We start from the raw sequence: 135,681 nt of genomic DNA, 5'->3' as shown, positions 1-135,681 counted from the left end.
TCATCATCATCGGATGGGGCCTTGTCCTCCTCATCCTCCTCCTCCTCCTCCTCCTGATCATCAACATCAGATGGGGCCTCCTCTTACTCCTCCTCCCCCTCCTCATCTTCATCATCATCATCTTCAGATGGGGCCTCCTCCTCCTCCTCCTCATAATCATCATCATATGGGGCCTCCTCCTTCTCCTCCTCCTCCTCCTCATCATCATCATCATCGGATGGTGCCTCCTGCTAATCCTCCTCCTCCTCCTTCTCCTCCTCCACCTCCTCCTCCTCATCATCATCATCAGATGGGGCCTCCTCCTTCTCATCATCATCATCATCTTCATCATCATCAGATCGGGACTCCTCCTCCTCCTCATCATCATCATCAGATGGGGCTTCCTCCTACTACTCCTGCTCCTCGTCCTCATCATCAGCTTCATCATAATCAGATGGAGCCTCCTCCTACTCCTCCTCCTCCTCATCATCATCATCAGATGGGGCATCCAACTCCTCCTCCTCATCATCATCTTTATCAGACGGGGCCTCCTCCTCCTCCTCCTCCTCCTCCTTATTGTCATTATCCTCATTATCAGATGGGGCCTCCTCCTCCTCCTCCTCCTCCTCATCATCATCAGATGGATCCTCCTCCTCCTCCTCCTGATCATCATCATCATATGGGGCCTCCTACCCCTCCTCCAACTCATCGATATGATCATCATCATCATCATACTCAGATGAAGCCTCCTACTACTCCTCCTCCTCCTCATCATCATCATCATTAGATGAGGCCTCCTCCTCCTCCTCCTCCACATCATCATCATCAGATGAGGCCTCCTCCTCCTCATTATCATCCTCATTATCGGAAGGGGCCTCCTCCTCTTCCTCCTCATTATCTTCACCATTATCGTCATCAGATGCGTCCTCCTCCTCCTCCACCTCCTCCTCCTCATCATCATCATCATCATCATCATCAGATGAGGCCTCCTCCTCCTCCTCCTCATCATCATCATCTTCATTATCATCATCATCATCAGGTGTGACCTCCTCCTCCTCCTCCTCCTCTCCTCCTCCAAATCCTCATCATCATCAACAGCATTATCAACATCATCATCATCGGATGGGGCCTCCTCCTCATCATCATCCTCCTCCTCCTCCTCCGCCTCATCATCATCATCCTCATTATCAGATGGGTCCTCCTCCTCCTCCTCCTCCTCACCATCATCATCATCATCATCATTAGATGAGGCCTCCTCCTCCTCCTCCTCCTCCTCCTCCTCATCATCATCATCATCATCATCATCATCATCATCATCATCATCAGATGCGGCCTCCTCCTCCTCCTCATCATCATCATCAGATGAGGCCTCCTCCTCCTCCTCCTCCTCATCATCATCATCATCATAAGATGAGGCCACCTCCTCCTCCTCCCCCTCCTCCTCCTCCCCCTCCTCCTCCTCATCATCATCATCCTCAACATCATCTTCATCGGATGGGCCCCCCTCCTCCTCATCCTCCTCCTCCTCATCCTCCTGATCATCATCTTCAGATGGATCCTCCTCCTCCTCCTCCTGATCATCATCATCATATGGGGCCTCCTACCCCTCCTCCAACTCATCGATATGATCATCATCATCATCATACTCAGATGAAGCCTCCTACTACTCCTCCTCCTCCTCATCATCATCATCATTAGATGGGACCTCCTCCTCCTCCTCCTCCACATCATCATCATCAGATGAGGCCTTCTCCTCCTCATCATCATCATCATCATCTTCACTATTATCGTCATCAGATGCGTCCTCCTCCTCCTCCTCCTCCTCCTCCTCATCATCATCATCATCATCATCATCATCATCATCATCAGATGAGGCCTCCTCCTCCTCCTCCTCATCATCATCATCTTCATTATCATCATCATCATCAGGTGTGACCTCCTCCTCCTCCTCTCCTACTCCTCCTCCTCCTCCTCCTCATCATCAACATCATCATCAACATCATCATCATCGGATGGGGCCTCCTCCTCCTCATCATCCTCCTCCTCCTCCTCCGCCTCATCATCATCATCCTCATTATCAGATGGGGCCTCCTCCTCCTCCTCCTCAACATCATCTTCATCGGATGGGGCCTCCTCCTCCTCATCCTCCTCCTCCTCCTCATCCTGATCATCATCTTCAGATGGGGCCTACTCCTTCTCCTCCTCATCCTCATCATCATCTTCACCATCATCAGATCGGGCCTCCTCCTCCTCCTCATCATCATCATCGGATGATGCCTCCTCCTAATCCTCCTCCTCCTCCTTCTCCTCCTCCACCTCCTCCTCCTCATCATCATCATTAAATGGGGCCTCCTCCTCCTCCTCCTCCTCCTCATAATCATCATCATATGGGGCCTCCTCCTTCTCCTCCTCCTCCTCCTCCTCAACATCATCTTCATCATCATCAGATCCGGCCTCCTCCAACTCCTCATCCTCCTCCTCGTCCTCATCATCAGCTTCATCATCATCAGATCGGGCCTCCTCCTACTCCTACTCCTGCTTCTCCTCCTCCTCATCATCATCATCATGATCAGATGGGGCATCCAACTCCTCCTCCTCATCATCATCTTTATCAGATGGGGCCTCCTCCTCCTCATTGTCATTATCCTCATTATCAGATGGGGCCTCCTCCTCCTCCTCCTCCTCCTCGTCATCATCAGATGGGTCCTCCTCCTCCTCCTCCTGATCATCATCATCATATGGGGCCTCCTACCCCTCCTCCAACTGATCGATATGATCATCATCATCATCATACTCAGATGAAGCCTCCTCCTACTCCACCTCCTCCTCATCATCATCATCATTAGATGAGGCCTCCTCCTCCTCCTCCTCCTCCTCATCATCATCATCATCATCAGGTGTGGCCTCCCCCTCCTCCTCCTCCTCCAGCTCCTCCTCATCATCATCATCAGATGAGGCCTCCTCCTCCTCATCATCATCCTCATTATCAGATGGGGCCTCCTCCTCCTCCTCCTTCTCATCATCATCATCATCTTCATCAGATGAGGCCTCCTCCTCCTCCTCCTCCTCATCATCATCTTCATTATCATCATCATCATCAGGTGTGACCTCCTCCTCCTCCTCCTCCTCCTCCTCCTCCTCATCATCATCATCAACATCATCATCATCGGATGGGGCCTCCTCCTCCGCCTCATCATCATCATCATCTTCATCAGGTGCGACCTCCTCCTCCTCCTCCTCCTCATCATCATCATCATCAACATCATCATCGGATGCGGCCTCCTCCTCATCATCATCCTCCTCCTCCTCCTCCGCCTCATCATCATCATCATCCTCATTATCAGATGGGGCCTCCTCGCCCTCCTCCTCCTCCTCATCATCATCATCAGATTGATCCTCCTCCTCCTCCTCCTCCTTATTGTCATTATCCTCATTATCAGATGGGGCCTCCTCCTCCTCCTCCTCCTCACTATCATCATCATCATCATCATCATCATCAGATGCGGCCTCCTCCACCTCCTCCTCATAATCATCATCATATGGGGCCTCCTCCTTCTCCTCCTCCTCCTCCTCGTCCTCATCATCAGCTTCATCATAATCAGATGGGGCCTCCTCCTACTCCTACTCCTCCTCCTCCTCCTCCTCCTCCTCCTCATCATCATCATCTTTATCAGATGGGGCCTCCTCCTCCTCCTCCTCCTCCTCATTGTCATTATCCTCATTATCAGATGGGGCCTCCTCTTCCTCCTCCTCCTCATCATCATCATCAGATGTGTCCTCCTCCTCCTCCTGATCATCATCATCATGTGGGGCCTCCTACCCCTCCTCCAACTCATCGATATGATCATCATCATCATCATACTCAGATGAAGCCTCCTCCTACTCCTCCTCCTCCTCATCATCATCATCATTAGATGAGGCCTCCTCCTCTTCCTCCTCCTCCTCCTCCTCATCATCATCATCATCAGATGTGGCCTCCCCCTCCTCCTCCTCATCATCATCATCAGATGAAGCCTCCTCCTCCTCATCATCATCCTCATTATCAGATGGGGCCTCCTCCTCCTCCTCCTCCTCATCATCATCATCATCTTCATCAGATGAGGCCTCCTCCTCCTCCTCATCATCATCTTCAATATCATCATCAGGTGTGACCTCCTCCTCCTACTCCTCCTCCTCATCATCATCATCATCAACATCATCATCATCGGATGGGGCCTCCTCCTCCGCCTCATCATCATCATCATCATCATCAGGTGCGACCTCCTCCTCCTCCTCCTCCTCATCATCATCATCAACATCATCATCATTGGATGGGGCCTCCTCCTCATCATCATCCTCCTCCTCCTCCTCCGCCTCATCATCATCATCTTCATCAGATGGGGACTCCTCCTCCTGCTCCTCCGCCTCATCATCATCATCATCCTCATTATCAGATGGGGCCTCCTCGTCCTCCTCCTCCTCCTCCTCATCATCATCAGATTGATCCTCCTCCTCCTCCTCCTCCTTATTGTCATTATCCTCATTATCAGATGGGGCCTCCTCCTCCTCCTCCTCCTCATCATCATCATCAGATGGATCCTCCTCCTCCTCCTCCTGATCATCATCATCATATGGGGCCTCCTACCCCTCCTCCAACTCATCGATATGATCATCATCATCATCATACTCAGATGAAGCCTCCTCCTACTCCTCCTCCTCCTCATCATCATCATCATTAGATGAGGCCTCCTCCTCCTCCTCCTCCTCATCATCATCATCATCATCAGGTGTGGCCTCCCGCTCCTCCTCCTCCAGCTCCTCATCATCATCATCATCAGATGAGGCCTCCTCCTCTTCATCATCATCCTCATTATCAGATGGGGCCTCCTCCTCCTCCTCCTCCTCCTCCTCATCATCATCATCATCATCATCATCATCAGGTGTGACATAAGAACATAAGAACATAAGAAATTGGAGCAGGAGTAGGCCAATCGGCCCCTCGAGCCTGCTCCGCCATTCAATAAGATCATGGCTGATCTGATCCCAACCACAAATCTAAAGAACACAAGAAGTCGGAGCAGGACCCGGCCACATAGCCCCTGGGCCCTCTCCGCCACCCACAGGGCATTGACCGATCCGAACTCAGCTTCATGTCCAATTTCCTGCCCGCTCCCCATAACCCCTAATTCCCTTTACTTCTAGGAAACTGTCTATTTCTGTTTTAAATTTATCTAATGATGTAGCTTCCACAGCTTCCTGGGGCAGCAAATTCCACAGACCTACCACCCTCTGAGTGAAGAAGTTTCTCCTCATCTCAGTTTTGAAAGAGCAGCCCCTTATTCTAAGATTATTCCCCCTAGTTCTAGTTTCACACATCCTTGGGAACATCCTTACTGCATCCACCCGATCAAGACCCTTCACAATCTTATATGTTTCAATAAGATCGCCTCTCATTCTTCTGAACTCCAATGAGTAGAGTCCCAATCTACTCAACCTCTCCTCATATGTCCGCCCCCTCATCCCCGGGATTAACCGAGTGAACCTTCTTTGTACTGCCTCGAGAGCAAGTATGTCTTTTCTTAAGTATGGAGACCAAAACTGTATGCAGTATTCCAGGTGCGGTCTCACCAATACCTTATATAACTGCAGCAATACCTCCTTGTTTTTATATTCTATCCCCCTAGCAATAAAAGCCAACATTCCGTTGGCTTTCTTGATCACCTGCTGCACCTGCATACCAACTTTTTGATTTTCTTGCACTAGGACCCCCAGATCCCTTTGTACTGCAGTACTTTCCAGTCTCTCGCCATTAAGAAAATACCTTGCTCTCTGATTTTTCCTGCCAAAGTGCATAACCTCACATTTTCCAATATTATATTGCATCTGCCAAATCTCCGCCCACTCACCCAGCCTGTCTATATCCCCTCCTCTTCCTCCTCCTCCTCCTCCTCCTCCTCCTCCTCCTCATCATCATCATCATCAACATCATCATCATCGGATGGGGCCTCCTCCTCCGCCTCATCATCATCATCATCTTCATCAGGTGCGACCTCCTCCTCCTCCTCATCATCATCATCATCATCAACATCATCATCATCGGATGCGGCCTCCTCCTCATCATCATCCTCCTCCTCCTCCTCCGCCTCATCATCCTCATTATCAGATGGGGCCTCCTCGCCCTCCTCCTCCTCCTCCTCATCATCATCAGATTGATCCTCCTCCTCCTCCTCCTCCTCACCATCATCATCATCATCATCATCATCATCATCATCAGATGCGGCCTGCTCCTCCTCCTCCTCATGATCATCATCATATGGGGCCTCCTCCTTCTCCTCCTCCTCCTCCTCAACATCATCTTCATCATCATCAGATCGGGCCTCCTCCTACTCCTCATCCTCCTCCTCGTCCTCATCATCAGCTTCATCATAATCAGATGGGGCCTCCTCCTACTCCTACTCCACCTCCTCATCATCATCATCATCAGATGGCACATCCACCTCCTCCTCCTCATCGTCATCTTTATCAGATGGGGCCTCCTCCTCCTCCTCCTCCTCCTCCTCCTCCTCATTGTCATTATCCTCATTATCAGATGGGGCCTCCTCCTCCTCCTCCTCATCATCATCATCATCAGATGTGGCCTGCCCCTCCTCCTCCTCCTGATCATCATCATCATATGGGGCCTCCTACCCCTCCTCCAACTCATCGATATCATCATCATCATCATCATACTCAGATGAAGCCTCCTCCTACTCTGCCTCCTCCTCCTCATCATCATCATCATTAGATGAGGCCTCCTCTTCCTCCTCCTCCTCCTCCTCCTCATCATCATCATCATCATCAGATGTGGCCTCCCCCTCCTCCTCCTCCTCATCATCATCATCATCTTCACCATTATCGTCATCAGATGCGTCCTCCACCTCCTCCTCCTCCTCATCATCATCATCTTCTTCAGATGAGGCCTCCTCCTCCTCCTCCTCCTCCTCATCATCATCTTCATTATCATCATCATCATCATCAGGTGTGACTTCCTCCTCCTCCTCCTCCTCCTCCTCCTCCTCATCATCATCATCATCATCATCATCATCAACATCAACATCATCGGATGGGGCCTCCTCCTCCGCCTCATCATCATCATCATCTTCATCAGATGGGGACTCCTCCTCCGCCTCATCATCATCATCATCCTTATTATCAGATGGGGCCTCCTCCTCCTCCTCCTCCTCCTCATCATCATCAGATGGGTCCTCCTCCTCCTCATCATCATCATCATATGGGGCTTCCTCCTCCTCCTCCTCCTCATCTTCGTCATCATCATCATCATCATCATCAGATGAAGCCTCCTCCTCCTCCTACTCCTTCTCAGCATCATCATCATCATCATCAGATGGGGCCTCCTCCTCCTCCTCATCATCATCATCATATGGGGCCTCCTCCTCCTCCTCCTCCTCATCGTCATCATCATCATCATCATCAGATGAAGCCTCCTACTCCTCCTCATCCTTCTCAGCATCATCACCATCATCATCATCATCATCATCATCATCATCATCATCATCATCAGATAGGGCATCCTCCTCCTCCTCCTCCTCCTCCTCCTACTCTTCATCATCATCATCAACAGATGTGGCCTGGTCCTCCTCCTCCTCCTCCTCATCATCATCAACATAATCATCAGATGAGGCCTCCTCCTCCTCCTCCTCATCATCATCATCATATGGGGCCTCCTCCTCCTCATCATCATCGTCATCTTCATCATCATCATCAGATGAAGCCTCCTCCTCCTCCTCCTCCTTCTCAGCATCATCACCATCATCATCATCATCAGATGGGGCATCATCCACCTCCTCCTCCTCCTCATATTCATCATCATTAGATGAGGCCTCCTCCTCCTCCTCATCATCATCATCATCAGATGTAGCCTCCCCCTCCTCCTCCTCCTCCTCCTCATCATCATCAGATGAGGCCTCCTCCTCATCATCATCATCCTCATTATCAGATGGGGCCTCCTCCTCCTCATCATCATCATCATCTTCACCATTATCGTCATCAGATGCGTCCTCCTCCTCCTCCTCCTCATCATCATCATCTTCATCAGATGAGGCCTCCTCCTCCTCCTCCTCATCATCATCATCTTCATTATCATCATCATCATCAGGTGTGACTTCCTCCTCCTCCTCCTCCTCCTCATCATCATCATCATCATCGTCAACATCATCATCATCGGATGGGGCCTCTTCCTCCGCCTCATCATCATCATCATCTTCATCAAGTGTGACCTCCTCCTCCTCCTCCTCCTCCTACTCTTCATCATCATCATCAACAGATGTGGCCTCCCCCTCCTCCTCCTCCTCCTCATCATCATCAACATAATCATCAGATGAGGCCTCCTCCTCCTCCTCCTCATCATCATCATCATATGGGGCCTCCTCCTCCTCAACATCATCGTCATCATCATCATCATCATCATCAGATGAAGCCTCCTCCTCCTCCTCCTCCTCCTCCTTCTCAGCATCATCACCATCATCATCATCATCAGATGGGGAATCATCCACCTCCTCCTCCTCCTCATATTCATCATCATTAGATGAGGCCTCCTCCTCCTCATCATCATCATCATCATCAGATGTAGCCTCCCCCTCCTCCTCCTCCTCCTCATCATCATCATCAGATGAGGCCTCCTCCTCATCATCATCATCCTCATTATCAGATGGGGCCTCCTCCTCCTCCTCATCATCATCATCTTCACCATTATCGTCATCAGATGCGTCCTCCTCCTCCTCCTCCTCCTCATCATCATCATCTTCATCAGATGAGGCCTCCTCCTCCTCCTCCTCCTCATCATCATCTTCATTATCATCATCATCATCAGGTGTGACTTCCTCCTTCTCCTCCTCCTCCTCATCATCATCATCGTCAACATCATCATCATCGGATGGGGCCTCTTCCTCCGCCTCATCATCATCATCATCTTCATCAGGTGTGACCTCCTCCTCCTCCTCCTCCTCCTCCTCATCATCATCATCAACATCATCATCATCGGATGGGGCCTCCTCCTCCTCCTCCTCCTCATCATCATCAGATGGGTACTCCTCCTCCTCCTCCTCCTGATCATCATCATCATATGGGGCCTCCTACCCCTCCTCCAACTCATCGATATGATCATCATCATCATCATACTCAGATGAAGCCTCCTCCTACTCCTCCTCATCATCATCATCATTAGATGAGGCCTCCTCCTCCTCCTCCTCCTCCTCATCATCATCATCATCAGATGTGGCCTCCCCCTCCTCATCCTCCTCCTCCTCATCATCAGATGAGGCCTCCTCCTCCTCATCATCATCCTCATTATCAGATGGGGCCTCCTCCTCCTCATCATCATCATCATCTTCACCATTATCATCATCAGATGCGTCCTCCTCCTCCTCCTCCTCATCATCATCTTCATCAGATGAGGCCTCCTCCTCCTCCTCCTCCTCATCATCATCTTCATTATCATCATCATCATCAGGTGTGACTTCCTCCTCCTCCTCCTCCTCCTCATCATCATCATCAACATCATCATCATCGAATGGGGCCTCTTCCTCCGCTTTATCATCATCGTCATCATCTTCATCAGGTGTGACCTCCTCCTCCTCCTCCTCCTCCTCCTCATCATCATCATCATCATCAACATCATCATCATCGGATGGGGCCTCCTCCTCCTCCTCCTCCTCCTCATCATCATATTCAGATGGGTCCTCCTCCTCCTCCTCCTCCTCCTCATCATCATCATCATATGGGGCCTCCTACGCCTCCTCCAACTCATCGATATGATCATCATCATCATCATACTCAGATGAAGCCTCCTCCTACTCCTCCTCCTCATCATCATCATCATTAGATGAGGCCACCTCCTCCTCCTCCTCCTCCTCCTCATCATCATCATCATCATCAGATGTGGCCTCCCCTCCTCCTCCTCCTCCTCCTCATCATCATCAGATGAGGCCTCCACCTCCTCATCATCATCCTCATTAACAGATGGGGCCTCCTCCTCCTGCTCATCATCATCATCTTCACCATTATCATCATCAGATGCGTCCTCCTCCTCCTCATCATCATCATCTTCATCAGATGAGGCCTCCTCGTCCTCCTCCTCATCATCATCATCTTCATTATCATCATCATCATCAGGTGTGACTTCCTCCTCCTCCTCCTCCTCCTCCTCCTCCTCCTTATCATCAACATCAGATGGGGCCTCCTCCTCCTCCTCCTCCCCCTCCTCATCTTCATCATCATCATCTTCAGATGGTGCCTCCTCCTCCTCCTCATAATCATCATCATATGGGACCTCCTCCTTCTCCTCCTCATCCTCATCATCATCTTCACCATCATCAGAACGGGCCTCCTCCTCATCATCATCATCATCATCGGATGGTGCCTCCTCCTACTCCTCCTCCTCCTCCTTCTCCTCCTCCACCTCCTCCTCCTCATCATCATCATCAGATGGGGCCTCCTCCTCCTCCTCCTCATATTCATCATCATATGGGGCCTCCTACTTCCCTCCTCCTCCTCCTCCTCATCAAAATCATCTTCATCATCATCAGATCGGGCCTCCTCCTCCTCCTCCTCCTCCTCATCATCATCATCAGATGGGGCTTCCTCCTACTCCTCCTCCTCCTCCTCGTCCTCATCATCAGCATCATCATAATCAGATGGGGCCTCCTCCTACTCCTACTCCACCTCCTCATCATCATCATCATCAGATGGCACATCCACCTCCTCCTCCTCATCGTCATCTTTATCAGATGGGGCCTCCTCCTCCTCCTCCTCCTCCTCCTCATTGTCATTATCCTAATTATCAGATGGGGCCTCCTCCTCCTCATCATCATCATCAGATGGGTCCTCCTCCTCCTCCTCCTGATCATCATCATCATATGGGGCCTCCTACCCCTCCTCCAACTCATCGATATGATCATCATCATCATCATACTCAGATGAAGCCCCCTCCTACTCCTCCTCCTCATCATCATCATCATTAGATGAGGCCACCTCCTCCTCCTCCTCCTCCTCCTCCTCCTCCTCATCATCATCATCATCATCAGATGTGGCCTCCCCTCCTCCTCCTCCTCCTCATCATCATCATCAGATGAGGCCTCCACCTCCTCATCATCATCCTCATTAACAGATGGGGCCTCCTCCTCCTGCTCATCATCATCATCTTCACCATTATCATCATCAGATGCGTCCTCCTCCTCCTCATCATCATCATCTTCATCAGATGAGGCCTCCTCGTCCTCCTCCTCATCATCATCATCTTCATTATCATCATCATCATCAGGTGAGACTTCCTCCTCCTCCTCCTCCTCCTCCTCCTTATCATCAACATCAGATGGGGCCTCCTCCTCCTCCTCCTCCCCCTCCTCATCTTCATCATCATCATCTTCAGATGGTGCCTCCTCCTCCTCCTCATAATCATCATCATATGGGACCTCCACCTTCTCCTCCTCATCCTCATCATCATCTTCACCATCATCAGAACGGGCCTCCTCCTCATCATCATCATCATCATCGGATGGTGCCTCCTCCTACTCCTCCTCCTCCTCCTTCTCCTCCTCCACCTCCTCCTCCTCATCATCATCATCAGATGGGGCCTCCTCCTCCTCCTCCTCATATTCATCATCATATGGGGCCTCCTACTTCCCTCCTCCTCCTCCTCCTCATCAAAATCATCTTCATCATCATCAGATCGGGCCTCCTCCTCCTCCTCCTCCTCCTCATCATCATCATCATCAGATGGGGCTTCCTCCTACTCCTCCTCCTCCTCCTCGTCCTCATCATCAGCATCATCATAATCAGATGGGGCCTCCTCCTACTCCTACTCCACCTCCTCATCATCATCATCATCAGATGGCACATCCACCTCCTCCTCCTCATCGTCATCTTTATCAGATGGGGCCTCCTCCTCCTCCTCCTCCTCCTCCTCATTGTCATTATCCTAATTATCAGATGGGGCCTCCTCCTCCTCATCATCATCATCAGATGGGTCCTCCTCCTCCTCCTCCTGATCATCATCATCATATGGGGCCTCCTACCCCTCCTCCAACTCATCGATATGATCATCATCATCATCATACTCAGATGAAGCCTCCTCCTACTCCGCCTCCTCCTCCTCATCATCATCATCATTAGATGAGGCCTCCTCCTCCTCCTCCTCATCATCATCATCATCATCAGATGTGGCCTCCCCCTCCTCCTCCTCCTCATCATCATCATCAGATGAGGCATCCTCCTCCTCATCATCATCCTCATTATCAGATGGGGCCTCCTCCTCCTCATCATCATCATCATCTTCACCATTATCGTCATCAGATGAGGCCTCCTCCTCCTCCTCCTCCTCCTCATCATCATCTTCATTATCATCATCATCATCAGGTGTGACTTCCTCCTCCTCCTCCTCCTCCTCCTCATCATCATCATCATCATCATCATCATCATCAACATCAACATCATCGGATGGGGCCTCCTCCTCCGCCTCATCATCATCATCATCTTCATCAGATGGGGACTCCTCCTCCGCCTCATCATCATCATCATCCTTATTATCAGATGGGGCCTCCTCCTCCTCCTCCTCCTCCTCATCATCATCAGATGGGTCCTCCTCCTCCTCATCATCATCATCATATGGGGCTTCCTCCTCCTCCTCCTCCTCATCTTCGTCATCATCATCATCATCATCATCAGATGAAGCCTCCTCCTCCTCCTACTCCTTCTCAGCATCATCATCATCATCATCAGATGGGGCCTCCTCCTCCTCCTCATCATCATCATCATATGGGGCCTCCTCCTCCTCCTCCTCCTCATCGTCATCATCATCATCATCATCAGATGAAGCCTCCTACTCCTCCTCCTCCTTCTCAGCATCACCACCATCATCATCATCATCATCATCATCATCAGATAGGGCATCCTCCTCCTCCTCCTCCTCCTCCTCTTCATCATCATCATCAACAGATGTGGCCTCCCCCTCCTCCTCCTCCTCCTCCACATCATCAACATAATCATCAGATGAGGCCTCCTCCTCCTCCTCCTCCTCATCATCATCATCATATGGGGCCTCCTCCTCCTCATCATCATCGTCATCATCATCATCATCATCAGATGAAGCCTCCTCCTCCTCCTCCTCCTCCTTCTCAGCATCATCACCATCATCATCATCATCAGATGGGGCATCATCCACCTCCTCCTCCTCCTCATATTCATCATCATTAGATGAGGCCTCCTCCTCCTCCTCCTCCTCATCATCATCAGATGTAGCCTCCCCCTCCTCCTCCTCCTCCTCCTCATCATCATCAGATGAGGCCTCCTCCTCATCATCATCATCCTCATTATCAGATGGGGCCTCCTCCTCCTCATCATCATCATCAGATTCACCATTATCGTCATCAGATGCGTCCTCCTCCTCCTCCTCCTCCTCCTCCTCCTCATCATCATCTTCATCAGATGAGGACTCCTCCTCCTCCTCCTCCTCCTCATCATCATCTTCATTATCATCATCATCATCAGGTGTGACTTCCTCCTCCTCCTCCTCCTCCTCCTCATCATCATCATCATCGTCAACATCATCATCATCGGATGGGGCCTCTTCCTCCGCCTCATCATCATCATCATGTTCATCAGGTGTGACCTCCTCCTCCTCCTCCTCCTCCTCCTCCTCCTCCTCCTCATTATCATCATCATCAGATGGGTACTCCTCCTCCTCCTCCTCCTGATCATCATCATCATATGGGGCCTCCTACCCCTCCTCCAACTCATCGATATGATCATCATCATCATCATACTCAGATGAAGCCTCCTCCTACTCCTCCTCATCATCATCATCATTAGATGAGGCCTCCTCCTCCTCCTCCTCCTCCTCCTCCTCCTCCTCATCATCATCATCATCAGATGTGGCCTCCCCCTCCTCCTCCTCCTCCACCTCCTCATCATCATCAGATGAGGCCTCCTCCTCCTCATCATCATCCTCATTATCAGATGGGGCCTCCTCCTCATCATCATCATCATCATCTTCACCATTATCATCATCAGATGCGTCCTCCTCCTCCTCCTCCTCATCATCATCTTCATCAGATGAGGCCTCCTCCTCCTCCTCATCATCATCATCAGCTTCATTATCATCATCATCATCAGGTGTGAATTCCTCCTACTCCTCCTCCTCCTCATCATCATCATCATCAACATCATCATCATCGAATGGGGCCTCTTCCTCCGCCTCATCATCATCATCATCATCTTCATCAGGTGTGACCTCCTCCTCCTCCTCCTCCTCCTCCTCCTCCTCATCATCATCATCATCAACATCATCATCATCGGATGGGGCCTCCTCCTCGTCCTCCTCCTCCTCATCATCATCATATGGGGCCTCCTACCCCTCCTCCAACTCTTCGATATGATCATCATCATCATCATACTCAGATGAAGCCTCCTCCTACTCCTCCTCCTCCTCATCATCATCATTAGATGAGGCCTCCTCCTCCTCCTCCTCCTCCTCATCATTCTCATCATCATCAGATGTGGCCTCCCCTCCTCCTCCTCCTCCTCATCATCATCAGATGAGGCCTCCACCTCCTCATCATCATCCTCATTAACAGATGGGGCCTCCTCCTCCTCATCATCATCATCTTCACCATTATCGTCATCAGATGCGTCCTCCTCCTCCTCCTCCTCATCATCATCTTCATCAGATGAGGCCTCCTCGTCCTCCTCATCATCATCATCTTCATTATCATCATCATCATCAGGTGTGACTTCCTCCTCCTCCTCCTCCTCCTCCTCCTCCTCCTCCTCAACATCATCATCATCAATATCAACATCATCGGATGGGGCCTCCTCCTCCGCCTCATCATCATCATCATCTTCATCAGATGGGGACTCCTCCTCCTGCTCCTCCGCCTCATCATCATCATCATCCTCATTATCAGATGGGGTCTCCTCCTCCTCCTCCTCCTCCTCCTCCTCCTCCTCCTCCTCATCATCATCATCATCATATGGGGCTTCGTCCTCCTCCTCCTGCTCCTCCTCATCGTCATCATCATCAGATGAAGCCTCCTATTCCGCCTTCTCAGCATCATCACCATCATCATCATCAACATCATCATCAGATAGGGCATCCTCCTCCTCCTCCTCCTCCTCCTCATCATCATCATCATCATCATCATAACCAGATGTGGCCTCCCCCTCCTCCTCCTCCTCCTCATCAACATAATCATCAGATGAGGCCTCCTCCTCCTCCTCATCATCATCATCATCATATGGGGCCTCCTCCTCCTCATCATCATCGTCATCATCATCATCATCATCAGATGAAGCCTCCTCCTCCTCCTCCTCCTTCGCAGCATCATCACCATCATCATCATCATCATCAGATGGGGCATCTTCCTCCTCCTCCTCCTCCTCCTCGTCCTCCTCCTCATCATCATCATCATCATCATCATCACCAGATGTGGCCTCCCCCTCCTCTTCCTCATCAACATAATCATCAGATGAGTCCTCCTCCTCCTCCTCCTCATCATCATCATCCTCATTATCAAATGGGGCCTCTTCTTCCTCCTCCTCCTCCTCATCATCTTCATCAGATGAGGCCTCCTCCTCCTCATCATCATCATCAGCAGCTTCATTATCATCATCATCATCATCATCAGGTGTGACCTCCTCCTCCTCCTCCTCCTCATCATTATCATCATCATCATCATCATCAAAATCATCATCATCGGATGGGGCCTCCTCCTGCGCCTCATCATCATCATCATCTTCATCAGGTGTGACCTCCTCCTCCTCCTCCTCCTCCTCATCATCATCATCAACATCATCATCATCGGATGGGGCCTCCAACTCCTCCTCCTCCTGATTATCATCATCATATGGGGCCTCCTACCCCTCCTCCAACTCATAAATATCATCATCATCATCATCATCATTAGATGAGGCCTCCTCCTCCTCCTCCTCATCATCATCATCATCATCAGATGTGGCCTCCCCCTCCTCCTCCTCCTCCTCATCATCATCATCATCATCAGATGTGGCCTCCCCCTCCTCCTCCTCCTCCTCCTCCTCCTCCTCATCATCATCATCATCAGATGTGGCCTCCCCCTCCTCCTCCTCCCCCTCATCATCATCATCATCCTCAACATCATCATCATCGGATGGGGCCTCCTCCTCCTCATCCTCCTCCTCCTCCTGATCATCAACATCAGATGGGGCCTCCTCCTCCTCCTGCTCCCCCTCCTCATCTTCATCATCATCATCTTCAGATGGGGCCTCCTCCTCCTCCTCAAAATCATCATCATATGGGGCCTCCTCCTTCTCCTCCTCCTCATCATCATCATTTTCACCATCAGCAGAACGGGCCTCCTCCTCCTCATCATCATCATCATCGGATGGTGCCTCCACCTACTCCTCCTCCTCCTCCTTCTCCTCCTCCACCTCCTCCTCCTCATCATCATCAACAGAAAGGGCCTCCTCCTCCTCCTCCTCCTCATAATCATCATCATATGGGGCCTCCTACTTCCCTCCTCCTCCTCCTCCTCATCAACACCATCTTCATCATCATCAGATCGGGCCTCCTCCTCCTCCTCCTCATAATCATCATCATCATCAGATGGGGCTTCCTCCTACTCCTCCTCCTCCTCCTCCTCCTCGTCCTCATCATCAGCATCATCATAATCAGATGGGGCCTCCTCCTCCTCCTCCTCCTACTCCTCCTCCTCCTCATCATCATCATCATCATCATCATCAGATGGGGCATTCACCTCCTCCTCCTCATCATCATCTTTATCAGATGGGGCCTCCTCCTCCTCCTCCTCCTCCTCATTGTCATTATCCTCATTATCAGATGGGGCCTCCTCCTCCTCCTCCTCCTCATCATCATCATCAGATGTGGCCTGCCCCTCCTCCTCCTCCTGATCATCATCATCATATGGGGCCTCCTACCCCTCCTCCAACTCATCGATATCATCATCATCATCATCATCATACTCAGATGAAGCCTCCTCCTACTCCTCCTCCTCCTCAACATCATCATCATTAGATGAGGCCTCCTCCTCCTTCTCCTCCTCCTCCTCATCATCATCATCAGACGTGGCCCCCTCCTCCTCCTCCTCCTCCTCCTCATCATCATCATCATCATCAGATGAGGCCTCCTCCTCATCATCATCATCCTCATTATCAGATGGGGCCTTATCCTCCTCCTCCTCCTCATCATCATCATCAACATCTTCATCATTATCGTCATCAGATGCATCCTCCTCCTCCTCCTCCTCCTCATCATCATCATCATCATCACCAGATGTGGCCTCCCCCTCCTCCTCCTCCTCCTCCTCCTCATCAACATAATCATCATATGGGGCCTCCTCCTCATCATCATCATCGTCATCATCATCATCATCATCAGATGAAGCCTCCTCCTCCTCCTCCTCCTTCGCAGCATCATCACCATCATCATCATCATCAGATGCGGCATCCTCCTCCTCCTCCTCCTCCTCCTCCTCCTCATCATCATCATCATCACCAGATGTGGCCTCCCCCTCCTCCTCCTCCTCCTCATCAACATAATCACCAGATGAGGCCTCCTCCCCCTCCTCCTCCTCATCATCATCCTCATTATCAAATGGGGCCTCCTCCTCCTCCTCCTCCTCCTCATCATCATCATTATCATCATCATATGCAGCCTCTTCCTCCTCCTCCTCATCATCATCTTCATCACATGAGGCCTCCTCCTCCTCCTCATCATCATCAGCAGCTTCATTATCATCATCATCATCAGGTGGGACCTCCTCCTCCTCCTCCTCCTCATCATCATCATCATCAACATCATAATGATCGGATGGGGCCTCCTCCTCATCATCATCCTCCTCCTCCTCATCATCATCATCATTATCAGATGGGGCCAACTCCTCCTCCTCCTCCCCCTCCTCCTCCTCATCATCCTCATCTTCATCAGATGGAGCCTCCTCCTCCTGCTCCTCCTCCTCCTCATCATCATCAGATGTGTCCTCCTCCTCCTCCTCCTCATTGTCATCATTCTCATTATCAGATGGGGCGTCCTCCGCCTCCTCCTCCTCCTCATCATCATCATCAGATGGGTCCTCCTCCTCCTCCTCCTCCTCCTCCTGATCATCATCATCATAAGGGGCATCCTATCCCTCCTCCTACTCATCGTTATCATCATCATCATCATCATCATCCTCAGATGAAGCCTCCTCCTAGTCCTCCTCCAACTCCTTATCATCATCAACATCATTAGATGAGGCCTCCTCCTCCTCCTCCTCCTCATCATCATCATCAGATGAGACCTCCTCCTCCGCCTCCTCCTCATCTTCATCATCCTCATTATCAGATGGGGCCTCCACTTCCTCCTCATCATCATCATCATCATTATCATCAACAGATGCCTCCTCCTCCTCCTCCTCCTCATAATCATCATCATATGGGGCCTCCTACTTCCCTCCTCCTCCTCCTCCTCATCAACACCATCTTCATCATCATCAGATCGGGCCTCCTCCTCCTCCTCCTCATAATCATCATCATCATCAGATGGGGCTTCCTCCTACTCCTCCTCCTCCTCCTCCTCCTCGTCCTCATCATCAGCATCATCATAATCAGATGGGGCCTCCTCCTTCTCCTCCTCCTACTCCTCCTCCTCCTCATCATCATCATCATCATCATCATCAGATGGGGCATCCACCTCCTCCTCATCATCATCATCTTTATCAGATGGGGCCTCCTCCTCCTCCTCCTCCTCCTCATTGTCATTATCCTCATTATCAGATGGGGCCTCCTCCTCCTCCTCCTCATCATCATCATCAGATGTGGCCTGCCCCTCCTCCTCCTCCTGATCATCATCATCATATGGGGCCTCCTACCCCTCCTCCAACTCATCGATATCATCATCATCATCATCATCATACTCAGATGAAGCCTCCTCCTACTCCTCCTCCTCCTCAACATCATCATCATTAGATGAGGCCTCCTCCTCCTTCTCCTCCTCCTCCTCATCATCATCATCAGACGTGGCCCCCTCCTCCTCCTCCTCCTCCTCATCATCATCATCATCATCAGATGAGGCCTCCTCCTCATCATCATCATCCTCATTATCAGATGGGGCCTTATCCTCCTCCTCCTCCTCATCATCATCATCAACATCTTCATCATTATCGTCATCAGATGCATCCTCCTCCTCCTCCTCCTCCTCCTCATCATCATCATCTTCATCAGATGAGGCCTCTTCCTCCTCCTCATCATCATTATCTTCATTATCATCATCATCATCAGGTGTGACTTCCTCCTCCTCCTCCTCCTCCTCCTCCTCATCATCATCATCATCATCAACAACATCAACATCATCGGACGGGGCCTCCTCCTCCGCCTCATCATCATCATCATCGTCATCAGATGGGGACTCCTCCTCCTGCTCCTCCGCCTCATCATCATCATCATCCTCATTATCAGATGGGGCCTCCTCCTCCTCATCATCATCATCAGATGGGTCCTCCTCCTCCTCCTCCTCCTCCTCCTCATCATCATCATCATATGGGGCTTCCTCCTCCTCCTCCTCCTCATCGTCGTCATCATCATCATCATCATCATCAGATGAAGCCTCCTCCTCCTCCGACTCCTTCTCAGCATGATCATCATCATCATCATCAGATGGGTACTCCTCCTCCTCCTCATCATCATCATCATATGGGGCCTCCTCCTCCTCCTCCTCCTCATCGTCATCATCATCATCATCATCAGATGAAGCCTCCTCCTCCTCCTCCTTCTCAGCATCATCACCATCAACACCATCATCATTAGATAGGGCATCCTCCTCCTCCTCCTCCTCCTCATCATCATCATCATCATCACCAGATGTGGCCTCCCCCTCCTCCTCCTCCTCCTCCTCCTCATCAACATAATCATCATATGGGGCCTCCTCCTCATCATCATCATCGTCATCATCATCATCATCATCAGATGAAGCCTCCTCCTCCTCCTCCTCCTTCGCAGCATCATCACCATCATCATCATCATCAGATGCGGCATCCTCCTCCTCCTCCTCCTCCTCCTCCTCCTCCTCCTCATCATCATCATCATCACCAGATGTGGCCTCCCCCTCCTCCTCCTCCTCCTCATCAACATAATCACCAGATGAGGCCTCCTCCCCCTCCTCCTCCTCATCATCATCCTCATTATCAAATGGGGCCTCCTCCTCCTCCTCCTCCTCCTCATCATCATCATTATCATCATCATATGCAGCCTCTTCCTCCTCCTCCTCATCATCATCTTCATCACATGAGGCCTCCTCCTCCTCCTCATCATCATCAGCAGCTTCATTATCATCATCATCATCAGGTGGGACCTCCTCCTCCTCCTCCTCATCATCATCATCATCATCAACATCATAATGATCGGATGGGGCCTCCTCCTCATCATCATCCTCCTCCTCCTCATCATCATCATCATTATCAGATGGGGCCAACTCCTCCTCCTCCTCCCCCTCCTCCTCCTCATCATCCTCATCTTCATCAGATGGAGCCTCCTCCTCCTGCTCCTCCTCCTCCTCATCATCATCAGATGTGTCCTCCTCCTCCTCCTCCTCATTGTCATCATTCTCATTATCAGATGGGGCGTCCTCCGCCTCCTCCTCCTCCTCATCATCATCATCAGATGGGTCCTCCTCCTCCTCCTCCTCCTCCTCCTGATCATCATCATCATAAGGGGCATCCTATCCCTCCTCCTACTCATCGTTATCATCATCATCATCATCATCATCCTCAGATGAAGCCTCCTCCTAGTCCTCCTCCAACTCCTTATCATCATCAACATCATTAGATGAGGCCTCCTCCTCCTCCTCCTCCTCATCATCATCATCAGATGAGGCCTCCTCCTCCGCCTCCTCCTCATCTTCATCATCCTCATTATCAGATGGGGCCTCCACTTCCTCCTCATCATCATCATCATCATTATCATCAACAGATGCCTCCTCCTCCTCATCATCATCATCTTCATCAGATGAGGCCTCCTCCTCCTCCTCGTCCTCCTCCTCATCATCATATTCATTATTATTATAATCAGGTGGGACCTCCTCCTCCTCCTCCTCATCATCATCATCAACATCATCATCATCGGATGGGGCCTCCTCCTCCTCCTCCTCCCCCTCCTCCTCCTCATCATCATCATCTTCATCAGATGAGGACTCCTCCTCCTGCTCCTCCGCCTCATCATCATCATCATCCTCATTATCAGATGGGGCCTGCTCCTCCTCCTCCTCCCCCTCCTCCTCCTCATCATCATCATCTTCATCAGATGAGGACTCCTCCTCCTGCTCCTCCGCCTCATCATCATCATCATCCTCATTATCAGATGGGGCCTCCTCCTCCTCCTCCTCCCCCTCCTCCTCCTCATCATCATCATCTTCATCAGATGAGGACTCCTCCTCCTGCTCCTCCGCCTCATCATCATCATCATCCTCATTATCAGATGGGGCCTGCTCCTCCTCCTCCTCCCCCTCCTCCTCCTCATCATCATCATCTTCATCAGATGAGGACTCCTCCTCCTGCTCCTCCGCCTCATCATCATCATCATCATCATCATCATATGGGGCTTCCTCCTCCTCCTCCTCCTCCTCATCGTCGTTATCATCATCATCATCATCATCATCATCAGTTGAAGCCTCCTCCTCCTCCTACTCCTTCTCAGCATCATCATCACCATCATCATCAGATGGGTCCTCCTCCTCCTCCTTCTCCTCCTCATCATCACCATCATATGGGGCTTCCTCCTCCTCCTCCTGCTCATCGTCATCATCATCATCATCATCAGATGAAGCCTCCTCCTCCTCCTCCTTCTCAGCATCATCATCATCATCATCATCATCATCATCATCATCATCATCATCATCAGATGGGGCATCCCCCTCCTCCTCCTCCTCCTCCTCCTCATCATCATCATCATAATCATCAGATGAGGCCTCCTACTCCTCCTCATCATCATCATTATCTTTCTCATTATCAGATGGGGCCTCCTGCTCCTCCTCCTCCTCATCATCATCATCATCATCATCATCAGATGGGGCATCCCCCTCCTCCTCCTCCTCCTCCTCATCATCATCATAATCATCAGATGAGGCCTCCTACTCCTCCTCCTCATCATCATCATCTTCCTCATTATCAGATGGGGCCTCCCCCTCCTCCTCCTCATCATCATCATCTTCATCAGATGGGGCCTGCTCCTCCTCCTCCTCTTCCTCATCATCATCATATGGGGCTTCCTCCTCCTCCTCCTCCTCCTCATCGTCGTCATCATCATCATCATCATGAGTTGAAGCCTCCTCCTCCTCCTACTCCTTCTCAGCATCATCATCATCATCATCATCATCAGATGGGTCCTCCTCCTCCTCCTTCTCCTCCTCATCATCACCATCATATGGGGCTTCCTCCTCCTCCTCCTCCTCCTCCTCATCGTCATCATCATCATCATCATCATCAGATGAAGCCTCCTCCTCCTCCTCCTTCTCAGCATCATCATCATCATCATCATCATCATCATCATCATCATCATCATCATCATCATCATCATCAGATGGGGCATCCCCCTCCTCCTCCTCCTCCTCCTCCTCCTCATCATCATCATAATCATCAGATGAGGCCTTCTACTCCTCCTCCTCATCATCATCATCTTCCTCATTATCAGATGGGGCCTCCTCCTCCTCCTCCTCATCATCATCATCATTATCATCATCAGATGCAGCCTCCTCCACCTCCTCCTCCTCCTCATCATAATCTTCATCAGATGAGGCCTCCTCCTCATCATCATCATCATCATCTTCATTATCATCATTATTATCAGGTGGGACCTCCTCCTCCTTCTCATCATCATCATCTTCATCATCATCAACATCATAATCATCGGATGGGGCCTCCTCCTCCTCATCCTCCTCCTCCTCATCCTCCTCCTCCTCCTCATCATCATCATCAGATGGGGCCAACTCCTCTTCCTCCTCCTCCTCATCATCTTCATCAAATGGGGCCTCCTCCTCCTGCTCCTCCTCCTCATCATCATCATCACCCTTATTATCAGATGGGGCCTCCTCATTCTCCTCCTCCTCATCATGATCATCAGATGGGTCCTCCTCCTCCTCCTCCACCTCCTCAAAATCATCATCATCATCATATGGAGCCTCCTCCGCCCCCTCCTCCTCATCGTCATCATCATCATCATCAGATGAAGCCTCCTCCTCCTCCTACTCCATCTCAGCATCATCAACATCAGATGGGGCATCGTCCACCTCCTCCTCATCGTCATCATCTTCATCATCATCATCAGATGAAGCCTCCTCCTCCTCCTCCTCCTTCTCAGCATCTTCATCATCATCATCATCATTATATGGAGCCTCCTCATTCTCCTCCTCATCATCATCATCACCATTATCTTCATCATCATCAGATGGGGCCTCCTCCTCCTCCTACTCCTCCTCCTCCTCCTCCTCATCATCATCATCATCATCAGATGGGGCCTCCTCCTCCTCCTCATCATCATCATCTTCATCAAATGGGTACTCCTCCTCCTCCTCCTCCTCACCCTCATCATCATCATCGTCATCATCAGATGGGGCCTCATCCTCCTCCTCCTCCTCCTCCTCAACATCATCATTATTAGATGGGTCCTCCACCTCCTCATCATCATCATCATCATATGGGGCCTCCTCCTCCACCTCCTCCTCATCGTCATCATCATCATCATCATCATCATCCTCATCATCATTAGATGAAGCCTCCTCCTCCTTGTCCTCCTTCTCATTATCATCATCATCGGATGGGGCATCCTCCTCCTCCTCCTCCCCCTACTCCTCCTCATCATCATCATCAGATGGGGCCTCCTCATCCTCCTCTTCCTCCTCATCATCATCATCCTCATTATCAGATGGGGCCTCCACCTCCTTCTCCTCCTCCTCCTCATCATCATCATCAGATGTGGCCTCCTCCACCTCCTCCTCCTCCTCCTCCTCATCATCATCATCAGATGCGGCCTCCACCTCCTCCTCCTCCTCATCATCATCATCATCAGATGGGGCCTCCTCCTCCTCGTCCTCATCATCATCATCATCATCAACTTCATCATCATCGAATGAGGCCTTCTACTCCTCATCCTCCTCCTCCTCCTCCATTTCATCTTCATCAGATGGGGCCTCCTCCCCCTCCTCCTCCTCCTCCTCCTCATCATCATCATCATATGGGGCCTCCTCCTCCTCCTCCTCCTCCTCCTCCTCATCATCAACATCAGATGGGGCCTCCTCCTCCTCCTCCTCCTCCTCATCATCATCATTATTAGATGGGGCCTCCTCCTCCACCTCCTCCTCATCGTCCTCATCATCATCATCATCATCAACTTCATCATCATCGAATGGGGCCTTCTACTCCTCATCCTCCTCCTCCTCCTCCATCTCATCTTCATCAGATGGGGCCTCCTCCCCCTCCTCCTCCTCCTCCTCCTCCTCCTCATCATCATCATCATCAGATGGGGCCTCCTCCTCCTCCTCCTCCTCCTCCTCATCATCATCATCAGATGGGGCCTCCTCCTCCTCATCATCATCATCATCATCATCATCAACATCATCATCATCAGATGGGGCCTCCTCCTCCTCCTCGTCCTCATCATCATCATCATCATCAACTTCATCATCATCGAATGGGGCCTTCTACTCCTCATCCTCCTCCTCCTCCTCCATCTCATCATCATCAGATGGGGCCTCCTCATCCTCCTCCTCCTCCTCCTCATCATCATCATCATATGGGGCCTCCTCCTCCACCTCCTCATCATCGTCATCATCATCATCATCATGATCATCATCAGATGAAGCCTCCTCCTCCTTGTCCTCCTTCTCTTCATCATCATCATCAGATGGGGCATCCTCCTCCTCCTCCTCCCCCTCCTCCTCATCATCATCATCATCAGATGTGGCCTCCTCCTTCTCCTGCTCCTCCTCCTCCTCTTCATCATCATCAGATGAGGCCACATCCTCCTCCTCTTCCTCATCATCATCCTCATCCTCATTATCAGATGGGACCTCCACCTCCTCCTCCTCCTCCTCCTCCTCATCATCATCATCATCCTCATCCTCATTATCAGATGGGACCTCCACCTCCTCCTCCTCCTCCACCTCCTCCTCATCATCATAATCAGATGAGGCCTGCAGCTCCTCCTTTTCCTCCTCATCATCATCATCCTCATTATCAGATGGGGCCTCCACCTCCTCTTCCTCCTCATCATCATCATCATGATCATCATCATCAGATGTGGCCTCCTCCTCCTCCTCCTCCTCCTCATCATCATCATCAGATGAGGCCTACAGCTCCACCTCCTCCTCCTCCTCCTCCTCCTCATCATCATCATCAGATGCGGCCTCCACCTCCTCCTCCTCATCATCATCATCACCATCAGATGGGGCCTCCTCCTCCTCATCATCATCATCATCAACATCATCATCATCAGATGGGGCCTACTCCTCCTCCTCGTCCTCATCATCATCATCATCATCATCAACTTCATCATCATCGAATGGGGTCTTCTACTCCTCATCCTCCTCCTCCTCCTCCACTTCTTCATCATCAGATGGGGCCTCCTCCCCCTCCTCCACCTCCTCCTCATCATCATCAGATGGGGCCTCCTCCTCCTCCTCCTCCTCCTCCTCCTCATCATCATCATCAGATGGGGCCTCCTCATCCTCCCCCTCATCATCATCATCATCATCATCATCATCAGATGGGGCCTCCTCATCCTCCGCCTCATCATCATCATCATCATCAATATCATCATCATCAAATGGGGCCTCCCCCTCCTCCTCCTTCTCCTCCTCCTCATCATCTTCATCATCAGATGAGGCCTACACCTCCTCCTGCACCTCCTCCTCCTCTTCATCATCATCATCTTCATCGGATGTGGCCTCCACCTCCTCCTCCTCCTCATCATCATCATCATCATCAACATCATCATCATCGGATGGGACCTCCTCCTCCTCCACCTCTTCCTCCTCCTCATCATCATCATCAACATCATCATCATCGGCTGGGGCCTCCTCCTCCTCATCCTCCTCCTCCTCCTCATCATCATCAACATCAGATGGGGCCTTCTCCTCCTCCTCCCCCTCCTCCTCCTCCTCCTCATCATCATCACATGGGGCCTCCTCCTCCTCCTCCTCCTGCTCATAATCATCATCATATGGGGCCTCCTCCTTCTCCTCCTCCTCCTACTCATCATCATCATCATCAGATCGGGCCTCCTCCTCCTCCTCCTCCTCCTCCTCATCATCATCATCAGATGGGGCCTCCTCCTCCTCCTCCTCCTCCTCCTGATAATCATCAGCATATGGGGCCTCCTCCTTCTCCTCCTCCTCCTCATCATCAACATCATTTTCATCATCATCAGATCGGGCCTCCTACTCCTCCTCCTCATCATCATCATCAAATGGTGCTTCTTCCTACTCCTCCTCTACCCCCTCCTCCTCATCATCATCATCAGATGGGGCCTCCTCCTCCTCCTCCTCCTCCTCATCATCATTATTAGATGGGTCCTCCTCCTCCTCCTCATCATCATCATCATATGGGGCCTCCTCCTCCACCTCCTCCTCATCGTCCTCATCATCATCATCATCATCAACTTCATCATCATCGAATGGGGCCTTCTACTCCTCATCCTCCTCCTCCTCCTCCATCTCATCTTCATCAGATGGGGCCTCCTCCCCCTCCTCCTCCTCCTCCTCCTCCTCCTCATCATCATCATCATCAGATGGGGCCTCCTCCTCCTCCTCCTCCTCATCATCATCATCATCATCAGATGGGGCCTCCTCCTCCTCCTCGTCCTCATCATCATCATCATCATCAACTTCATCATCATCGAATGGGGCCTTCTACTCCTCATCCTCCTCCTCCTCCTCCATCTCATCATCATCAGATGGGGCCTCCTCCTCCTCCTCCTCCTCCTCATCATCATCAGATGGGGCCTCCTCATCCTCCTCCTCCTCCTCCTCCTCATCATCATCATATGGGGCCTCCTCCTCCACCTCCTCCTCATCGTCATCATCATCATCATCATGATCATCATCAGATGAAGCCTCCTCCTCCTTGTCCTCCTTCTCTTCATCATCATCATCAGATGGGGCATCCTCCTCCTCCTCCTCCCCCTCCTCCTCATCATCATCATCATCAGATGTGGCCTCCTCCTTCTCCTGCTCCTCCTCCTCCTCTTCATCATCATCAGATGAGGCCACATCCTCCTCCTCTTCCTCATCATCATCCTCATCCTCATTATCAGATGGGACCTCCACCTCCTCCTCCTCCTCCTCCTCATCATCATCATCATCATCCTCATCCTCATTATCAGATGGGACCTCCACCTCCTCCTCCTCCTCCACCTCCTCCTCATCATCATAATCAGATGAGGCCTGCAGCTCCTCCTTTTCCTCCTCATCATCATCATCCTCATTATCAGATGGGGCCTCCACCTCCTCTTCCTCCTCATCATCATCATCATGATCATCATCATCAGATGTGGCCTCCTCCTCCTCCTCCTCCTCCTCCTCATCATCATCATCAGATGAGGCCTACAGCTCCACCTCCTCCTCCTCCTCCTCCTCCTCCTCATCATCATCAGATGCGGCCTCCACCTCCTCCTCCTCCTCATCATCATCACCATCAGATGGGGCCTCCTCCTCATCATCATCATCATCATCAACATCATCATCATCATCAGATGGGGCCTACTCCTCCTCCTCGTCCTCATCATCATCATCATCATCATCAACTTCATCATCATCGAATGGGGTCTTCTACTCCTCATCCTCCTCCTCCTCCTCCACTTCTTCATCATCAGATGGGGCCTCCTCCCCGTCCTCCTCCTCCTCCTCATCATCATCAGATGGGGCCTCCTCCTCCTCCTCCTCCTCCTCATCATCATCATCATCATCAGATGGGGCCTCGTCATCCTCCCCCTCATCATCATCATCATCATCATCATCATCAGATGGGGCCTCCTCATCCTCCGCCTCATCATCATCATCATCATCAATATCATCATCATCAAATGGGGCCTCCCCCTCCTCCTCCTTCTCCTCCTCCTCATCATCTTCATCATCAGATGAGGCCTACACCTCCTCCTGCACCTCCTCCTCCTCTTCATCATCATCATCTTCATCGGATGTGGCCTCCACCTCCTCCTCCTCCTCATCATCATCATCATCATCAACATCATCATCATCGGATGGGACCTCCTCCTCCTCCACCTCTTCCTCCTCATCATCATCATCATCAACATCATCATCATCGGCTGGGGCCTCCTCCTCCTCATCCTCCTCCTCCTCATCATCATCATCAACATCAGATGGGGCCTTCTCCTCCTCCTCCTCCCCCTCCTCCTCCTCCTCCTCATCATCATCACATGGGGCCTCCTCCTCCTCCTCCTCCTGCTCATAATCATCATCATATGGGGCCTCCTCCTTCTCCTCCTCCTCCTACTCATCATCATCATCATCAGATCGGGCCTCCTCCTCCTCCTCCTCCTCCTCATCATCATCATCAGATGGGGCCTCCTCCTCCTCCTCCTCCTCCTCCTGATAATCATCAGCATATGGGGCCTCCTCCTTCTCCTCCTCCTCCTCATCATCAACATCATTTTCATCATCATCAGATCGGGCCTCCTCCTCCTCCTCATCATCATCATCATCAAATGGTGCTTCTTCCTACTCCTCCTCTACCCCCTCCTCCTCATCATCATCATCAGATGGGGCCTCCTCCTCCTCCTCCTCCTCCTCCTCATTGTCATTATCCTCATTATCAGATGGGGCCTCCTCCTCATCATCATCATCATGATTAGATGGGTCCTCCTCCTCCACCTCCTCCTCATCGTCATCATCATCATCATCATCAGATGAAGCCTCCTCCTCCTTGTCCTCCTTCTCATCATCATCATCATCATCAGATGGGGCATGCTCCTCCTCCTCCTCCTCCTCCTCATCATCATCATCATCATCAGATGCGGCCTCCTCCTTCTCCTCCTCCTCCTCATCATCATCATCAGATGAGGCCACCTCCTCCTCCTCTTCCTCCTCATCATCATCATCCTCATTATCAGATGGGGCCTCCTCCTCCTCCTCCTCATCATCATCATCATCATCATCATCATCATCATCAAATGCGGCCTCCTCCTCCTCCTCATCATCATCATCATCAGATGAGGCCTACTCCTCCTCCTCCACGTCCTCCTCCTCCTCCTCCTCCTCCTCCTCCTTCTCCTCATTATCATCAGATCTGGCTTCCTCCTCCTCCTCCTCATCAACATCATCATCATCATCAGATGGGGCATCCTCCTCCTCCTCATCATCATCATCATCAACTTCATCATCATCGGATGGGGCCTTCTACTCATCCTCCTCCTCCTCCTCCTCATCATCATCATCATCAACTTCATCATCATCAGATGGGGCCTCCTCCCCCTCCTCCTCCTCCTCCTAATCATCATCAGATGGGGCCTCCTCCTCCTCCTCGTCATCATCATCATCAGATGGGGCCTCCTCATCCTCCCCCTCATCATCATCATTATCATCATCATCATCATCAGATGAGGCCACCTCCTCCTCCTCTTCCTCATCATCATCATCATCCTCATTATCAGATGGGGCCTCCACCTCCTCCTCCTCCTCCTCCTCCTCATCATCATCATCATCATCAGATGTGGCCTCCTCCTCCTCCTCATCATCATCATCATCATCAGATGAGGCCTACAGCTCCACCTCCTCCTCCTCCTCCTCATCATCATCATCAGATGGAGCCTCCTCCTCCTCATCACCATCATCATCAACATCATCATCATCAGATGGAGCCTCCTCCTCCTCCTCCTCCTCATTAACATCATCATCATCATCAGATGGGGCATCCTCCTCCTCCTCCTCCTCCTCATCATCATCATCATCAGATGGGGCCTCCTCCCCCTCCTCCTCCTCCTCCTCATCATCATCAGATGGGGCTTCCTCCTCCTCCTCGTCATCATCATCATCAGATGTGGCCTCCTTATCCTCCCCATCATCATCATCATCATCATCATCATCATCATCATCATCATCAGATGGGGCCTCCTCATCCTCCCCCTCATCATCATCATTATCATCATCATCATCATCAGATGAGGCCACCTCCTCCTCCTCTTCCTCATCATCATCATCATCCTCATTATCAGATGGGGCCTGCTCCTCCTCCTCCTCCTCCTCCTCCTCCTCCTCCTCCTCATCATCATCATATGGGGCTTCCTCCTCCTCCTCCTCCTCCTCCTCATCGTCGTCATCATCATCATCATCATCATCAGTTGAAGCCTCCTCCTCCTCCTACTCCTTCTCAGCATCATCATCATCATCATCATCATCATCATCAGATGGGTCCTCCTCCTCCTCCTTCTCCTCCTCATCATCACCATCATATGGGGCTTCCTCCTCCTCCTCCTCCTCCTCCTCCTCCTCATCATCATCATCATCATCATCATCTTCCTCATTATCAGATGGGGCCTTCTCCTCCTCCTTCTCCTCCTCATCATCATCATCGTCATCATCATCATCAGATGGGGCATCCCCCTCCTCCTCTTCCTCCTCCTCCTCATCATCATCATAATCATCAGATGAGGCCTCCTACTCCTCCTCCTCATCATCATCATCTTCCTCATTATCAGATGGGGCCTCCCCCTCCTTCTCCTCATCATCATCATCTTCATCAGATGGGGACTCCTCCTCCTGCTCCTCCGCCTCATCATCATCATCATCCTCATTATCAGATGGGGCCTGCTCCTCCTCCTCCTCCTCATCATCATCATCATATGGGGCTTCCTCCTCCTCCTCATCGTCGTCATCATCATCATCATCATGAGTTGAAGCCTCCTCCTCCTCCTACTCCTTCTCAGCATCATCAGCATCATCATTAGCATCAGATGGGTCCTCCTCCTCCTCCTTCTCCTCCTCATCATCACCATCATATGGGGCTTCCTCCTCCTCCTCCTCCTCCTCCTCATCATCATCATCATCATCATCATCATCTTCCTCATTATCAGATGGGGCCTTCTCCTCCTCCTCCTCCTCCTCCTCATCATCATCATCATCATCATCATCAGATGGGGCATCCCCCTCCTCCTCTTCCTCCTCCTCCTCATCATCATCATAATCATCAGATGAGGCCTCCTACTCCTCCTCCTCATCATCATCATCTTCCTCATTATCAGATGGGGCCTCCCCCTCCTTCTCCTCATCATCATCATCTTCATCAGATGGGGACTCCTCCTCCTGCTCCTCCGCCTCATCATCATCATCATCCTCATTATCAGATGGGGCCTGCTCCTCCTCCTCCTCATCATCATCATCATCATATGGGGCTTCCTCCTCCTCCTCATCGTCGTCATCATCATCATCATCATGAGTTGAAGCCTCCTCCTCCTCCTACTCCTTCTCAGCATCATCAGCATCATCATCATCATCAGATGGGACCTCCTCCTCCTCCTTCTCCTCCTCATCATCACCATCATATGGGGCTTCCTCCTCCTCCTCCACCTCCTCCTCATCGTCATCATCATCATCATCATCAGATGAAGCCTCCTCCTCCTTATCCTTCTCATCATCATCATCATCATCATCATCATCATCATCATCATCATCATCAGATGGAGCCTCCTCCTCATCATCATCATCATCATCAACATCATCATCATCAGATGGGGCCTCCTCCTCCTCCTCCTCCTCATCAACATAATCATCATCATCAGAAGGGGCATCCTCCTCCTCCTCCTCCTCCTCTTCATCATCATCATCAACTTCATCATCATCGGATGGGGCCTTCTACTCATCCTCCTCCTCCTCCTCCTCCTCCTCATCATCATCATCAGATGTGGCCTCCTCCTCCTCCTCCTCCTCCTCCTCCTCCTTCTCCTCATTATCATCAGATCTGGCTTCCTCCTCCTCCTCCTCATCAACATCATTATCATCATCAGATTGGGCCTCCTCCTCCTCCTCGTCATCATCATCATCAGATGGGGCCTCCTCATCCTCCCCATCATCATCATGATCATCATCATCATCATCAGATGGGGCCTCCTCATCCTCCCCCTCATCATCATCATTATCATCATCATCATCATCAGATGAGGCCACCTCCTCCTCCTCTTCCTCATCATCATCATCATATGGGGCTTCCTCCTCCTCCTCCTCCTACTCATCGTCGTCATCATCATCATCATCATCATCAGTTGAAGCCTTCTCCTCCTCCTACTCCTTCTCAGCATCATCATCATATGGGGCTTCCTCCTCCTCCTCCTTCTCCTCATCGTCGTCATCATCATCATCATCATCATCAGTGGAAGCCTCCTCCTCCTCCTACTACTTCTCAGCATCATCATCATCATCATCATCATCATCAGATGGGTCCTCCTCCTCCTCCTTCTCCTCCTCATCATCACCATCATATGGGGCTTCCTGCTCCTCCTCCTCCTCCTCCTCATCATCATCAACATCATCATCATCATCTTCCTCATTATCAGATGGGGCCTCCTCCTCCTCCTCCTCCTCCTCATCATCATCATCATCATCATCATCATCAGATGGGGCATCCCCCTCCTCCTCTTCCTCCTCCTCCTCATCATCATCATAATCATCAGATGAGGCCTCCTACTCCTCATCATCATCTTCCTCATTATCAGATGGGGCCTCCCCCTCCTCCTCCTCATCATCATCATCTTCATCAGATGGGGACTCCTCCTCCTGCTCCTCCGCCTCATCATCATCATCATCCTCATTATCAGATGGGGCCTGCTCCTCCTCCTCCTCCTCCTCATCATCATCATATGGGGCTTCCTCCTCCTCCTCCTCCTCCTCATCGTCGTCATCATCATCATCATCATCATCAGTTGAAGCCTCCTCCTCCTCCTACTCCTCCTCCTCCTCATCATCATCATCATCATTATCATCAGATGGGGCCTCCACCTCCTCCTCATCATCATCATCTTCATCAAATGGGTACTCCTCCTCCTCCTCCTCCTCCTCTTCATCATCATCATCATCACATGAGGCCTCCTGCTCCTCCTCCTCATCATCGTCATCATCAGATGGGGCCTCCTCCTCCTCCTCCTCCTCCTCCTCATCATCATCATCATATGGGGCCTCCTCCTCCACCTCCTCCTCATCGTCATCATCATCATCATCATCATCATCAGATGAAGCCTCCTCCTCCTTGTCCTCCTTCTCATCATCATCATCATCGGATGGGGCATCCTCCTCCTCCTCGTCCCCCTCCTCCTCATCATCATCATCATCAGATGGGGCCTCCTCCTCATCATCATCATCATCATCAACATCATCATCATCAGATGGGGCTTCCTCCTCCTCCTCGTCCTCATCATCATCATCATCATCAACTTCATCTTCATCGAATGGCGCCTTCTACTCCTCATCCTCCTCCTCCTCCTCCATCTCATCATCATCAGAAGGGGCCTCCTCCCCCTCCTCCTCCTCCTCCTCCTCCTCCTCATCATCATCATCATCAGATGGGGCCTCCTCCTCCTCCTCATCATCAGATGGGGCCTCCTCATCCTCCCCCTCATCATCATCATCATGCTCATTATCAGATGGGGCATCCTCCTCCACCTCCTCCTCATCGTCATCATCATCATCATCATGATCATTATCAGATGAAGCCTCCTCCTCCTTGTCCTCCTTCTCTTCATCATCATCATCAGATGGGGCATCCTCCTCCTCCTCCTCCCCCTCCTCCTCCTCATCATCATCATCAGATGCGGCCTCCTCCTCCTCCTCCTCCTCCTCATCATCATTATTAGATGGGTCCTCCTCCTCCTCATCATCATCATCATCATATGGGGCCTCCTCCTCCACCTCCTCCTCCTCCTCCTCCTCCTCCTCATCATCATCATCATCATCAACATCATCATCAGAAGCCTCCTCCTCCTTGTCCTCCTTCTCATCATCATCATCATCGGATGGGGCATCCTCCTCCTCCTCCTCCCCCTCCTCCTCATCATCATCATCATCAGATGGGGCCTCCTCATCCTCCTCCTCCTCCTCATCATCATCAGATGAGGCCACCTCCTCCTCCTCTTCCTCCTCATCATCATCATCCTCATTATCAGATGGGGCCTCCACCTCCTTCTCCTCCTCCTCCTCATCATCATCATCAGATTTGGCCTCCTCCACCTCCTCCTCCTCCTCCTCCTCCTCATCATCATCATCAGATGCGGCCTCCACCTCCTCCTCCTCCTCCTCCTCATCATCATCAGATGGGGTCTCCTCCTCCTCATCATCATCATCATCAACATCATCATCATCAGATGGGGCCTCCTCCTCCTCCTCGTCCTCATCATCATCATCATCATCATCAACTTCATCATCATCGAATGGGGCCTTCTACTCCTCATCCTCCTCCTCCTCCTCCATCTCATCATCATCAGATGGGGCCTCCTCCCCCTCCTCCTCCTCATCATCATCATCAGATGGGGCCTCCTCCTCCTCCTCCTCCTCCTCATCATCATCATCAGATGGGGCCTCCTCATCCTCCCCCTCATCATCATCATCATATGGGGCCTCCTCCTCCACCTCCTCCTTATCGTCATCATCATCATCATCATGATCATCATCAGATGAAGCCTCCTCCTCCTTGTCCTCCTTCTCATCATCATCATCATCAGATGGGGCATCCTCCTCCTCCTCCTCCCCCTCCTCCTCCTCATCATCATCATCAGATGTGGCCTCCTCCTGCTCCTCCTCATCCTCCTCCTCTTCATCATCATCAGATGAGGCCACATCCTCCTCCTCTTCCTCATCATCATCCTCATCCTCATTATCAGATGGGGCCTCCACCTCCTCCTCCTCCTCCTCCTCATCATCATCATCATCAGATGTGGCCTCCTCCTCCTCCTCCTCCTCCTCATCATCATCATCAGATGAGGCCTGCAGCTCCTCCTCTTCCTCATCATCATCATCATCATCATTATCAGATGGGGCCTCCACCTCCTCCTCATCATCATCATCATCATCATCAGATGTGGCCTCCTCCTCCTCCTCCTCCTCCTCATCATCATCATCAGATGAGGCCTACAGCTCATCCTCCTCCTCCTCCTCCTCAGCATCATCATCATCAGATGCGGCCTCCGCCTCCTGCTCCTCATCATCATCATCATCATCATCATCAGATGGGGCCTCCTCCTCCTCATCATCATCATCATCAATATCATCATCATCAGATGGGGCCTCCTCCTCCTCCTCATCATCATCATCATCATCAGATGGAGCCTCCTCCTCCTCCTCCTCCTCATCATCATCATCATCATCAGATGGGGCCTCCTCCTCCTCCTCATCATCATCAGATGGGGCCTCCTCATCCTCCCCCTCATCATCATCATCATGCTCATTATCAGATGGGGCCTCCTTCTCCTCATCATCATCATCATCATCATTATCATCAACAGATGCCTCCTCCTCCTCATCATCATGATCTTCATCAAATGGTGCTTCTTCCTACTCCTCCTCTACCCCCTCCTCCTCATCATCATCATCAGATGGGGCCTCCTCCTCCTCCTCCTCCTCCACCTCATTGTCATTATCCTCATTATCAGATGGGGCCTCCTCCTCATCATCATCATCATGATTAGATGGGTCCTCCTCCTCCTCCTCCTCCTCCTCATCATCATCATCATCATCATGATAATCATCAGATGAAGCCTCCTCCTCCTTGTCCTCCTTCTCTTCATCATCATCATCAGATGGGGCATCCTCCTCCTCCTCCTCCCCCTCCTCCTCCTCATCATCATCATCAGATGCGGCCTCCTCCTCCTCCTCCTCCTCCTCCTCCTCATCATCATTATTAGATGGGTCCTCCTCCTCCTCCTCATCATCATCATCATAAGGGACCTCCTCCTACACCTCCTCCTCCTCCTCCTCCTCCTCATCATCATCATCATCATCATCATCATCAGAAGCCTCCTCCTCCTTGTCCTCATTCTCATCATCATCATCATCATCGGATGAGGCCTCCTCCTCCTCCTCCTCCCCCTCCTCCTCATCATCATCATCATCAGATGAGGCCACCTCCTCCTCCTCTTCCTCATCATCATCATCATCCTCATTATCAGATGGGGCCTCCACCTCCTTCTCCTCGTCCTCCTCATCATCATCATCATCATCAACTTCATCATCATCGAATGGGGCCTTCTACTCCTCATCCTCCTCCTCCTCCTCCATCTCATCATCATCAGATGGGGCCTCCTCCCCCTCCTCCTCCTCCTCATCATCATCAGATGGGGCCTCCTCATCCTCCCCCTCATCATCATCATCATGCTCATTATCAGATCGGGCCTCCTCCTCCTCCTCCTCCTCATCATCATCATATGGGGCCTCCTCCTCCACCTCCTCCTTATCGCCATCATCATCATCATCATCATGATCATCATCAGATGAAGCCTCCTCCTCCTTGTCCTCCTTCTCATCATCATCATCATCAGATGGGGCATCCTCCTCCTCCTCCTCCCCCTCCTCCTCATCATCATCATCATCATCAGATGTGGCCTCCTCCTTCTCCTCCTCATCCTCCTCCTCTTCTTCATCATCAGATGAGGCCACATCCTCCTCCTCTTCCTCATCATCATCCTCATCCTCATTATCAGATGGGGCCTCCACCTCCTCCTCCTCCTCCTCCTCATCATCATCATCATCAGATGTGGCCTCCTCCTCCTCCTCCTCCTCATCATCATCATCATCAGATGAGGCCTGCAGCTCCTCCTCTTCCTCATCATCATCATCATCCTCATTATCAGATGGGGCCTCCACCTCCTCATCATCATCATCATCATCATCATCAGATGAGGCCTACAGCTCCACCTCCTCCACCTCCTCCTCCTCATCATCATCATCAGATGCGGCCTCCGCCTCCTGCTACTCATCATCATCATCATCATCATTAGATGGGGCCTCCTCCTCCTCATCATCATCATCATCATCATCAGATGGGGCCTCCTCCTCCTCCTCCTCCTCATCATCATCATCATCAGATGGGGCCTCCTCATCCTCCCCCTCATCATCATCATCATCATCATCATCATCATCATCGGATGGGGCCTCCTCATCCTCGGCCTCATCATCATCATCATCATCATCAATATCATCATCATCAAATGGGGCCTCCCCCTCCTCCTCCTTCTCCTCCTCCTCATCATCTTCATCATCAGATTAGGCCTGCACCTCCTCCTGCACCTCCTCCTCCTGCACCTCCTCCTCCTCCTCCTCATCATCATCTTCATCAGATGCGGCCTACACCTCCTCCTCCTCCTCCTCATCATCATGATCATCATCAGGTGGGGCCTCCTCCTCCTCCTCCTCATCATCATCATCATCAACATCATCATCATCGGCTGGGGCCTCCTCCTCCTCATCCTCCTCCACCTCCTCATCATCATCAACATCAGATGGGGCCTTCTCCTCCTCCTCCTCCCCCTCCTCCTCCTCCTCCTCATCATCATCATCACATGGGGCCTCCTCCTCCTCCTCCTCCTGCTCATAATCATCATCATATGGGGCCTCCTCCTTCTCCTCCTCCTCATCATCATCATCATCAGATCGGGCCTCCTCCTCCTCCTCCTCCTCCTCATCATCATCATCATCATCAGATGGGGCCTCCTTCTCCTCCTCCTCCTGATAATCATCAGCATATGGGGCCTCCTCCTTCTCCTCCTCCTCCTCATCATCAACATCATTTTCATCATCATCAGATCGGGCCTCCTCCTCCTCCTCATCATCATCATCATCAAATGGTGCTTCTCCCTACTCCTCCTCTACCTCCTCCTCCTCCTCCTCATCATCATCATCAGATGGGGCCTCCAACTCCTCCTCATTATCATCATCTTCATCAGATTGGGCCTCCTCCTCCTCCTCCTCCTCCTCATCATCATCATCATCATGCTCATTATCAGATGGTGCCTCCTCCTCCTCATCATCATCATGATTAGATGGGTCCTCCTCCTCCTCATCATCATCATATGGGGCCTCCTCCTCCACCTCCTCCTCATCGTCATCATCATCATCATCATCAGATGAAGCCTGCTCCTCCTTGTCCTCCTTCTCATCATCATCATCATCATCAGATGGGGCATGCTCCTCCTCCTCCTCCCCCTCATCATCATCATCAGATGCGGCCTCCTCCTTCTCCTCCTCCTCCTCCTCCTCATCATCATCATCATCAGATGAGGCCACCTCCTCCTCCTCTTCCTCCTCATCATCATCATCCTCATTATCAGATGGGGCCCCCTCCTCCTCCTCATCATCATCATTATCATCATCATCATCATCAAATGCGGCCTCCTCCTCCTCCTCCTCATCATCATCATCAGATGAGGCCTACTCCTCTTCCTCCACCTCCTCCTCCTCCTCCTCCTCATCATCATCATCAGATGCGGCCTCCACCTCCTCCTCCTCCTCATCATTATCATCAGATGGGGCCTCCTCCTCCTCCTCCTCCGAATCATCATCATCATCATCATCAACATCATCATCATCGGATGGGGCCTCCTCCTCCTCCTTCTCCTCATTATCATCAGATCTGGCTTCCTCCTCCTACCTCCTCATCATCATCATCATCATCATCATCAGATGGGGCATCCTCCTCCTCCTCCTCCTCCTCCTCCTCATCATCATCATCATCATCATCAACTTCATCATCATCGGATGGGGCCTTCTACTCATCCTCCTCCTCCTCCTCCTCCTCCTCCTCCTGCTCATCATCAGATGGGGCCTCCTCTCCCTCCTCCTCCACCTCCTGTTCATCATCAGATGGGGCCTCCTCCTCCTCCTCTTCATCATCATCATCAGATGGGGCCTCCTCATCCTCCCCCTCATCATCATCAACATCATCATCATCATCATCAGATGGGGCCTCCTCATCCTCCCCCTCATCATCATCATTATCATCATCATCATCATCAGTTGGGGCGTCCTCCTCCTCCTCCTCCTCATCATCATCATCATCAACATCATCATCATCAAATGGGGCCTCCCCCTCCTCCTCCTTCTCCTCCTCATCATCATCATCAGGTGGGGCTTCCTCCTCCTCCTACTCCTCCTCCTCCTCCTCCTCATCATCATCAGATGGGCCCTCCTCCTCATCATGATCATCATCATCAGATGGGGCCTCCTCCTCCTCCGCCTTATCATCATCATAATCTTCATCATCATCATCAGATGGGGCCTTCTCCTCCTCCGCTTTATCATCGTCATTATTTTCATCATCATCATCAGTTGGGGCCTCCACCTCTTCATCATCATCATCATCATCAACATCATCATCATCAGATGGGGCCTCCTCCTCCTCCTCCCCCTCCTCCTCCTCCTCCTCATCATCATCATCAGATGCGGCCTCCTCCTTCTCCTCCTCCTCATCATCATCATCAACATCATCATCATCAAATGGGGCCTCCCCTTCCTCCTCCTTCTCCTCCTCCTCATTATCATCATCATCATCAGATGGGGCCTCCTCCTCCTCCTCCTCATCATCATCATCATCAGATGTGTCCTCCTCCTTCTCCTCCTCCTCCTCATCATCATCATCATCTTCTTCAGATGGGGCCTCCTTCTCCTCCTTCTCCTCATCATCATCATCAGATGGGGCCTCCTCCTCCTCCTCCTCATCATCATCATCATCATCAGATGGGGCCTCCTGCTCCTCCTCCTCATCACCACCATTATCATCTTCATCAGATGGGGCCTCCTCCTCCTCCTCCTCATCATCTTCAAATGGGTCCTCCTCCTCATCCTCCGCATCAACATCTTCATCATCATCATCAGATGGGGCCTCCTCCTCCTCATCATCATTATTTTCATCATCATCATCATCAGATGGGGCCTCCTCCTCCTCATCATCATCACCATCATCATCTTCATCGGATGGGGCCTCCTCCTCCTCCTCCTCCTCCTCATCATCATCATCATCATCAGAGGTGGCCTCCTCCTCCTCCTCATCATCATCATCAACATCATCATCATCAAATGGGGCCTCCCCTTCCTCCTCCTTCTCCTCCTCCTCATTATCATCATCATCATCAGATGGGGCCTCCTCCTCCTCCTCCTCATCATCATCATCATCAGATGTGTCCTCCTCCTTCTCCTCCTCCTCCTCATCATCATCATCATCTTCTTCAGATGGGGCCTCCTTCTCCTCCTTCTCCTCATCATCATCATCAGATGGGGCCTCCTCCTCCTCCTCCTCCTCCTCATCATCATCTTCAAATGGGTCCTCCTCCTCCTCCTCCGCATCAACATCATCATCATCATCATCAGATGGGGGCTCCTCCTCCTCCGCCTTATCATCATAATCTTCATCATCATCATCAGATGGGGCCTCCTCCTCCTCATCATCATTATTTTCATCATCATCATCATCAGATGGGGCCTCCTCCTCCTCTTCCTTCTCCTCCTCCTCATTATCATCATCATCATCAGATGCGGAATCCTCCTCCTACTCCCCCTCCTCCTCATCATCATCATCATCAGATGGGGCCTCCTCCTCCTCCTACTCCTCCTCCTCCTCCTCCTCCTCATCATCATCAGATGGGGCCTCCTCCTCCTCCTCCTCCTCATCATCATCATCATCAGATGGGGCTCCACCTCCTCCTCCTCCTCCTCATCATCATCATCATCTTCTTCAGATCGGGCCTCCTTCTCCTCCAACTCCTCCTCATCATCATCATCTGATGGGGCCTCCTCCTCCTCCTCATCATCATCATCATCGTTATCAGATGGGGCCTCCTCCTCCTCATCATCATCACCATCATCATCTTCATCGGATGGGGCCTCCTCCTCCTCCTCCTCCTCCTCCTCCTCCTCATCATCATCATCATCAGAGGTGGCCTCCTCCTCCTCCTCCTCATCATCATCATCAACATCATCATCATCAAATGGGGCCTCCCCCTCCTCCTCCTTCTCCTCCTCATCATCATCATCAGGTGGGGCTTCCTCCTCCTCCTACTCCTCCTCCTCCTCCTCATCATCATCAGATGGGGCCTCCTCCTCCTCCTCATAATCATCAGATGGGCCCTCCTCCTCATCATGATCATCATCATCAGATGGGGCCTTCTCCTCCTCCGCCTTATCATCATCATAATCTTCATCATCATCATCATCAGATGGGGCCTCCTCCTCCTCCTCATAATCATCAGATGGGCCCTCCTCCTCATCATGATCATCATCATCAGATGGGGCCTTCTCCTCCTCCGCCTTATCATCGTCATTATTTTCATCATCATCATCAGATGGGGCCTCCACCTCTTCATCATCATCATCATCATCAACATCATCATCATCAGATGGGGCCTCCTCCTCCTCCTCCTCCTCCTCCTCCTCCTCATCATCATCATCAGATGTGGCCTCCTCCTTCTCCTCCTCCTCATCATCATCATCAACATCATCATCATCAAATGTGTCTCCTCCTCCTCCTCCTCCTCCTCCTCCTCATCATCATCATCATCATCAGATGTGGCCTCCTCCTCCTCCTTCTCCTCATCATCATAATCAGATGGGGCCTCCTCCTCCTCCTCCTCCTCATCATCATCATCATCAGATGGGGCCTCCTCCTCCTCCTCATCATCATCTTCAAATGGGTCCTCCTCCTCCTCATCATTATTTTCATCATCATCATCATCAGATGGGGCCTCCTCCTCCTCATCATCATCATCATCAACATCAGATGGGGGCTCCTCCTCCTCCGCCTTATCATCATAATCTTCATCATCATCATCATCAGATGGGGCCTCCTCCTCCTCATCATCATTATTTTCATCATCATCATCATCAGATGGGGCCTCCTCCTCCTCATCATCATCATCATCAACATCATCATCAAATGGGGCCTCCTCCTCCTCTTCCTTCTCCTCCTCCTCATTATCATCATCATCATCAGATGCGGAATCCTCCTCCTACTCCCCCTCCTCCTCATCATCATCATCATCAGATGGGGCCTCCTCCTCCTCCTACTCCTCCTCCTCCTCCTCCTCATCATCATCATCAGATGGGGCCTCCTCCTCCTCCTCCTCCTCCTCATCATCATCATCATCAGATGGGGCTCCACCTCCTCCTCCTCATCATCATCATCATCATCATCTTCTTCAGATGGGGCCTCCTTCTCCTCCTCCTCCTCCTCATCATCATCATCATCGTTATCAGATGGGGCCTCCTCCTCATCATCATCATCACCATCATCATCTTCATCGGATGGGGCCTCCTCCTCCTCCTCCTCCTCCTCCTCATCATCATCATCGTCATCAGATGGGGCCTCCTCCTCCTCCTTATCATCACCATCATCATCATCATCAGATGGGGCCTCCTCCTCCTTCTCCTCCTCCTCATCATCATCATCTTCATCATGATCATCAGATAGGGCCTCCTCCTCCTCCTGATCATCAGATAGGGCCTCCTCCTCCTCCTGATCATCAGATGGGGCCTCCTCCTGCAGCGCACAACAGACGACTATGATACGTCCCACTCTGCGTGGCGCGTATTGGAGCGCTCCCCCAGACTGATCAAGGTAACTGAAGTGCATCTTGAGCAGCCCTATAGCCTGCTCAATTGCGCACCTGGTAGCGATGTGGCTGTCGTTATATCGACGCTGTGGATCGGTGGTGGGGTTCCTCTGAGGTATCATAAGCCACGTGTGCAGGGGGTATCCCTTGTCCCCGAGGAGCCAGCCCTTGTGGGTGTTGGGTGAGTGGAAGAGGGGCGGCACGGTGGACTCCCTGAGGATGATGGAATCGTGGCAGCTGCCAGGGAATCTGGTGCACACGTGTAGGAATCTCTTGCGGTGGTCACAGATGAGCTGAGTGTTCATGGAGTGATAGCCCTTCCTGTTGACTAACAGTCCTGGCTCATGTGGAGGTGATCGTATTGCTATATGGGTGCAATCGATTGCACCCGTAGGAAGCCAGCCAGCAGCCTGTGGCAGCTGCAAAGGTCCATCCGACGGTGGCGGCGGGGGGTGGGGGGGAATCCAATTGCCCTCTCCATCTGGCTGCCGTCATCCATGGCGAAGTTGATGTCGTGTGAGGCCCTGTGAAACAAGCCGTCGGTGACCTGCCTTATGCACTTGTGTGCAGACGACTGAGATGCCGGTGATGTCCCCGGTGGCACCCTGGAAGGATCCGGAGGCGAAGAAGTTGAGGGCAGTGGTGACTTTGACAGTGACAGGTAAGAAGATGGTGCTCTGTCCATCCAGGAGCAGCTTATCATGAAGGAGTCTGCAAATGTCCGCAACTACCTGGCAACTGACTCTGAGCCTCCGTATGCACTGCTCCTCAGAGGTCCAGGAAGCTGAGCCTCGGTCTGTGGACCCTGTGGCGAGGGTAGTGCCTTCTGCGACGCATCGCTCTCTGCGGTTGCCCTCCCTCCTGCTGTGCAGGTGGATGTGCCACAGCACCGTGTTGTGGAGCTCCATGTGTCAGGGGTGGATGCCGAGGATGGTGATGCTGTTCGTCCTCCGAGGAGGTCATGACTGCAACTACGGCGGCCCCCATCTGGAAGGTGTATGTCTGAGGGGGTCCGCAAGGTAGGTAAATGTGTCCTCACACCGGGGTAAGTGTGCAAGTTTGTGAATCTTATTGTTAGGAGGAGGGTTATGGAGGCCAAACTTTGTCCAAAGTGACAGAGTGGCCTCCTGCGATGGTTAAGGGTCTCTTTCCCTTCCCCCCCCCCCACCACCTGTCAGATGGACCTTTGCAGCTGCCACAGGCTGCTGTCTGCGACACGTCCGTTTGAACTGGGAGTGTTTCCCCCAGTACGGGAAACAGTCTCTGTCAGTTGAAAAATCCCATCCCTCCAAATATAACAGGTCAATCAGGTCTGTAAACGGCCTGAAATACCAAGATAAATATTTTAAGTGGCACCCCGCTGGCTCTAATTGCCGGCGGGAGTCCCGCATGTTGGCGCGTCTGTGGGGAAACCCGGAAGTGGGCGGGTTGAAGCCGGGCTCCCGACCCGCCCCGGGAATCCCCGATTTTTGGAGCCCCCCACCACGAACGCACCCAATGGCGGGTGCTAAAATCGACCCCTATGCCTCTTTTTATAAAGCCCAGGATACCATATGCTTTTTTTTTAACAACTTTATCAACCTGCCCTGCCAACTTCAAAGATTTGTGTACCTGCAGGTATCTCTGTTCCTGCATCCCTTCAGAATTGTAGTTTATATTGCCTCTCATTCTTCCTGCCAAAATGATCGCTTCGCACTTCTCTGCGTTAAATTTCATCTGCCTGTCTATATCCTCTTGAAGTCAATTACGATACGCCTCACTGTTTACTACACTTCCAAGTTTTGTGTCATCTGCAAATTTTGAAATTGTGCCCTTTACATTCAAGTCAGTAATCTACATCAAATAGTATTCAATAAGAACCTCAGCCATATCCTCTGCCTCTATGCATAGATCTCCTTTTTGGTCCCTGATCAGCCCCACCCCTCCTCCTTACTATCCGTATACTGTTTACTTGCCTATAAACTTTTGGATTCCCTTTTATGTTGGCCACCAGTCTATTCTCATATTCTCTCTTTGTCCCTCTTATTTCCTTTTTCACTTCTCCTCTGTACTTTCTATATTCTGTCTGCCCCTCAATTGTATTATCAACCTAACATCTGTCATAGAGAGTAAGATGAAGATAAAAAGGGGGTCTATCTCTTTCAACATCTGGAGCTCAGGCTTTAATTGCCCTACCTTTTCCCCCGTGTGGGAATGTACCTAGACTGTACCCAAAACATCTCTTTAAAGGTCTCCCATTGTTCAATTAGAGTTTTGCCTGCCAATCTTTGATTCCAATTTACCCGGGCCAGATTTACCCCTCAGATAATGAAGCAGTCCGTGCCCGCAGGCAGCAAGACCTGGACAACATCAAGGATTGGGCTGATAAGTGGCAAGTAAAATTCGTGACAAGCAATGATCATCTCCAACAAGAGAGAGTCTAACCACCTCCCCTTGACATTCAACGGCATTATCATCGCCGAATCCCCCACCTTCGACATCCTGAGGGTCACCATTGACCAGAAACTTAACTGGACCAGCCATATAAATACTGTGGCTACAAGAGCAGGTCAGAGGCTGGGTATTCTGCGGCGAGTGACTCACTTCCTGACTCCCCAAAGCCTTTCCACCATCTACAAGGCACAAGTCAGGAGTGTGATGGAATAATCTCCACTTGCCTGGATGAGTGCAGCTCCAACAACACTCAAGAAGCTCGACACCATCCAGGACAAAGCAGCCTGCTTGATTGGCGCCCCATCCACCACCCGAAACATTCACTCCCTTCACCACCGGCGCACTGTGGCTGCAGTGTGTACCATCACAGGATGCACTGCGGCAACTCTCCAAGGTTTCTTCAATAGCACCTCCCAAACCCATGACCTCTATCACCTAGAAGGACAAGGGCAGCAGGCACATGGGAACAACACCACCTGCACGTTCCCCTCCAAGTCACACACCATCCCGATTTGGAAATATATTGCTGTTCCTTCATCGTCGCTGGGTCAAAATCCTGGAACTCCCTTCTTAACAGCACTGTAGGAGAACCTTCACCACACGGACTGCAACGGTTCAAGAAGGCGGCTCACCACCACCTTCTCAAGGGCAATTAGGGATGGGCAATAAATGCTGGCCTTGCCAGCGATGCCCACATCCCATGAACAAATAAAAAAAAAATCCATTCTCAACCCACTGAAATTGGCCCTCCTCCAATTGAGTATTTTTACTCTAGATTGCTCCTTGTCCTTTTCCATAACTAATCTAAACCTTATGATATTATGATCACTGATCCTCCACTGACACTTGCTCCACTTGACCCACCTCATTCCCCAGAACCAGATCAAGCAATGCCTCCTTTCTCATTGGCCTGGAAACATATTGATCAAGACAGCTCTCCTGAGCACACTTCAGATATTCCTCTCCCTCTTTGCCCTTTATACTATTACTATCCCAGTTTACATTAGGATAGTTGAAATTCCCCATTATCACTGCTCTATAGTTCTTGCGCCTTGCTGTAATTTCCCTGCAAATTTCCCCTCTATATCATTCCCACTATTAGGCCTATTGAATACACCCAGTAGTGTAATGGTACCTCTATTGTTTCTTAACTTTAACCAAATAGACCCCTCAAGGACTTCCCCTCTCTCTCCAGCACTGCAATATTCTCCTTAATAAATACTGCTAACTGCCCCCCCACCCCCACTCCTTTTTCTTCCTTCCCAAACTTTCCTGAGCATCTTGTATCCAGGAATATTTAGTATCCAAAGCTGCCTTTTTTTGAGCCAGGTCTCTGTTATCACCACTACATCATATTCCCATGTGGCTATTTCCGCCGGCAGCTCACCAACCTTATTTACCACTCTTCATGCATTTACACACATGCACTCTACACCTATCTTCGACCTTCTCGTATTCTTAGTTCAGTATTAGGTGGGATCAGACTATTTCTTGCTCTAGTGCTATCTGTCTCTCCCAATCCTTTGTGCACCTTGTTTCTCCTTTCTAATGCTACATCCTGGTGCCCATCCCCCTGCCAAATTAGTTTAAACCCTCCCCCACATTGCTCCCAGCTCTGAGATGCAACCTGTCCGTCTTGAACAGGTCCCTCCTGCCCCAGAACTGATCCCAATACCCCAAGCATCTGAAGCCCTCCCTCTTGCACCATGTCTCTAGCCATGCATTAACCTGCCTTTCTATTTCTGTACTCAGTATCGTGTGGCACTGGGAGTAATCCAGAGATTACTACCTTTTTGTGGTCCTGGTTTTTAACTTCCTCCCTCGCTCCTGAAACTCTAACCGCAGGACCTCATCCCTTTTCTTTCCTATGTCATTGGTACCCACATGAACGATGACTTCTGGCTGATCGCCTTCTCTTCTCCACCCCCCCCCACCCCGCCTCCCACCGAAACTGCAGAATGTTCTGCACCCTCTGTGATGTCCTTTACCCGGGCACCAGGAAGGCAACTTACCATGCAGGACGCACATCGATGGTCAGAGAAACGTCTGTCTGTCCCCCTAACTATCAAATCCCCTATGACTACAGCATTTCTGCACTTTACTGTACCCCCCTCCCCGCGCAGTCTTTTGCCCCATGCTCGGACTGCACTCCAAGGTGTTGTCACCCTCACTGGTAAGTGCCTCACATCCAGAATATTCCTGCAGGGCATCCGAAAAACTTGGTACCATATTGGAGTGTCAGCCTAGATTTTGGGCTCGGTGTTACCAGGGCTGCGGGTTCGCGGCGGGGGGGTCTATTGGGCGCGTGGGTAACGTGCCGGGCGAAATCAGTCTGCCCCCCGCGCGATCGCAGCCCAATTGGATCCACTTACCTGGTCTTCCGGGTTCCCCACTGCACGTCGGGCGGACTGCGCATGTGCAGTAAGCTGTCAGCTGGAGGAGCTCTATTTAAAGGGGCATTCCTCCACTGACAGATACTGCAACAAATAGGAAAAATTACAGCATGGAGCAGCACAGGGGGAAGGCTACTCCCAGTTTAATGATGCCTCACTCCAGGTATCATTGGATGGGGTGAGGAGGAGGGGGAGGACAGAGATCTTCCCTCCGGCAAGCGGGAGGAAGCGGCCTGCCTCTGCCACCAGGAAGGCCTGGCTCGAGGTGGCAGAGGAGGTCACCTGTACCACCAACATATCGCCCACCTGCATACAGTGCAGGAGGCGCTGCAATGACCGAAGCAGGTCAGCCAAAGTGAGTACACTTACTCTTTCCCCTACACTCCGTCTGCCACATCACTGCCCCCACCCCACATCTCCTTCTGCACTGCCAACACTACTCTGCCACATCACCCCTCATACCCACTCAAACCTCATCCTCATTTTACCTGCACTTACTCACCTCGCCAGTACTCATCCCGCGACTACCACTCAACCCAATCCTCATACAATCTCATGGCTCTATCTCATACTCACCCTCTCATGCATCTGTTTCACAGTCAGCCTCACTCAACCTGCCATAGAGTCATAGAGAGTTATACAGCACGGATAGAGGCCCATCAGCCCATCGTGTCCGCGCCGGCCATCAGCCCTAGAGTCATAGAGTCATACAGTCATAGAGTCATAGAGTTATACAGCACGGATAGAGGCCCTTCGGCCCATCGTGTCCGCGCCGGCAATCAGCCCTGTCTACTCTAATCCCATATTCCAGCATTTGGTCCGTAGCCTTGTATGCTATGGCATTTCAAGTGCTCATCCAAATGCTTCTTGAATGTTGTGAGGGTTCCTGCCTCCACAACCCTTTCAGGCAGTGAGTTCCAGACTCCAACCACCCTCTGGGTGAAAAAGTTCTTTCTCAAATCCCCTCTAAACCTCCCGCCTTTTACCTTGAATCTATGTCCCCTTGTTATAGTACCCTCAACGAAGGGAAAAAGCTCCTTAGTATCCATCCTATCTGTGCCCCTCATAATTTTGTACACCTCAATCATGTCCCCCCTCAGCCTCCTCTGCTCCAAGGAAAACAAACCCAATCTTCCCAGTCTCTCTTCATAGGTGAAGCGCTCCAGCCCTGGTAACATCCTGGTGAATCTCCTCTGCACCCTCTCCAAAGCGATCACATCCTTCCTGTAGTGTGGCGACCAGAACTGCACACAGTACTCCAGCTGTGGCCTATCCAGTGTTTTATACAGCTCCATCATAACCTCCTTGCTCTTATATTCTATGCCTCGGCTAATAAAGGCAAGTATCCCATATGCCTTCTTTACCACCTTATCTACCTGTTCCGCCGCCTTCAGGGATCTGTGAACTTGCACACCAAGATCCCTCTGACCCTCTGTCTTGCCTAGGGTCCTCCCATTCATTGTGTATTCCCTTGCCTTGTTAGTCCCTCCAAAGTGCATCACCTCGTACTTTTCCGGGTTAAATTCCATTTGACACTGTTCCGCCCATCTGACCAACCCATCTATATCGTCCTGCAGACTGAGGCTATCCTCCTCGCTATTTACCACCCTACCAATCTTTGTATCATCAGCGAACTTACTGATCATACCTTTTACATTCATATCCAAGTCATTAATGTAGACCACAAACAGCAAGGGACCCAGCACCGATCCCTGTGGTACCCCACTGGCCACAGGCTTCCAGTCACAAAAACAACCTTCGACCATCACCCTCTGCCTTCTGCCACTAAGCCAGTTTTGTATCCAAAGTGCCAAGGCACCCTGGATTCCATGGGCTCGTACCTTCTTGACCAGTCTCCTGTGGGGGACTTTATCGAAGGCCTTACTGAAATCCATGTATACCACATCCACTGCGTTACCCTCATCCACACGCCTAGTCACCCCCTCAAAAAATTCAATCAAATTAGTCAGACATGATCTTCCCTTGACAAAGCCATGTTGACTATCCCTGATTAATCCTTGCTTCTCCAAGTGGAGACTAATTTTGTCCTTCAGAATTTTTTCCAATAATTTTCCTACCACTGATGTTAGGCTCACTGGCCTGTAGTTCCCCGATTTTTCCCTACTCCCCTTCTTGAATAATGGTATTACATTAGCGGTTCTCCAGTCCTCTGGCACATCCCCTGTGGCCAGAGAGGTTCTGAATATATGTGTCAGAGCCCCCGCAATCTCCTCCTTTGCCTCACACAGTAGCCTGGGATACATTTCGTCCGGGCCTGGGGATTTATCCATTTTTAGGCCTGCTAAAACCGCCAATACCTCCTCCCGCTCGATGTTAATATGTTAGTATATCACAGTCCCCCTGCCGTATTTCTATGTCTACATCGTCCTTCTCCATAGTGAAAACAGATGCAAAAAATTCATTTAGAACCCCTCCTACATCTGCCGGCTCCACACACAGATTGGCATTTTTGTCCCTAATGGGCCCTATTTTTTCCCGAGTCATCCTCTTACCCTTAATATACTTATAAAACATCTTAGGATTTTCCTTTATTTTGCTCGCCAGTGTTATTTCATGGCCCCTCCTTGATCTCCTAATTTCTTTTTTAAGTATCCCCCTGCACTTTTTGTACTCCTCTAGGGCTTCCTCCGTCTTTAGCCTTTTGTATCTGCCAAAAGCCCTCCTTTTTTTCCTAATCCATTCTCGTATATCCCCTGACATCTAAGGTTCCCTGGAGTTCTTGGAACCACCCTTGACCTTTACGGGAACATGTTGCCATTGTATGGTCTCAATCTCCCTTCTGAAAGACTCCCATTGCTCCGATGCGGATTTTCCTACAAGCAGCTGATCCCAGTCCATTTTGGCCAGATCCTGCCTTATCCTATTAAAATCGGCCTTCCCCCAATTTAGAACCTTTATTTCCGGCCCCTCCCTGTCCCATATTCCAGCATTTGGTCCGTAGCCTTGTATGCTATGGCATTTCAAGTGCTCATCCAAATGCTTCTTGAATGTTGTGAGGGTTCCTGCCTCCACAACCCTTTCAGGCAGTGAGTTCCAGACTCCAACCACCCTCTGCCACTACCTGTGCTGCAGTCACAGGGCATGCATCACATATGTGTAGTAGGAAGCGTAAGGCAAACGTGTCGTGAGCATGAAGGGGATGCACAAGGGTGTTTGAGGGTTTGTCATGGTTTTTACTTATATTGAATTTCTGACCAACTCACATTACATATTATATTGGCACCACTACTGTCACGTCTTTGCGAATCTTGTCTGGTTTGTGCAATAATGCCCTTTCCTGAGGATCACAATGAAGACCCACAACTGATGACACCCATTGTGTCACTGCAGAGTGGGTGTAGGTGTATTTGCAGGGCTCTTTTGTGCAAACGACTGAGAGACGTCGGCGATGTCCCCGGTGGCACCCTGGAAGGATGCGGAGGAGAAGTTGTTGAGGGCAGTGGTGACTTTGACAGCGACAGGTAAGAAGATGGTGCTCGGGCCAACCGAGAGCAGCTCGGCATGAAGGAGGCTGCAGATGTCCACTACTACATGTCGAGTGACTCTGAGCCTCCATGTGCACTGCTGCTCAGAGAGGTCCAGGAAGCTGAGCCTCGGTCTTTGGACCCTGTGGCGAGGGTAGTGCCCTCTGCAACGCATCTCTCTCTGTGGTTGCCCTCCCTCCTGCTGTACAGGTGGATGTGTCACAGCACTGTGTTGTGGAGCTCCACGTGTCAGAGGTGGACGGCGAGGCTGGTGAGGCTGGTGATGCTGTTCGCCCTCCGAGGAGGTCATGACTGCAGCTACGGTGGCCCCCATCCGGAAGATGTACATCTGAGGGGGTCCGCAAGGTAGGTACATGTGTCTGGACCCCGGGGTAGGTGTGCAAGTTGGTGAATTTGATTGTCAGGAGGAGGGTGGTGGAGGCCAAACTTTGTTCCAAGTGACAGAGTGGCCTCCTGCAATGAGTGAGCGTCTCCCCCCCACCGACCTGTCAAATGGACCTTTGCAGCTGCCACAGGCTGACAGCTGCAACACGTCCATTTCAACTGGGAGTGTTTTCCCCACTATGGGAAACAGTCCCTGTTGTCTCTAAAATCCCACCCCTCCTCACATATTCCCTTAATCAGGTCTGTTAATGACCTGAAATAGCAATGTAAATAGTCTTAAGTGGCACCCCGCTGGCTTTAATTGCCTGTGGGAGTCCCACATGCGGGAGCTGCACGCGTACGTTGGCGCGTCTGTGGGGAATCCGGAAGTGGGCGGGTTGGAGCCGTGCTCCGGGATTCCCCGATTTTCGGAGCCCCCCCGCCAGGAACGCACCCGATAGCTGGTGCTAAAATGAAGCCCTTTGTGTTCAAGTCTCTGAAGTGGGTCTTGAACCCACAACTTTCTCAGGCGAGAGTGCGACCAACTCTGCCTACTTTTCGCTGATCAATATCCACACTATCCTTGATCCTATAACACCAGAATATTATTTTGGTCTAAATACAGCCAACTCCATCAGTGGAATATTGTACCATTTTAATAAAACATCATTATTCTGGGATAAATCTGAATAATTTTATTTTTTTTAAAAACTCCTAAGCGATCATGCAGCAATATAATTTTGTAGCGGTCTCTGCAACAGAGATTTGTAATTTTAACATCTGCTTTGTTTTGTATACCTAGTTCTAATGAAAATATAAAATTTACTGAGGGAGGCAACTTTTTGAGGAGCATTCAACACAATTATGAACAATTTTACTACTTGATGTATGATTCAAGTATCTTATGTATCTCAGGATCTCATACAATTACCTTTTTGCAAACTACACTTTTATTTAAACACTTTATGGCTTTAAATCATTTGGATAATACTACTCATCTGTAACTAATTTGTACTGATTAACTTGTTTTTCACAGAAAATGCATGAATTATATCTGAATTTTAAAACATTTAATCTTTGGCTATAAATTTGGACGGAAGGAGTTGTATCATAAACAACTACGACAAAGAATTAAGCCCATTCCAGTTTAATCACTAATTGCAGTTGGTTTGATTAGAACTTGTAACTCCCAAAATGTATTGGTAAATGAAGTGGCATCTGGGGTGAAACTGGGTGAGATATAGCTGGCAGGATGAATGGTTAAAATGTTGGAAACTGAATTTTATATATATATATATCAAGTTGTAAAGGGGAGATAATGTTAATAGGGATTTTAGGAGCAGCTGCCATTTCATGGCTGAGTTGCTCATCTTCCCTATTTTTCTTCAATCAGGAGGTATGTGAAAATGAATTTTAAAAATCATTACTTTGAGATGAAAATAGTTTTCTAAAATTGTCATTATGTTGCTGTATTCTGGGTAAGGAAATATTTTTTTCAGTCAGCCAGGTATCTGACACATTAAACCCATCACCATGCTAAAAGGAACACGAAATGAAGCTACTGAAAAATCCATTTTGGAGCGTTTCCATTTACCTGATGTGGATTGCATACTTTCTCACTTAACGGGTATGGTAACCTAGTGATTATGATATTGGACTAGCAATCCAGAGGTTGTAAATTCAAATCCCACAATTGCAAGTTGTGAAATTGAATTCAATTAATATGGTAATTTGTGGGCTAGTACCAGAAAAAATGACTAGCTAATGGATTGTCGTAAAAAACCAACCGGTTCACTAATATCCTTCAGGGAAGAGAATCTGCCATCCTTATCTGGTCTGGCCTACAAGTGACTCCAATCCCACACTACATGGTTGACTCTTAATGCACTCGTGGCAACTAGGGATGGGAATAAATACAGGTACTGCCAGTGCCACCCACATCCCAAGAACAAACAATAAAAACTTATCCCAGAGAATTTAGGTGCAGGTTGGTAAGAGGCAAATCTTACAGACCCCCAGTGTGTGTAGGGGTACATTGGAAGTTTAACCAGTTAAAATTGCACAACTTGCCAGCACAGAGCATTAGTAAGCATCCCACTACTTTCTAGATAGACCACTCACTCTCCTATCAAGCAAGACTCCATACTGGAACATTATTACAATTTTTGGACTTATGGGGCTGATATAGTTCCAGTGCAGTGGTGCCAGGACTGCTGCTGTTTAAGAGCTGCAAAGAACTCACCTTGCATTGTAATGAGGTGAAACTCATTTATATGATATTGTGTTGCTCCCTGTGCATAATGCATAATGTGCTGGGTGGATGTGAGGGACCAGGGGCCAGGATATTGGGTACAGCAGGACTTAAAGGGCTGCTGATCTCCCTAAGTTGCCCAGGGGGAGAAATGTGCAGAGGAAGGTTTAACTCGAACTGCTCCCTTCAGTAAAGCTGCTTTTTGAAAGTTGTGCTGTGGGAGGTCCTTGTGGGGGAGTGGGGGAAAGGTGGTAGTTTTTGGAATTGAAGGCCAACTACAGTCAAGAGCAGTGGCACAACAGTCTGAATGGGGTTGGTAGAAAGAACAAATGCTATCTCATCTGTGCAGGTGAAGAAGAAATTTGCTGGCCTCAGGATGGTTTCTTATGTTCCAACGCTTGTGTAATGTATTTTAACAGCACTTAAACTTGGTGCAGAATCAAAAATGGAAAACACCCAAAACTCAAAAGTATTCATGTATTTTCCAAATATACAGACATGCCCAGGTTTTAAAATGTAACAATAGCATCCCCATGTGATCTGGACCGGATACTTATATGTTTTGCAAGTGTTTCTTCAATCTCTCCAAAGGTGGACCAAGTTAACACTAGATGAGGCGGGAAAGTGGATTTGAGGTTGAAGATCAGCCATGATCTTATTGAATGACAGAGCAGGCTTGAGGGGCCGTATGGTCTACTTCTACTCCCATTTCTTATGTTCTTATGCAGGTACAGCAAGCAATTAGGAAAGCAAATGGTATGTTAGCCTTTATTGCAAGGGGGTTGGAGTATAAGAGTAAGGAGGTCTTGCTGCAATTATATAGGGCTCAGGTGAGACCACACCTGGAGTACTGTGTACAGTTTGGTCTCCTTACTTGCGGAAGGATTTACTTGCCTTAGAGGGGGCGCAACAAAGGTTCGCTAGATTGATTCCTGGGATGAGAGGGTGTGCTATGAGGAGAGATTGAGAAGACTGGGCCTATAATCTCTGGAGTTTAGAAGACTGAGAGGCAATCTCATTGAAACGTATAAAATTCTGACAGGGCTTGACAGGGTAGATGCTGAGAGGCTGTTTCCCATGGCTGGAGTGTCTAGAACTAGGCTGTATAGTCTCAGGATAAGGGGTCAGCCATTTAGAACTGAGATGAGGAGGAATCTCTTCACTCAGGGTTGTGAACCTTTGGAATTCTCTACCCCAGAGAGCTGTGTATGCTCAGTCATTCAGTATATTCAAGACTGAGATCGATGGATATTTGGACACTAAGGGAATCAAGGGATATGGGGATTGGGCAGGAAAGTGGAGTTGAGGTTGAAGATCAGCCATGATCTTATTGAATGACTGAGCAGGCTCAAGGGGCCTTATGGCCTACTCCTGCTCCTATTTCTTATGTTAACTCCAATCTGGATCTCTTTGTTTTTAAAAAAAATGATCTCAATATCTAGAAATGTGCTAAGCCTCTTGTCAGAAACCTTCTGAAAATCCATATATATAGCGCCTGACCACATTTTCTTTATATAATCCATTGGTCATTTCTTCAAAAAACTCTATTAAATTTGTCAAACACAACTTGCTTTTAACATCTGCACTTGTTAATTGTGTCTCAAATTATAGGACTCTAAGACCTAAAGTCTATCTTAGAAATTTGTTCACACTGGCCTGCTCTGTGCCTAAACAGGTATGCCTGAGGCACACCCGATATTCAGCCTTGGGTATCATATAAATAAGATCAGCGAGCTGCGGACACTTTCTGGTAAAGAGGCTTGGAATTTTGGGCCATTGCTTTGTAGGCAGCGGCTTCGGGTAAGTGCTTAACGGGGAAGGGAAGGTGATTGGGAGGGGTGGATGGAGAAAGAAGACGATAGAAAGAAGTGGCAATTGGAAAGGAAGTTAATCGGGTGGGGACGACTGGGGGCCAGCATTGGTTTGAGGGACTGTCGTGGAGCTGGGAGGAGCACTCCTGCATTTAGTTAAGCATTTTTTAAAAACTTACCCTTTTTTGGTTGAGGCCTGCATGGTCCCTTTAAGGACCGCTGATTAGACTGCCTGTAGGCCACAGCCTGCCACCGGCTCTGTTCAGGGCACCAAAATTTTGCACAAGAACCCTCAAATAGGCGTTAGGACCCTTACTTGCATATTCGAAGGGCCTACACCTGTTTCAGGCGTCGGCCTGGTTGCCTTTGTTTTGTCTATATCAAATTGGCGGGTGGCACACCTCCAGCTCGTAATGAGCACATGTCATATTAGAGGTACCTGTTTAGTGCCTGAAAAACGGGCACAGTGCCATCAAATTTCTAGGTCTAAGAGTTTACCCAATATGCAGCCTTAACTGAGCACTTATACATAGAAATGCATAGGAGTTACAACACAGAAACAGGCCATTTGCCCTAACCAGTCCGTGTTAGCATTTACCCTCCACGTTAGCAGCATCTCCTGTCACTCACTTCTACAGTCGGAAGTTGCAGCACAGATACATCCACTGTGTGGTAGTGAGTTGCAAGAAGGAGCACTTGGAGAATCACAGAGCCTGAGTGATGGGGAGCAAGTACAGGTGGATTTCAAGGAGTGACAATCAGCTGGCTGGAGGGCCGGCTCAGTGCTTCAGACTTCACGTGCCTGATTACAAATGTCATCGGACAGCAGAACATCAGCACTTCATGCAGTTATTTTAGAGTAGGCCAAGCAGTTTGGGAGTATTTAATAAGGAGTTCACAACCTGCATCTGGAAAGTGCTGTATGAATATCTGATCTGCAGACCTTGGTGGAAAGTGTGGCCATGCTGCCTTGGAGTGCCCTTGGCCATGGTCCTAAACTCAGGCACACCTTCCATCATAAATACTTTGACGTGGAGCACTTGGGTTCTAATCTACTGTTGTCTGTCTTGTCTGGATTCACCTTTGGTGAGGGGATAAACTTGAGCTCATCCAAAACTCTGCTGCTTGTAATCTAACCCACACTAAGTCCTGCTCTCCCATTATCGCTGACTTATATTGGTTCCAGGTCTGCCAATGCCTCACATTTAAAATTCTCATCCTCAATTTTTGTTTCATTACATTCTTTTGAACCACCTTGGGACGGTTTCCTCTGTTAAAGGCGCTATATAAATGCAAGTTGTTGTTGATGCGATGGCCTATCATGCAGGACTTCAACAACCTTATTTCTACCTAGAGGTTTACTTCCGCACATCCCACATGATGATGGAGTACCCAGCAGTAGGGGAATGATGGGAGATGCCAGAGATGATGGATCTATCTATGTGGGTGATGCTAAATCTGTAACACCTAGCCACTCTGATCAAATGATTGCAGAGGCACTGCATCAATAACTGGTGCATTTAGCTGCTTAACACAGGGAGGTACTGGACCACTTCTACCCCTAGAGGCAGAGACTGACACCTAGCAACCATCCACTTTACCTCTTCCTACCAGTGGGGAAATACTTACAAGAAGCACACACAGGAAGTAGAAGGGACACTCCAAACACTGTCACAAAAGACAAACACCAGGGTAAAACACACTGAACATGCCTACACTACACAATATTAGGGCAAATACAATTCAGCTTAACTGGAACTATAGTGTGTCCTAAGACTTCATTTGGGATGGGGCAGAATAAGATGGTTGGGGAGAAATACTGCTGTTTTCATGGATCCTGATGTAAAGCTCCGGCAAATGGCCATCATGTTTCTTTTGGGTAGGCAATGTTCATATAACTGTTCATATAACTATTGTGCATTGGATATTTCAGGAACTTAAATGAACGTGAATGTTATCTTTAGAGCTTGAAATAAGATTTTTGTTGAGTGATTGTGCAGCTTTTTCTTCTGGCTTTTGGTCCTGGTTACTTTCTGCCACCAGTTGCAGCTGCCTGTCTTCTGCCTGCCTGCCCTTTGGCAGAGTGAGGTGAAGCTGTGTTACATGTGCTAACAATTTTCTTTGGGACGCATAGGGGTATAAATTCATCATAGGTGGAAGCGCAAAACAAGCAATAGCAAATCAGCAGCCCATTTTGCACTTCTCCCAGTTTTCTTTTCCATTTACTTCAATGAGAGAAAGTTGTCCCGAACATAAAACGGGCTGCCGTTTCACGACATATTTATATCCTATAGTCTCTATGTGGCGGTTTCTTCGGATATGTCCAGGTACGATAGTCTGGCCTTCTGAGTGGTGGTATAAGTGTGGATTCTAATTGGCGGTGAGGTGCCTTATGTGGCATTACTCCTCTGATCATTTTTAAAATTCATTTATGGGATGTGGGCGTCGCTGGCAAGGCCAGAATTTATTGCCCATTCCTAATTGCCCTTGAGAAGGTGGTGGTGAGCTGCCGCCTTGAACCGCTGCAGTCCGTGTGGTGAAGGTTCTCCCACAGTGCTGTTAGGTAGGGAGTTCCAGGATTTTGACCCAGCGATGAAGGAATGGCGATATATTTCCAAGTCGGGATGATGTGTGACTTGGAGGGGACTGTGCAGGTGGTGGTGTTCCCATGCGCCTGCTGCCCTTGTCCTTCTAGGTGGTAGAGGTCGCGGGTTTGGGAGGTGCTGACGAAGAAGCCTTGGCGAGTTGCTGCAGTGCATCTTGTAGATAATGCACACTGTAGCCATGGTGCACTGGTGGTGGAGGGAGTGAATGTTTAAGGAGGTGGATGGGGTGCCTATCAAGCAGACTGCTTTGTCCTGGATGATGTCGAGCTTCATGAGTGTTGTTGGAGCTGCATTCATCCAGGCAAATGGAGAGTATTCCATCATGCACCTGACTTGTGCCTTGTAGATGGTGGAAAGGCTTTTGGAGTCAGGAGGTGAGTCACTTGCCAGCCTCTGACCTGCTCTTGTAGCCACAGTATTTATGTGGCTGGTCCAGTTAAGTTTCCGGTCAATGGTGACCCCCAGGATGTTGATGGTGGGGGATTCGGTGATGATAATGCCGTTGAATGTCAAGGGGAGGTGGTTAGACTCTCTTGTTTGAGATGGTCATTGTATGGTATGAATGTTACTCTTCCTCTAACCTAGAAACACACATGGCTCGTGGGATACGCACAGCTACAGTAAAACAATATAATGTCCCTGGAAAAACTTTCACAGATGACTGATTGGACCCAGCTTTAGGCAACTCTCAGCAAGTTCTTGCAAAACAGCAAAGAAACACTGAAATAAGGGAAATCTCAGCGCTGAGCATCTAGAACGCTGTCCAGCTGCTCCAAATGCTTTTATCCCTTAAGTTACATTAAACGCAGGTCCATGAACCCAGCTCAAGGCATTCAAATGCAACAGGAACTTCTGGGTTGCATTATGATACACCGCATGCATCAGGCACTTCACCAAAACTACAGGACAGAAATAGGCCATTCGGCCCCAACTTGTCTATGCCAGTGTTCATGCTTCACACGAGCCTCCTCCCACCCTACTTCATCTAACCCTATTAGGATACCCTTCTATTCCTTTCTCCCTCATGTGCCTATCTAGCTTCCCCTTAAATGCATCTGTGCTATTTGCCTCAACTACTTCTTTTGGTAGCACGTTCCACATTCTTACCACTATTTAGGTAAAGAAGTTTCTGCTGAATTCCCTATTGGATTTATTAGTGACTATTTTATATTTATGACCTCTAGTTTTGGACTCCCCCACAAATGGAAATATTATCTATGCATCTACAATATCAAACCCTGTCATTATCTTAAAGACCTCCTATCAGGTCAACCCTCAGCCTTCTCTTTTCTAGAGAAAAGAGCCCTAACCTGGAATCATCCTGGTAAATCTTTTTTGCACCCTCTCCAATGCCTCTATCTTTTCTATAATATGGAGACCAGGACTGAGCACAATACTGTGTGGTCTAACCAAAATTCTATACAAGTTTAACATAACTTCTTTGCTTTTCAATTCTGTCCCTCTAGAAATGAACCCGAGTGCTTGATTTGCCTTTTTTATGGCCTTATTAACCTGCATCGCTACATTTAGAGATATTGTGTATCTGTACCCCGAGATCCCTTTGCTCCTCTATCCATTTATACTCTTATTATCCAAGCAGTATATGGCCTCCTTATTCTATATTGAAATTCATTTGCCAATTACCCACCCATTCTGCAAGTTTATTAATGTCCTCTTGCATTGTGATGTATCCTTCCTTTTGTATAACTATACCCCACCCCATAAATTTGGTGTCATCCGCAAATTTTGAAATTGTATTTCCGATTCCCGAATGTAAATTGTGAACAACTGTGGCCCCAGCACCCATCCCTGTGGAGCACCACTTCTCACCTTTTGCCAATCTGAGTAGCTACCTTGACCCCTCTCTCTGTTTTCTGTATTATAGCCAACTTGTTATCCATTCTGCTATCTGTTCCCTGACTCAAAATGCTCTGACCTCAGCCATGAGTCAACAAAATGGTACCTTATTGAAGGCCTTATGAAAATCCAAATTTATTACATTTACTGCATTACCCTTGTCTACTCTTTCTGTTACTACTTCAAAGAATTCAGTAAGGTTGGTCAAGCATGACATTCCCTTATGAAATCTGTGCTGACTATTCTTTATTATATTTTCATTCTCTAGATGTCTTTCTATTACAGCTTTGAGTAAAGATTCCATTATCTTTCCTACCACTGCTGTTAAGCTAAATGGTCTGTAGTTCCCTGGACTTGTTCTATTTACAGTAGAAAAAGAGGATAGCATGCTGGAGATCCCAAGAAAACTAATATTGAATCGGGGACAGGGACTCGATAAAATTAACATAAGTAAAGCAACAGTAATGAAGAAAATAATCGCACTAAAGAGTGACAAATCCCTAGGACCAGATGGTTTCCATCCCAGGGTTTTAAAGGAAGTAGGTGGGCAGATTGCAGATGCCCTAACCATAATCGTTCAAAGTTCTCTAGATTCAGGAACTGTCCCTCTAGATTGGAAAATTGCACATATCACTCCGCTTTTCAAGATAGGAGAGAGAGGGAAACCAAGGAATTATAGACCAGTTAGCCTAACATCTGTTGTGGGGAAATTGCTGGAGTCTATAATTAAGGATAGGGTGACTGAACACCTCGAGAATTTTCAGTTAATCAGGGAGAGCCAGCATGGATTTGTGAAAGGTAGGTCGTGCCTGACAAACCTGATTGAATTTTTTGAAGAGGTGACTAAAGTAGTGGACAGGGGAATGTCAATGGATGTAATTTATATGGACTTCCAGAAGGCATTTGATAAGGTCCCACATAAGAGACTGGTAGCTAAGTTAGAAGCCCGTGGAATCGAGGGAAAAGTATGGACTTGGTTAGGAAATTGGCTGAGTGAAAGACGACAGAGAGTAGGGATAATGGGTAGGTACTCACATTGGCAGGATGTGACTAGTGGAGTCCCGCAGGGATCTGTCTTGGGGCCTCAATTAGTCACAATATTTATTAACGACTTAGATGAAGGCATAGAAAGTCTCATATCTAAGTTTGCCGATGACACAAAGATTGGTGGCATTGTAAGCAGTGTAGATGAAAACATAAAATTACAAAGGGATATTGATAGATTAGGTGAATGGGCAAAACTGTGGCAAATGGAATTCAATGTAGACAAATGTGAGGTCATCTACTTTGGATCAAAAAAGGATAGAACAGGGTACTTTCTAAATGGTAAAAAGTTAAAAACAGTGGGTGTCCAAAGGGACTTAGGGGTTCAGGTACATAGATCATTGAAGTGTCATGAACAGGTGCAGAAAATAATCAAGAAGGCAAATGGAATGCTGGCCTTTATATCTAGAGGACTGGAGTACAAGGGGGCAGAAGTTATGCTGCAGCTATACAAAACCCTGGTTAGACTGCACCTGGAGTACCGTGAGCAGTTCTGGGCACCGCACCTTCAGAAGGACATATTGGCTTTGGAGGGAGTGCAGCGTAGGTTTACCAGAATGATACCCGGACTTCAAGGGTTAAGTTATGAGGAGAGATTACACAAATTGGGGTTGTATTCTCTGGAGTTTAGAAGGTTAAGGGGTGATCTGATCGAAGTTTATAAGATATTAAGGGGAACAGATAGGGTGGATAGAGAGAAACTATTTCCGCTGGTTGGGGATTCTAGGAGTAGGGGGCACAGTCTAAAAATTAGAGCCAGACCTTTCAGGAGTGAGATTAGAAAACATTTCTACACACAAAGGGTGGTAGAAGTTTGGAACTCTCTTCCGCAAACGGCAATTGATACTAGCTCAATTGCTAAATTTAAATGTGAGATCGATAGCTTTTTGGCAACCAAAGGTATTAAGGGATATGGGCCAAAGGCTAGATCACAGAACAGCCATGATCTTATCAAATGGCGGAGCAGGCACGAGGGGCTGAATGGCCTACTCCTGTTCCTATGTTCCTATGTTTCTATGTCCTATGTTCCTATGTTCCCTTTTTAAATATAGGAATAACATTAGTTGTCCGCCAGTCCTCTGGCACTATTCCGTTTTCTCATGAATTTTTAACGTGTAATAGTGCTTCTGCTATCTCCTCCCCAACTTTTAATATTCGCGGTTGCAATTCATCCAGACCAGGGGTCTTATCCTCCCTAAGTTTGATTAGTTTATCAATTATCTTCCCCCCCACCTTTCTATCTTAAATGGTTTAATATCTTTTTCGATCTCTTCTTCTAATGTCTTGCCCATCTTATTAGCCTCCCTGGTAAATAGAGGCAAAGTAACTATTCAGTAGTTCTACCATTTCACTGTTACCTGTGAGTTTATCTTGTGAATCCCTTAGTGGCCCTATCCATATTCTGATTTTTCTTTTGTCATTTGTGTCTTTAGAATATTTTACTATTTCTTTTTATATTCCTTTGATAATCTAACTTCGTAGTTCCTCTTTGCTTTCCTCACTTCTTTGTGTTCCCTTTTGTCATTCTCTCCTCTAATGTCTATGCACTTAGAATATGCCTTTTTCTTTAGTTTCAATTTTACCCTTATCTCTTGATTCATTATTGGCTAGTTTGTTCTTGCTTTTTAGAGGAATATACTTCTCCTGAACTCTCTTGATCACCGTTTTAAATATTATCCATTTCAGGCCCCAATATGTAGGTTGCCTACACTCATCACAAAACAGCACTGCAGGTGCCAAACAGCGAATCAAGGGCCCCAAAGGAGCAGCACCTTGATCTTACAGAGAGCAATGCTTTGTGAACTAGAACACAACAGCTGCAATTACACAAGACAAGTAAGAATTTTACCACTGTTTGAGTTGAGTCTTTCAACATTTCTTTATAAAAATTAAATTATATTGGGGGAAGGTGAATTTCCTCAGAGCATAAATGGGGCTTCCAATGAACTTTCGCTGAAGTTACGGCTACGGAGTGGGTGAAGTTCAAAGGAAATTTGCCCCATAGTCTTAGAAAAACAAAAAGGGTTTATACAGTAATTCTCTTTATACTGATCCTTTCCCATTTCCTCCCAAGCAGCCTGGAAAAACACATTCCTCGAATAACCATAACTATCTGGGAAGTGTAATTCTCTGCAGAACCATGCAATAATTTGCATGTACTCTGTGTTAAACCGTGTGCCTGACTGATAAATGGTATTTATTGCACCTTTATGATCCTGCTGCACAGGAGGGGAGGAATAAGAGTGGCAGGGCTATAGTGATAGGGGATTCAATTGTAAGGGGAACAGATAGGCGTTTCTGCGGCCGCAAATGTGACTCCAAGATGGTATGTTGCCTCCCTGGTGCTAGGGTCAAGGATGTCACGGAGCGGCTGCAGGGCATTCTGGAAGGGGAGGGTGAACAGCCAGTAGTCGTGGTCCATATTGGTACCAACGACATAGGTAAAAAAAGGGATGAGGTCCTGCAAGGTGAAATTAAGGAGTTAGGAGATAAATTAAAAAGTAGGACTTCAAAGGTCGTGATCTCAGGATTACTACCGGTGCCATTTCCTAGTGAGGATAGGAACAGGAGAATAGACAGGAAGAATGAGTGGCTGCAGGGATGGTGTAGGAGGGAGGGATTTAGATTCCTGGGACATTGGGACCGGTTCTGGGGAAGGTGGGACCTGTACAAGCGTGACGGGTTACACCCGAGCAGGACCGGGACCAATATCCTCGCGGGGGTGTTTGCTAGTGCTGTTGGGGAAGGTTTAAACTAGAGTGGCAGGGGGATGGGAACCTGAGCGGGGAGTCAGAAGGGAATAAAGTTGAGAGCAGCAAGAGAGGGGAAGACCCAGGGGAAATCTACAATACAAATAGTGCAAACAGTTGTTCAAGAACAAGGGAAAGGGAAAAGCGTAGAGCAGCGGAAAGAAAGTGTACTTTAGGCACGACAGATAAAATAAAAACTAGAAGGTGTAAGGCGATTAACCCAGCATCAAAGCTGTGGCAGGGGGTTGGGAACCTGAGCAGGGAGACAGAGGAAAGCGTGTCAGGAAGGGACAGAAGGTATGGAGTATCTAAACATAGGGCATTATCCAGGTCATTATTCAGCTATCATCAGTGAATTCAGAAATCCCCACGAAGTTAAATTAACACATCATCTTCTTTGCCATAAAATCTTAAATATTATTGTAAAGTAGATGCATGTTTCAAGTAAATACCGCCAGAGGGCAGTAAAAGATCTCACTCTATTTTTGTGAATTCCATGCACTTTGTTCAACTTGCACAAGGCTGAGTAAAGGAATCATAAATGGCTTAAGTCTCTGACAATTTTATTTTTTTATATTTGATGTTTAAAAATGAGGAATCAATTTAAATTCCAGTATTTGCTAATTTTTGAAAATTAATTTCAAATGATTAGTTCTTGTCGAAAAATCAAGGGGCGATACTTTCCTCTTTTTTCGAACAAGGAGAATTGCCCATTTTTTTGCCATATTTTGAGACATCAACAAAACAGCAGGAACACGTGAGAATGTGACATAAGTGGTAACAAAAAAATAGTTGCTAATCATGATGCAGCTGCATTAATGGTCCTTGAACACTTCTCAAGCAGCTAACGAGGCTGCATAACTGACAGTTATGTCAAAAAGTTTGTTAATGCTGCTGCAGACTGCACAACTGAAAATAAGAGGCTGATTTATCAACCAGAGCCTGAATGTATGGGTTGTCTCAGTAATGGAGGATTGTGGGGAAGGATGACTCCAACTGTTTGAGGGTTTGGCGGGAGGTCTGGAAGAAGCTGCATGATTTAAAGAGCTAAAAGGTTATGCATGAATATAACTGTAAATAAAGGAAAGATTTGCATTCATATAGCACTTTTTAATATCTTCAGGACATCCTTAATTGCTTCATAGCCAAATAATTACTATTTTGTAGGCATATGTGGCAGCCAATTTGTGTACAGCGAGATCCCACAAACAGCAAATAAAATAAATGACCAGTTACTCTGTTTTTAGCGGTGTTGGTTGACGGTTAAGATGACTGAGACAACGCCCATGCTCATCTTTAAATAGTGCCACAAAATCTTTTACATTCACCTAAGCAGGAAGACAGGGTCTTGGTTTAATGACTCATCTAAAAGACATCATCCCCAACAATGCAGCACTCCCTCAGTTCTTCACTGAAGTGTCAGGTAAAATTGTGTGCTCAAGTCTGGGATTGGGGCTTGAACCCATAACCTTCAGATTCAGAGGTGAGTGCTACCACTGTGCTAAGTTAACACCAGGGGCTCGATTTTAGGATCGTGTTTCCGGCGGGTTCCCAGCGGGGTGGCCCCGAAAATCCCGATATCCGGTCACGTGACCGGATCGCGACGAGATCCCGGCCACTTCCGGGTACCGCGCTGACGTGCGGGGCTGCGCGCGCAAGCCCTGCTGGTGGGAATCCCGCAGGCAATTAAAGCCAGCGGGGTTCCACTTGAGAGTACTTACCTTGCTCGTTGTGGTCAGTTAATGAGCTGAAGCAGCTGTCAAAAGAGGAAGTGTGGGATTTTCGGTTCAAGGCAGTGAGTTTCCCACACTGGGGGAAACAGTCTCCCTCCAACCAGGCGTGTTGCAGCCAGCAGCCTGTGGCAGGTGCCAAGGTGCGCTCCACGGGGGAGAGCCCTCACCCACGCAGGAGGCCACCGCGTCACATAGGGCAACCCCTGCCCTCCACCACCCCCCGCCAAGGCAGAGGACAGACCGACACGAAACCGCAGCCCCAGTCCGAGGAACCACACACCTACCCTGCACAACCCCTCAGACCAACACCTGCCAGTTGTGTGGTGTATGGAGACCCTCGGAGGACGAAGAGCATGACCAGCACCAGCAGCCTCGCAGTCCTCGCCGTCCGCCGCAGAGACGTGGATCCCCCCAACACGGTGTTGTTGCACGCCCACCTGCACGGCAGGAGGGAGGGCTACCGCAGAGAGAGACGCGTCGCAGAGGGCACTACCCTCGCCACAGGGTCCACAGACCGAGGCGCAGCTCCCCGGACCTCTCCGAGCAGCAGTGCACAGGGAGGCGCAGATTCGCTCGACATGTAGTCGTGGAGATCTGCAGCCTCTTTCATGCCGAGCTGCTCCTGGCTGGCCCCAGCACCAACTGCTTACCTGTCGCTGGCAAAGTCACCACTGCCCTCCACACCTTCTCCTCCGCATCCTTCCAGGGTGCAGCCGGCTACACCGCCGATGTCTCTCAGTCGTCTGCGCGGACGAGCCCTGCAAATACACCTGCACCTACTCTGCAGTAACACGATGGGTGGCATCAGTGGTGGGTCCTCATAGTGATACCCAGGAGCGGGCATTATTGGACACAACGGACAGGATTCGCGGAGACATGGCAGTGGTGGTGTCAATATAATGTGTGCTGTTTGTTGCTCTGAAATTCAATATGGGTAACACCCATGACAAACCCTCAGACACCCTTGTGCACCCCCTTCATGCTGACGAGACGTTTGCCTTACGCTGCCTACTGCACATATGTGATGCATGCCCTGTGGCTGCAGCACAGGTGGTGGCAGGTTGAGTGAGGCTGGCTGTGAGGGAGATGCACGAGAGGGTGAGTATGGGATGGAGCAATGAGATTGTATGAGGATTGGGTTGCGTGTTAGTGGCAGGGTGAGTACTGGCGAGGTGAGTAGGTGGAGGTAAGATGAGGACGGGGTGTGAGTGGGTATGAAGGGTGATGTGACAGAATAGTGTTGGCGGTGCCGAAGGAGATTTGGGGTGGGGGCAGTGTTGTGGCAGACGGAGTGTAGGGGAAAGACTTCGTGTTCTCACTGTGGCGGACCTACTGCGGTCATTGCAGCGCCTCCTGCACTGTATGCAGGTGGGCCATATGTTGGTGGCGCAGGTGACCCCCTCTGCCACCTCGAGCCAGGCCTTCTTGGTGGCAGAGGCAGACCGCTTCCTCCCGCCCGCCGGGGGGAAGATCTGTGTCCTCCCCCTCCTCCTCACCCCATCTGATGATACCTGGGGTGAGGCATCATTAAACTGGGAGCAGCCTTCCCCCTGGGCTGCTCCATGCTGCAATTTGACCATTGGTTGCAGCATCTGTCAGTGGAGGACTGCCCCTTTAACTAGAGAGCCTCCAGCTGACAGATCGTACTGCGCATGCGCAGCCCGACCGACGCGCAGGCCAGCGCCGTGGACCCCGGAGGAGCAGGTAATTGATTCCTATTAGTGGGTTGCCTGCTACGATCGCGTGGGCAACCCACTAATTTCGCCGAGCGTGTTGACCACGCTCCCGGAGGACCACCCGCTGGGAACCCGCAGGCCTGCTAAATTTGGGCCCCAGCAGTTTAGGATTTTAATTGACATGAAGGAAAGTTGTAGTTGTCAAAAATATAGGTTAAAAACAAGTTCAACTCAGAATTATGCCATAGGAACAGGAGTAGACCAGTCAGACCCTCAAACCTGTGCTGCAATTCAATTAGATCATGGAGATTAAAATGAAACAGAAAAAGGAGGCTTATGATAAATGTCAGATTTATAATTCAGTAGAGAACCAAGCTGAATACAAAAAGTACAGAGGAGAACTGAAGAAGGAAATAAGAGGGGCAAAGAGAGTGTATGAGAATAGATTAGTGGGTAACATATAAGGGAACCCAAAAGTCTATTATAAACATATAAATAGTAAAAGGATATTCAAAGGAAAGGTGGGCCTATACTTTCTGAGTCTGGAAAAATGAGAGGTGATCTCATTGAAACATATAAGATTATGAGGGGGATTCAAAGGGTAGATGCTGAGAGATTGTTTCTCCTGGCTAGAGAGTCGACAACTAGGGGGCATAGTCGCAGGATAAGGGGTTGGCCATTCAAGACTGAGATGAGGAGGAATTTCTTCACGCAGAGGGTTGTGAATCTTTGGAATTCTCGACCCAAGAGGGCTGTGGATGCTGAGTCATTGAATGTATTCAAGGCTGAGCTGGATAGACTTTTGGACGCTAGGGGAATCAAGGGATTATGGGAATTGGGCAGGAAAGTGGAGTTGAGGTTGAAGATCAGCCATGATCTGATTGAATGGTAGAGCAGGCTCGAGGGGCCATATGACCTACATCTGCTCCTATTTCTTATGTTCTTATGATTAGGGACCAAAAAGGAGATCTTTTTGTGGAGGCAGAGGGCATGACTGAGGTACTAAATGAGTACTTTGCATCTCTCTTCACTAAAGAAGAGGATGCTACCAATGTCACAGTAATGGAGGAGGTAGTAGAGAAGTAGGATAGGATAAAAATAAATAGAGGAGTTACTTAAAAGGTTGGAAGCGCTCAAAGCAGAAAAGCTGGATGGGATGCATCCTAGGTTGCTGAGGGAAGTAAGGGTGGAAATTGCGGAGGCTCTAGCCACAATCTTCTTTAGATTTAGGAGTGGTGCCAGAGGACTGGAGGATTGCAAATGTTACACCCCTGTTCAAAAAAGGGGAGAGAGATAAACCTTGCAACTACAGGCCAGCCAACCTAACATCGGTGGTGGGGAAACTTTGAGACAATAATCCGAAAAAAATGAATTGACACTTGGAAAAATATGGGTTAATAAATGAAAGCCAGCACGGATTTGTTAAAGGAAAATCGTGTTTCACTAACTTGATTAAGTTCTTTGATAAAGTAACAGAGAAAGTTGATGAGAGTAATGTGGTTGATCCCTGTGGCCCTGCAAATTTTTTCCTTTCAAGTACTTATCCAGTTCCCTTTTGAAGACCATGATTGAATCTGCCTCCACTACCCCCTCGGGCAGTGCATTCCAGATCCTAACCACCCGCTGCATAAAAAAGTATTTCCTCATGTCACCTTTGGTTCTTTTGCCAATCACTTTAAATCTATGTCCTCTGGTCCTTGACCCTTCTGCCAATGGGAACAATTTCTGTCTTTATTCTGTGAAGACCCTTCATGATTTTAAATAACTCTATCAAATCTCCTCTCAACCTTCTCTGTTCCAAGGAGAACAACCCCAGCTTCCACAGTCTATCCACGTAACTAAAGTCCCTTATCCCTGGAATCATTCTAGTAAATTGTTTCTGCACCCTCTCTAAGGCCTTCACATCTTTCCTAAAGTGCGGTGCCTACAACTGGACACAATACTCCAGCTGTGGCCGAACCAGTGTTTTATAAAGGTTCATCATGACTTCCTTGCTTTTCTTTCTATGCCTCTATTTATAACGCCCACAATCCCATATGCTTTTTTAACTGCATTTTCAACCTGCCCTGCAAGCTTCAATGATTTGTGTACATATACCCCCAGATCTCTCTGTTCCTGTACCCCTTTTAGAATTGTGTCCCTTAGTTTAAAATGCCTCTCCTCATTCTTCCTACCGAAATGTATCACCTCGCATTTTTCTGCATTAAATTTCATCTGCCACGTGTCTACCCATGCTACCAATCTGTCTATATCCTCTTGAAGTCTATCACTATCCTCCTCACTGTTCACTACACTTCCAAGTTTTGTGTCATCTGCAAATTTTGAAATTGTGCCCTGTACACCCAAGTCCAAGTCATTAATATATATCAAGAAAAGCAGTGGTCCTAGTACCTACCCCTGGGGATCACCACTGTACACCTCCCTCTCGTCTGAAAAACAACCGTTTACCACTACTCTCTGTTTCTGTTAATTAGCCAATTCTGTATCCATGTTACCACTGCCCCTTTTATTCCATGGGCTTCAATCTTGTTGTCAAGCCTATTATGCGGCACTTTATCCAAAGCCTTTTAAAAGTCCATATACACCACATCAACTGCATTGCCCTCATCTACCCTCTCTGTTACCTCATCAAAAAACTCTATCAAGTTAGTTAAACCTTTAACAAATCTGTGCTGGCTTTCCCTAATCAATCCACACTTCTCCAAGTGACTGCTAATTCAGTCCCAGATTATCATTTCTAAAAGTTTCCCCACCACCGTGGTTAAACTGACTGGCCTATAGTTGCTGGGTTTATCCTTACACCCTTTTTTGAACAAGGGTGTAACATTTGCAATTCTCCAGTCCTCTGGCACCACCCCCGTATCAAAGGATGTTTGGAAGATTATGGCCAGTACCTCCGCAAATTCCACCCCTATTTCCCTCAGCAACCTAGGGTGCATTCCATCTGGACCAGGTCACTTATCTACTTTAAGTACAGGTAGCCTCAATTTTTAGCCCATCCAGTATCTCAACTACATCTTCCTTTACTGAGACTCTGGCAGCATCTTCTTCCTTGGTAAAGACAGATGCAAAGTATTTGACCATGCCCTCTGCCTCCATGAGTAGATCTCCTTTTTGGTCCCTATTTAGCTCCACCCCTCCTCCTACTACCCATTTTACTGTTTACATGCCTATGGAAAACTTTTGGATTCCCTTTTATGTTGGCCGCCAGTCTATTCTCATACTCTCATTTTTCCCCTCTCATTTCCTTTTTCACTTCTCCTCTGAACTTTCTATATTCAGCCTGGTTCTCACTTGTGTTATCAATCTGACATCTGTCATGCTTCAGTGCAGTACTGAGGGAGTGCTGCCTTTCGGATGAGACATTAAACCGAGGCGCTGTCTGACCTCTCTGGTTCAGTGGCGTTTTGACAGTTGCAAATTAAAGGGCCACCGAGGCAACAATAATTACAATCTGTGAACCTACCCATCTGCCCAGCTGGAACGAATATGCTTACACCATGAGAAGGTGTGCTTGAAAATACCAGCCCTTCTACTTTTTAAAAGTGAGGTAACTTATAATGACTGCAAAAAATTAAATATTAAAGATGTGGAATGCCCAATTATTATTTTAATATTTTTTGATCATTAAAAAATGTATTAAATAAAATTTTTATATTTCTGTTTCGGTACATTATAAATCATTTCCTTACCTTTTTATAATGTTATTTATTTTTATTTAGACTAACATAGGGAATGTCACTTTAAATGAATATTACTTGCCTGTTTGTGGGCGGGGCTTGCATTCCCACAGTCTTTGCATGCGCACATGGCCTGCGCTGATCTCGGAGTGCACCACTGGAGAAGATTTCAAAATTCAGCAAATGGACATCGTGGCCTACGCAGTGAGTACATTCGTACTTTTTATCTGCAGGATGTGCGGAGAGCCTTACCACGCCAGTTGGAGCAAGTTCCAGCCCAATAATTTTTTTTTAAGCAGCGAGTTGTAATGATCTGGAATGCGCTGCCTGAAAGGATGGTGGAAGCAAATTCAATAGTAACTTTCAAAAGGGAATTAGATAAATACTTGAAGGGAAAAAAATTTACAGGGCTTTGGGGAAAGAGCAGAGGAATGAGACTAATTGGGTAGTTCTTTCAGGGAGCTTGCACAGGCACGATAAGCTGAATGGCCACTTCCTCTGCAGTATCATTCTATGATTCTATGATAACTAACCTAAACCTGAAATCCATTTTAACCACCTTTGTTCCATATCCCTCGATATCCTTAACCAACAAAAATGTATCCAACTCTGTCTTGAAAATTTCAATTCATAGTATCATAGTAGGTACAGCACAGGAGGCGGCCATTCGACCCATCGTGCCTGTGCCGGCTCTTTGAAAGAGCTACCCAATTAATCCCATTCCCCTGCTCTTTCCCCATAGCCCTGTAATTTTTTTCCCTTCAAGTATTTATCTAATTCCCTTTTGAAAGTTACTATTGAATCTTCTTCCACCACCCTTTCAGGCAGTGCATTCCAGATCATTACAACTTGCTGCATCAAAAAATGTTTCCTCATGTTACCTCTGGCTCTTTTGCCGATCACCTTAAATCTGGCGTCCTCTGGTTACCGACCCTTCTGCCACTGGAAACAGTTTTTCCTTATTTACTCTGTCAAAACTGTTCAATATTTTGATCACCTCTATTAAATCTCCCCATAATCTTTTCTGTTCTAAGGAGAACAACCCCAGCTTCTCCAGTCTTTCCACATAACTGAAGTCCCTCATCCCTGGCACCATTCTAGTAAATCTCCTCTGCACCGTCTCTAAGGCCTTGACATCCTTCCTAAAGTGTGATGCCCAGAATTGAACACAATACTCCAGCTGAGGCCTAACCAATGGTTTATAAAGGTTTAGCATAACTTCCTTGCTTTTGTACTCTATGCCTCTATTAATAAAACCCAGGATCCCTAATGCTTTTTTAACAGTTTTCTCAACTTGTCCTGCCCCCTTTAAAGATTTGTGTATGTGCACTCCAGGTCTCTCTGTTCCTGCACCCCCTTTAAAATTGTACCATCTAGTTAATATGGCCTCTCCTCATTCTTCCTACCACAATGCATCACTTCACATTTCTCTGCTTTAAATGTCATCTGCCACGTGTTTACCCATTTCACCGGTCTGCCTGTACTCCTGAAGTCTGTTACTATCCTTCACATTGTTTACTACATTTCCGAATTGAGTCAGCATCCACAGCCTTTTGGGGGAGAGAGTTCCAGATTTCCACTACTCTTTGTCTGAATGAATGCTTCCTGATTTTATTCCTAAATGGCCTGGCTCTCATCTTAAGATTATGCCACCTTGTTCTGGATTTGCCCACCATAGGAAATCACTTCCTCACTTTTGAAGTCCAACTCCCTTGAAATAAAGGCCTTTTTATTTACATATCTGTGTACTAACTTTTAGTGATTTGTGTATGTGGACACCTAAATCCCTTTGCTCCTCCACAACTCTTAATATTTCACCATTAAGAAAATATTCTGATTTGTCTTTCTCACGTCCAAAGTGGATGACCTCACATTTCCCTGCATTAAACTCTATCTACTATAGTTTTTCCCATTCACTTAGTCTGTTTATGTCCCTTTGTAATTTCCTGCTCCCATCCACACAACTTACTGTGCTCTTAACTTAGTGTCAACTGCAAACTTAGATATATAACTCTCTATTCCTTCATCCAAGTCATTAATGTAGATGGTTTAAAAACTGAGGCCCCAGTACAGATCCCTGGGGAACACCAAGTGACACTTCCCACCAATCAGCGAATGGACCCTTTATACCTACTCTCTGTCTCCTAGCTCCCAAATCAATTATCAACCCACATCACAAGGTTATCTCCAATTCCATGCGCTCTCATTTTTGCTAATAATCTCTTTGCGAGACCTTATCAAATGTCTTCTGGAAGTCTGTATAGACAACATCCATAGAAACTTTCCTATCCACCATGCCACTGCCATCTTCAAAAAATTCAACTAGGTTAGTCAGGCATCGTCTACCCGTCACAAATCCATGCTGACTCTCTTTGATCAGCTGATACTTGTCCAAGTGCTAAGTGACTCTATCTCTGATAGGTTCTAGTAACTTCCCCATAATTGATGTTAAACTGTCAGGTCTGTAGTTACCTGGTTTCTCCCTCCCTTCTTAAATAATGATGTGACATTTAGAATTTTCCAATCCAAAGGCACAACTCCTGAATCTAGAGAGCTTTGGAAAATTATGACAAATGCATCTGCAATTTCCTCACCTGTTTATTTTAATATCCTAGGGTGGAAACCATCAGGTCCTGGATATTTGTCTCTTAAGTACCATTATTTTCTCCATTACCATTTTTTAATGTATATCAAATCCACTAAGTTCCTTTCCTTGACTTATTTTTAGGTTCCCTTGTACCACTGGTATTTTGTCCTCTTGCTTCATTATGAAAACAGATACAAAGTACTCATTTAACAAGTCTCACATTTCCTTATTATCCATTATTACTAAGTAATAGAAGTGAAAAATAGCAGAGCTATAAATTACGCTATGCGTGCCATGATGGGAAAGAGAATATATTGCAGAAGGCAAATAATACTTTCTCAATCCATTCTGCTGTTATGTATGAAGTTTTCCTTTAAACATAACAGTTAGGCATGATGTCAAAGAGGTGGTGATCAGCAACAGCTCACTAAATCTGAGGAAGTAATAGCTGAGTTCTTCATGAGGTGTTGACACTGCATAGTTTGGATAGCCATGTAGATCTGTTAGATTATGTGATTAACATTGTAAATACTATGACAAGTACTAAAAGTTCCATCAATGTGACCATAGACACAAATTGTGCACAATAGTGTGTGTGTTGACAATATAGTACTCAAATGAATGTGTATTTATCCATTCATGCCCCATCTACTTCCTTCACAGAATAAAGATAGCCCAATGGTCTACAAAGGGCACCTGAAGAGCAACATTCACCTACACACTAACTGACCCCATTTGAAACAAGCACTTGCACACATATACCCACTAGAAGATCAGAGTGATATTGAGTAGGAAAGCGAGAATGAGCCATTAAGTACCGGTGATGAGACAGCTGGTTCAGGGTGGAGGTCAAGTGCCCCTCTTGAGTTGTATGAAGGTACAGACCCTAATAAGGCTGCATCACATTGGCAGCTGTTAGGATATTGGATCCATGGTGTACAGTCACTTTCTTCAGTACAAGAAGAAGAAGGTATGGTTAGCTTGAATCAAAGTTTGTCTACACTGCAGTCTTCCACATGGCAACATCAGTGATACATCCAAAGGAAAAGTTTTGAGGCCTATAAGGGTCGTGGGACTAATTGGATAACTCTTCCAAAGAGCTGGCACAGACGCAATGGGCCAAATGGCCACCTAAGAAGTAAGAGTCTATGGTTTCTATGAATTTGCATAATGCATTCACTGATGCTTTGCAAGCTTTGTAGTCCAAACTCTCAGGTGCTTGCTTGGAAAGCAGTTACAAGCAATCATGATGGAGGGATTCCATGACCTGGTAGCTCTCTTGCCTCTAAGTCAGAAGCTAAGTCAGAAGGTTCAAGCTGCTCTCCAGGACTTGAGCCTGTAATCTAGGCTGACCCTTCAGTGCAGTGCTGAAGGAATCTTGCAGTGTTGGAGGTGATGTTAAACCAACATCTATCTGCTCAGGTGGACATAAAAGGTTCCATAGCACTATTCAAAGAAGAGTATGGGAATTCTGAGATGTCTGAGCCAATATTAATCCCTTAACCCACACCACCAAAACAGATCATCTGGCCTTTATCAGTTTACAGGACCTTGCTGTGTGCAACTTGGTTGCATTTTTTACCTAAACACCAGTGCCAGCACTTCAAAAGTAATCCACTGGCTGTAAAATGCTTTGGGACATTCTGAGGATGCATGATATATAAATGAAAATTCTTTATGAAGTGCTTTGATGCTGATTTCAGACAATGTGGCCAAAGTCGGTAAGTTAAACCTGGACCTTGACAAATAGTCTGGTCTGACTGACTGATACTGGCCACAATGTTCAGGCACTGGTTACTGGAGACTTAATAGTGGGAAAAACCTCCCAGGCCTGTGCTTACAGCTTCAGTACAATCTATAAATCTACCATGGGAAGTAACGGGGAGGGGAAAAAATCTTTTATAATCATGTAACAGGAGAAAGATTTTGAGGAAGGAGGAGGGAGCAGGGATCAATAAACAAATAAACAAAAGCAAATACTCCAAATCAACCATGAGGGATGAATATATTGTATAATGAAAACAATTAGGAATAAGAGGTTTGGAGAGGGAAGAACAATGTTACTTGAATCATAAATTTTGTAAATAAAAGTATTATAAATATATCTGAGGCCTGTATCTTTCAATATTAACAAGAAAAGAAAAACTTTCATTTATATAGTACCTTTCATGACCTCAGGATGTCCCAAAGTGCTTTACAGCCAATGAAGTACTTTTCTGAAGTGTAGTCACTGTTGTAATGTAGGTAATGTGGCAGCCAATTTGGGCACAGCACGCTCCCACAGACAGCAATGTGATGTTTTCCAGATAATCTGATTTTTGATGTTGATTGAGGGATAAATATTGGCCAGGACACTGGGGAGCACTCCCTTGCTCTTCTTCAAAATAGTGCCATGGGATCTTTAACGTCCACCTGACAGGGCAGATGGGATCTTGGTTTAACGTCTCTTCCAAAAGATATTTTTGCTACACTTAGTCATATGATATTTTGCTTCAGTTAATTTTGCTGTATCACAGCGATGGATGAACCATGGTCATCTTTAAATTGCTGTAGGACCGTAGTAAATATCAAACACTTCACTTCAGGTCTCAAACTACATGCAACACACTTTTTATTGCCTTTAGTTATTCATGGTCCTCCCTAAGATAATGGGAGTGGGTAACTATGTTGGAGTAATGCATTAAATTATGAATGAAATATATGGGGTAATTTTCCAACTTCCTGCTCCTGTTGGAAAATTGTACCTGTTGGAAAATTGCCCCTGTAATTACCCACCCCCATTATCCAAAACTGATTCTCCATATTAGTACCAGTTTGCATTGGATTTAGTTTTTTTAGTACGTCTATTTGCTCCATCCAAACACAGTTTTATCTGGTTAAACTGCAGCACACATGGGAGGTCTATGAGTTTGGGTTTTGCTTAAGCTTTCTAGACTCTAGATAGGGTGTGTCCCTATGGAGGAAGAGTGTGGACTCTGTATCAGACAACCAGAAATTTTAATGAAATTCTACAATACTTTCAAAATTATGAGACTCCATAATTGTGGGATCTTGCTTGGTGGGAATGCAGATTGGAGAATCAAGTACTAAGTTCAGCATGCCCGATTCATGGAGGTCCCAAATTTCTAGCCGTTAACAGGAAGTAGTGCCAATCAAGCTGACCTCCATGTCTGATTTGCCAATCTGAATTCTCGTTGAGCAACGCTCCACACTGGGAGCGCAGTCTTGCAATATTATTTATTGGAGTTTTTTTTTAAATCAAAGATTAAAACAATGATTTTGATCCCAACTAATTAATCCCAATTAAACCATAAAAAACAATGGGCCCGATTTTACCAGGGGTGCGGGTTGGCAGCGGGTGGTCGGGCGGGCTCGAGGAAAACGCGCCGGCCAAATTGAGTGCGTTGCGCACGCGATCGCGGGATGATTGATGTGATTAGCCGGCAGTTACGGGTTCCGCGCTTCTCAGCTGCGTGCCGGCGGCCTGCGCATGCGCATTGACGTCTGAGCGATGGTTGCGCTCTATTTAAAGGGGCAGTCCACCAAAGCCCCTCCAGCCACAAACTACACTCCATCAAGGATGGAGGAGCACAGGGGTAAGGCTGCTCCCCGTTTCACGGACCACGCCCTCCAGGTGCTGCTGGACGGGGTCCGCATGAGGAGGGAGACGCTGTTCCCCACGGATGGAAGGAGGTGCCCTGCCAGCGCCACCAAGAGGGCATGGGAGGAGGTGGCCGCGGAGGTCACAAGCAGGGGAAACACCACCCGCACTTGGATTCAGTGCCGCAAGAGATTCAATGACCTCACCAGGTCCGGAAAAGTGAGTACACTAACGCATTCTGCATCACTCCGTCTTCCACATCACCTCAAACACCTCACAACCCCATCTCCACTGACAGTACTGCGCTCCCGCACCAATCCTCACAGCCACCCAACTATCATCCTCACAGTGCCTGCACGTACCCACCGTCCCTGTCCCCACTCGACCACTACCACACACCCCAATGCCCATACAATGGGATGGCCATGTGGCACACGCATCCTCCCATCCATCTGGCACACGTTCAACCCAATCACACCAATGCTTGAAGCGTCTCACATTGTAATCATCACTCAATAACGTTTTTGTGTTTTGCCCTCACAGGAGAAGAGGGCCAGGAACGCACGCGATAGGGCATGCACCGGAGGGGGCCCGCCACACGAGATGGCCCTGACAGACGCCGAGGTCGAGGCACTGGAGATCAGCCGCACGCTGCATTGCCTGTCGATGGCGGATGGCGAGTCTGGTTCTGGCGAAACGGCCGGTAAGGGAAAGCTGGCACTCATCACTCATGATCGTGAATGATCGTAGCATCACATGGCATATGCCGCACCGCCACATTTGGTCACATGCCTGATATTTCCCTCTGTTCTCTTCCAGGACCGTCTGCGATCGACGTCTCGGTTGAGGGCGATTCCTCAGAGGACATGCCCGTCTCTGAGGGTGCATCGTCACACATGAGCCTTGCATCCACCAGCGCAGATACACACACCTCGGTGGGTCCCCCCCCTCAGCTAGTTGGGATTGCACATGGTGAGTCACCGCGCACACATGAGCATGAGCAGACCCTGGTGGCAGGGTCAGCCGCGGAGGGTCCGCGTCGGTGGGAGCACTCTTCTCCAGGCTTTGCTCAGCCGGACCCAGATGCTGAACCCAGGGGGCCACCTGTCAAAAGGAGAGTCGTCGAGGGGCACCAGAACATTGCTGAGGTACTGGGAGAGGTGCCACGCGCACTCTCCACAATCGCACGGAGGATGGAGGAGTCCAACTCCTGCATGAGGGGAATGGTGGCACAGGTGCAGGAGGGTATCGCCGAGATAGTGTCGCAGGGACGTGAAGGCATCTCTGAGATAGTGTCGCGGGTAGGTGTGGGAACGTCTGCGGTGGAGGACAGGCTAGCCTCCCTCGAGCGTCACGCACAGCTCACCAATGAGTCCATCCAGGCCCTCACAACGGCTGTTCGGATTCAGGGTGAACAACATTCTGCCGCCATCAACAGGTTGACAGATACATTGGAGGTGGCCTTGCAAGGTCTCACCCACGTCATCCAAACTGCCGTCCAGCAGGGTGGAAGGGGTGATGTGGGCCTTGGCCATGAGAGGGAAGATGGTGAACGGGGAAATGGAAGTGTGGACGCTACTCAAGGCGCCCCCAAGTCTCACCCGTTGCCCCCCTCTCAACCAGTGCCCGCAATAGTCCATCCTCTCCAGATGGCCGAGTCTGCCCCTGCACAGGTGCAGGAGGAGCAGTCTGTGGAGGTGCCCTCACGGGCACCGAAACCCAGGGGGCGTCGGCCCAAAGCATCTACCCGGTCAGGGCACGAACAGGAGCAACCTGCCACCACCTCTGCTGGAGCCACAGGGGTAGCACCACGTAGGGGGTCCCGAAAACGAACGCCTAAAGTTCCGTGAGCACACAGGGATTGCAACAGGGTGTTTGTCGTTTTTTTTTAATTTTCTACTCTTTGAATGTCACCACAAAATAAACTCACTTTTTCTCACCAATGCTGCCACCTCTTGTCCATAATTCTGCGGCTTGTGCAATATGTCCCTTCCCTGCGCCTCATCATGACGACGACCACCCCGTCCCACCCATTGAGCATAATCCAGTGGGTGCAGGTGTACAGGCACCACTCTTCTGTGGAGGGAGCCTGTATGGACCCTCGTCTGTGCACGTTATGACATGTGAACGCCTCACACAGTGTGATGTTAGGAGAACCGTTGGCATATGAGTGCCTCCCTGGCCTGACGAGCACGCAGGTGAGCCGGTGTTCGGCGCATGGGTCGTTCCTCCTCCTCTCCCTCTTCCTCCTCCTCCTCTTCCTCCTCCACCTCCTCCTCATTGTCGTCCTCAATGTGGGTGGCGGGTGTGCATGGGGCCTCCTCCAGCGGCACCCCTCTCTGTAGTGCCATGTTATGCAGGGCACAGCAGACAACTATAATTCGTCCCACTCTGAATGGCGTGTATTGGAGCGCTCCCCCGGAACGATCAAGGCACCTGAAGCGCATCTTGAGCAGCCCTATAGCCTGCTCAATTGTAGACCTGGTAGCAATGTGGCTGTCATTATACCGACGCTGTGGCTCGGTAATGGGGTTCCTCAGAGGTGTCATAAGCCACGTGTGCAGGGGATATCCCTTGTCGCCGAGGAGCCAGCCGTTGCCGGCGTTGGGTGCGTGGAAGAGGGGCGGGACGGTGGACTCCCTGAGGACGAAGGCATCGTGGCAGCTGCCAGGGTATCTGGCGCACACGTGTAGGAATCTCTGGCGGTGGTCACAAATGAGCTGGGCGTTCATGGAGTGATACCCTTTCCTGTTGATAAACAGCCCTGGCTCATGTGGAGGTGCCCGTATTGCTATGTGGGTGCAATCGATTACACCCTGCACCCGTGGGAAGCCAGCCACAGCATGGAATCCAACCGCCCTCTCCGTCTGGCTGCGCTCATCCATGGCGAAGTTGATGTAGGTCGAGGCCCTGCGGAACAACCCATCGGTGACCTGCCTTATGCACTTGTGTGCGGAGGACTGACAGACCCCGGTGATGTCCCCCGTGGCACCCTGGAAGGATCCGGAGGCGAAGAAGTTGAGGGCAGTGGTGACTTTGACGGCGACGGGTAAGAAGATGCTGCTTGGTCCATCCGGGAGCAGCTCGTCATTGAGGAGGCTGCAGATGTCGGCGACTACCTGGCGAGTGACTCTGAGCCTCCGTATGCACTGCTGCTCAGAGAGGTCCATGAAGCTGAGCCTCGGTCTGTAGACCCTGTGCGGAGGGTAGTGCCTCCTGCGACGCATCTCTCTCTGCGGATGCCCTCCATCCTGCTGTGCAGGTGGATGTGCCGCAGCACCGTGTTGTGGGGATGCATGTCTCTGAGGCGGACGGCGTGGACTGCGAGGCTGCTGAGGCTGGTCATCCTGTTCGTCCTCCGAGGATGTCAACGCAGCACCCATCTGGCAGGTTTAGGTTTGCGGGGTTGTGCACGCTAGAAAAGTGTGTCCTCGCACAGGGGTTGGACTTCCACGCCGGTGAATCTTCTTGCTTGGAGGAGGGTGGTGGAGGGCAGGCGTTGCCCAATGTTACGGAGTGTCCTCCTGCGTTGGTGAAGGCTCTCCCCCCCCCCACCTGTGGAATGCACCTTGGCAGCTGCCACAGGCTGCTGGCTGCAACACGTCCGTTGAGAGTGTGAGTGTTTCCCCCAGTATGGGAAACAGTCTCATTTCACTGTAAAATCCGACACCTGTTAAATAAACAGCTCAATCAGGTCATTTAATGACCTGAAATACCAAGATAAATACACTCAAGTGGAACCCCGCTGGCTTTAATTGCCTGCGGGATTCCCACCAGCGGGGCCAACGCACGCACCCCCGCACGTCAGCGCGCAACCAGGAAGTGGGCGGGATCGAGGCGCGATCCGGTCCCGCTCCTCGAAACCGGGATTTTAGAGGCCCCCCCGCCGAGAACGCACCCGGAACCGGGTGCTAAAATCGGGCCCAATGTCTTTAAAAAAGAGATAATTTTGACAGTGACATTTTGTCTAAATCTATTTATGGATGCAGGGTACTTTTGTACGGCTCATAGCATGGATCATAGATGGGGGCACAGTATTATCGGATAGATCCTGTGACCTACATTCCTGTTTTGGGAGCCTCGCCTTGCAAAATGACCCAAATTGTTTATTTACTGAATTTACAAAGATGTGTCTGCTGAGCTTTGGGAGGACCCATCACTCGAAGAATCCTCCAAAAATTTACAATCTTGGGGCCCGATGTTACCAGGGCTGTGGGTTCTCGGCGGGGGGGCTATCGGGCGCGTGGGTAACGTGCCCGGTGAAATCGGTGTGATTCGCGCACAATTGTGGGCTAATTGGAGCCACTTACCTCCGGCTCCGGGTTTGCCGCTGCTCAGCTGCGCGCCGGCGGACTGCGCATGCGCAGTGACGTCTGAGCGCTGGTGGAGCTCTATTTAAAGGGAGAGTCCACCAATGCTCCTCCTGCTGCAACCAACGACGTGGAGAACATGGAGCACCCCAGGGGGAAGGATGCCCCAAGGTTTTCAGACTCCTCACTCCAGCTGCTGCTGGATGGGGTGAGGAGGAGGAGGGAGACGTTGTTCCCATCCGATGGCAGGAAGTGCCCTCCCTCCACCACCAGGAAGGCATGGTCGGAGGTGGCAGCAGAGGTGAGCAGCAGGGGAAACATCACCAGGACCTGGATCCAGTGCCGCAAGAGGTTTAATGACCTAACTAGGTCCGGCAAAGTGAGTATACTTACGCATTCTCCCACACTCCGTCCTCCACATCACCTCCACCACCACACAACTCCTTCTGCACTGCCACCACAGCGCTCTCGCATCATTCCTCACATCCACTCACCTATCATCCTCACCGTGCCTGCACGTACTCACCGCCCCTGTCCCCATTCGAACACTACCACACACCCCAATCCCCATACAATGGCATGGCCATGTGGCACACGCACCCTCCCATGCATCTCCCTCACGCTCAACCCATCCACACCAATGCTTGCAGCGTCTCACCATGCAAGCAGTACTCAATCACGCCTCTGCGTTTTGCCTTGACAGGAGAAGAGATGCAAGAACGCCCGGGAGAGGGCCCAGACTGGAGGGGGCCCGCCACACGAGGTGCTGCTAACGGACGCGGAGCAGGAGGCTTTAGAGCTCAGCCACACGCTGGAGTGCCTGTCCGTGGCGGATGGCGAGGCTGGGGTTGCAGAAACGGCCGGTGACAGAAAGCTGACACTCAGCACTCATGATAGCGAATGATCTTAGCATCACTTGGCATCTGCCACACCCCAACATCTGTCCACATGCCTAGTATTGCTTTCTGTTCTCTTGCAGGGCTGTCTGCGAGCGCCGTGACCTTGGAGGGCAATTCCTCAGAGGACCTGCCGGCCTCTGAGGGTCCATCGTCACATCTGAGCCATGCATCCACCAGCGCAGATACACACACCTCGGTGGGTCCCCGTCCTCCCTTAGTTGGGCTTGCACATGATGAGTCACCACGCACATGTGAGCATGAGCAGACCCTGGTGGCAGGGGCAGCCGTGGAGAGTTCGCGTCGGTGGGAGCACTCTTCTCCAGGCTCTGCTCAGCCGGACCCAGATGCTGAACCCTGGGGGCCAGCCGTGAAAAGGAGAGTCATCGAGGGGCACGAGCACATTGCTGAGGTGCTGGAACAGGTGCCACGCGCACTCTCCACAATCGCGCAGGTGATGGAGGAGTCCAACAACTGCATGAGGGGAATGGCGGCACAAGTACAGGAGGGTATCTGCAAGATAGTGTCGCAGGTAGGTGCGGGAATGTCTGCGATGGAGGAAAGGCTAGCCTCCCTTGAGCGTAATGCACAGCTCAACATTGAGTCCATCCAGGCCCTGACAACGGCCGTTCAGATTCAGGGTGAGCAACATTCTGCCGCCTTAGAAAGGCTGACAGATACATTACAGGTGGCCTTCCAAGGCTTCACACAGGTCATCCAAACTGCCGTCCAGCAGGGTGGAAGGAGTGATGTGGGCCTGGGCTACGAGAGGGATGATGGTGAACGGGGACATGGAAGTGGGGACGCCACTCAAAGTGCCCCCATATCTCACCCGTTGCCCCCCTCTCAACCAGTACCCACAATGCTGCCTCCTCTCTAGGTGGCCGAGTCTGCCCCTGCACAGGTGCAGGAAGAGCAGTCTTTGGAGGGGCCCTCACGGGCACTGAAACCCAGAGGGTGTCGGCCCAAAGCATCTACCCGGTCAGGGCATCAACAAGAGCAACCTGCCACTACCTCTGCTGGAGCCACAGGGGTAGCACCACGTAGGGGTTCCCGGAAGCGTAAGGCGAAGGTGTTGTGAACACAAAGGGAATGCACGAGGGTGTATGACTATCTGTCATGTTTTAATTTATAATTGTTTAGTGCACATACCCAATAAACCCCATAGTTCTCACCACTACTGCCACGTCTTGTCCATTCTTGACCGGCCTGTGCAATAGGTCCCTTTCGTGGGGCTCAGCATCCAGACGAACGCCTGGTCCCACCCATTGGGTCACACTACAGTGGGTGCAGGAGTAACTGCACCACTGTTCCGTGCAGGGGGCAGGGGAGGGGCTAGTATGGCCGCTCCTCTGTCCATGTGGGGAGGTCTGGACGCTTCGGACAGTCTGCTGTTAGGAGAACCGTTGACATGTCAGTGCCTCCCTGGCCTGACGAGCAGCCAGGTGAGCCGATGTTCACCCCATGACTCGTTCCTCCTCCTCCTCGGCCGCCTCCTCCTCCTCCTCCTCCTCATCCTCATCCTCATCGTCGTCAATATGGGTGGCGGATGTGGATGGGGCCTCCTCCAGCGGCATCCCTCTCTGTTGTGTCTTGTTGTGCAGGGCACAACAGACAACTACAATGCGTCCCACTCTGCGTGGCACGTATTGGAGCGCTCCCCCAGAACGATCAAGGCACCTGAAGCACATCTTGAGCAGCCCTATAGCCTGCTCAATTGTAGACCTGGTAGCGATGTGGCTGTCGTTATATCGACGCTGTGGCTCGGTGGTGGGGTTCCTCAGAGGTGTCATAAGCCACGTGTGCAGGGGATATCCCTTGTCACCGAGGAGCCAGCCGTTGCCGGTGTTGGGAGCATGGAAGAGGGGCGGGACGGTGGACTCCCCGAGGATGAAGGAATCGTGGCAGCTGCCAGGGTATCTGGCGCACACATGTAGGAATCTCTTGCGGTGGTCACAGATGAGCTGGGCGTTCATGGAGTGATAACCCTTGCGGTTGATGAACAGTCCTGACTCATGTGTGCCCGTATTGCTATGTGGGTGCAATCGATTACACCCTGCACCCGTGGGAAGCCAGCCACAGCATGGAATCCAACCGCCCTCTCCTTCTGGCTGCGGTCATCCATGGCAAGTTGATGTAGTGTGAGGCCCTGTGAAACAAGCCGTCGGTAACCTGCCTTATGCACTTGTGTGCAGTTGACTGACAGACCCCGGTGATGTCCCCGGTGGCACCCTGGAAGGATCCGGAGGCGAACAAGTTGAGGGCAGTGGTGACTTTGACGGCGACAGGTAAGAAGATGCTGCTTGGTCCGTCCGGGAGCAGCTCGTCATTAAGGAGGCTGCAGATGTCCACGACTACCTGGCGACTGACTCTGAGCCTCCGTGTGCACTGCTCCTCAGAGAGGTCCAGGAAGCTGAGCCTCGGTCTGTAGACCCTGTGGCGAGGGTAGTGCCTCCTGCGACGCATCTCTCTCTGCGGTTGCCCTCCCTCCTGCTGTGCGGGTGGATGTGCCACAGCACCGTGTTGTGGAGCTCCTCGTGTCAGGGGCGGGCGGCGTGGCCGGCGAGGCTGGTGATGCTGTTCGTTCTCTGAGGAGGTCATGACTGCAACTACGGCGGCCCCCATCTGGAAGGTGTAGGTCTGAGGGGGTCCGCAAGGTAGGTAAATGTGTCCCCACACCAGGGTTGCGGTTCCAGGTCGGTGAGTTTTCTTGTTAGGAGGAGGGTGGTGGAGGCCAACCTCTGTCCAATGTGACGGAGTGGCCTCCTGCCATGGTGAGGGGTCTCCCCCACCTGTCGAATGCACCTTTGCAGCTGCCACAGGCTGCTGGCTCCAACACCTCCGTTTGGACTGGGAGTGTTTCTCCCAGTGTGGGAAACAGTCTCGGTTCACTGTAAAATCCCACCCCTCCTTATAAAACAGCTCAATCAGGTCTGTAAACGACCTGAACGAGCAGGATAAATAGGTTCAAGTGGCATCCCGCTGGCTTTAATTGCCTGCGGGATTCCCACCAGCGGGGGCTGCGCGTGCACGCCGGCGCGTCAGTGGGGAACCCGGAAGTGCGCGGGTTCGAGGCGGGCTCCGGTCCCGCTACGGGATTTCCAGATTTTCGGGGCCCCCCCGCCAGGAACGCACCCGATAGCGGGTGCTAAAATCATTGATGTCATAGCGTATCAGCTACAAAGGAACTCAATGTGGAGTTACCAACCTCTGCAGTTGCCTTGAAGGTATTCGAAGGAGGAAGATCTCAATGACCATTTCCCGGTACTGCATGGAAGAGTTTTCCTGATTTCTTACCAACGTGATAAGCAAATTAATTACAGAACCAAGTTGCTTTGCTGCAGAGTACCATATCATTATGCATCTGGGTGAAACCAGACTGCGTATTGTTATGGCCATTCTTCCTGCTTTGTCTGTGTGTGCACTTATTGGTTGTGCTTTATGCGTTTCTAATCCTGTTTTAATAGACTCTGCATAGCTGGTCCTATGGAAGGGCTTAGCAAAAATGTGAATTCCTCCTACTGCTCAACAGTGGTTTAATTGGTTTCCTTATCTTTGAGTGTTTTTCTTCACCAGCTTCTCACCACCTTTTAGGTCTTTGATGTCTATTCTTTGACATTAAGAAGTATAATTGATTCCAAGGAAGTGATGTAACAGGATTGCATGTGGAGATGTAAAAGAAGAGTTTTAACTACAACAAGACTTTACCAGAAGACAGAAAAACAATAATTTATTTATAACCAACAACTAATTATGGACAAGGGACATCATAGGGTAAATTCCTCGAGGTGAGGCTCTCACAATGGAGTCTAGCTGGGGATGTAACACTAGGGCACAATTCTCTGATCTACTATCTATTCTAGTGAAGTTCCATGTCTTGTGCAGCACTTTATGAATTTACCCCTATAGATCAGACTTACAGGGGTTTGCTAAATATTATTGAGACACATTTTGTGGAAAAAGCTATGAAAATTGCTACATTATTGTGTGCATAAGTGCATTAAATAAAATAGCATATAAACACAACATATAATATACATAACAACAGTCGCCACACTTCAAAAGCAATTAATTTGATGTGAAACACTATAGAGTGTCCTGAGTATGTGTTAAGGTGCCAAATAAATACAAGTACTTTCTTCTTTTTACATCATATCAGTGTTAGAAGTAGCAGAGAGAAAAATGGGAGTCAATTCCTAAAGTTTGGCCTCAGAACCAGTACTCATTTTAACACCAACAGAAATCTTTGTGACTGTTGGTAGAGACCAGTAAAACGTCGACAATCATACAATTTTTCGAATAAATGTATTGGTTCACTCGCCCAGAACTACAAGCAGTCACAAGCCCCTGGCCAGGGAAAGTGCTTGTAAAGGGAAGTTGTGTTGTTCATTATGTAAGCATTTCTGATGCCTGCCCCTTTCCAGTACATTGTTATACATTGTATATCCTAAATGTAGTTTCTTGCACCAGCAACATTTTCATTGCTGGACATAAACAAAGCTGATCATTTTGATGAGTAATATTTAAAATCTCCCACTGTCTTAATTGGACACCTATTCTTTCGTCTCCGTTGATCCGGTTAATAATATTTAAGGGAATATGCACAGAAGAGACAATAGAAAGCTGTAGAAAAGGACTAGTCAATCACAGTAACTCATCTGTTCTGAACTTGGACATGGAGCTTTATCTGTGATATAAAATTGGTAATCTTGATAAACCTTGTATTTCAATATCTACAAAGTCAAATTAAGAGAGTATTTTAAACTATATATATTTTACTATCATTTAGCAGTAATAAAAATGGAATAATGGTACTATTTTCTCCTAATCCATATTTTGAAGTATCCAATATGGCTAAGAAACCTTATATACACTTGATATATTGAGGACTAAAAATGGAATCTTTTGGGAGATCTTGTTAGTATTTCTGCTGCTGATTAATGGCCGTTGCTCTGCAGCTCTGTATCATGTAAACTGAGAAATTGACGAGACTGGAGGAAGTAGTTAGTCATTCTGTGCATCAATAACACTTGCTTTTAAAATAGCATCTGATAAAAGCTTCTGAAACCCGATTTAGTTTTCCTATAACCTGTGAATGATTGACCTGGAATACTGTACAAGTATATGCTTCATATTGTCTGTTTAATGAGTACCAGTGTGGAATTTGGTGAATTTCAAAGTCTGTAAAGTATAATATAATCTTTATAAGGATCTCAACCACAATGACAGAAATACACAGTGACAGCTCAAACTTAGTGACAAGTTAAAGCCAGTCAACAAAGCAACCCAAATTAGTATTGTTTGACAATATTTGGGAGTTGTTTATTTTTCATACAAGCAGGTGGCAGGCTGCCTTTCATTGCATGTATATATTGCATTTAATCTACAATTTTAGTATTGATGCAAAGAAGTATGTACTTTGTACCAACACTACATTTTACTCTGTTTTACTCTGCCTTGAGCCTGGGGAAAAATTGTTTTCTAAAAAGCAGAGGAAAAAGGGGTGGAGACCCATCACACCAGGTCTTCACTCCCTTTACACGATTTCAAGGGTTTGCCCAAGAGGGGAGGGCAGCATTCTTGTACCCAAACATGCAAATCAGATTTTAATGAAGCAAGAAGGGCCCAATAGCACCTTCAACTTTGTTTTCCTCTCTGAATGCAGGGATGGGGTCCATTTGGAAGGGCGCCCAGAAAAAACAGTCAGTAGGCCTTATACCCAGCCCTGCTTATTTAGAGAATCTGAAAGGAGCTGCAGTACAACCAGGAGGCTAGCCAGAATCATAGAATCGTAGAATCATGGAATCTTACAGCACAGAAGGAGGCCATTCGGCCTGTTGTACTTGTGCCAGCTCTTTGAAACAGCTGTCCAATTGAATCCCACATTCCAGATTTTTCTTCACTACCCTGCAAATTAGTCCTCATCAAGTACATGTCCAATTGGCTTTTGAAAGTTCCTATGGAATCTGCTTCCACCACCCATTCATGTAGTGTGTTCCAGATCTAAACAACCCTCTGTGTGAAAACATGTCTCCTCATTACCCCTCTAGTTCTTTTGCCAATTATTTTAAATCTATGACCTCTGGTTACTGACCCACCTGCCAGAGGAAACAGTTTATACCTACTTGCTCTATCAAACCCCCTCATAATTTTGAATACCTCCCCTTAGCCTTCTCTGCTCCAAGGAAACAATCCCAGCTTCTCCAATCTCTTCACATAAATGAAGTCCCTCTTTCCTTGTATCATCCAGGTAAACCTTCTCTGTACCCTCTCCAAGACATCCTTCGTAAAGTGTGGTGCCAAGAATTGTATACAATATTCCCGCAGAGGCCTAAGCAGTGTTTGTAAAGGTTTAGAATGACTTTCTTGTTTTTGCATTCAATGCTCCTATTTACAAAGTCAAGTATCCCATACGTGTTCTTAACCGCCTTCTCATCTTTCCCTGCGACCTTCAAAGATTTGTGAATATGTACCCCCAGGCCCCTCAGCTCTTATACCCCCCTCAAAATAGTATTATTTAGATTATACTGCCTCCCCACGTTATTCCTCCCAAAGTGCATCACTTCACACTTACTGCATTAAATTGTATCTGCCTTGTATCACCATTTCACCAGTCTGTCTATGTCCTCCTGAAGTCTGCTACTATCCTCCTCACTATTTACTACGTTGTCAAGTTTTGTATCATCTGCAAACTTCGAAATTGTACTCCCTATACCCAAGTCCAAGTCATTTATATATAACAAGAAAAGCATTGATAATAATACCGATCCCTGGAGGACCCCCACTGCATACTTCTCTCCAGACAGAAGAACATTTGTTCGCCACTACTCTCTACCTCCTATCCCTAACAAATTACTTACCCAAGTTACCAACGTCCCTTTAATCCCACGTGCTTCTATTTTCCGAATGAGCCTTTATCAAATGTCTTTTGAAAGTCCATCTACTCCAGTCCTTCACAACCCTTCATCAAAGAAAATAAGTATTTTCATTCCATAATGGGACGGGAGGTCTTCTGGTTTTTGCCTTTGGCCAGTACCTATGCAGCAGTCTCTTAGGTTGGTTCAGGTCAAGAGTCAGACGGCGTGTCCAAGTGGGGGGAGGAAATCACAGCCGTGGAATGTAAATCGAATGTTGTTACAAATTCTGATCTGCTGTAGATACTTCTTGGACTCAGTGACATCAGTTGCTCCCATAAATGGTATATGCATCTTAATTTTTTGAGAGTTGGCACTCACTGCCCCTATATTCACTTGAACTCTAGTGTAACTTGGGGGCAAAACAATAGGAACCCCCTTGTGACTTGAACCAGATATTCATGTCTTTTACATGTGTATCTCTTCAATGTTTCCAAAGGTGGACTGAGCAAACATTTAGTGAGATGAAGTTGCTTTATTTCACAGTGGGTAAACACACAGTGCAACAATTATGATCAGATTAATTTAATTCAAACGATACAGCATGTCTGCATAATAATATAAAAATAATGAGCACAGTACACTTCCCTATATCGTTGGGTAATCATGCTTGATTTAAACAAACTAATTTCTAACTTGTCCTTTTGCTCGCCTCCCTGGTTAAGAGCTTTCTGTTTCAGCCTGATTACCTGTGCAGCATTCTGTTTCAAAAGCCTCCCTGACTCTCTCTATCATTATGTTTTGTCTCTTGTTCAATCAGAAAAAAAGGCCTGCCAGACCTTCTGTTGCGTGCCTGGGACCAATAACTCCCCAACACAATGAGTGTGAGGTGGTTATTGATTACTTAGACAAGACAATTAATTGTTTATTATTTACAGGCTATGGGGAAACAACATCAAAGCTAGCTCATTAGCATCTTAACGACTGATTGTCTCAGACTTCTTTCTAACATACATAAATACGCTATGCTCTAAATGCAATGTTTAAAGTAACTCTTTTTCCAAACCCTGAACCATGACAATGGCCAAGACCTAAGGCATTTGTGCCAATGCGGCAACAATGTGAAGTGATACAACTTGGTATGATGCTGCAGCTAGAGTGTGATAGACTCTTAGATATTGTTAGGTCCCTCAAGAATGATGCAAAGCTCTGGGGTGGTTGTAAACCCTTTTTTTTGTTATCTCTCTCTCCTTCTTCTGTCTCACATTTATAATAAAATCTAACCTAGGTGCACCTTAAAGCAATAGATTAACTGATCATTCATAGTCAATGGGTGGAAAATCTAACCTATCTCATTACTTCTTAACTGATTTCCTCACTTTTGTTCAATTTTAGTGGTCCCTGCAATATAGGTCTTGGCTTCACCTTGGCTCCTCAATATAAAAATTGAAAATCTGATAAATAGAAGTTCCGTATTGTGAGCCTTTTTTCCCAAACTTGGAGTTTTGAGTCTGCAAAATCATCCTTTTCACTTTTCCTGCGAATCAATACCCAAAATAGCACAGAATATTTCAAATGTGGTCTTACTGATTAAATATAGACTCAAAATGACCTCTTTTAATCTAGAATTGAATGTCCTCAAGATGGATTCCATCACTTGGTTAATCCTGTTGATTGCAACTTTGTCTGGACTTAATAATTTTAGTACATGGTCAATATACGCAAATCTAAGTTATGCCTGCTGGTGCCTTAGGTTTAAATCACTTGAGAAGATGTAAAATACACTTATCATTAATATTCAAGCTGATTGTATCGTATCTTCACACTCTTTCCTGTCACAAGGCTACATATACTTTGGCATCATCATTGTATTTGACAAGGTCAGTGTCATTACAGGACTCAGACAGGACAAGGCAATGGAGCAGATGGCCCGTCATTTGTCGTTCATCACAACAGTCGATCATCACCGAGTTGCTGTCATTGTAATCCCATTCCCGCATTATTATTTTTGAATGACCAGTACCAGTGCATAAACGGTTGAGGCATTGAGCGGTGCCATAGAAGGAGTGTTCATGTTGTGGCCTCTGTCAGGCTGTTAATCAGCCTACGAACTCTTCTACTACTTCACACTAGTCTAATGTTCAAGTTGATAGAACAGAAAAGGACTGGAGAGTTTATTTTTGGAAGAGGCTAGCCCATATGTCATAGACATGATAACAAAATTGTGCTGGTCCTTCTCATCATTATTTAAACATCCACTGTTCATGCTTCTATTCCTGTATTTACATTCAGTACATGTTTTGTTATTACAGGTGGATCTCCTGTGACATTGCTCACAGTGAGTCAAATGATAGGCTGTTTTCTAATGACAGGAAAATTATACCATGCAACACACAATGTCTTATTATATAATACTAACAGATCTCCCTTGGCATTGCTCATATAATCCGATAATAGACATGTGATGGGTAAGTGTGACGGAAAAAGTGTTCTAGAAAGTAGGCGTGGCACTCATAGGAAGTGATCGTTGCTTTCCTGTGGCAGTGCTTATAAACAAAAACATTTGTTAATAATATTTGCTCCTTGAACAGAATATAGGCCACATAATCTAGACCTGCATTCCAGTGCAGCACTGCAGAAGACGCAATCCGTCAAATGAGACATTAAACCAAGGCCACGCCTGCTGGTTTAGGCAGGTGTTAAAATTCCCATGGTGTTATTTGAAGAAGGGCAGGAAATTTTCCCAGTTCTCTGACTGACATTCCACCCTTAATCAATATCACAAAAAAACAGATGTATGTGCATCATTTACGGCGCAGAATTGCTTTTATCTTTGCCTATGCAACCACACTTACTGGACTTCAAAAGTAATTCAAATCTGTGTGAAATGCTATGAGACATGATAAAGCAGCAAAAAAAAGGCAGTCCTTTTCTTCCTTTCTTTCTTTCTGCTTCTTTCTCATGTAATAATCATCTCTGTGTCCTTCACTGTGTTTCTGTTCTATTCTTTCTCTATCTCCCCTTGTATGGCAGTAACGCTCTTTTTATTGTGGTGTTTGTATCGTTCTATTTGAGTCTTACTCTTTATCTTACTCTTAGTCACTCTTTTCCTAAGTCTTTCCATTCCTTTGTTTTCTCTCTTCTATGTGCTCTCGAAGACTCTATCTGGCTCTCACACATGTTCTTTACTGATGTAATCAATTTTAATCTCTTACCCTCTATTAAAGTCTACGGTCCTTCACATGACCACTCATATTCCTGGAGCAGTGTGTTTATCTGTAAACTTCATCCCTCTTACACGAACAGTCCTCCTAAACATCTTCACCATTTCCTGGAAATATGCAGCCTCATCATCACAAGGAAATATTACTCTTCAACTATCAAGCAGATCATTCATCTCACCTGTGATTCCAATCTACAAAGCCATTACAGAAAAACTTTCTGGACACAATGCAAACTAAAGGGAGTGGCCCTGGAAATAATGGATGCATTGGTAATTATCTTCCAAAATTCTATAGACTCTGGAACAGTTCCTACAGATTGGAGGGTGGCAAATGTAACCCCACTATTTAAAAAAGGAGGGAGAGAAAAAATAGGGAATTACAGACCAGTTAGCCTAACATCAGTAGTGGGGGAAATGCTAGAGTCTATTATAAAAGATGTGATAACAGAACACTTGGAGGGCATTAACAGGATTGGACAAAGTCAGCATGGATTTAGGAAAGGGAAATCATGCTTAACAAATCTACTGGAGTTTTATGAGGATGTAACTAGTAGAATAGATAGGGGAGAACCAGAGGATATGGTGTATTTGGATTTTCAGAAGGCTTTTGATAATGTCTTGGTGAGACCACATCTGGAGTATTGTGTGTAGTTTTGGTCTCCTTATCTGAGGAAGAATGTCCTTACCATGGAGGGAGTGCAACAAAGGTTTACCAGACTGATTCCTGGGATGGCAGGACTGATGTATGAGGAAAGATTGGGTCAACTAGGCTATATTCACTAGAGTTTAGAAGAATGAGAGGTGATCTCATCGAAACATATAAAATTCTAACAGGACTAGACAGACTAGATGCGGGGAGGATGTTCCCGATGTCTGGGGAGTCCAGAACCAGGGGTCACAGTCTCAGGATACGGGGTATGCCATTTAGAACCGAGATGAGGAGAAATATCTTCACTCGGGGTGGTGAACTTGTGGAATTCTCTACCACAGGAGGCTGTGGAGGCCAAGTCATTAGATGTATTCAAGAAGGAGATAGATATATTTCTTAATGGGCGAAAAGCGGGAACAGGGTACTGAGTTAGACGATCAGCTATGATCACTTTGAATGGCGGAGCAGGCCCGAAGGGCCGAATGGCCTACTCTTGCTCCTATTTTCTATATTTCTATGTTTCTCTGAGAGTTCCATTTATTATGCCTGGTCTTTTGTTAATCTTTGTCACCCTGGTGTTTGCCCTGGTATCTGACTGCTGTGCTCTACTCCCTAATCTAATCTTTTTATGATGTGCCCACCCAATGGCTGAAGCATGGGTGGTGACAGGCTGCTGCATTTCTGCCAGAGGCTCTTGAGATGGTGGTGGTCCTTAACCCGTGTGAGCATGGTCACCCTGAGATAGCCCAACTCCAGGCTGCATCACTTGGGTGACAATTCATAAGCCTTGAAGCAGGCAGGAAGTGGGTGTGGCAGGATTTCTTGAGACTATAAGCATTGAACCCAGCCAGTATTCTGAGTTTACCTTCATACTGTGAGCAAGCTGCAGGTGCAAATAATGCCTGGGATGGATGGCAGTTCCCCCATTAGGGAGCGGAAAATTGTAATGTAACTATGGCTCTTTAGGTATCAAGGGTACGCTCTCCTAACATCGTAAATTATAAGTAAATCAAACACAGCTTGAATCTTGATACATGTTTTGTCTTGGAGGCAGTATTAGATAACAGTAATACACTCCCCTGAGACTTTATCTTATGCCCAGTCCAAAGGATTGTTCACACTTCCTATGAACTGAAATGTATTTTTATGCACAAAGCTAACTGGGATTTACCGTGCCCCAGGGTAAACAATAAACCTCTTTACAGTCAATGGCTGAGGTTTTCTACTTCTGTGCTCACCAACCTGTGATTTTACATCCTTTGAATAGGTACTGATTTTTGTCTCCGCTATGTTCCATAAACAGGAGCAAACAGGGCATTAAGGAGGAAGAAAATAGATGGGGGTCGGTGACACGGTATCTATGCCCATGTTGCGCATTTTTGCTACAGATTACAGAAGTATGCGAGAGCTTCATTATATTATAATGTGGGGGAAGTGATGTTGGTACCATTTTTCATTCTTTATGCCAGATGTACACAGATTCTTAATTTTGTAGGAGGGTGTTTGGTGCGCCCATTTTTGAATGCCACCTACTCCCTTGGGAAAATGGAGGCTCTTCTGCAAATCCCGCTTTGTTTGTGCTATTTGAACAGAGAAGAAGAAGAGAAAACCTGGATGGATGCAAGGCTTTTTATTTATTTACTTTCCTTCAGCACCATTTAGCCATCAATGGGTTTACCAATGAGAATCACTCTGATGTGAGGGCCTAGGAAGAAGAGAAGGTTCCCAACAAGGACGGCAGGTGGGTCGCAATGCCTGAGAGGTGCTCTGTGCTCACCTACTTCTGTGTACAGAGGTGACCAGATGGCAGATGATTTGCGTAACCAAACACTCCAACTATCAATGTAAGTTGTGACAGAAGGAACAGATACATGTGAAGGCCTGACTAACCATTGTGGTATACGATTCGTTAGAAGTACTCCAATCACAGCATGTCACTCTTTACTTGATGCCAGAGTGATCATCAACCAGCAAAGCCTGATTGACCACAAATGCCAAAAAACCTTCAACCATATTTGCAGGTATTGTTGCACCCACCCAGAAATGACTATGGGGAAGAATCTTATAGAATCATATAGAAATCGTACAGCAGGGAAAGAGGCCATTCGGCCCATCGAGTTCACGCTGGCTCTATGCAAGTGCAATCCAGCTAGTCCAATTCCCCAGCCCTATCCCCATAGCCTTGCAATTTTTTTCGTTTCAAGTACTTTTCCAGTTCCCTTTTGAAAGCCATGATTGAATCTGCCTCCACCACCCCCTCGGACAGTGCATTCCAGATCCTAACCACTCAGTGTGTAAAAAAGTTTTTCCTCATGTCACCTTTGGTTCTTTTGCCAATCACCTTAAATCTAAATCATCTGGTTCTTGACCATTCCACTACTTTCTCTCTATTTACTCTGTCCAGACCCTTCATGATTTTGAATACCTCTATCAAATCTCCTCACAACCTTCTCGGTTCCAAGGAGAACAACCCCAGCTTCTCCAGTCCACTCACGTAACTAAAGTCCCTCATCACTGGAATCATTCTAGTAAATCTCTTCTCCACCCTCGCTAACATCTTCACATCTTTCCTAAAGTGTGGTGCCCAGAACTGAACACAATACTCCAGTTGTGGTCAAACCAGTGTTTTATAAAGGTTCATCATGACTTCCATACTTTTGTACTCTATACATCTATATATTTATTTCTTTATTTTTTAATGGGATGTGGGCATCGCTGGCAAGGCCAGCATTTATTGCCCGTCACTAATTGCCCTTGAGAAGGTGGTGGTGAGCTGCTTTCTTGAACCGTTGCAGTCCATGTGGTGAAGGTTCTCCCACAGTGCGGTTAGTTAGGGAGTTCCAGGATTTTGACCCAGCAACGATGAAGGAATGATGATATATTTCCAAGTCGGGATGGTGTGTGACTTGGAGGGGAATGTGCAGGTGCTGTTGTTCCCATGTGCCTGCTGCCCTTGTCCTTCTAGGTGTACAGGTCGCGGGTTTGGGAGGTGTTATCGAAGAAGCCTTGGTGAGTTGCTGCAGTGCATCCTGTGGATGGTACACACTGCAGACACGGTGCATCGGTGGTGAAGGGAGTGAATGTTTCGGGTGGTGGATGGGGTGCCAATTAAGTGGGCTGCTTTGACCTGGATGGTGTCGAGCTTCTTGAGTGTTGTTGGAGCTGCACTAATCCAGGCAAGTGGAGAGTATTCCATCACACTCCTGACTTGTGCCTTGCAGATGGTGGAAAGGCGTTGGGGAGTCAGGAGGTGAGACACTCACCACAGAATACCCAGTCTCTGACCTGCTCTTGTAGCCACAATATTTATGTGGCTGGTCCAGTTAAGTTTCCAGTCAATGGTGACCCCCAGAATGTTGATGGTGGGGGATTCAGCGATGGTAATGCCGTTGATTGTCAAGAGGAGGTGGTTAGACTCTCTCTTGTTGGAGATGGTCATTACCTGGCATTTGTCTGGCGCGAATGTTACTTGCCAGTTATCAGCCCAAGCCTGGATGTTGTCCAGGTCTTACTGCATGTAGGCACGGACTGCTTCATTATCTGAGGGGTTGCGAATGGAACTGAACACTGTGCAAACATGAGCAAACATCCCCATTGCTGACCTTATGATGGAGGGAAGGTCATTGAAGCAGCTGAAGATGGTAGAACACTGCCCTGAGGAATTCCTGCGGCAATGTCCTGGGGCTGAGGTGATTGGCCTCCAACAACCACTACCATCTTCCTGTGTGCTAGGTATGACTCCTGCCACTGGAGATTTCACACTGATGACCATTGACTTCAATTTTACTAGGGCTCCTTGGTGCCACATTCGGTCAAATGCTGCCTTAATGTCAAGGGCAGTCACTCTCACCTCACCTCTGGAATTCAGCTCTTTTGTCCATGTTTGGACCAAGGCTGTAATGAGGTCTGGAGCCGAGTGGTCCTGGCAGAACCCAAACTGAGCATCGGTGAGCAGGTTATTGGTGAGTAAGTGCCTCTTGATAGCACTGTCGACGACACTTTCCATCACTTTGCTGATGATTGAGAGTAGACTGATGGGGCGTTAATTGGCCGGATTGGATTTGTCCTGTATTTGTGGACAGGATATACTTGGCAAATTTCCACATTGTCGGATAGATGCCAGCATTGTAGCTGTACTGGAACAGTTTGACTAGAGGCACGGCTAGTTCTGGAGCACAAGACTTCAGCACTACAGCCAGGATGTTGTCGGGACCCATAGCCTTTGCTGTTACCAGTGCATTCAACCATTTCTTGATACCACGTGAAGTGAATGGAATTGGCTGAAGACTGGCTTATATGATGGTGAGGATATCGGGAGGAGGCCGAGATGGATCATCCACTCGGCACTTCTGGCTGAAGATGGTTGCAAACGTTTCAGCCTTGTCTTTTGCACTCACCTGCTGGGCTCTGCCATCATTGAGGATGGAGATGTACACGGAGCCTCCTCCTCCCGTTAGTTGTTTAATTGTCCACCACCATTCACGACTGGATGTGGCAGGACTGCAGAGCTTTGATCTGATCCGTTGGTTGTGGAATTGCTTAGCTCTGTCCATAGCATGTTGCTTCTACTGTTTGGCATGCATGTAGCCCTGTGTTATAGCTTCATCAGGTTGGCATCTCATATTTAGGTACTCTTGGTGCTGCTCCTGCCATGCTCTTCTACACTCCTCACTGAACCAGGGTTGATCCCCTGGCTTGTTGGTAATGGTAGAGTGAGGAATATGCCGGGCCATACGGTTACAGATTGTGCTGGAATACAATTTTGCTGCTGCTGATGGCTCACTGTGCCTCATGAATGCCCAGTTTTGAGCTGCTAGATCTGTTCTGAATCAATCCCATTTAGCACGGTGATAGTGCCACACAATATGTTGGATGTTGTCCTCAGTGTGAAGACGGAACTTCGTCTCCACGAGGACTGTGCGGTGGTCACTCCTACCAATACTGTCATGGACAGATGCATCTGCGACAGGTAAATTGGTGAGGACGAGGTCAAGTAGGTTTCTCCCTCATGTTGGTTCGCTCACCACCTGCCGCAGGCCCAGTCTGGCAGCTATGTCCTTCAGGACCCGGCCAGTTCAGCCAGTAGTGGTGCTACCGAGCCACTCTTGGTGATGGACATTGAAGTCCCCCACCCAGAGTACAATCTGTGCCCTTGCTACCCTCAGGGCTTCCTCCAAGTGGTGCTCAACATGGAGGAGGACTGATTCATCAGCTGAGGGAGGGCGGTAGATGGTAATAAGCAGGAGATTTCTTTGCCCATGTTTGACCTGATGCCATGAGATTTCATGGGATATGGAGGTAATGTTGAGGACTCCCAGGGCCACTCCCTCCTGACTGTATATCACTGTACCACCACCTCTGGTGGGTCTGTCCTGCCGGTGCGACAGGACATACCCATAAAGCCCAGGATCCCGTATGCTTTTTTAACTGCTTTCTCAACCTGCCCTGCCACCTTCAACGATTTGTGCACATAGAACCCCAGATCTCTCAGTTCCTGTACCCCTTTTAGAATTGTGCGCTCTAGATTATATTGCCTCTCCTCGTTCTTCCTACTGAAATATATCACTTCGTATTTTTCTGCGTTAAATTTCTTCTGCCACGTGTCCGCCCATGCCACCAGTCTGTCTATATCCTCTTGAAGTCTATCACTATCCTCCTCACTGTTTATTACCCTTCCAAGTTTTGTGTCATCTCCAAGTTTTGAAATTTTGCCCTGTCCACCCAAGTCCAAGTCATCAATATATATCAAGAAAAGTAGTAGTCCCAGCACCAACCCCTGGGGAACACCACTGTACAACTCTCTCCAGTCTGAAAAACAACCATTCACCACTACTCTCTGTTTCCTGTCACTTAGCCAATTCTGTATCCATGTTGCTACTGCCCCTTTTATTGCATGGTCCGCAATCTTGATGATAAGCCTACAACGCGGCACTTTATCAAACGCCTTTTGAAAGTCCATATGCACCACATCAACTGCACTGCCCTCATCTACCCTCCCTGTTACCTCATCAAAAAACTCTATTAGGTTAATTAAATGCGATTTGCCTTTAACAAATCTGTGCTGGCTTTCCCTAATCAACCCATACTCACCCAAGTGACTGTTAATTCTGTCCCGGTTTATCCTTTCTAAAAGTTTCTCCACCACCAAGGTTAAACTGACTGGCCTATAGTTGCTGTGTTTACCCTTACACCCTTTTTTGAACAAGGGTGTGACATTTGCAATTCTCCAGTCCTCTGGCACCACCCCCATATCTACGGGTGTTTGGAAGATTATGGCCAGTACCTCTGCAATTTCCACTCTTACTTCCCTCAGCAACCCATGCATCCCATCCGGACCGGGTGACTTATCTGCTTTAAGTACAGCTAGCCTTTCTAGTAACTCTCCTTTATCAATTTTTAGCCCATCCAGTATCTCAACTACATTTCCTTTCCTGAGACTCTGGCCGCATCTTCTTTCTTGGTAAAGAGTGATGAAAAGTACTCATTTAGTATCTCGGCCATCCCCTCTGCCTCCCTCTTCTTACTACCCGTTTACTGTTTACATGCCTATAAAAGGCTTTTGGATTCCCTTTTATGTTGGCCGCCAATCTATTCTCATACTCTCTCTCTTTGCCCCTCTTATTTCCTTTTTCACTATCCCTCTGCCTGGTTCTCACTTGTGTTATCAACCTGACATCTGTCATACGCCCCTTTTTTCTGTTTCATCTTACTCACTATCTCTTTTGTCATCCAGGGAGCTCTGGCTTTAATTGCCCTACTTTTCTGCCTCGTGGCCTATAGAATACACCCAGTAGTGTAATGGCACCTCTTTTATGTCTTAACTCTAACCAAATAGATTCTGATGTGGAGATGCCGGTGATGGACTGGGGTTGACAATTGTAAACAATTTTACAACACCAAGTTGCTGGACTATAAATAGATTCTGTCCTTGACCCATCCTGGATATCCTCTCTCTCCAGTACTGCAATATTCTCCTTAATCAATACTGCCACCCACCTCCAGCTCTCCTTTCTTTCTTTCTCTATCTTTCCTGAACGCCTGTATCCAGGAATATTTAGTATCCAATCCTGCCCTTTTTTGAGCCAGGTCTCCATTATCGTCATGACATCGTATTCCCATGTGGCTATTTGCGCCTGCAGTTCACCAACCTTGTTTACCACCCTTCGTGCATTTATACTGCAAACCAGTCTTAAACTTTCTTGTACTTTCTCTTAGTCTGATCCCCCCTAATACTGTACTATTACTTGCTCTAGTGCTATCTTTCTCTCCCAATGCTTTGTGCCCCTTGTTTCTCCTTTCCAATGCTACATCCTGGTGCCCATCCCCCTGCCAAATTAGTCTCTGCCACAGGGTCTGGGTCGTCAGAAAGCCAGATGCAGAACTGCAACATCTGCTGAAAGGACATCTGCAGCTAACATGCACCATAGGGCTGATACAGTGACAGAATCAGTCATGTGCAACCCAAAAACTGCACATCAGGCCACCTTTACCTTAATTTTTGTCTGTCACCGGATTCCTTGCCTGTTCAGCCTTAGCAAAAGCTGTTAATTGGTTGCCCTTGAGTCGGGTGGAAAATTTGCATGTGCAATAGGCAGAAGTAAAGGCAGGCCTGGTAATGAGACAAAGTAGGTCGTAACGGTCTTCCCGCTTCATTGTGCTCCCCACTGATGGAAGAGCTCCAACTTTAACAAATGCTCAGAAGAAATGGGCCTTCTCTGATCAGAGGATTGTAGATGGACAGGCAGCAAAGACCAGTGGACCAAAAAACGGGAAGTGCCTTTTTCTTTCAGGGCCTTGGAGGTCAAATGGAGCCCCAGTGGCTCGCGAGGCTTGGTCTGCAAGATTCAACTTAAAAAACTTTAAAAGAAAAATTAGAAAAACTAAAAATAATATACCTGCAGCCAGCTCCAGGCCCCTTGTAGCCTTCAGCTCTGCAGCATCTGTGGTCTGCCACAAGCAGGGCTACATGCTTCTTTTACCAGAGGCACTTGTCAAAGGAGGTGGGACAGAGGCAGGGGGGCAATAGGCCTAGTTCCAGAAACACAGCATTGGTGAGAAGAATTAGCCCTGCCCTCTCACTGCCATTTACATGTAGCAGGGTGGGCAAGTGATGGCTGTTGTAATCAGCCCCCAGTGATGGTGGCAGAGAATGTTGAAGGCAGTTTTTTTTGGGGTGGGAACAAGGTGATGGACTTCCCCGGCTGAATTTCCTCCGTTTTGCACTCTGAGATCAACTGAAAGTGGGTGGAATCCTGCATTAAAATCTAGCTAGGTGTTCTTGTTTTCTGGAGGAGAGCAGGGGTTTCTCACCGACCGTGGCTGTTTTTTGCTAATACTTCTCACCATTGTTTTGTTTTTGGAACTGAGTTCTGGATAATTCTGCAGGGTTACTACTAGACTTGCAGGAGATTGGAGAACTGCCAGGGAACTGTGAAAATGGCAATATTCAGCTGTTTCTCTGGGGTTAAGAAATTGTTAGAACCCCCATAAAATTTCAGGGGCACTGCATTTTCTAATTTACTGACCATGTACCACTTGGCTCAGTGCTTACCAAAGTGTCGCCAACATTACTTCCATGATGACGGCACCCTCTGGTGTAAACACATGGAATTATATAATGGCCCAGAATTTGCTGGAGTGGGGCACCTCATGGCATTCCCTGTTAGTTAGATTTATTCCTGCAGTCTTCAGCTCAAAATCTTTTTGCCCACAAAATTGAAGGAATTGCGAGCTGATAACGGCACAGTGAGAAGAACTGGTCATCTGGGACCTGAGTGAACAATGGGACAAACAGTGTATCTCCTTAACCAATGAGATTCAAGGATTGAGAAATAAACAGTGGACTGAGAAGGAGGGTGAAATAGAGGGGGTGAATTCAAAAATCAGGCACAGAGAGAGAAATAAAGAGAGGGAAAGAAAGAAAGAGAGAGAAAAACAGAAAGGAAAAGTAAGAAAATAAATTTTAATTTTTAAATTTTACATTTTTAAAATCTCCAACAGCAATTCACAACCTGAAGGAATGGGAGTCCACAGTTTTAATTGTTCACTTTCTGGGCAAGCGAGGTTGATTGGCAGTCATTAACACTTATCACGTCATTAAAGGGGTACTTATGCTGTTAATTACTAGACTTAACTTTCTGTAGCGAATTTAATTGTCAATTAATGTGGAGGTGCAGCAACTTCATGAAAATCACAGGAAGGTTAAGTGCAAGATGCCATCTTCACGAGGCTAACGGCGGAGTGGCGCAAATCGGCCAGCAACTTGTGGTGATTCACAATTCACGGGATATCTCTTCCTCGCTATAAGTTGATGGCCGATTTGCACATTAATAATGGCGTGCGTCATTTCCATGCCGTTATTTTTTCAGCAAAATCTGGGCCAATATAGTTTTGATTGCTATAATGAAAAGAAAGAAAGAATTTGCATTTATACAACACCTTTCATGACCTCAAGTCGTTCCAAAGTGCTTCGCAGCCAATTAAATACTTTTTGAAGAGTATTCACTGATTTAGTGTAGGGAAACGTGCCCATCAATTTGAACACAGCAAGGTCCCACAACAGCAATGAAATAATGACCAGATAAACCGTTCTAGTGATGTTGGTTGAGAGTTAAATATTGGTCAGGACACCAGGAGAACACCCCTGTTCTTTTTCGAATAGTGCCATGGGATCTTTTGCCTCTACCTGAGAGGGCAGATGGGTTTAACATCTCATCCGAAAGATGGCATAGTGCTAACAACTCAGGGCCAAGTAAACTTAATGAAACAACGGCCTCAAAGGGGCCCGATCCAGTCTGGAGGAGCTAAAAGGTCCTAAAGGAACAGAGATGTAGAAGTAGCAGGGATATTCCAGATAGAGCAAAAGTGGCTGGAATTGATTAAAGGGGATCAGATAAGAGGATGGCACCAGGAAGGAACCCAAAGAGACTGTGGAATTGTGTTGTAGTGCCAGACAGCTGAGAGGTATAGACAACAAATGGTAAGGACCATGGTTACATGAGAGGGACCTGTAAGGAGCAAGATGGAGAGGTGTAAGTTCTTAATAGAATTCAGTGATTTCTGGCGCTGCATGAAAAAAAAGGCAAGAAATTCTCTTGTTTATGCTTCAAGTAATTTATTTAATTATTCCTTCTTGAAATTTAAAGATATTGGGTACATCGTGGGTCACTGGCTGCCTTCAGGCCTATGGTAGTCTAAATGAACTCACTCTACATTGCGGTAAGAAGAGGGTCACAGTAATATGCTTCTTCTAGCAACATGGAAAAAAACATTCATTTATTTAAAGAATGATGAAGACTACCTCACACCATTGTTCCCTAATCAACATCAGTGTGGGAGCATCATCACTAGAAGGACTGCAGCAGTTTGTGTAGAAGGACCACTGCAACTTTCTCAGGTCAACTAGGGATGGGCTGTCTTGCCAGAGTCATCCACATCCCAACAACAAATTAAACAAAAACACAGACATTTGGGTAAATGGACATTAGCCTCCTGTGTGATTTCTAACAGCTGTCCTCCCACATCAACAAAGATTAACTGTCTCGGTGCTGAATTTAGATTATCCTCCCTTTTGCCCAAAGGAGAGACAAAATAAACAGTGAAAAATCAGCTTAAGTGTCAGCCACTAGTGGGAGTTGACAGATCAACTAACTCAATCATTACCACAAGGGAATAAAAACAGCTTTCATGGAGAAAACATCATAAGCTTTGATAATTCTTAAATGATAACAGCGAAGACACAATACTTGAACTCCTGTTCATTTATTGTTTTGTGTCTCTTCTCAAAGCCTGAAAAAATCTCAAGCAACTGACCAGATATATTTATGGTACGCTAAGATTTCCAATGCCCTAAAGCTAACTGGGTGTTGTTCCAATGACAGACTGCTTTCAAAACATATGAGTAATAGCAATGGATTGTAAAGATAATACATGCTGATTCTTGTTTGCCTGAGGTGCTAATAACACAGAGGTTTTAAAGTAATTCATCCTAAAAAAACATGTGGAGGTAAATTTTGAGAGATTCCACTTTAGGCTTGCTGGATGGGAATGTGAATTGGAGAATTGGACACAAAAGTCAGTACGCCTTATTTATGTTGCTCCTGATTTTACCGTCATTAATTTTAATGACCAGAAAAATCAGGAGTGCCACAAGCCGAGTGCAGAAATCGAATGAGATTCCGCATTGGGAGTGGAGTCTCTGAAAATTTACCCTATAGAATTCTCTCACAATTCTCCCAGACACATTGCATGGCTATTTAAATTGTATTATTATATCTAGATTGAACACAGAGATGGGACAAGGCATTTTGCAGTTCTATTTCTCCAATTTTCTCCCTTCTTCTGAAGGAAGTGACTATTGTGAGGTACAGTTCCATAAGCTTCAGCTGCCCTCTCTCTTGCCCAAATGCTCATTGTGAACCCAACCAGTGAGCATCAGCAGGCTATTAGATTGTGCAGAGAATCATAGCTGGCTCCAATCCTGCTCTGACCCAATGGCCAAACAGCAGTGGTCACTGGACAACAATTAGCCCTAAGCTGTTGAGGGTCACCGCAGGGCTTCAACTGTTGCACTGGTTGAGATCAGCTAACTTGGAACAGAACAATAATGAAATCTGGGACCTTCCGATCAGTACTGCAACATATTTTGTTGCATTTTTAATGAATTTTCCAATCCAGTTAATTTCTTTAAGTGAGAAAATGTATCGTAACTTCAAATGTATAAAAATCTGGAACAAAGTTAGAGTAAAGTGGTAAACTGCAGAAATCTTTCAAGGCTTAATGATTATTAAATATAAAATTATATTGCCACAAGTAAAACAATTTTTCATCAATAGCAGAATACCAGCCAAATTCAAGCATTTAAACTTTACCTTAGAAAAACACAAGATATTCTTTGATAAATAGAATGTCGGTGTTGTTTTTATGAATTAATAGCAAATGAATAATAAGATGCACAGTTTATTCCATGAGTGACGATGATATGATTATGTACAGGTATCAGAGACATCGGAGGGTAATGAGCCCTTCCTCAGGACAGGGTAATTTGCACATCTCACAGGCATCTCATTGTACATTGACAATGCAGCCTGGAAGTTGTGAGACTCCATTCCCAATGCTGTGTTTCATTTGATGGCAATGTAGATCAGAGAATTGGACACCCAGAGCGGTGTCGCACAATATCAGTTCTTATTTGTCAAAGACCTATAGTTTATGGATAAATAACCACCAAATAACATCAGCCACATAACTCCCAGGGGCACAGGTGTGAATGAGTTATGTTGGTTACAACATAAGTAGTTTATTTCCTGTAAACAAACAGTCCCCAATGACTATTCAATTTGTAAATTGAAGTACTTTAATATGGTTTGTGTTTATCATTATTTGATAATGATAAACACAGAGGATCTGAATGGTACAGTGACAATAGACAAGCATAGGAACTGACAGAGGGGTGAGCATGATTGCAAGATATGTAGATATTTATGGCCAGCCTGGTTATGACAACGAAATATCACACATATAGTTACATCATACGGGAGCACGGATTGGAGAACCTGACACAGAAGTACATGCATCTAATTCAGGGCACTTTTGATTTCCTGACCATTTATTTTAATCACTGTAAAGTCTGGAGTGCTAGAAGTCGGGTTTTTTTTAATTCACTCATGGGATGTGGGCGTCACTGGTAAGGCCAGCATTTATTGCCCAAACCTGATTGCCCTTGAGAAGGTGGTGGTGAGCTGCCTTCTTGAACCGCTGCAGTCCATGTGGTGAAGGTTCTCCCACAGTGCTGCTAGGTAGGGAGTTCCAGGATTTTGACCCAGCGACGATGAAGGAATGGCGATATATTTCCAAGTCGGGATGGAGTGTGACTTGGAGGGGAATGTGGAGGTGGTGTTGTTCCCATGTGCCTGCTGCCCCTGTCCTTCTAGATGGTAGAGGTCGCAGGTTTGGGAGGTGCTGTCGAAGAAGCCTTGGTGAGTTGCTACAGTGCATCCTATAGATGGTACACACTGCAGCCACTGTGCGCCAGTGTTGAAGGGAGTGAATGTTTAGGGTGGTGGATGGGGTGCCAATCAAATGGGCTGCTTTGTCCTGGATGGTGTTGAGCTTCTTGAGTGTGGTTGGAGCAGCATTCATCCAGGCAAGTGGAGAATTTTCCATCACACTCCTGACTTGTGCCTTGTAGATGGTGGAAAGGCTTTGGGGAGTCAGGAGGTGAGTCACTCGCCGCAGAATACCCAGCCTTTGACCTGCTCTTGTAGCCACAGTATTTATGTGGCTGGTCCAGTTAAGTTTCTGGTCAATGGTGACCCCCAGGATGTTGATGGTGGAGGATTTGGCGATGGCAATGTCGTTGAATGTCAAGGGGAGGTGATTAGACTCTCTCTTGTTGGAGATGGTCATTGCCTGGCACTTGCCTGGCGTGAATTTTACTTGCCACTTATCAGCCCAAGCCTGGATGTTGTCCAGGTCTTGCTGCATGCGGGTATTCTGACCTTCACACCTGAATTCGTGAGATGTGCTTCTGACCTGCAAAGCTTATTCCCGGGTACACATATTCATAAAATCTACCCTATTGCATCATTAAAAGATGTTACAACACAAATGTTAAACCCACAGACAATTGATGAGGAGGAATTCGTTATGAAGTACAATGGTTTCACAATTGGCTTAGTGGTAACACTCTTGCCTCTGAGTCAGAAAGTTGTGGATTCCAGTCACATTACAGAGACTCGAGCACATAATCTAGGCTAATACTTCAATGCAATAATGAGGGAGTGCGGCATTGTCAGAGGTGCCGTCTTTCGATTGAGATGTTAAACCGAGGTCCCGCCTCCCTCTCAAGCAGATGTAAAAGGTCTTCGAAGAAGAGCATGGGATTTCTCCTGCTGCCCTGGCCAACATTTATCTCTCAATCAACATTACCAAAACAGTCATTTTGGTCATTTCTCTCATTGCTGTTTGTGGGACCTTGCTGTGGGCAAATTGGTCACCGCGTTTCCCTATAATTCACCAGTGGCTCCACTTCAAAAGTACTTTATTGATTGTGAAGCATTCTGGGATGCCCTGAGGTTATGAAAGATGCTATATAAATGCAAGTTCTTTCTTCTTTCTTCCTTGAAAAGCTCAGATAGCATCATAAATCTTAGCTAATTCATAATCTATTTTAAATATGTAAATAGATAATTAAAAAATCAATGGCTTCCTCAAAGCTGAGATCTTTCCTTTATTGCTGAGAAACCTAGCTAAAAGGTCAGAAGCAGGGCACCTCCTAGATTTAAAGGGAAGCCAATCTGGCTCCAATTTTACATGGCTCTATTGGCAGCATGGAGCCTCTATGTGGGTGAGCATGGGTTGCAAAATTGGGCACATAGTCCTTCATGCTTGATTCCCTGCGCACCATGTTTTGCAGTGTAGAAAAATGGGAAGCCCAATGCCAACCTATTTGAATTGGTAAATCAGTTTAAACACATCATCAGTGAGAATGGTGATTAAAAACCTATACCTACCCATAGTGCCAATTAAAAAGTGCAAAGAACATCTTAAAACTAGCAGCTCGAATGCCAATATTTCAGTCCACTTTCTAATCCATAAATCCACACCAAATAGTTTAAACTGGTCCTATACTGGACTTAGTGTTCTCCCTGGTGACTCCTGTTCCATACTTGTCATGCAGCTCCCTCAAATAAAATGGGCATGGTCTTTCCTGTAGAAGTAGATTTTTTGAAGCTGCCAATCAGGCCTGAAAATGTTTCGGATTTTTTATGTGTTTTTTTCGCTAAACCTTTTAGGGTAGGTGGATGGTTAAAATAGCAGCCTGATGCTAAATGGTGTATTCCCAATACGTTCATGCCTGTTGCCATTTTAACTGCCGGGCTGCCAGGAGCCGCCCGCCTGGGTGATGACTTCATTCAGAACCCCCTCCCGATCATAACTACCAATCATGGCAGTGATACCTGTGCCGGAGCCACCAGTGAAACCTAGTACAAACAGGTTCAGCTGGTCAGAACAGGACCAGGTAAGTTTAAGTTTTTAGTTTTTTGAAGCTTTCCTTGTGGACCAGGAGGAGCAGGAGCCGTCTTCTCTGGGCCCCACAAGGAAACATTGGGCTTCTCCTGCCTTGGGCTCCACTCTCCTAACAGCGATTGTCAGCAGACCTCCTCGAGTCCCCGGCAGCAGCTTCCTCCCACGCAAAATCCCACTCACACCTGCTGGCCTCCTCATCATTCCCACCGGGATCGTGCGGAAGTCTGTCCTAGAAGATGGTAATGAGGCCCGGGAATTAAAATGACCTGGGCCTCATGCCAGCACCGTCATGAGCACTTCCTGCCCACCTCAGCCTCCACATGCCACATTCATGCCTGGAGTTAAAATCCAGGCTTCAGAGGGTGAATTTTCACACTGAGAGTTGCGCTGTTTCGATGCCAATGGAAAAGCTTTTGTGTCCACCAGTGGTCAGGAGAGGAAGTTCCACACGGGTTTCTTGGGACAGCTCCTTTGCATATCCATTGGAGTGGGGATTAGGTAAATCCTGTGTAAAATGGGTGTAATCTGCTGGAATGCATTGCAACTGGAGTACAACCTTTAAAAAGACAACTCCGCTTGCACACTCCAGCAGCAGACTGGGGGACAACCAGGTATGGAAGGAGCAGCACTGGGCTCACTCACGTAACTTTGAGATAAGTCATTGATCTTTTATTATACTTCTCAAGACTTTCTACAGCAGGGCCCTCTGGAACAAGTAGCCAAACAAGCAAGCACAGCATGCCACCTGAGCACAGAAGAAAAACATATCATTTTTCTGGCTTGGACCTCCAAGCCCTCCTGGGTATCTGTGCCAGCAAGCCAGCTAGGAATGTCACCTGAAAGGAGAGGTGGTACTAGAACTGAGTGCCAACTCTTTCATTCCCAAGATTGCCCACCAGTACCCCAAGAATTTTAATGACCTCATCAGAACAGGCAAGGTAATGCACTGGACACTCTCCCTTTTCCTCCTTGTCCAAACTGGGTATCAACACATTCTTCAACCCCTTGTAACAATATTTGTATAACTAACCCTGCACAATGAACTTAAGTTAAAGGGGTCTCTAAACCTTGGGATTTTGCATTATGGATACCCAACTCCCCAACCAGCAATTAATTACACACCCAACCCTACAATCCCTTCCTCCAGGCTCATACCTCCACATCTTTTACTTCACCTCTTCTATGCCACTAGGCACACCCTTCTCAACTGCTAGACTTCTTCTCATTAACTCGAACTGCTTGCAGGAGAAATGGATGCAGAATGCTCCTCTGGGTCCCACAAGGAAACCTTGGGCTTCCCCTGCCCCAGCTTCCCTCCCTCTTCACTGACCATGATGTCCTCCTGACTCCCCTCCTACACACATCTTAGTGTAGGGAACTGTTCCCTCCTGCTGCCCAAAATCCTGCTGCCACCCACCAGATAGGTAGTTCTTGCTGCTGGGTTTGGGCTGACCATGCGGGTGAGGCTCAGGTGTTAAAATCTCCCGGGCCTCATGCTGCAGAGGGTTGGATGGTTTCTCATCTGCCTCAGGCCCCCAAGCACCGATCCTGCTCTTAGATAAAACAGACCCCTCTGAATCTGCTGTTTTACAATGCAGTCCAAGGTAACAAAACTATGGAACAAAAATAACACATTGTCTCTGGCATAAAAATTGTAAAATGGTGAGATTAACCAGAAATAATAATTTGACTTGAAAAATGGGCCTGTTTACTAGGAGATTACAGGGCGTTTTGATAGTGATGTTTAAAATTATGAAAGAAATGGGACAGACTGTTTCCAGTAGTTGAAAGATCTATGATAAGGGGATATAGAGATAAGATTAAATGTAAGAGATTTAGGGCAAAGAGCAGGCAAAACTTTTTTATTCACAGGGTTGTGAGTCTGTGAAATGTACTACCAGAATTATAAACAATTTTACAACACCAAGTTATAGTCCAGCAATTTTATTTTAAAATAAAATTGCTGGACTATAACTTGGTGTTGTAAAATTGTTTACAATTGTCAACCCCAGTCCATCACCGGCATCTCCACATCATGACTACCAGAATTAGTGATTGAAACAAAGACCATCAAAGATTTGATTAGATGGGTAGTTGAAGGAAAGGGGGATAAAAGGATATGAGAACACAGTGGGCACATGGGATTAGGACTACTGCTCATGTGGAGGATGAACAACAACACTGGCTGAACATCCTGTTTCCGTGTTGTCATTTCTATGTAATTCTCCTACCTGTAATGATAATGTGACATTACTGTTTAAGAAACTACAAATATTTTAGCCAGAGGCTACTGGGTTCAAAAGGCTTCAAATCAAGTTTTCAGTGCATTACTTATAAAACATTCCTGTTCTTGAAAGAATGTAAGCAGATATCTCTTGTGACTCCGCAAACAACACCCCATTAAAGATTAATGATCATCACCTGACATTAGAGGCCTCTTGAGATAAATGACATCATTACTGTACATGTGATTGATTAAACCAATTATTTTACAATTGCAATCCAACAAGACAGAAGAAAACTTTAATAGAAAATGAGGTGCATGGGCCCGAAAAGTACACTTTGCAGCTAGGAAATACACACTCTATTAAAGTCCTCCAGCATTTGGGATTGTTTAACTTACAAATGCTAATATTTACAGACCGCAGTTGAGCATTAGCCTGCACTGGCATAGATCCTTGTATTCTTTTTTAATATATTAATGGATTCTGAAGTTTGTGACTCGTTAGTTCTACCTATATTATAATTAAATAAAACTGAGGAACAAAGCTGCTGCCATAACAGTTTGCGTTAATCGTGCTGTTCCTTAATTAAGCAGTGCTATACAGGTATGTGCATTGTAGCAGGGAGCTGTGAATGCATTGGTTGGTTGAAGAGTGAGACTGCAGGTCAAATCCTTCAGTTGACCAGTCTATCATTAATTCTCTACCTCAGTTCATGTACTCATTCAGACATTATTAGCAAGAACACTGATTTATGATTTTCACAGAAAAATGCACAGGATCAAGGAAGTCAACCCCCAAAACACTGGGAAAAAATTGTGACTGTCTAAAATCCTTTTATTTTGTTCTTCCCACATCATCAATTTAACCAACACAACCATAAACACATTAACTGGTCATTTATCTCATTGTTGTTTGTAGGACCTCATTGTGTGCAAATTGGCTACCATGCTGTCTACATAACAGTGACTACAGTTCAAAAGTAATTCATTGACTGTGAAGCACTTTGGAATGTTCCAAGGACATAAAAAGATATTGTGCAAAAGCAAGTTCTTTTCTGCATAAAGAGTGCTTGCTGATGCCATTATCAGTCTCATTGGCTTAGATGCATTACGGGGATACATTTTTAGGGAATCTGATCTCAGCGTGGAGTCTTGTTTGATGGAAGCATGGACTGGATATCTGGGTGCAGAGATTATTGTATCTGATTCACGCGTTCCTGACTGGAAAATTAGGCACACTGAACTCACGCCTGAATCACTGATCCATGTTCCCGCCAAGCAAGGCTTTGTGGTGGAGGCAGAGTCTGTGAAAATGTACTGGCTAAAGCTGGGAATTGAGTTAATGGACAGGGTTGTTGTTGAAATAATGCAGGCTTAATGACTGTATGCTACACACATTTAGGGCTCAATTTGCCCGGGAAATTGCGGGTGCGTTGGGGTGGGAGGCTCTGAAAATCGGGGAAATCCTTTTTGGGTTCGGAAGCCGGCTCCAACCCGCAGACTTCCGGGTTCCCCACTGACGGGTCTGGGTGTGCACGTGCCTCCCGAATGCGGAAGTCCCACCGGCAATTAAAGCCGGCGGGATGATACTCGACACAGTTGTTGAGATAGTTTAAGTAGTTGAACTACTTAATTTTCTCCACATTGAGGCAGGGGTGCAATTTTGAAGCATTCTCAGCGTGATTCCTGTGCTTTGGGAAACACTCCAACAGCAATGTGAGCGACTGGTCTGGCGTTGGGAGCTCCGTCTTCATCTTTCTTCTCCTCCTCATCCTTCTCCTCCTCTCCATTGGAATCCTCATTAGATGAAGAGAGCTGAGCAGCTTGTTCCTCATCCACCTCTAGTCCTTGCTGCTGCGCTATGTTGTGCCGAACATAGCATACCAGGATTATCCTAGAGACCCTCGTTGGTGAGTACTGAAGGGTGCGTCCAGACCTGATGGGCATCTTGAGCATGCTAATATCTTGCTTGGTGACACATCTGGTTGTGGCTGGCGTTGTAGCGCTCTTGGGATTCATTGGTGGGGTTCCTCAGAGGTGTCATCAGCCAGGCTTGAAGGAGGTGTGCTTTGTCATCTATCATTAAGGGTGGTTCCAGGTACGAACAGGTCGGGGATGTTGGACAGGCTGAAAGCAATATGGCAGCTCCCAGGGTATCTGGTGCAGACCTTCATGAACCTTTTCTTATGGTTGCACATCAGCTGAACATCAATAGAATGAAATCCCTTGTGGTTGATGAATGCTCCTGGTTGATCTGGGGGTGCTCGGATTGCCACGTGTGCAGTTGATGGTACCCTGTACATGTGGGAAGCCAGCCAGAGATGCAAATCAGAATGCCTGCTCGTTCTGGCTAGCATCATCACAGGGGAAGTTTACACAGCTCCCAGCCCTGGCGAACAATCCTTCCATCATCTGCTTTATGAATTTATGTGCAGCCGACTGCGAGACCCTCAATATGTCTTCAGTGGCACCCTGGAAAGAACCAGAGGCAAAAAAATTGAGGGCGGTGGTGACTTTCACACCTCTGGTAATGCATGGCCACCAGGTCCAGCAGGGAACAGGTCTTCTTCTAGGAGGCTGCAGATGTCTGTGACCACCTGACGTGACAATCTCAGCCTTCGGAAGCACTGTTTTTCTGAGAGGTCAAGGAAGCCTCTGTCTATAGACCCTATTAGATGGGTAGTGTCTCTTGCGACCTCGACCCCTCTATAACTCTCCTCTCTGCTGTCCACCTGCAGCTCCCTCCACAGCATGTCCTCGCTGCTGCTGATGCTGATTGTCTTCCTCATCTGAAGTCCAATCAAAAGCAGCCATGACGCCACCGGTCCTGTGTGAACACCTCCAAACTGTACCGATAAATCTCTCACAACAAGTACTCTCACCAAACCGTTAGCAATGGTATTGAGAAAGCAGTTGTGAGCACTGAGCCTTTATTGATATTGGAACTCCTGATCTTTAATCATCCTCATGAAGTGCTGCTCAATCTTGCGTCCTGAACCCCAGGAAACCTGTGCAGGAGGCATTAATTTCAAGTAATTGCCAAAATCTCCGGAAAGGAGCCTCATTTAAATATTATAATTATGGACCTGCATCTCCGGAACGGATTACTCGGACGCACCCAAAGCCGCCGCGGTTAAATTTGCGCATTTGCTTTTCACATTTTTAACAATTTAACCCCCTCTCCCACCTGTGGTGGTGGGGTTAAAATTCCCCTCATTGTTTCAGAGAAGATTTATATTCGAGGCCACAATTGTTCTGCTCAGGAATTCAAAAACTGGTCTTCCAAAAGCAGATTTTATCTTTACACTTCCAACATTCCTAAGTGAGATACATCAAAGTACCTTTGATCAGTGAGTTCCATAGATATAAGACCCAATTTAATAGAATTTGATAGCCATAATCTTAGAATCATAGAATCATAGAAAATTTACGGCACAGAAGGAGGCCATTCGGCCCATCGTATCCACGCCGGCTGAAAATGAGCCACCCAGCCAAATCCCACTTTCCAGCACTTGGTCCGTAGTCTTGCAGGTTACGGCACTTCAGGTGCACATCCAAGTACTTTTTAAATGAGTTGAGGGTTTCTGCCTCTCCCACCCTCTCAGGCAGTGAGTTCCAGACCCCCACCACCCTCTGGGTGAAAAGATTTTTCCTCAGCTCCCCTCTAATCCTTCTACCAATCACTTTAAATCTATGCCCCCTGGTTATTGACCTCTCTGTTAAGGGAAATAGATCCTTCCTATCCACTCTATCTAGGCCCCTCATAATTTTGTACATCTCAATTAAATCACCCCTCAGCCTCCTCTGTTCCAACGAGGACAACCCCAACCTATCCAATCTTTCCTCATAGCTAAAATTCTCCAGTCCTGGCAACATCCTCGTAAATCTCTTCTGTACCCTCTCTAGTGCCATTACATCCTTCCTGTTTCTTCTTCTTTGGCAGTCCCTCAGGGTCGAGGATGACTTGCTTCCACTCCAGGGGGGTGGGTTCTGCGGTGGCTGAATAGTCCAATCCTGGAGCCACAGACTCTGCCACAGGTGGGGCAGGTAGTGTTTAATAAGGCGGGTGGGTGAGACGCTCTGGATTCTGCGCGCTATTTCCGCTGCTTATGCTTGGCCTCCACATGCTCCACTCGGTGACGCTCGAGGCGATTGGCGCCTTCGCGGATGCTTCTTCTCCAGTTTGGGCATTCTAGGGCAAGTGATTCCCACGTGTTGGTGGGGATGTTGCATTTTTTTAGGGAGGCTTTGAGAGTGTCCTTATAGCGTTTCCTCTGCCCTCCTAATGATCGCCTGCCATTGCGGAGCTCGGAGTAGAGCACTTGTTTAGGGAATCTTGTGTCGGTTATGCGGACAATGTGCCCTCCCATCGCAGCTGGTTGAGCGTGACCAGTGCCTCGATACTGGGGATATTAGCTTGGGAGAGAACGCTTACGATGGTACACCTATTCTTCCAGTTGATTTGCAGGATTTTGCGGAGGCAACATTGGTGATATCTCTCCAGGGATTTGAGGTGTCAGCTGTACTTTGTCCATGTTTCTGATGCATACAGGAGGGTGGGGACCATAGCTGCTCTGGAGACCATGAGCTGGGTGCTGGATTTGAGGGCTCGGTCTTCAAACACTCTGTTCCTCAGGCGTCCGAAGGCAACACTGGTGCATTGGAGTCAAATGTTGAATTTCATCGTCGTTGTCTGCTCACACCGAGAGGAGGCTCCGGAGGTATGGGAAATGATCCACGCTGTCCAGAGGCTCACCATGGATCTTGATGGTCGGGGGGCAGTGTTTTGTGGCAGGAGCGGGCTGGTAGAGGACCTTTGTTTTCCAGATATTTAGCCTGAGGCCCATTCTCTCAAACGCCTCGGTGAATGTGTCGACGATGGTTTGTAGCTCGGCCACTGTGTGTGCGCGCAAGCAGGCGTTGTCTTTTTTTTTTATTCGTTCACGGGATGTGGGCGTCGCTGGCGAGGCCGGCATTTATTGCCCATCCCTAATTGCCCTCGAGAAGGTGGTGGTGAGCCGCCTTCTTGAACCGCTGCAGTCCGTGTGGTGACGGTTCTCCCACAGTGCTGTTAGGAAGGGAGTTCCAGGATTTTGACCCAGTGACAATGAAGGAACGGCGATATATTTCCAAGTCGGGATGGTGTGTGACTTGGAGGGGAACGTGCAGGTGGTGTTGTTCCCATGCGCCTGCTGCCCTTGTCCTTCTAGGTGGTAGAGGTCGCGGGTTTGGGAGGTGCTGTCGAAGAAGCCTTGGCGAGTTGCTGCAGTGCATCCTGTGGATGGTACACACTGCAGCCACAGTGCGCCGGTGGTGAAGGGAGTGAATGTTTAGGGTGGTGGATGGGGTGCCAATCAAGCGGGCTGCTTTATCTTGGATGGTGTCGAGCTTCTTGAGTGTTGTTGGAGCTGCACTCATCCAGGCAAGTGGAGAGTATTCCATCACAGTCCTGACTTGTGCCTTGTAGATGGTGGAAAGGCTTTGGGGAGTCAGGAGGTGAGTCACTCGCCGCAGAATACCCAGCCTCTGACCTGCTCTCGTAGCCACAGTATTTATATGGCTGGTCCAGTTAAGTTTCTGGTCAATGGTGACCCCCAGGATGTTGATGGTGGGGGATTCGGCGATGGTAATGCCGTTGAATGTCAAGGGGAGGTGGTTAGACTCTCTCTTGTTGGAGATGGTCATTGCCTGGCACTTATCTGGCGCGAATGTTACTTGCCACTTATCAGCCCAAGCCTGGATGTTGTCCAGGTCTTGCTGCATGCAGGCTCGGACTGCTTCATTATCTGAGGGGTTGCGAATGGAACTGAACACTGTGCAGTCATCAGCGAACATCCCGATTTCTGACCTTATGATGGAGGGAAGGTCATTGATGAAGCAGCTGAAGATGGTTGGGCCTAGGACACTGCCCTGAGGAACTCCTGCAGCAATGCCCTGGGGCTGAGATGATTGGCCTCCAACAACCACTACCATCTTCCTTTGTGCTAGCTATGACTCCAGCCACTGGAGAGTTTTCCCCCTGATTCCTATTGACTTCAATTTTACTAGGGCTCCTTGGTGCCACACTCGGTCAAATGCTGCCTTGATGTCAAGGGCAGTCACTCTCACCTCACCTCTGGAATTCAGCTCTTTTGTCCATGTTTGGACCAAGGCTGTAATGAGGTCTGGAGCCGAGTGGTCCTGGCGGAACCCAAACTGAGCATCGGTGAGCAGGTTATTGGTGAGTAAGTGCCGCTTGATAGCACTGTCGACGACACCTTCCATCACTTTGCTGATGATTGAGAGTAGACTGATGGGGCGGTAATTGGCCGGATTGGATTTGTCCTGCTTTTTGTGGACAGGACATACCTGGGCAATTTTCCACATTGTCGGGTGGATGCCAGTGTTGTAGCTGTACTGGAACAGCTTGGCTAGAGGCGCAGCTAGTTCTGGAGCACAAGTCTTCAGTACTACAGCCGGGATGTTGTCGGGGCCCATAGCCTTTGCTGTATCCAGTGCACTCAGCCGTTTCTTGATATCACGTGGAGTGAATCGAATTGGCCGAAGACTGGCTTCCGTGATGGTGGGGATATCGGGAGGAGGCTGAGATGGATTATCCACTCGGCACTTCTGGCTGAAGATGGTTGCAAACGCTTCAGCCTTGTCTTTTGCACTCACGTGCTGGACTCCGCCATCATTGAGGATGGGGATGTTTGCAGAGCCTCCTCCTCCCGTCAGTTGTTTAATTGTCCACCACCATTCACGACTGGATGTGGCAGGACTGCAGAGCTTTGATCTGATCCGTTGGTTGTGGAATCGCTTAGCTCTGTCTATGGCATGTTGCTTCCGCTGTTTTGCATGCATGTAGTCCTGAGTTGTAGCTTCACCAGGTTGGCACCTCATTTTTAGGTACGCCTGGTGCTGCTCCTGGCATGCTCTTCTACACTCCTCATTGAACCAGGGTTGATCCCCTGGCTTGTTGGTAATGGTAGAGTGAGGAATATGCCGGGCCATGAGGTTACAGATTGTGCTGGAATACAATTCTGCTGCTGCTGATGGCCCACAGCGCCTCATGGATGCCCAGTTTTGAGCAGCTAGATCTGTTCTGAATCTATCCCATTTAGCACGGTGGTAGTGCCACACAACACGTTGGATGGTGTCCTCAGAGCGAAGACGGGATTTCATCTCCACGAGGACTGTGCGGTGGTCACTCCTACCAATACTGTCATGGACAGATGCATTTGCGACAGGTAGATTGGTGAGGACGAGGTCAAGTAAGTTTTTCCCTCGTGTTGGTTCGCTCACCGCCTGCCGCAGGCCCAGTCTAGCAGCTATGTCCTTCAGGACTCGGCCAGCTCGGTCAGTAGTGGTGCTACCGAGCCACTCTTGCTGATGGACATTGAAGTCCCCCACCCAGAGTATATTTTGTGCCCTTGCTACCCTCAGTGCTTCCTCCAAGTGGTGTTCAACATGGAGGAGGACTGATTCATCAGCTGAGGGAGGACGGTAGGTGGTAATCAGCAGGAGGTTCTGCGTTCTGCAGCTTGATGACAGAAGTTGGGGTGGTCTTGGTTCTGGCCTGGAGGCGTCGAAGGTTGAACAGTTTCCCGCTTGTCCTGTAGGTTAGCTCCACTCCGGCGGGGAGCTTCATGGTGATGGGGTGGAGTGTTGCAGCGAGGAAGATGGAGAAGAGCATTGGTGCGATGACTCATCTCTGCTTGACCTCAGTTTGTACTCGTATTGGGTCTGCGGTGGATTTGTTGGTGAGGATCACAGCTTGCATGTCATCATGGAGCAGGCGGAGAATGGTGACGAATTTCTGCAGGCAGCCAAATTTGAGGAGGATACTCCACAATCCTTCAAGGTTGACAGAGTCAAAGGCCTTTGCGAGATCGAAGAAGGCCATGTACAGAGGTTGATGCTGCTCCCTGCACTTTTCCTGGACTTGTCGCCCGCTAAAGATCATGTACATTGTGCCTCTTGATGGGCGGAAGCCGCATTGAGACTCATGGAGGAGCTCTTTGGCCACTGGAAGGAAGAGATTGAGGTGGATTCTCGCGATGACCTTTCCCGTGGCAGACAGTAGGGAAATCCCTCTGTAATTTCCGCAGTCGGACCTATCTCCTTTCTTGAAGATGGTCACAATTACGGTGCCTCTGAGATCTCCTGGCATGTTCTCTTCCTTCCAGACAAGGGTGATAAGGTCGTGTATTCGTGTCAAGAGTGCCTCTCGGCCGTATATTATTACTTCAGTGGGGATTCCATCTGCGCCGGGGGCCTTGTTGTATTTCAGCTGTCGAATGGCTTTTTCGACCTCACAGCAGGCTGAGGTTGTGCTGAGATGGTGGCGGGTAGCGTGTTGCGGGATGGTGTCGATGGCACTTGCGTCGAGGACTACGTCTTGGTTGAGGAGGTCCTCAAAGTGCTCTCTCCAGTGGGCGTTGACTGCCTCTCTGTCTTTGATGAGCGCCTCTCCATTTTTGGCTCTCAGTGGGGTAGGTCCCTGGGTACTCGGACCGTAGATGGCTTTAATTGCACTGAAGAAGCCACGTGCGTCATGGTTGTCGGCGAGTTGCTGAGTCTCCTGTGCTCTTTCCACCCACCATCTGTTCTTTAGGTCACGGGTTCTTTGTAGCACCTCGGCCTTCAGTTGCCTGTAGGCTTGGTTCCTCTCGCTCGAGTTTTGGTGGAGCTGCCAATTCAGGAAAGCCTTGCGTTTGCGGTCTAGGAGATCCTGGATCTCCTCATCATTCTCGTTGAACCAGTCTTGGTATTTCCTGGTTGAGAGACCGAGCGTCTCCTCGCAGGTGCTGACTATGGTGGGTATTAGGGTGGACCAGAGGCTGTGGGCACTCTGAGGTTCTGGTTTGTTGGTGGGCGCCAGGTTGGTTGTAAAGCGACGGCTGAGTAGGTCTTTCTTCTCAGGGTCTTTGAGTCCAGCGACATTAAGTTTCCTGTGGCAGAGTTTTTTCTGTCACTGCCGGTTTGGGGCCAGGTTGATGGAGATGGTAGAATGGATTAGTCGGCGGTCAGTCCAGCAGTCGTCGGTTCCGGTCATGGCGCGGGTGATGCGGACATCTTTGCGGTCCCTCGCTCGGACGATGTTGTAGCCTATTAGGTGCCAGTGCTTAGAGCGGGGTGTTGCCATGAGCTCTAATACTTGTCCCTCTGGCGGAACAGGGTGTTCGTTATGATGAGGTCATGTTCTAGGCATTTTGTCAGGAGGAGGACTCCATTGGGGTTTGCTTTCCCTACGCCTTCCTTGCCTAACACGCCTTTCCAAAGGTTTGCGTCCCTTCCGACTCTGGCATTGAAGTCGCCGAGAAGAATCATCTTGTATCCCTTTGGGATACGGGACAGCGATTGGTGAAGGCTGGAGTAGAATGCCTCATTTATCTTGTCCATTGCGTCTAGGGTCGGGGCGTAGGCACTGACGACTGTGGTGAGCTGCTTCTGGGCCAGGGTGAGCCGTAGGGTCATGAGGCGTTCATTTACCCCGCAGGGGAATTCGTTGAGACATCCAAGCAATTTGTTTTTTACGGCAAAGCCGACTCCATAGAGACGGCGTTCTTCTTCTGGTTTGCCTTGTTCTTTAAGCTGGCCTTCTCCTGCCAGCTGTGTCTCGCTCAGGGCAGCGATGTCTATGTTGTAGTGCCGGAGTTCCCGGGCTATGATGGCAGTGCGACGTTCAGGTCTGTCGCTGTTGGGATTGTCCATAAGGGTCCTGACGTTCCAGGTCCCGAAATTCATTTGGGTGGGTAGGGTGGGTTTGGGGTGGAAGATGCCTGTGCGTGGATTCTTTTAACGTGGGCTGGTCGTTGCACACCAACCACCACACGGTCCCAGCAGGGAAATCCGAGATGATTGGAGACCAGGCTCTGCTGTAGGACGGGGACTAACAAACACTCATCGTCTATCAATCCACTGAAGCAGTGGGAGCGGCGAGAAAGGAACGGTAGCCTTCCTGTAATGTGGTGACCAGAACTGTGCACAGTACTCAAGCTGTGGCCTAACCAATGTTTTATACAATTCCAGCATAACCTCCCTGCTCTTGTATTCTATGCCTCAGCTAATAAAGGAAAGTATTCCATATGCCTTCTTAACCACCTTATCTCTGTCCTGCTACCTTCAGGGATCTGTGGACATGCACTCCAAGGTCCCTCACTTCCTCTACACCTTTCAGTATCCTCCCATTTATTGTGTACTCCCTTGCCTTGATTGCCCTCCCCAAATACATTACCTCACACTTCTCCGGATTGAATTCCATTTGCCATTTTCCTGCCCACCTTAAGAATTTGTTTGCGATGAGGATCGTTAATTATTTTGCCCAGTGGATACACCGATGGTAAATAATTATTTGATGGCACTTATATTTAACATCAATTTTAGGAATGAAAGTGGTTTGAATGTTTACTGTTTATATCTGTTTATCTGTCACTCATAGGACTGACCTGTGGACAATCTCTGAATTGAACAGTCCATAGTAGAGATTGCATTCTGGTAATAGAAGAAAACTACCACAGCTTTATTCAGAGAAGAATGTAGCCTGTTCTCTTGGAAGATTGTGCACCATTGAATGGTACTGTTTCTTGCTAGTACAATAAAACATTATCCACAATAGGGAATGCTTCAGCAAAACCCCAATGAGCCAGGTCCCTCTGTGTATATTTCTACAGTTGTGATTAATAGAGTTAATAGCCATAATTCCACTGTCACATGGATAATGTTTTGGTGATTTGTTACAAAAGAAACATTTTCACTTTAGAGAATTATGATTAAGGAAACAGCTGTCTTAGTGCTTATCATGGATCTTTACTGATCTCCTAACATAACATACTCAGAAGGAAAGATTTTTCACTTCAGACCGTCAGATGAGCAATGCCATCACTGGATTTACCATAGTCCACTTCATCTCTTGGTCCATTTCTGTGCTTATTTAAAATTTCACTTCTGTGTCCTTTCAGAAACCCAGAATTAAAGGTGTCTGTATGACAAACCTATTGGGGTAAATCTTGAATTTGTGCGATAGTGTAAAATGGGTAATAGTGAGTCAGCAGCCCCTTTTACATCTCTCCTAATTTTTATTTTCACAATGGAAATAAAAATCAGATGAGTTCTAGAACGAGTAGGTGATCCACCCCTCCAGTTTACTGCCCAAGTGGTGAAGGTGAAAACTACTCCCAGGGATACCACAGAACGGAATGAACGTTTTTGCTCCTGAAGCATGCTGTGTACAGAACAAATAAAAAGGAAAATATTGGAAATCTGATACAAAAATAGATATTACTGGAAATACACAGCAGGACAGTTAGCATCTGTGAAAAGACAGGTTAACATTTTGGGTGTAACCCTTTGTCAAAACATTCTGATGACAGGTTACACCCAAGGCATTAACTTGTCTTTTTCTGTACACTCGTAGCCCATCAGGAATGGAAAATTGTCTGCTAATTGACACATATGCTTATCTTCCAGTACTACTATCTAATGTCAGGATTATAATTAATTTCAAGAAGGAACTGGAAAGTTGCTCACTCTGATCCATCCAAACCACATGATTCCTCCACATCTCTATGCCTTCTCATTGTTCTCAGACTTTCACTATCCCACATATACACAGGTACTCCATCACCATTCTTTTACACAGAAAGAGTTATGAAACCCACCACAAGAATACTGATATCAAGGGGATTATCATTATGAGGAAGCGTTTGGCAAATCTTTGGGGAAGGAGAAAAGTGATGAACCATTTTCGTCATGATACTACCACATGCAAGTGATGACAGAGTAGAATTTATGAATTCACTTGCTTGGCATGGAATTTCACACACCGGGAGCACACAGAGAGACTCCAGGTGTGGAGATCAGTGGGCCCCATACCATTTTCCACGAATAGACAGAAAATCATACAGGACCCGTTGACCTCTGCACCTGAATTCCTGACATGTGCTCACTTCGTGTGAAGCTCCACACACGAATTTGGAGCATGAATTTGTAAAATTGAACCTGATGCATTTTTACATTATCATGTCCTGTGTTGGTAAACAAACTCTGCCTACCACTTTAAATAACATTTATCAGGATTCAGATAAAAAAGAAAAACAAACAGAAAATCGAGGAATGCATGGTAGCTCCATTGGCATCTGGAACTAGATTTTTGAGTGTCAGCCTTGGCTCTATGGTCGCACTCTCACCTCTGAGACAGCAGTCCCATTCCAGAGACTTCAGTACATAATCCAGGCTGACATTTCAGTTACTGAGGGAGTACTGCACTGTTGGAGGTGCTGTCTTTCAGATGAGACCTTAAACCGAGGCCCCATCTGCCCTCTCAGGTGAACATAAAAGATTCCAAGGCACGATTCGAAAAAGAGCAGGGGAGATCCCCCCGCCCTGGTGTCCTGGCCAATATTTATCGCTCAACAAACACCAGCAAAAACAGATTAAGTGATCAATTATCTCTTGCTATTTGTGGGACCTTGCTGTGCGCAAATTGGCTGCTGCGCTTCCCTACATTATAGCAGTGACTACACTTCAAAAGTACTTTATGGCTGTGAACGCTTTGGGATGTCCTGAACGAGCAAAAGGTACTATATCAATACAAAGTTCTTTTTCTTTATGTCAGGCAGTGGGCGGGAGAATCAGATTCCGTGGGGGGGGGGGCGTTAAACCTGGTGATGGGTCTGTGTGTGAGTAGTGGTGGGAATGGGATCTCAGATGGTAGGTTACAAAATACCAACACGTGTCAAACATTGTTCAAGTTAATGATTTTTGGCGCTCAACTCCCTCTGAATATTAGAGGAGACAGTATTTGTCGGAAATATTACTTAATATGAATAATTATATTATGATTATCTAGACTCCCCACTGTCATTACTCTAAACTTCATAACTTGCATAATATATAAATAAGCATAATAATTGACATGGGTAGGCAGAGGTAATTGCCAGTAGTTATTTTCATCTAAGTGTAATGATATGAACCAACTCATAAAAACATTTCACGTTTATTTCTGATTGGATGATAAGGACGCTTACGTTTGTTGTCATCACACCTGCTATCAGTTTTACCTGCATACAGCACAAACAGTGACAATGCAGTTTGCCACTGATAATAATGTCACAAGATTCGTCTGAGGGACACAGGCAACATATGCAGAGACATCAAGGCAGCTTGTTGACTAATGGTGCTGGACTAACACTCAAAGATTGTTAGTTTAAATATGTGGGTGGAAAATTAAGCACTGTGGGCTGGCGATTTCCCGACCAGTGCTCCCTGGGAATGGAATCAGCCCCCGTATCCCTTCATACCTTTCCTAATCTTGTTAATAATTGTTTAATTCACTGCAGGGATCCACGTATTGACACATATACTCTGATAGTTGTTTATATTCCATCTAACTGATGCTTCACCTCCCGGGGCTGTCATAAGCAGTTTCACCAACGAATTCAGTACTATACTGTAAAATGAGCAGGAGCTTGAAAAGCTAATGATGTCACTGCTATCTCTAATTGTAACATGAACCAAACATTATGACAATCAGCATCTCCAAAGACATGCTTTTTATTTCCTGCAATTTGCTTTCCAAATATTTTAATGGTGGTTATTATTGTACAATGATGGGTCTTTTCGTATATTCTCCAATCTACATCTTTCTTAACTTTCTTATATATAGATTGAAACATTTTGGCTTCGAAATTCTATGCCATGGATCACGGCATAAGTATCGGGATCTGCTCACTGGGAACCTCTGCCTCTGACCCTGCTGGAGTATTCGGGGCCAGACGGATGTTCCTGCGTCATTATAGCCGTGTGTCGGCACCCACTCGAGTGGGGGAGGGAGTGTGAGAAGCGGCAAAGGCCAGCCGTCATTCAGTCAGCTCTAGAAAAGAAGACATTTTTCAGGTGGGCTGCACACCTGCCAAGATTCTTCAGGGTCCAGGACAATATCCAGGCCTGAACCACGGTATCCCCAGGTATCCCCACATCCACAAGCTGGGAGCCTTCTTTCTCCTAGCATACCGGTCGCCCGGTGGAACCCTGGCCAGCGCCAAGGAAACTCCTTCTGATGTGGCGAACCATCTTTGTTGTGGACAGAGTTTGTGCCCCGAACAAGAGCTCTCCATGCCACCGAAGTTGACAGCGGGAACCGGGACCCAGTGTATCCAGGTCCTGGCCTAGTTTGCGGGCCTTCTGCGAGGCACCTTTGTTGCTTGTTTAGGGGATAATTTTGCGAGGATCTGCCCTTGGCATGGAGCCTCGCTGGACGAGATTGCGAGTCAGAGATAAGGCTACACTTGCGACCAAGCCTTCCATTCAGTAAGGATCTGTGTCAGAATCAGAGCCTTGAAAAATGACCCCTTTGAATACCTATATTTCTACAGTTAATTCTTGATTTTAATATTATCTTCCTGGTTTCATATAATACAGATCACATTTGTATCCTATTTAGCATTTCCAGCCTAGTTTTATTCTCAAGTATAAATTCACCCATTTTTCCACCTTAGCTTTAATATTAACTCTCCCAAAATTTCATTCAATTTTGCGATCCCTTCCTTCAGCTCAGATCATAATAAAAGTTCACATTTTTGCAATAGAGAAATTGGTAAATACATTGCAGATCATTCAAGCTTCATCTCTTTCTCTTTCTTCCCTCAATTAATTTCTGTTACTACCTTCTCAAAGCATATCAGCCTAGAAATTACAGTATGAAATATTACAATCACTTTGTCAATGTGCACTCTCATTGTGGAGCCTTGCTAGCTAGGAGCCCATATCCAGAATTAGCCCATATGTTCCCCCACGATTTACCGTCCATTAATTCTCAATGTGCATTCCAACCAGATGAGGCTCCATGTTGGGAGTCCATATTCAAAAAATTTACCTTGTTCTTCTATGGCAATCCTCTGCACACCTCTGTTAAATTATTGTTAAATAAGTTATTTGGAAGCTGCAGAAATGGACAGGTTGAGGTTCTAGCCTGTTTTGGGTGCAGAATTGCTGCAACCTGGGTAGGAAGGAATTTGGGGTTGGACCTTTCTCTCACAGATTTCTGCCCCTTTCTGGCCAGGCTTTGTAATTCCAATGGGAGTAGCGGGGATTACTTCTGCCTACAACCCCTTTCCCCCTTCATGACATCATATTTGGAGGTGGGGCAGGAGGGATGACGGATTCTCCCCGGAAATCCTGACAACTCCACCCAGTGTATGGCGAGTGGTAAGTACACCTGAATGAAGCAGACATACCTGCTGTACAAGGGCGACACTGGGCCCCACAATGCTGTGGTCAAATGTCAATTGATCCCAGAGAGATTGAATACCTTTGGGAGAGTGGCGAAGCAGCAAGCAATAAAACATTTTCCCTTCAGACACAAGCTTGACCTGCCCCCAAGGTCTCGAAGGAGCGGCTGCACTGAAGTCCCAATGCCCCCACAGGATGCATGCCCCAGTAGCACTGTTCATGTCACAGGTGCTTGCCCCTATTTTGTAAATGTGCCCACCTCCAGAATTTTGGATGGAATCAGGACCAGAGCGAGATGGCTGGGCAGAAATCCCACCCTACTGCATTTCCAGCAGTGGAGTGGGCCTCCAGCAATTTCTAGACTAGGGACCCAGGCGGCTTAATAATGGTACTTTGAAGTGCCTCAGGTTATTCATCTGGGAGCCACGTATTGGAATGGCATATGTCAGCTCAGCACTTGACATTAAGCCTTATTTACATGACGGCAATGAATAACTGGTGGATATGAAGCTCTGTAGTTGACGAAATCAATCTCCAGAATGCTTTCACTATGATTCTGCCTGACTATCACATGACAAGCTTTTTTCCAGCAAGTTTTCAATCACTTACTTTATGGGTATATAGCCAAAGTTACACCCTGTGGCTGTGATAGGCCACATGTGGAAATCATGGACTGGGTCAGGCCATATTAGGAGCTAGAGACAGATCAAATCAAGAACTGGGTCAGCCCATATACTGTAAAAGGAGACTCTGTCAAACTATGTATAGGAATCAGGGATTAGGATAGGTCAGATTATATATAATCATTAGAGATTGTAACAGACCAAATTATATGCAAGATTCACACACTGAAAGGGGCCACATGAAGCAGTAATCTAATAGAATGAAATCGTGTGCATTGTGAAAAAATTTCACTGTGTCTATAAGCACTGAAATTGCTCCCCATGTGGAGTCTCACTGGATGGGAGTGCAAATTAGAGAACTAGGGGTGGAGGTCAGACCACCTGATTTTCAGCGCTCCCGATTCTCTCTGTTAAAATTAATGGCTGGGAAAATTAGAATCCATTACTTGAGTATACTGACCTTTTGGTCCAGTTCTCTAATCTGCTTTCTCTTAGAGTGAGACTTCACGTACTGGAATTTTCCAATTTCAGGACTGTTACAAAACCAAAATGTGTGCATTTACAACTGCAGCTGGTGCATGTATGTAGGCTACGAAACCAACTGGTTCAAATATCACATCCACTGAAAAACAACTAATCCAAAAATACACACAATAATCACAATGCACATCCCAAAATGCTGCCAGAACCTAGTCCACTTCCATCAGTACTTCCAGATCCTGACTCCTGCCAAGTGCTGCCAGACAATTAACCCTCATCGAGTAGTAACAGAGCAGTCATCTCTTTCCTGTAGCCCTGCCAGGTGGAAGGACCCCTTCCATATGTGATACCAGATATCAGCCTCCTCTTCCTTCAGTGCAGATGACAAAAGTAGGGAATCCTCCTGCTGTCTTGGAAAACATTTGTCCCTCAACCAATAGTTTCTAAAAACTTCTTGACTGGTCATTCATCTCATGGCTGTGTCTAGGCCACTGCTGGCATGGAATGCCTGCCACATTTGCCTATATGACAACAGTCACTGCACTTCAAAATGTAATTAATTCAGTAAAACCACTTTCAGACATTTCACTCAAAGATAAACAGATGGGAAAAGCTACCAATGACCTTATTGCTTTCTAATTGACCCCATTACTATATAAAAATAAACTGATGACACCAGCCCACCTCTTATACCAGTTGATAATTTGCTGATATTGTGAACATAAATATCATATAATATTCTCAGATCTCTTAAGATTGTTGCTCATGGGGAATACAGGCAGTTGGACACCCTCGATGTTGGCAGTTCCAGGCTGTTTGTAGAGGTGGAACGTTCTCAGTGAAGAGTATTACCAGGTTAGATGAATGCCTGTGAAGCAATGTAGCCAATTTCTCTATAGAAGTGTGCAGGAAGATTGCAGTGAGGGCAGGAGCAGAGGTAGTTTGTATCGGTGAAGAAGGTCAAAGGGGAGAGGGGAAAATCATAAGTGCAAGAAAGTCATAGAAACAAAATTTTGGGGCACAGAAGGTCGAGCAGAAGAATAGGAGCCCAGGGAATGGGAGAGAGTGAGGCAGCTGAAAAAGGGGAGACCTGTGGAGATGAAAGTTGATGAAAATGTGGTAAGATATAATGAGGTAACTCTATTTTTAAATTTATTTTCAGAACTCTATGGGGGAGAAATTCAACTTGCATCAGTTTCCAGTGTGAAACGAGCAGTTGGATTGGAATGCATGCTCGAAAACATTGGCGCGAGGCCAGAGCCAAATCCAGCATCGGGCCTCATTTGAATGAAACAGGCGTGCTGCAGAAGTTCATCCTGATGCAGTTTAATGGTTGAGGCCTTAGGCTCCGATATTGAGCTGGCTGCAGTTAGGTCCTAGGGTGGCATGGGTGGGGGACGCAGCAACCTGGAGTATTTTTGTGAAGCTAGGAGGAACACTCCTGCTTCTCCAGGCTCCACAGAAATGTAACTTTTAAAAAGCTTTCTAGCCATTTCTTGAGCAACCTCCATCAGTCCCTTTAAGGACCACTGGGGGTGTCCTTAAGAACTAGCCGGAGCATACACAGCGCAGACTCCGCCCATTTGTGCACAAATTTCAATTGGGGTCCTGTTTCAGGAGGTTGCCCGCTTCCAATATTGGGACCTGTGCACTTCCGGAGGAGATGAGACGCGGGAAATCGCAACCCAAAATTTGTCCCCCAATCGCTAATTTCATGCTCAAAAAACGAGCGGGATGAAGTTGAATTTCTCCCCCTGTGTGTTTATTATGTTATGGGAGTGACGTAGTTCTCTAGTTAGGTTTGATCAATGTATGACTTTTCTGAAGGTCTAATAAAGAAGCTTAAATTCCCTGAAGGTCTACTGGAGGGATCAGGACAAGCACCCTATTGTTCGAGGAGGCTCCCATGCACTTAACTTCCTTGGAAAAATTCACATTGTAACTGAAGCCATCTGTATGTCAAGTGATTGGGATTCTAATCAAAAATTGTTATCAAGTGACATATTTACTTGTAATAAATGGATTTTTCTGCATACGAATTGAGTGGAACAGTCTATACATAAATTTAAGGAACAGATGATGTGTCAGGAATATGATTGTTTATATGCAACAGAAAAAGCTTCTGGGAATTAGGTACAGGAATAAAGGGTTGGGACAAATTATGTATGAGAATCAGGGAATCAGACCATGTAAAATAGGTCAGAGAAACACTAGGCCCAACTTTTCTACAGGAGTGTCGAATTAGAATGAGATGTAGATAATCATGCCATATAGATAAAGAGCACTGGTGATAGGAATGAGTTATAACTGCAGATTCATGAGTCATTGAATGTACCTCAGTTGAATGCTTACGTGGCTCAGTTGCTGGTTCAGATGCCTGAATGACCAAACTTTTACAATGCTGTTTACAGGAAATTGGGTTTTACCCTTTTGAAGCCAAGGATAACTTAAATTGTTTATTACAAGTGGATATACATCCTATGTAAATCTGTCAATATAATAAGAAGGTTTGTGTCTGTACATACGAACATACAACAACAACAACTTGCATTTATATAGCACCTATAACATAATAAAATTTTCCAAGGCACTTCACAGGTGTGTTATCAGACAAAATTAGACACTGAACCACATAAAGAGATATTAAGACCGGTGACTTAAAGCTTGGCTAAAGAGGTAGAAACTACTTAGAGGAGGAGAGAGAGGTGGAGAGGCAGAGAGATTTATGAAGGGAATTGCAGAGCTTAGACCCTAGACGGCCGCTAAAGGTGGAGCGAAAGAAATCGGAGATGCGCAAGAGGCCAGAAGTGGAGGAGCGCAGAGATCGCGGAGGGTTGGAGGAGGTTACAAAGATATGGAGATGCAGGCCATTGAAGGATTTGAACACAAGGATGAGAATTTTTAAATCGAGGCATTGCCAGACAGGGAGCCTATGTAGGTCAGCAAGCACAGGAGTGATGGATGAGCAGGACTTGGTGCGGGTTTGGATAGGGGCCGAGTTTTGAATGGGCTCAAGTTTACCGATGGTGGTAGTGGGAGGCTAGCCAGGAGACCATTTTCATAGTTGAGTCTGGAGGTAACAAAGGCATGGATGAGAGTTTCAGCAGCAGAAGGGCTGGGACAGAGGCAGAGACAGGCGATGTTAAGGAGGCAGAAATAGGCGGTCTTGGCGATGGAGAGAATAATGGAAGGCTGTTTCCAGTGGGGTGCCGTAGGGCTCGGTGCTAGGTCCTTTGCTTTTTGGGGTATACATTAACGATTTGGACTTAAATGTAGGGGGCATGATTAAGAAATTTGCAGATGACACAAAGATAGGCCATGCGGTTGATAGTGAGGAGGAAAGGTGTAGACTGCAGGAAGATATCAATGGACTGGTCAGATGGGCAGAAAAGTGGCAAATGGAGTTCAATCCAGAGAAGTGTGAGGTAATGCATTTGGGGAGAGCAAACAAGGCAAGGGAATACACAATAAATGGGAGGAAACTGAGAGGTGTAGAGGAAGTGAGGGACCTTGGAGTGCATGTCCACAGATCCCTGAAGGTAGCAGGACAGATAGATAAGGTGGTTAAGAAGGCATATAGAATGCTTTCCTTTATTAGCCGAGGCATTGAATATAAAAGCAGGGATGTTATGCTGGAACTGTATAAAACACTAGTTAGGCCACAACTTGAGTACTGCGCACAGTTCTGGTCACCACATTACAGGAAGGATGTAATTGCACTAGAGAGGGTGCAAAGGAGATTTACGAGGATATTGCCAGGACTGGAGAATTGTAGCTATGATGACAGATTGGATAGGCTGGGGTTGTTTTCCTTGGAACAAAGAAGGCTGAGGAGTGATTTGATTGAGGTGTACAAAATTATGAGGGGCCTAGATAGAGAAGATAGGAAGGACCCATTTCCTTTAGTGAAGATGTCAATAACCAGGGGGCATAGATTTAAAGTGATTGGTAGAAGGATTAGAGCGGAAATGAGGAAAATATTTTTCACCCAGACGATGATGGGGGTCTGGAACTCACTGCCTGAGAGGGTGGTAGAGGCAGAAACCCTCAACTCATTTAAAAAATACATGGATGTGTACCTGAAGAGCTGTGACCTGCAGGGCAATGGACCAAATGCGGGAAAGTGGGATTAGGCTGGGTGACTCGTTTCTCAGCCGGCGTGGACACGATGGGCCGAATGGCCTCCTTCTGTGCCGTAAGTTTTCTATGATTCTATGAATATGCAGTTGGAAGTTCAGCTCAGGGTCAACTAGGTCGCTGAGGTTGCGAACAGTCTGGTTCAGCCTCAGACAATGGCCAGGGAGGGGGATGGAGTTAGTGATTAGGGAACGGAGTTTGTGGCGGGCACCGAAGACAATGGCTTTGAATAATGATGGACAGGAAAATATCCTCTAGTCCATTTAGCCTGTCCCACACAATTGCGATGTCTTGTGCATTACAATGTATACACTCCTACTCCACCCATAAGCAATGTAATCTCCTGGGAGAGGCAAAAAACCACGTAAAAACCCAGGCCAATTTGGGGAAAAAAATCTGGGAAATTCCTCTCCGACCCCATTGGCGATCAAAACTAGTCCAGGGGAGCATTCTGTCCCTTATAATTCCATGCATTATCTACCTTTTGTAATAGCTGATATCTGCCCCAGCCAGAAATGGGTCCAGCTCTCGTTTTGTTCAGAGAGTTAATGTTCACTGCACAAGCCAGGAGCCTGTTCCACTGGTCCACTATTCTCTGGGAATAGAACCACCTCCTGGCATCTAGTTCTATCCTTACATAAATTGAGATTGTGACCCCCTAATCCTCCCTAACCTTTTCAGTTGAAACAACCTGTCCACACAAATACAATCCATTCACTTTATCATATTATAAACCTCAATAAAATCAGCCCATAGTGTGCACTTCTCTAAAGTGTAGAGCCCCAGCTCTTTTAGCCTAACTAAGATGCTTCAAACTGGGAATTAATCTAGAGGCTCTCCTCTGCACCCTTTCCAAAGCCTCAATATCGCCCACCATGTGATGAGACCAAAACTGGAAACAGTATTCTAACTGAGGCCTAACCAAGGTCTTGTACAAGGACAAAATAGTACACTTTGTCTTAGAGTGGATTGTTCTATAAATACACCCTAGCACCCTATTCGCTCTGACTATCGCTTCACGGCATTAGGAACCTTTAGAGATCTATGCAGTCATTCGGTGAACAATGGTAAATTTCTGGATGTCGTGCTCACTGCCCAGAGTTTCACGCGACAGGAACGCAGATCAGAGAATTGGGTGTGAACTTCAGCATGCCCAATCCGCAGCGCTCCGATTTTCCAATGATTAATTTGAATGACCCAAAAATCAGGAGCCCCACAAATTCAGCGCTGAATTTGGCTGATCGTCACTCCTGTCAAGGTGTGGAGTAGTGAAAATTTACCTCATGGTTTTCTTCTCTTAGTGCGTGAATGTTTTTTTCCTAAACTACAAAAGCCAGAATAACAGGATAATTATATATTTAAGACGTGGTTGTTTACAGGAAGTAGCAGAGACTGTTGACTGACAAGGTGAAAGTGCAATGAGAGGACTTTTGTTTACCCAACACTGTCTGTCTTCAGGCAAAACAATTCTGAGCATACAGCCAAGCATGCACAAATACATGAATCACCTTACCTTCATAAACAAACTTGCACACAGAGATAAAACAGTATGCACATGTTACTAATCTGCTCTGTTTTTCCTAATCATTGTCAGAGACCTTTCTCTCCCCTGTAAAATAATTAGGAATGTTTTCTCTTTCCCACTGTTTATCATTGCATGTGGGAGAGATATCTGATCTGTTGCCATATCACAAATAGCAGTGCATTGATTATGTGTGACGTTATGTGAAAAGTAACAAAAGAGAGCTGTTTTCTGGGCTCTTTCTCTAAAATGCTATTGATTCCCCCATTAATATAATCCCCAAATTGAATAAACCCTGCAGCACCTTGATCCATTGGGCTCCCAGGAGCTGTGCACCCATTTATAGCTGTATAACATTACAGAATCATAGAGATTTACAGTACAGAAGGAGGCCATTTGGTTCATTGTGCCAGTAACCTCCCGAAGCCCTACAACCATCCGGGAACGGAGAGAAAATGTTTCCACTTGTGGGGGAGTCCAAAACTAGGAGCCATAAATATAAGATAGTCACCAATAAAACCAATGAGGAATTCAGGACAAACTTCTTTACCCAGTGAGTCATTAGAACGTGGAACTTGCTATTACGTGGAGTAGTTGAGGTGAATAGCATAGATGTATTTAAGGGGAAGTGAGATAAGCACATGAGGGAGAAAGAAATAGAAGGACACGCTGATAGGATGGGAGGAGGTTCGTGTGGAACATAAACACCGGCATGGACCAGTTGGACTGAGTGGCCTGTTTCTATGCTGTACATTCTATGTAATTCTATATAATAATTTACTTTTGAGACAATAGTTTCGCATGCCAGAAGTGGGTATTGGGGAATCAGGCTCGGGCGCAAATCACAGGCCCCATGATTGTATCTCCATTATTTTTAATTGTGGGGCCCACAAACCTGGGAAACATTGGGGGGAGTTTTAACTCCCCACCCGCCGCCCCCCCCTACCCCCCCGCCACAACAGGCGGGAGAGGTTTCCGGGGGATAAATTGCTAAAAAGGTGAAACCCGACCCCAACCCACCGAGAACGTGCTTCCTTCCGGTTTAACGCTGGCGGGTTTGGGGGCATCCGAGTCACCTGAGCTGAACAGGTGGACGAAGAGCACAGCAGGTGGAAGTGGAGCAGACAAGAGCAGGGTAGGAAGTGAAGAGTAAAAGAGGTAAGTGAGGCACAGGCCTTTCTGGAGGAGGGGTTTGGGGCTTGGAGTTTTTGTGCATGGGGGCTTGCAGTTTTATGCATGGGGAGCTTATATTTTTTATGTATGGGAGGCTCGTATTTATTGTGGGGTGGATTGGAGATTTTGTTCATGGGAGGATTTGGAGTTTTTTTGGGCAGGGGCCTAACAGTTTTTGTGGGCTCGATTTTCGCGTTGGGTTTCCGGCGGGTTTCCAGCGGGGGGGCCCCGAAAATCCCAATATCCGGTCATGTGACCGGATCGCGACGAAATTCCGGCCACTTCCAGGTACCGCGCTGACGTGCGGGGCTGCGCGCGCAAGCCCCGCTGGTGGGAATCCCGCAGGCAATTAAAGCCAGCGGGGTTCCACTTGAGTGTACTTACCTTGCTTGTTGAGGTCATTTAATGAGCTGAAGCAGCTGTCAACAGAGGAAGTGTGGGATTTTAGGTTCAAGGCAGTGAGTTTCACACACTGGGGGAAACAGTCTTCCCTCAACCGGTCGTGTTCCAGCCAGCAGCCTGTGGCAGCTGCCAAGGTGCACTCCACAGCGGGTGGGAGAGCCCTCACCCACGCAGGAGGCCACCGCGTCACGTAGGGCAACCCCTGCCCTCCACCACCCCCCGCCAAGCCAGAGTACAGACCGACGTGAAACCGCAGCCCTAGAACGAGAAACCACCCACCTACCCTGCACAACCCCTCAGACCAACACCTGCCAGATGGGTGGTGCGTTGACATCGTCGGAGGACGAACAGCATGTCCAGCCCCAGCAGCCTCGCAGTCCACGCCGTCCGCCTCGGAGACGTGGAGCCCCCTAACACGGTGCGGTGGCACACCCACCTGCACAGCAGGAGGGAGGGCAACCGCAGAGAGAGATGCGTCGCAGGAGGCACTACCCTCCGCACAGGGTGTACAGAGCGAGGCTCAGCTTCATGGACCTCTCCAAGGAGCAGTGCATACAGAGGCTCAGAGTCAATCGCCAGGTAGTCGCCGACATCTGCAGCCTCCTTAACGACGAGCTGCTCCCAGATGGACCAAGCAGCATCTTCTTACCTGTCGCCGTCAAAGTCACCACTGCCCTCAACTTCTTCGCATCCGGTTCCTTCCAGGGTGCCACCGGGGACATCACCGGGGTCTGTCAGTCCTCTGCACACAAGTGCATAAGGCAGGTCACCGATGGGTTGTTCCGCAAGGCCTCGCACTACATCAACTTCGCCATGGACGAGTGCAGCCAGATGGAGAGGGCGGTTGGATTCCATGCCATGGCTGGCTTCCCACGGGTACAGGGTGTAATCGACTGCACCCACATCACAATACGGGCACCTCCGCATGAGCCAGGGCTGTTCATAAACAGGAAGGGGTATCACTCCATGAACGCCCAGCTCATTTGTGACCACCGCCAGAGATTCCTAGACGTGTGCGCCAGATACCCCGGCAGCTGCCACGATGCCTTCGTCCTCAGGGAGTCCGCCGTCCCGCCCATCCTGCAGGCACCCAACGCCGGCAACGGCTGGCTCCTCGGCGACAAGGGGTATCCCCTACACACGTGGCTCATGACGCCTCTGAGGAACCCCATCACCGAGCCGGAGCGTCGGTACAATGACAGCCACACTGCTACCAGGTCTACAATTGAGCAGACCATAGGGCTGCTCAAGATGCGCTTCAGGTGCCTTGATCGTTCTGGGGGAGCGCTGCAATACACACCATTCAGAGTGGGACGAATCATAGTTGTCTGCTGTGCCCTGCACAACATGGCCCAACAGAGAGGGGTGCCGCTGGAGGAGGCCCCATCCACACCCGCCACCCACATTGAGGACGGCGAGGGCGAGGAGGAGGAGGAGGAGGAGGAGGAGGCGGAGGAGGAGGACGCGCCAGAGGATGTTGGACGACCCATGCGCCGAACCACGACTCACCGGGATGGTCGCCGGGCCAGGGAGGCACTCATACGTCAACGGTTCTCCTAGAGTCAGACAGTGCGAGGCGCTCGCATCTCCTCACCTGCACATGCGAGCGGCCATACCAGCCCCCTCCACTGAAGACTGTCGCCAGTAATCCTGCACCCACAGCAGTGTGCCCAATGGGCGGCAGCAGGTGTTCGCCGTCATGATGGCCTCCACGGAACGCACCTATTGCACAAGCCGCGGAAGAATGGACGAGAGGTGGCAGGAGTGGTGAGAATAGAGTATTGAATATGTACAATGTGACATGATATAAAAAAAAAATGTACAAATTAATAGACACCCTGGTGTATTCCCTTTGTGCTTATAACGCCTTTGGATTTCTTTTGCGGGTACCCCTACGTGGTACTACCCCTGTGGCTCCAGCGGAGGTAGTGGCAGGTTGCTCGTGTTCTCGCCTTGACCGGGTAGATGCTTTTGGCGGACGGCCCCTGTGTTTCGGTGCCCGTGAGGGCACCTCCACAGACTGCTCCTCCTGCACCGGGGCAGGGGCAGACTCGGCCACCTGGAGAGGAGGCACCATTGCGGGTACTGGTTGA

General features: G+C 47.8%; 1 protein-coding gene across 1 annotated transcript; it reads right to left on the bottom strand.

The window, feature by feature from the left end:
- Positions 1 to 14,137: 14,137 nt before the first annotated feature.
- Positions 14,138 to 111,985, bottom strand: LOC137323202 (aspartic and glutamic acid-rich protein-like). The gene is made up of 16 exons (XM_067986710.1): positions 111,749 to 111,985; positions 109,232 to 109,427; positions 108,457 to 108,559; positions 106,222 to 106,291; positions 42,338 to 42,488; positions 41,048 to 41,310; positions 39,143 to 39,299; positions 38,610 to 38,701; positions 37,832 to 38,038; positions 27,359 to 27,481; positions 25,109 to 25,231; positions 23,554 to 23,692; positions 22,733 to 22,854; positions 19,097 to 19,222; positions 14,560 to 14,694; positions 14,138 to 14,269 (listed from the first exon to the last, which is right to left on the bottom strand). Exons 1-16 carry the CDS (start codon positions 111,983 to 111,985, stop codon positions 14,138 to 14,140), a joined length of 2,376 nt encoding a protein of 791 aa, XP_067842811.1.
- Between the last annotated feature and the right edge of the window lie 23,696 nt (positions 111,986 to 135,681).

This window comes from Heptranchias perlo, chromosome 6, assembly GCF_035084215.1.
Source record: "Heptranchias perlo isolate sHepPer1 chromosome 6, sHepPer1.hap1, whole genome shotgun sequence".
NCBI classification, from domain to species: domain Eukaryota; kingdom Metazoa; phylum Chordata; class Chondrichthyes; order Hexanchiformes; family Hexanchidae; genus Heptranchias; species Heptranchias perlo.
Note: the sequence above shows the minus strand (reverse complement) of the source record. Positions and strands in the feature narration are given on the sequence as shown.

Excerpts from the sequence above, each read along its gene's own strand:
- LOC137323202 (XM_067986710.1), bottom strand. The coding sequence starts at position 111,985 with ATGCCCATCAGGTCTGGACGCACCCTTCAGTACTCACCAACGAGGGTC. Across the intron at positions 38,702-39,142 it reads TGATCATGATGAGGAGGAGG|TTGATGATGATGATGATGAT; the intron begins GCCCATCTGATG and ends ATGATGATGAAG. Across the intron at positions 23,693-25,108 it reads AGGAGGAGGAGGAGGTGGAG|GAGGAGGTGGAGGAGGAGGC; the intron begins GTCCCATCTGAT and ends GATGACGATGAG.